The following is a 140,501-nucleotide window of genomic DNA, read 5'->3' on the forward strand; positions in this document are numbered from 1 at the left end:
AAAAGTAAAATGGGCAACTAACGATTGGATTCGTTTACACGATAAAGCTCCACCATATGGCGCTCTGATTATGAAAAACTACTTGGAGAGACACAGTGTTACCACTCTGGAGCAACCTCCGTCCTCTCCCAACCTAGAACCAGTAGAATTTAACCTGTTTCGTGTATTCAGATGATGGGATCCAAAATGTGACGAATCAACTGAAAGACCTCTCGAGAAATGGATACCAGGAATGTTTAGAACAGTTATACAAACGTTTGAAAAAGTGTGTGATTGCAAGAGGAAAGTACTTTGATGGAAGGCCAATGAAGTACATTAATTGTTCCATTTTTTAATAATTGATCTATTTCGGGAACTTTATATATATATATATATATATATATATATATATATATATATATATATATATATATATATATATATATATATATATATATATATATATATATATATATATATATATATATATATATATATATATATATATATATATATATATATAACAGCCAACCCAATTCAAAAGACAAGGGAACTCCTGGGTCAAGTATTCGGAGAAATTTACCTTCATTGAGGAGTTTTTGATAAAACTAACACTCATTCGCGTTACATAGAAAGGGGTTGAATGGAGACCAAAACCACGAAAACCTCCAACGGGTATCCTGATGGCAAGGGGATTCTAACCCATGATCCGTCTACCGCTAAGTATATTTTATGTCAGCACGGTGGTTGGTGAGAGCCAGGTGAGGCATTCGTTTCGATCAACCATCCCTGGGATTCGAACCCGGGTCACCTCATTCAGAAGAGCTTTCTCCTTATGAGGAAAAAGGAATTAAATAAATAAATCTTAACACATAAGTTCAAAAATACTTTTTGTACTTTAAGTAAATAGTTAAAGTAATGAGGTATCTCAGTACAAAAACAAAAAGTATTTTTGAATATATGGGATAAGAATTTTTAAATTTATATCCTTCTTAGAAGTTGTTTACGCTCTCATTACAGTTTCTGTTTATGTTAACACTTATTTTCCACTACTTCCCAGAAAGTAATCAGCAACTTTAGCTCAACCTTAAATTGAATTTCGAATTCAAACTAATTTTCATCATGTAAGAGCAAGTTCTATTACGTAATCAGTGAGCCAACTTGAATCTTCTACTTTACCAACTTAGATGGACGAGACAGGATTTTATTAAATCTGCCTAACTTCTCTGAGTTTATTGGCTCCTTTCTGCACCTGAATAAATTGATTCCTTTGAAGCAAGCATAAACAAGTTCACCGGAAAATTTCCAAGAAAGAGGGAAGGCCATTAAGTTTCGGTTCTGCCGTAGAAATAAATGAAATAAGGAAGCCATTTCCTCGCTTCCAAATCAAAGGATTAGTGACGGTATATCAGCCGCGTCGGATTCCTCGATATGTGGATCAGTTGCCTCACCAAAAGGGTGTAGAATATCCTCCTTTGACGAGATTTATAAGGAACATTGGGTTCTTCTTGATCCATAAGGATTACGTAAGCAAAGAAAGTTTTATGCAATCGTAAGCATTGAAAGAATCCTCCCTGAGCTATTGAAGTAAATAATAGACGAGTAAGGGGCAAGTGGCTTCAGCATGCCAAATACTTTATACTAGAGAAAATATCAGAATATATGAAAGTGACTTATGACTTTGGGATAGATAATTACCTTGTTTTCAACAAATAGTTGTTAATTACATTATTTACATCATAAATCATAATATATTATAGTAAATTAGTTTATTATTTTAACAATGCATAGTTCAACAAATAAAAAAATTGTTGTGAAGGAACAGTTTAAAAATACCCAAGTAAATAAAATTCTTAACAATCACAATGCTGAATTAATTTCGTCTCTGCTGGTGACGTAAATAATAAGATTCAGTCAAGTTTCTTGAGTATGAGAAAAAGTCTTCACAAGAGACTCCTAAACTTTATGGTGCAACCCTCAAGGTGGTCGTGAGCATCGCCAAAAAAAAATACTTATATTATCGAACAAATTATTTAAAGTGCATATAGCCTCTAAAAAATTAAGTGGTGACTACTCGAATTATATAGAAAGTGGAAATAAATTAAATCAGTTGGGGAAAAGTTAAATCACGTAACACAAAAGAATGTTATGATATTTTTAATGAATCATTAAAAACGTTATGGAGAAAGATTTAGATTTAAAATTCCCCACACAAGAATTTTTTTAAGAAATTAAATAGTGTGAGAGAATTGCACTTAATTATAAATTGTTTATTTTGCTTTAATTTTGTGATATATTTTTATTTTTCCCCCTCTCTGAAGATGATGTGGTTTTACAGTAATAGAAATGAGACAATCAAACATCAAACGCTTACGCGCATATGTTTTAAAGCAAACTGATCAACCGATGTTTGAAGAATTTGTTTCATTAGTAAGTGAGAGTAATTCAGAACATATGTACATAAATGTTCAGAGATGAGCATATGAAAATGCTAAATCTCTTTAGTAAAGATGAAAGTGCTAGCTCTGGCAAATATCGCTTTCACATCCTCTCCAGTTCAAGTGCATACGTTCTGAAACAGCCGAGCATGTGCGGTGATGAAAAATATTAACACTGACCTAATTATTTTCTTAATAACATACGTACAGGAACATGAGGAGTTTTGAAACAGTATTAGTATATCTCTGAACAGTGCTGTGGTGGCTCAGGAGTTAGAGCACTTACCTCCCAATGAAGTGGCTAAGGTTCGAATCCCAGAGGTAGCTGATCGATACGAATTCTGCACCCGACTAGCCCCGACCACAGTGCTGACGTAACATATCCTCGGTGATATCATGAGTTAGAGTTTCTTTGCCGATAGGCTAACCATGGGAGGTTTCGTGATTTTCCTCTCTGTGTAAAGCAAATGCGGGTTAGTTAGAAAGGCCCTCCAAGAAATCAAATTTGTACCAATACTTAGTGCAAAAGTTCCCTTGTCTACTGAATTGCGCTACGGAGTTGAACATTGGTAGTCGTACATTCAAATTTGTGTGGGGTGCTCAAAAGGGGGTGTAACATTATAATTTGTCTATGTTAGATTTGCAGCTAATAAAAATAATAATATTGCTTTTGTAGCTCTTGCAAAAGAAATCTAAGTTCTTAAACGAGTTAACTACTGTGGTAAACCACTACCAGAACAAATATTTTAAAACTGCTTCATTTTAAAATCTATTAAGTATTAAATCGCTCCAGCAGGAATAGTATGTGGTTTTTTTTGTTTACTTTTGTTTTGATTAAATGAAAACAATTGTGATCCGATACATTTATGATATTATATTTTTAAAACTAAAATCGTAGTTCCACCATAAGGGTTAATTTCCAAGCGTTTTTCTAAAGAAGTTTTTACTATGTCCACCCGTAAATTCTATCTACGAACGTTAACGCTTCATTTATCCCTAATGTTTCTTTTATAAAAGAAAGTGGTAGCGTATTTAACTTTTAAATCTTTTAATTAAATGGTAATGTTTTAGCTTAAAGTGACACAGGATATATGGCGTAAGATAGTATGGCATGTGCATACATATTCAAACTTGTAAAGAGAGTATCCGACAGATCTAAACGATACAACTGATGCATACATTTAAAAGTAAATGTCCTACCACTTTATTTATAAAGGCACATTATGTATGATTGGGCATTATGTATCATTTTTCAGTAGACCTAATACATCACTTCACTAGTGCTGCGTTTGAGCGATATTTATGGGGAATCAAGTAAAAGTTTATAATAATTTTAAAATAAGATATGATAGTTAAACAATTCTTCCAAATGTGTAAGAATAGCCTACAATTATCTATTCCATTGCGATTTCATAAACAGATACAGTGTCTTGGGAACTTTAAACGTTCTTACTGATTCACTTGTAATTATGAATTTAACCTGGTTTGAAAATACCAAAATTTAAATTTTAAAAATTAAAGTGGTATTTATAAAAATATGAAAGTGATTTTTATTGCTTAATATTTTGAATTTTATTATTCTTTTATTATTATTGCTTGCGTCTTTGACATTTATGATTTATAAACTCAATTTTAGGTACTTTTGATTTAGTAAATGTAATTAAAAATTATTTTAACCCAACAACATATTCTAGTCATTCAGACATACAGATTAAAGACATGATCATCATGAAGTAATGGTCATAACTTTTGATTGTTATTGCAGAAACTTGAATGAAATTTTATCAAATTTTCTCGTTATTTCATTTCTTTTGGAAGTCTAAAATGACCAATTTAAAAACAGTAAAATGGTTATTTATCCCATTAAGAAAAATTTGAAATATTAAAAGAGTGGGCGTAACTGTAATATTCACCTAAATTAGACTAATAGTTTAAATAATTATAGAATAATATCCCGATTAAATCGAACACTTAATTTTTAAGTATTATCTAGTTAATAGTTTAAATAATAGAATAATATCTCGAGATGAAATTAAACCCAATGAAATCGAGCATTTAATTTTTTAAGTATTATCTAGTGTATGTATATGCAAATGATATTTTTGTAAAGAGTTTATTTCCAATCTGATTGATATTTGTACACTTTTTGGAAAAAAACACTAATATTTTTAAAAAATTATTGTTAAATCTCAAAATATTAGAATATTCATTTTAATTAGTCCAAATTATAAGAATATATTGAGATAATATTCATTTTTAATCATTAACTAAGAATTTATGATAAATGGGTACTTGCAATTCGAGAAAAAGGGTAATGATTATGCCTAACCGTGAGATTTAAGTCAGATTTAGTTGGATACCTGTAAGCGACATCGCGTGTTTGTTTAACCTGGAAGGATATGCATCCTCAAAGAAAAGGTAAATTCAAAAATATACTGATATATTTTCTACCACTGCATAGTTTTATTCTCGGAATATACTTGTTTGTTGGAAGAGGAATCTATTTTCCAAAAAAATAAAACTTCACCTCATACATCAAAATCAACTAAGATCTGGCTGGAACAACAGAAAATGAAAGTGAATTTGCTCAGCTAGTTCACCGGATCTTAATGTAAATTAAAATGTAGGGAGATAGTAAAGAAAAAAACTACAAGATTTCTTAAAAATTAGATTATTTCAAGATTAAATTGAGTCACTGATTCATGCTTTATTTTAATTCTTTAATTTTCAAAAAATACTGGGAAAAAATTTCAGATTTGAATTCTTACATTTTTAATTAAAGTAAGTTTTTTTCTTCTTTTTTTTCCAATGCCCACCTGGATAATGACCAAGATCATACAGGCACCTGAAAGGCAGATTTGTTGGCCACTCTTTCAGGGGCACCATATTAGGTGGGCCAACGTTGCTCCCACAGTAAGGACAGATAGTACAGAGAAGGAAAGAACATCCATGCCAGGCCCGGGATTCGATCTTAGAACCTTTCTGATGCAAGAGCAGTTCCCTAACCCCCACACAGGCCGGTCGGCATTTAAGTAAGTAAAACAATAGAAAAATAAAGTAAAAGGATTTTTAATGTCAAATTTTTTAATTATTCTAATATTTTGAATCAGATCTGATTTATTATAAAAAATAACTAACATACATTAGAAAGTAACATGAATAAACACAAGATGAAAGTTTAAAAAAATAAATCTTTAAAAATGTTATCATCTTACTTACTTTTTAATTTTTATTTTTAATTTATATATTTTTACATTATAAATATTTTGCGTAAATATATTGTTAAAATATATAATGTAAAGCACCTAGTTTCAAAATTTGGATTTAACAGTAATAAGTAATGGAGCAGATATTGGAATGTCGCAATATCGTACTATGCCCATTTCGTTTTATAAAATTATCTTCCGTCTCTTCAAATTCTCTAACAGTATGTGAATTTTGAAGAAGAAAGAAAAGAAATTCCGATCTCCTAACATATAAGCATCGGATCAATACATTTTATCATAAAGCTTTGTGTTTTAACAACTTTCAGTAACTATTCTATATTACCGGTCGCACATATTGAGAGTACCATTACCGGGGGACTACAACGCTAACAAATCTAACAAGATTATATGTTCTTGAAACACATCGTTTTCGTTATAGACTGAAATGAATAAACCAATTAGAATCTGCTTTTCCAAAACGCGCCGTCTTTCTCGACATTATGCCTTTTCATTAGCAATTCAATGTACTTCAAGCACAAGTTTCAGAAGATGGCATTAACTAACTATAAATGGCATGAATAATCGTGCCGATATATTTATAAAGAAATGAGGCATCGTTTTCTTCCATTTCTCTTCTAGAATTATCTTCAAAGTTTCACATCTTTATTCTTGAATATTAAGAAAAATGCTTTCAGTTTATGAGGCTAACTAAATTATCTGACAACGACTAATTGCATTTTATCAGCAAAGCTAATAATAGAGAATAATTATGTGTAAACATAGAGTTGTTGTAACATTTTACTTCAAGAATTAATTTTTGAGAGAGTCCTAAGTATGAACGGACACCCTTATTTGACAGATTTTCAACGGTGTTTTTTAAAAATATAAGTTTAAAAGAAATAAAGCTTTATGTTCCTTATTTTTGTGATTCCTTTTATGTTTCCTTATTTGACTTATTTAAATTTCAAGAATTTAAAATTTAAAGTTTGATTGAATTGGTTTAAAATTTGGCGGTGGCAGCACTTACAATTTCTTAACAAAGAGAGATTTTGCAAATATTATTTTATAACTCTGCATTATTATTTTATGTCTCCGTATTTGTTGTGATGCCTTCGGTAGCATTGCACTAAGTTTTTGGTTCTCGTTTAAAAACATGCATCTTACGGTGCGTCATTATTTAAAAAGTGATTATTTCATCTAAAGGACATTTAATAATAAATTAAAGGAAATCTTCTTTTAATAGACATATGCTTTTTATTGATCAGCACTATTTACATTTTTAGGCACACGTATCATTACGGTTATGAAAAAAGAAATAGGACATTCCTATTTAAATTAAGCAGCTAATACAGAGTGACACTTGAAGCATAAAAGTGCTAACTATTATTCTTTTCCAGTGATTCTCAACCTGTGGGGCGCGCCCCCCTAGGGGGGCGCGAGCACGCTAGAGGGGTGGCGCGAGAATATTCAAGAAAAAATATTATTTAAAAAAATTGATTAACTGTATGAAAGGAAAGCGCACATACACGTAGAAAACAGAATACATTTTGACATATTTAATAACTTATTAAAGTGAAAAGACTTATTGAATTCAAAACTTAAGGTAGGGAGCCAAAAATGGCTTTGCTTTGTGAATTTTTCCAAATTTTCTGGTTAAGTCTGTGTAGCTGAAATTTTTTTGTAACATCTTACACCTATCTCTAATATATATCACGTATACTTTTAATTGTGAAATAAAATTTCATTTATTTTATAGTACAATTTCAAAATTGTAGCTTCTGCGCTTAAGGTTTCCTTCAAGTTCCAAAGGTGAGCCATATATTGAAATCACTTTCTCACTTACTCAAATTATCCTTAGAAAAAACATTTGGACTGGCAAACGTCTTTTAAAAAGGCTCTTTTAAGTGTCCTGCTGGTATGAACAAGTTTCCCGATTTTGAAAAAGATATTTGTTTTCAGAGTTGATAATTTGTTTATTGATTTTACATTGATAGTTCTTGTGTGAAGTCACTAGCGATTCTTTTAATTTTTATTACTGAGTTAATTTTTTCAAAAGGATTAACTAACAAGAGTTAAATAACCATACTAGCGTTAACTAACCTAACCCATAACTAGTATAAAAATACCCAAATTTACAAGAAAAAACCAGAATCGACCACAAAAACACTCATAACTACGAGAAAAATAAAAAATACCTGAAAAATTACTTTAAAATGCAAACAATACAAAAAACTTGTAACAAAATATCGCAAACTCTACTAAAGTGCGGAGAACGTCAAAATATTATAAAAGTATAAAAATTACCAAAGTTTCACATTTGCTTAAAATGAAATAAATCAATTGGCTTTCAATTCAATCATTCCTCTTTGAGAAATAACATGCTACGTAATGATTTATAATTAACTCTTTTATAGATTTCACGTTTCTTTCCGGAGGTGATCCCTGTGTCCCCAGTGTCGGGCCACCTTGGGAACATGCATATGGTCACCATTTGCACGACTTAAAACTATTAATCTGATAGATTAATTAGAATTAAAGTAATGTGGTTAAAGAAAAAGAAATAAGCTTTCAAAGTTCTAAGAATTTAAACACATATAAATTACAATATCTTCTCACCCGGAAATTAGAGCGACAACTGCAAAAAATTAAATTACTTCATACAATGGAGGCCATTCAAGGAAATATCTTCCAATTCAGTCTCGTGCATCTTAGATACAAGATTTACAATGCAGCAGGGACGTCTTATGATTCAAAATAAATTTAATTTTACTTTGGGGGGTGGGCTACGTTAGGAGCACTGACCACCTTTGGCTTACCCACCTTACTAAATCAAAACATACTAAATTTTAAAAAAAGATTAATAATATTTAGTGACTTCCTTGGGCCCAAAGAGCGGAAAAAATTCTTTATCTCAAGGTTCTCATTTTTATATAATTTGCAATCGTTACAACCGTAGTTAACACAATATTTAAACCAGGACGCATTTCTTTCGAAGCCAAAGCTTCTCTGTGGATCATGCAATGTGTCCAGACGCATTGAGGCGATTTTTTTACAAATTTACAAGTGCTTGTATACTTTCGAACCTTCCGGATATTGAACGAGCACCATCGGTGCATATTCCGATGCAATTTTTGCTTGCCTCATTCATAACTTCATTTGAAATAGCAAATAATGCTAGCACTGTTGTTTTGTGTTCTATTGATTTGAAGAAAAGTAGTTTTACTACTGACATATTATCACAAAATCAAACATAGGCAATTAAATGAGCATCTTTATTATGCTTCATCAAACTGTATTGAAAACATTTTGTCACACAACATCGAGAAAAGCTGACACTACATTTTCAGCTGTATCACCAATTCGATGAGCAACAGTATCATTTGAAAAAGGACTGTAATTCTTTTGAAAATTTAACTCCAAGCATAGTTTCAACAATCTCAATTGCTGCTGGCTTTTACTTTACTTTTCTGGCAGTTAGTTAACAACATTTTAAAGACAGAATTCAAAATACTCAATATACATTATTGTTGTATACATTTTACTGTAAGTGGGGGGCGCGATGAAAATTATGATTGAAAACTGGGCCGCGAATACTGAAAGGTTGAGAACCGCTGTTCTTTTCAATGTTGAAAGAGATTTTTATCCCCTTCCAGATAACTATTGCGGAAAATGCAACGTTTGAACGTGATGTAAAAAATACCCTAAGGGAAAAAGTGGTAGAGCATTTATACGTGGTAGAATTTTTATGTTTTTAGTGTTTGCTGCCACTTTTACTGAATTTCAAATAAAAATATGGTTATGAATATTATTAATATATTATGGTAAGCATAAATGGCTTCTGCCTCTAAGATAAATTTAAATAATGAAATAATTATGTGGCCTGTCTTTTGTCTTTTTGAAAACAGTCATTAGAACGTTTGTCTTTGAATGGTTATTGACACATTCATAAGGTTTGAGATCAGAACAAAGACATTTATATACCCTCCAACTATTACGGAGTTTCTATGGTTTTGGAAAATAATATTTCTTTGTCTAAAAAAGGGAATGTATTGATATTTAATACAAATTGGATTTTACAGAATTTTGTTCATCGCTAGGTGTAAATAATTTAAACAATCATATTAAAATTCAAATTGAGAATTAATTATGTTCAGAAGTTTTGATAAAGGTTTCTTCAAGACTTATGATTGTTTCAAAAATTTCGGCTTCAGTCACAAATCGGCTTAAGTCACGCTATCACAAATAAATACATAAACTCAAATTTTTAACGTTGTGCATAACGCTCTCAAAATTTCATGGTGAACGCATATGTCCCGTTTGCTAATTTATAATTCAAAATTATATTGCAAGTTTCTATTTCTTTTATAATTTGCTACCTGAACTAAAAAACTCAAGAATGAAAATTTTTTTTATACCAAACAGGAGAGCTGGTCGTCAAACCTCGCTGGATTGGAAAATCGCGTCAAGTTCCTACCCAATAAATACTAATATAAAAAAGGTCGCATTACTGACATTTGGCATGAAAGTTCGGTAGTTCTTTTCATTTCTCAAGAAAATTAAATAAAAACGAACTGATAGCATAATTATTTCATTCTTGGTTTTTTTTATCATAGAAACATAAAATATTGGTTTCATGTTGACATAAAAGCTTCTCATTTTAAACAGCAATCACGGAATTATGACTCATCATTTTAAACTTAACTGGTAGCTAATCTATACATAATAATTAACGCGGCTGTGTGTGCGTCTGAAATCACAATATATCGCCCCAAAAGCCTCGCCCAGGCACGAAACTCGGCACATAATTGTGTTTTGACATAATGAAGAAGTATTTTTTTTCTTTTTTCAAAAATTTGGATTAGTTTCTTAGTTATCAGTCATTTTGCAAGAAAATCTATGCTTTTTCGTCTTCAAAGAGCCATATTCAAAAAACTATTAAAAAATGCATATACTTTTCTCCACTCTTATAAATGTATGCTAATGCGAACCTTGCAATTGAAATATTAATTTTCGACAACTTACACCAATAATATACGAAGGAATTAATAATTTAATTGTAAGGTCCGCATTAGTTTACATTTATCAAAGTGGAGAAAAGTTTAACTTTTGTATTAAAAATGTGGCAACATATTCGATACGTAAATAGAATGCTTCGCTTTGATATATTTGTCGCTGTTCATAATTGTTATAATCAGTTTTTCTTCTTCTTTCTACGCTCTATTTTTTTTTTTTTTTTCTTAAGCGAAGACGATAATTTTTGTAGCGATATAGAAATAGAAATTGATACCATAAAAAATTATATAGAAATAGAAATTAATACCATAAAAAATTAATTCGTTTTCATGTTCTTTTCATGTATTTAGCATTTTAGTTTTTTTTTCTTAAGCGTTGTAGCTATATAATATATAAAATAGGAATTTAAGACAAAATTGCAGGACAGGAATACTTTAATTGTCCACTAATCTTCAGATTTCCTGCTATGTTTCAAAAAACTTTATTTGTGAAAACCTTTAGCGTGGCGGACAGCTGGCCGCCTTAGGCGGCTAGTATACAATAAATATCTCTTTAAACAGTGAATGCCCGAAAGCAAGTATAACAATGATGTTAAAGTATCTTTTTGAAAAAAGTACTAGGGAAAAATATACTTGAGGGTGCCCCTTGGCGAAATTGGCGACTTATGTTTGGCGCCATACTTGTTTGCCCGGAACGCTGTGGTAACTCACAAATAGGACATTTATATCTATTACTAATTAAGCCTTCATTCATACACCAGTCAATCACTGTTTTTTTCATTGTTATTAAAATCGTACAGAAACTTAAGATTTCTCTTATTGACAGTATTCATTTTTAGTACCAGAAGCAAAAATAACCTTACCAGCCGGTATCCAAAGTAGAACTAACGGATCTCTGAAATTACATTCAAAACTTCATTTAAAAACAGCGCTAAATTCTAAACTAATCAGAATCGCGATTAAAACCTAAACCAATCAGAATCACGATTGGTTTTCAACATATCCCAGCTTGCCGATCAATCGCGATCACAACTTGGGGGGGGGCACCCTCAAGTATAGTCTACCCAAGTACTAGTGCATGCATGTTGAAATAAAATAAATATTTCCTCCTGTCATTTGTAACATTTTAGCTAAATAATTCTCTAGTAAAATTCCGAAGATACTGCTAACGGTGGTTCATCTATAAAATCTGATTTTATAAATTCTATCAGGAAATGATCAAAGTAATTCTAAAAATTCGATTAAGAGGAAATCAACGCAATTCTAATTCAACAGTCAAATCTAAGAATATTTTAAGTATTTAATAAGAGAAAAGAAAAGAGATTACATTTTTAAAGCTCAACAGCTACATGAAATTCTAAACATCGAATGAATATTAATATTCAGTTCTTTTTTTTGTTTTTGGCAGTGCGCATGCGCGTCGTTACTTCTACGTAAGAAGAAAATTGTTACTTGACGGGAACATCCCGCCCCCCGTTGGATGTTAGTCCAACATCATCCGGTAGTGGAAGTATGTTAGAGATGGCTCGGCGAAAAGTTCCTCTAGCTGTTTTGACGTCAACCACTCTGACAAGATTGTCTTCTCCAGGATAAGTTTTCACAATTCTAGCCAGATTCCACTGCATTGCTGTCTTACTAGGATCTTTAAGAAGGACTAGTTGATCAACTTTCAGATTTTCTTGTTGACAATTCCATTTCGAACGTGTTTGTAGTTGACTCAGGTATTCATGGCTCCATCTATTCCAAACGCTGTCTTTCAGACGTTGAATCAGGCTCCACCTAGAAGAAAGAGAAAAAGAATCTGGAGCAGTATGATGTTCAGGAAATGACATAATCGGAGCTCCAACTAGAAAGTGTCCTGGTGTCAACGGCTGCAGATCGTTAGGGTCTGATGACATGGGCGAAAGTGGGCGTGAGTTGAGAATACTTTCGATCTGCACTACGAGCGTAGTCAGTTCTTCAAAATTTAGTAAGTTAGATTTTGTGACTTTCAAGAGTATTCTCTTCATGGATTTAATGTTAGCTTCCCACAGTCCACCAAAGTTAGGAGACGTAGGCGGTGTGAAATGCCACTGAATTCCCTCTTCAGCACTAAAGTTCTTCACAGAGTTTGACTGGCAAAGTTCAAGCATTGAGTTCAAAACATTTCTTGCACCTTTGAAGTTAGGTGCGTTATCACTCCAAATGATCGACGGTTTTGAACGTCTCGAAATGAATCTTCTCAAACAAGCTAAAAAAGCATCTGTTGTCAAGTCTGAGACAACCTCGAAGTGAGTAGCCTTAGTACTGAAGCAAATAAATATAGCGATGTAAGATTTAATTACAACCTTAGATCTCTTCAAATTAGGTTTTGTTAATATGGGACCAGCAAAGTCTAAACCAACTTTATCAAAGGGTCGTGATGGTACGATCCGATCTTTGGGCAAGTTACCCATCTTTTGATTAATAGTTTGTGTCTTAGTCTTGAAACAAGTCAAGCATTTATGTATGAATCTTCGGACTCTATCTTGTCCAGAAGGTATCCAGTAAAATTGTCTAATCAAATAAAGTGTTGTCTGAACTCCCGAGTGTAATGATTTGTTATGAAAGTGTTCGATGATTAATTGTGTAAGGTGATGAGATTTCGGTAAAAGCATTTGATATTTTTGTGATTCTGTTAACTCGGAGAATTTCAAGCGACCACCTACTCTCATAAGTCCATTGTCGTCCATAAACACATTCAATGATATGATTTTGCTATTTTGAGGAATTGGCTGTTTGTTTTTCAGGCATTTAATCTCAGAGCTAAACTCTATAGATTGCACACATTTTACTGACACCTGTGTAGCATTTTGTAGCTCGAATGTACTTAAATTATCCCTTTTTCTATTTGTATCTTTACAGTTTTTAAGAAATCTTAAGCAATAAGCTGTAATTCTAACCAACCTAGTGAAAGAGGAGTATCGATTAAGGAAATTGTTGATGTTTTCGTTCTCTCTGCGCCGCTTGTGTTTAAAGTTAAAACTTTCCGAATTTCTAGTGTCTCTGGATTTGCAATAAGTTCTTTGTGTGTTTCTAAAGATTTTGGCCACGACGATTCATCTTCTTTCAGCCACAGTGGACCCTGCCACCAAAAGTCGCTGTTTTCTAATTCTGAAACCGAAAGTCCACGTGATATTAAATCAGCTGGGTTATCCGTTCCAGGACAGTGAAACCATTCTGAAGGATTACTGTGTTTGTGAATTTCCTGAATTCTGTTCTTTATGAAAATTTAAACCTATCTGGTGAACCTCTTATCCAAAAGTACGTAATAGACGAATCAGTCCAAAAAATTCGCTCAACTGGAAATTCCAAACCTTCTATGATTTTGTCACTCAGTCTAGCAGATAAAAGTGCTCCCATAAGTTCTAATCTAGGTAAAGAGAGCATCTTTAACGGCGCAACTCGTCCTTTAGAGGCAACAAAACTAGTAATGATGTTTCCATCGTTTAGCTTTACTCTTAGATAGGCAACCGTTCCATAAGCTTTGATGGAAGCATCTGAAAATAGGTGTAACTGGATATTGTCTATATCTTTAGGTAATGCATGTGAGAAATAGTAACGCGGTAATCGAATGTTACTCAATTTCTTTAAATCATCACACCATTTATTAAATGCCTCAATGGTTTTATTTGGTACAACCTCATCCCAATCTAAGCCTAAACACCATATTTCTTGTATCAGGCATTTGATACGAATAGTAAATGGCCCAATGTATCCAATAGGATCAAATATGCGACCTGCAATTTGTAAAATATATCTTTTAGTCCCCTTATTTTTCTTAAGGAATAATTCAACATTTCGAGTATCAAAGTAAAAATAGTCTTCCTTGGGATTCCATGCAACTCCCAGGACCTTTGAAGGTATTAAAGTTTGATCAAAAGAATCAGTTATGTCATCTACTTCTAATTTATGTTCTTTCAACTTGTGAAACAGTTCTGGGGTATTTGTTTTCCATTTTCTCAAACACATGCTAGCATCTTTAAAAATTTCATGACTTTCTAAACAAGTAGTCAGAGCACTTTCTACCTCATCTTCGCCTATGAGGCAATCATCAACATACAACGAATTATTTAACAGTTGAACAGTATGAGGAAATTTCTGTACATACCTCTTCAAGTGATGTTTTATGGTGGCATTAAGTAGAAAAGGAGAAGATGTCACACCAAACAGAACCCTTGTCATCCGGTAGGTCTCATCAGGACTGAAATCGTCTGGGCTTTTGTTCCAAAGAAATCTGGTGTAGTCTCGGTCTTCTTCATCAATTTCAATCTGCAGGAAAGCTTGCTTGATGTCAGCAGTCACAGCTACAGGATGAAGTCTAAATCTAATCAAAAGAAGAAAAAGATCAGGTAATAAATTAAGTCCAGTATATAAGCATTGGTTTAGTGAAATCTGTCCAGCAGAATGCGATGATGCATCAAAGACGACTCGTAATCTACTTGTACTCTTGTCATTTCTGACCACAGCTCTGTGAGGCAAGTAGAAGCAATTCTCTTCATTCAAAGTTTCGTTTTCCTTTGTAACAGGCTCTATAATGTGCTCTTTTTGATAATCTTCTAAAACTTTGTAGTATTCAAAAAAATAGACTGGATCGTTGATGAAAGATTTTTTCAAAGACTGAAATCTTCTACTGGCGACTACCTTATTATTATGTAACATACTCTTTAATTCAGGTTTCCAGGGCAACTTCACTTTGTAGTGATTATTTGCATATGAAATTCTTTCTTCAAAATTCTTCATTATCTCCTTTTCAACATTATCTTTAGTTTCTGTGTCCCCATTAATCCCTAAGTTTTCCAGCTCCCAAAATTCTCTTAGTTGATCGGAGATGGATTTTTCTTCGACGATAATTTTGAAGCTACATAGATCTTTATAAATGCTTCCTTGTCCCTGAAGACACCAGTCAAAAATGGTTTCTGAAGCGACCAGCTTGTCGTTCAATCTTCGAATTCTACCACTGACAATGTCAAAATAAAAATCAGCTCCAACTAAAATTTCTATCTTATTTTCTTTAGAGTCATAGGAATCAGCTAACTGTAAGCCTCTCAACTGCTTATATGCTTTAGAAATGTTGGTATCAGGTGCTGGTAAATTAGTAGCAGATATTTGATCGGTGACTAGAGCTTCAAGTTCAATATTTAAAGAAGGTTGATCCCTATTAGCTAATCTGATTTTAACAACATCATAAATTTTCTCTTGAGCTCCATCAGCTCCGAAGGCATAAACAGATAAGGTTTCCGATCTTACAATGGGAAGCTTTAATCTTCTTGAAACTTTTTCTAAAACGAATGTTCGCATGGATCCATTATCTAATAATATTCTAACAGGTGAAGTTTCTTCATTTAATGATGATTTAATCATAGCGGTACATGTTTGCAAATAAATTCCAATAGTGGATTTAATCAACGAATCAGTTTTATAAACTTCATGGCATTGCGAAATAGCAGTAACAATTTTAGTTTCGTTTTTATCCTCAGCTTTACCAAATTGATAGCAAATTGTTCTGTTGTGTTTATGATTACATATATCGCAAAATGTCCTTTTCTTACAGTCTCTAATTCTATGATTTTTTTGAAGGCACAAAAAGCAACGAGCTTCTTTTTTTAACAAATCCTTTTTTTCATCAATATTTACATTGTTGCAGTGTTCCGAACTATGAGTTTCTTTACAAAAGATACAATTACTTTCTGTGACAGGAGCTAAATATTCTACTGTTTTGTTTACATTTGAATTGAAAGGGCGATTTTGATTTCGAGGTGACTCACGCGAATTGCCAAATTGTTGTCTTGCGACAGTATTATGATTAATGAAGTTTTTCTTTCTATCTACCCTCGAGTTTTGGAATGAAACAGATTCCCTACATTCTATTTCAATTTTTAGAAAATTTATCAGTTCCATTACATCAAAATCACTTAGATTTGCTTTATCTAATTTTCTACGGTTAAAGCTTAAAGCTAATTCTTCAGGAATTAATTTAATCAAAATGGGGTACAATAAATGTCCTTACATTCCGGAAGTTACTTTTAAAGAGTCCAAACTTCGAATTTGTATTTCACAAGTGTCATATAATTTTCTTAATCCTAAAACATTATTAGCATCTTTAACAGGATAGAGATTTAACAATTTGTTCATATGAGCATTTATAACTAATTCATCTCTACCGAATCTTTCTTTTAATAGTTTAACAGCTTTTCCATAATTTTCCTCAGAAAGCGAAAACCCATTAACAACATTAGCAGCAGCACCTCCTAAAAGTGATTTTAAATACGAGAATTTGTCTATTACAGATAATGTTTCATTTTTGTCAATTGTACTTTGAAATTGATTCCAGAATTCTATCCAAACACACGGATCTCCATAATATTTTTCTATCGATAATTTAGGAAGTTTAACATTATTGTTTATTTTCCGATTCAAAACTTCTGTGGCTATAGTATTGTTGGAATGTTCTTGTGCCTGAATTAAATTTACCCTATCATAATTATTAGCAGTTGCATTACGAAGAAAGGATTTTATCTTAGAAGAAAGTTTCGAATTCCATAAAATAATTTTCTGACCATATTCCATTGCAGATTCAATTTCTGCATCAAAATCATTTTCATCTACAATTAGAGATTGTATAGTATTATCTAAATCATTTATTTGTTTTAATCTACTAGTCAAAAAATCTAAATGTTGTTCTAGTTCAGTATCAGTATTTATTTCATCAAATTCTTGTTCTAATTTGTTAATATATTTTGTTATGCTAGAACGCAAAACGCCTCTAATTTTTCTCTGTTTAGTTCATTCTTCCATATTTTAAAAATTCTTATCAACACTAACAATCAAATTTATAATTTGTATGATGCTTCAATATTTAGTAAATATGTAAACAAATACTGCATCACACAATCAAAACAAAACAACTTTCAACAAAACAACTAACAACTACTTTAAATTTGAAGCATCAAATTATCTAAATCTTCATATAGATCAAATTATCAAATCTTCCTACCTTTCTTTTCTTTACACTTCCTGATCAATCCGAAATCGAAACAATCTATAACAACAAGAATGTTGTTTCGCGGCGTATGCACCAAATGCTAACGGTGGTTCATCTATAAAATCTGATTTTATAAATTCTATCAGGAAATGATCAAAGTAATTCTAAAAATTCGATTAAGAGGAAATCAACTCAATTCTAATTCAACAGTCAAATCTAAGAATATTTTAAGTATTTAATAAGAGAAAAGAAAAGAGATTACATTTTTAAAGCTCAACAGCTACATGAAATTCTAAACATCGAATGAATATTAATATTCAGTTCTTTTTTTGTTTTTGGCAGTGCGCATGCGCGTCGTTACTTCTACGTAAGAAGAAAATTGTTACTTGACGGGAACAGATACTAATAAGCAAGGCTGCCAACTTTCTACGTTTTTTGGAAAATTTCCTTCCAGTGGTGGGTAAGTTTATGTTTTAATGTATAATTCTTGTAATATATGATTTGATGTCAAGTTCTTTCCACAATTCTAAATGTAAATGATGAAAAAATTGAATGAAACGCTTCTTTATTCATATCTCTCACATGGTGTGGGAGATTCATCTCTCAAATGTTGATGAAGGACTAAAAATTTTGAAGGCTTTAGTTTTTATTTGTCTACCACTCTATATAATATTTTGCAATTGTTGGCAACTGATGCGCATCAGTTGCCAACCCTATAAAAAAATAATTCCCTGCTTCTCTTACATAAAGTGGGCGTATCGTTTTCGACCGACTTCAAGGCTTGCAAAGGGATATTTTGTTTATAGTAATAGTATAAAACACTGCAGGCATCACTTTGCATGGAAAATTTAAAAACATGCAAAAAGAAACTGTCATAAGATGTTTTTTTATTTGTTTATATATTTAAATTTAATAAAAAAGTTCATTTCATTTTGAAAGAAAGTAGTTTTATTTTAAAGTAGTTTCATTTTAAAAAAAGATTTAGGAAACTTTGATACCACCACTTTAATTTTAATAATATAATTTAAGGTATTTACAATCGACTTAATATATCTAAACCGGTTGAAAAAAATTTAAGCAATAAAACTGCGTGACTCAATTAACACGTTCACGCCGGGAAAAGTGAAAATACTGGTAAAAGAAATACTGCAATATTAGATAATATTCGGGAGGAGTTAATCGATTCTCAACAATAACAATTCACTGTAAGGAAATTAATCATGGCAAAGAAGCAATTCAATATAAAAATTGCATCCGTTAAAAACAATTGGTAGTTATGGATTTTTATTATTCCCAGAAAAGAGCTAAAAAATGAAATTTATTGTTATCAGTTTTTACTCCGGTGCGCTGCCAAGATGAGACAATCTTAATGTACAAAATTCGTAATTTAGACGTGGAATTAAAACGTGAATTTTACGTGATGATCTTTTAAAATATGTGCCACTGCATTTCAAATTTTTCCAGACAGTGGCCTCCCTGATAATTCAACAACATTAGTCACATCAATACAATATTTTTTTAGTTTAATTTCTAATGTATTTCGCAGTAATCTTTCACAAAAAAAAATCAATTTTGTGGAAAATTGTGCAATAGAATTTAATATGTAATTGGATTCCTCCTCAATTTTCAATATTAATTTTCCTTATTTATGTTATTCCATAATGACTACTCTGCACAACCAAATTGAAATTTTTTTTTATGATTTTGAGATGAAACTATGTCAATCTGTATAAGCAAAAGGTGCTTGATTTACGTTTCAAAAGCAAAATAGTTCATCACGTAACGTTTTTGTAGAAGAGAAAATCTCTGATATCTCACTTCCTAATGCATACCTGCCAACTTTCACTCTTTCCGAGAATAGAATTTCAGAGTGGTAGTAAAACACTAAACGAAAAACAATCTGACTCAAAAATATATTTATATTTTGATCCCGTTGAAATTCGCTTGGGAAATATTATTACGCTTTTATATATTTATTATAATTATTTATATGTAGTGGTGGTCAAACTTATTTATAATTATCATAATAATTCAAAAAGTTAATTGAGATAACATGAGTATTGCTACCACTTTAAATATGAAAATAAAATCTTCAGGAAAATCCGGAAGAGTTGGCAGGTATGAAAACTTGGAAGACAACTGCACCAGCTCATTAAAGAATTCGGACTCACAGTCTACGCTCCTGAAAAACCCACCTATCTCCATCATAGTAGAATGCACCCTCCAGACATTTTAGATTTAGAAGAGAAATAAGGTTTTATGTCCCAAAAAATGAAACCAAGATCACCAGATTGACGACAGTTACGTAACGTTTTTGTAGAAGAGAAAATCTCTGATATCTCACTTCCTAATGCATTTAGAGTCTTGAAACTTCGTAGAAGTAAATAAGGTTTTATGTCCCAAAAAAGGAAGCCAAGATCACCAGATTGACGACAGTTACGTAACGTTTTTGTAGAAGAGAAAATCTCTGATATCTCACTTCCTAATGCATTTAGAGTCTTGAAACTTCGTAGAAGTAAATAAGGTTTTATGTCCCAAAAAATGAAACCAAGATCACCAGATTGACGACAGTTACGTAACGTTTTTGTAGAAGAGAAAATCTCTGATATCTCACTTCCTAATGCATTTAGAGTCTTGAAACTTCGTAGAAGTAAATAAGGTTTTATGTCCCAAAAAAGGAAGCCAAGATCACCAGATTGACGACAGTCCCACCGTCGATAAGTGCGCCTTCTTCTGCCTCTAATTTGTGGTTATGTACTATTAAAAATTTCTCGCCAAGCTAAATTGTAGATTTTCGGAAAAATGGTTTGCGGTCAACAAAAACATTTACAAATTCGTTATTTTCAGTTATAAACGTAAGATAATAAGAATAGAATGGTTCACCTAAAGGACATTCCTCTTGTACAGTGCAGTAATTTCTCTCAAATAATCTATTCTATAAAATGTTTCCAATGATTTTTAAACGCATGTTTAATAAGGTTTTTGAATTTACATGGCGTATAAAACTGAAAGAATGCATATTAATTCATTAAATAATTTTTATTTGTATTTTACCATATTTTAACTACTATGTAAATATGTGTAAAAAAGTCCATTATTTTTTACTAATGACGGCACCATGCTGTTGTTGCAAACTGTAGGCTGTAGTTTAAAAAAATTAATTAATTAATTAAAAAAACAACTGTCATTTATTGATAAACATATTAAGTAAGCTAGATAAAAATGAAATTTCTGGCTACTTAGGCAGAAAGTAGCTAGTTGTATTTTCATATCTCAATTTCTCTTTTTTTTTCCAATCATAGATCTTAAATCATAGGGACATTCGCTTATGATAATTAAATTACAATTATATTTCAGCTAAAAATAATGTTTTGGCTCCTTTAAATACATATTTATATTGAAATAACGTTGTTTTCCTCCTGCTCTATTTATGGAAATAAAATATTTGTTTTTAATTTTACATTGGATAAAAAAAAATATGCTTTAAAAAATAAAACGTTTATCATTATCGAGAAAACTGATAGATTGCAAGTATAAATAAAGTGAATTTCTTAGTGTGATAATTTTTTAAATAAATAGTAACTTAATTTCAAATTAATCATTGAAGTATATAAAGTATGGTTCTGAAGAATTTAAGAAAAAAAAGGTAATATTTTGCAATAATTAATTAAATGAAATTTTTTTCAATCTGAACAAAACCTAGATTCATTGTGCATTTACCACCCTGTGATTTTGCTTGTCTAGGTTGACAGCAGACAATTAGGTTTGCTCTTGTACGAATCTTCAATATTAGATTTACGCCTGGACACTCTTTATTACACTTTAGCCAACATATTAAGTCTCGCCTCTCCTTTTATGATCCATGGCTAGTCGTAATGTCACAGACAACTTTCCGGTCATTTCGATAGTAACTTTTCTGGTCATTCCTAATATAAAACCAAGAGTCATTCCCGAAGTCTCTTTTCTTGAGGATCTTATTTTCATGACAGAAAAATCGATCATTTTTTATTTAAGTATGTGTTAAATTGTCATTAAATATGGGCTTTAGAAAAATGTGCAAAAGTACTTTCACGATAAAGCAAAATTCGTGTTAAGGAAAAATAATTCATTAAAAATTGTATTTAAATAGATGCTTTTCGAAACATTAGAATTCCAAGTAATTAGTTTATTTATATTAAAATTAAAATTATTTCTTTTATAGTATATATCTACAAAGTAGATATTTTCTTCTTTTTTAATACCAAATCCAAAAAATTAAAATTAATATTATAATCATGATTACGGAGCAAGATTAATTCCTAGAGGTAAATATTATTTAACAAAATTGTATAATCTTGAAAATTAAAGATAATTAAATCATCAATAAATCTAAAAACAAATTTAATATTAATAATGTTGTTAAAGAAAAATAATTATTGAAAACAATTTTAATTTTTTGTTTTAATTTCAAACATCCTTCACCTTTACAGTTTTTTTTTCTTATGCAAATATTATTAATACAAATTGGTTTCAAACTTCCCTAAAATCCAGTTTAGTTCAAAGAAGAATAGCCGTTTCCGTTTTAATTTAAAATTTTGAATTTAAAATTTCAATTTTCGTCGTTGCTAGATTCCATACTAATTGGAGTATTCAACCATGTGACTGCAATACCTGTTCCTGGAGGGAAACAAATTCCAGAGATTCGCCTAATTCAGATTCGGACTTTTTTTTCTTCGCCCTCGCATGGTTTATTTGCTTTAACTATTTACTATTTTTTGCTTACTATTTTTACAACATTTTGATCGGTTTATTCATAGCTCAGAATTGCGTTTGGAACAATCTTGCTTATTTCATTTCTTGTATTATTAAACTTCTCCTTCAAACCAAACAATAAAATAAAAATGAATTATGACAATCAGCATAAGACTTTATACCCTTCATTATGACCTACCTACCTTTATTATAACAGACCTTTATCATGAACTTTATATAATTATGCATTTACTGAAACATTTCAATAGTTTAATCTCAAGACATCTACACTGAAAATATGCAGTACAGGAATTAGAATTTTTTAAAACTATGCATTTTCATCAAACATTCATCGGAAAATAAAGATTACAAGAGTTTCATTTTATTCGCTTTGATAGCACGAACTACGGTTGCCAAACGCATTAACTGATATCCTTTCGACACATCTCGAAGATCACATGACTGCGTAAAGATCCAATTACCGTGAAAAGGAAAAGGGTGGGTAAAAATTCTATAACTCTTTCGTTCTAAGCTCATCAGAAGTTTCTAATTGCCACATGCCTAAGCACATAGTCTAGTTCACTGAATATTTAAAAGACTAGTGCCGCCTCCTCGAATTATAAAGTGCATTGATGGCTTCTGAAAATAGCTTCTAGAAAATAACCGAACCATTAGTTACGACAACATAGATTCTGTCAGAGAAGATATCGATAAGTACACATAACGAAAAATGGAAAAGTGAAAATTTCCTTTGGAGAGAATTTGAAATTGGATCGCCCAAGAAGTCAACAGCACTATTACTGGAATCATTTTCTGCTGTTCAACGATTACGTAATGCCAACAACTTACTCGCAGACACTGTCGAAATTATGCAGTTCAGGAAATTGGAAAAGTTGTTAATAACATATTCTTTACATCCGATAAAGTTTCTGTCTCTCAGAAATTAATTATTGGTTTTAGCAGTTCAAAAGCCGCCTTCCCTTCTAAACGCTGCCATTTCCTCTTAACTCTTAATCTAAATTCTTTCCAAAGAAACTATTTGTTTAGACCGGTATTATTTCTACGGATTTTATAAGGAACTGTTTATTCAAGTGCATTTAATTTTGCACAAAACTCTCATAAAATTTCAATAATGTTGTATATTATAGCTCTTTTAGTGTCGATTGAAATTTATCAAAGACAAGCTGTTAAGTTTTAAAGTAAATCGGTTGAAAATTCAAAAGGTTATATCATTTTTAAATGACTGAGAACTTTTAGAATATCGAACATTACGTAATTATTAACGACCTATAGATTGTCTACCATTCACGAGCTTACCTTGCCTGTTCTGAATGCATAATACTTTCTTTAAAGCCTTTCCAATGTGCAGCGTAAATAAGTGTGCAGAATAAAATGCTTATTTATACGCATTTTATTCACAATACATACATAATTTTTTGATATTTAAAACTTTCATAGTAAAGTTTTGTCCTTTGCACACAGGAATTGTTCCTACATATTTTTAGGTGTATATATTTTGGCGCTTATTTTATCAATCCGGTCATCTTTACACCTATGCATTTTTTCCATGGTCCATGTCCTGTTTTCTTGTAAGTCCCTGTAAGTAGTAAATATTAAGTGGCTTTAAGAGATGCAATTGCTTTTAGAACAGCTTCCCAAGTATTTTTAGGCTGTTTTTCGTTTTGTTTTTTCAACCATGGTCTTAACCCATTAGTGTCCAGCCATAGAAGTGGCGTACGCATGAAAGTGGTAGTGCAATATTTGTTTATGCCAAGTAGAAATTTCCTTCTGTTACCTATAACTTTATTTTTCAAAACGCACATAGATTTGACTTTTCATATCAATATAAATATTAAGATTATTAACCTTTTGCTTACTGCGCCTGATAGAACCTCTTTTCTAAACCGTTCAGCAATAAGCAAAACGTTTATATGTTTTGGTAAATAGAACAATCGTGTTTCTGCAGAATAAATCTTAATAATAAAATGCTTGTGCTATGATTTTTTTTCATTTTTTGAAGAACAATAGACATAATTCAGATAATGCAGCGCTTATGCAAAGTAAGGAGTTCGTGGCTCGTATGAAATTGGTATTATCAGTGAATAGAGCAATTTCATCTCTTTTATACAGACATGACGTATCAATCGATTCAATACACTAAATCAGGTTAAGTATCTTATCAAGGAATTCGGAAAACAAGCCTGTTACAGTATTATATATACACTTTTAAGAAATAAAATTCAATTCATTTCAGGAAACAGTTCGGCGTGCTCCATTTTTACCGACGCAGAACACTTATGATTCTTCTTAAGAAAGACACGGAGCAGGGGCGTACGCAGAATTTTTTCAAGGGGGGTGTTCATAATTTTCTGAAACTACTAAAAGAAATTCGAGTCTGTAATAAAGCACTATTATTTCCCTAATTTAGACAGCTAGACAATTTTGACTTTTTATTTAAACAACATTGTTCAGTTAAATTTTGATTTGATTTTTTAAGTTCAAGAACATAATGTAATATCTTCTGAAAATAGTCCAATGTCATATGGGTGGGAAGTAACACTTTGAGGGCCACTTTCACATTCATCAGATTTTGTTATGCTAGAAACGTTTTCTTCAACGGAAGTATCACATTTCTGTACAACATAAAAACTTTGGTACTAGATGCTGTCACCTCACTAATTTCAGGTCGTAATTTTTTCTCAAAGTAATTAAAAAATTTTCAATTCTGGCATTTTGACATCCTAAAGATCCAAGAACAGCAAATATATATGGGTCATTCTCACAAAAACAGTCATTTTCATGTCCCCAGTATATTTTATGTTTGTTTTACAGCTTACGAAAAAAAAATTCAGGGAAAGTGTCCTTCAGAATGCAAGCTAACAAAAGAATAAAAATAAAATTATCAATTTTTATTTTTTATTTATTTTAGGTAATTAAAATATACCAATATGTCATTCCCTCACTTGTCCCCACTGCTGATTTAAAAAAAGAAAAAAATTGTTACTGAAATAAAAAAAAATTTTTACAAATTCGTGTTTTTTATTTCAGAATACTAAAATATAGAATTCAGAAAATCAATTTTAAATTTAATTTCTGATAAAAATATTAACACAGCACTAATTTAAACTTTGTCCCCAGTGTTTCGCGTCATTCCCTCACAACAATGCTCTTATCACCTGCAATCTTCTTAGAATAAAAATATTTTAATAAAAACTTCAGAAGTTAACAACTGGTATCATAGAACAAAATTGCAGTAAGTTTCCATCTTCAACTTAAAGAAGCCTTGCTGTGGAATAAATTTGAATGAATCAAACCAGGTAAAATTTTTTACATTTGTCATTCCCTCATGTCATTTTTTAGAGTAAAATAAAATACAACTTCATCGAGAAAGTGGATAATTATATGTTGCTTTCTTGTATGAATATAATTGTATGTGATTGACTTCAGAAATTAATTAGGCCTAACTGTTATTTTTAAATTTTATTGAATTCGTCATTCCCTCACTAGTGTATAAAGTTAGGGAATGATTCAAGATGAGTATATTATTAAATTTTTTTTTGTTCAATCGTGCCAGCCAATTTTATTTCCCAAACCTGTAAAAACTATTAAATATATAAGAGTAAATTATAATAAATATTAGATATACTTAGTATGCTATCATTTTCAAACTTTAGGTAGATGTAACTTAGATAAAAACATGTATTAAAATAAAATATCATTCCCTCACTATTAGAGTCATTCCTTCACTTTTTAAACAGTGAAAATAATTAATTTACTTATTAATTAATTTGAAAAATAAATTTAAAAAATAATAAATAAATTTATTAAATTAATTAATTTATTTATTAAATTAATTAATTTATTTATTAAATTAATTAATTATTAATTATTATAAATTAATTAATTATAAATTAATTATTTAAAAAATTAATTTAAATATTAAGTATATTTTATAGGATATATACTTTCTTTATAATGCCATTACATATTTCTATTAATATAAAAAGTTTCAGAGCTTTTTATTCACTTTACTTTTTCGGGATTTTATGAACTGAAAAATGACAGTTTTCGTGAGAATGACCCATATATATATATATATATATATATCACGTGATTTTGGTTTCAAAAGTACAACCCTATTATAGTAAATGTTTTTTTTTCTCACGGTATTCCTCAGAATACCGTGAGAAAAAAAAAGTAGGCATAAGGCAAGTAAAAATATATAGTCCTAAAAAATAATAGCTCGCATAATTTCTACAAAAATGTTTATTTTTGCCATTTTGTCTGAGCTCAAGGGGGGTGTTTAAACCCCTAAACCCCTCCCTTGCGTACGCCACTGACACGGAGAACCACTAGAAGTTTAAAGCTTTATTCTATTTCTCAAAAGGCAGTCAGTTAGCTTATAAAAACTTTTCATTACTGGGACCGAGTTCATTGATTCTTTCAACTACAAAGTCATCAACAACTATCTATACGCAAGTGACTGAATTCTTGAACTCAGTCCGTCAGTTGAGTGTATTGTAATGACACATGGATTAAACTTTCCAGAACATTACGGACTCGACATCATAAATCATTGAAAACTCCTCCACCTTGACAAGATACCTTGGCAATCTACGTTCTTCAAAACGCACGTCCTGGTCGAATTCAAAGGTACCAACGATTCCACCGCCACCTTCAATTTTGATTAGCTCCTCCAGACGTCTTTTTATAAAGTGCCTCGTACCATAGCCAATACTTTAAAAAAAATGGTGAGTCTCAGTACCTGATTTGTCTTCTGGAATTAGGGCCCTCTAACTATAACAAATATTTTAAGAGTGTATGTTTTTTTCCACTTAAGAAATGTCTACTAGAATTACGAAAAAACAAAAATTGAATATAAGCTCTAACTCAGTGGTTCCCAAATGGTGTTCCGCGGGATCCTAGGGTTCCATTTATGGGTCAAAGCGAGATTCCGAGATTTAAATTTTTTTTAAATCATTAAAGATTTTTTTTTTAAATTTGTAATTAAATTTATATCACACAGCAGTAAACCATAATTTATTTGATAATTTGGTTATTTTTATGAAAAGCTTTTTGCAAAAAAGAAATGGCACATTTCATAAAAAAAAAAAAAAAATTACATTAGTATTTCTCGTCGAACTTTTCAATTCAAAATAAAATGACCGAATTCATGAATAACGACTTATGTTTCTCTGATAACTATTATCAGCGTTTATAAGAGTTATTTAGTTCAAACTATTATTAAAAAGAGTTATTTAGTTCAAACTACAGTTCAACTTATTTATTCACTTTTGGCTTGTGTATGCACCAAAAACAAACACAAAACTAAACACGATGCCACTCCAGGCCTACGAATTCAACTGTTTAACATAAAACCTATTATTTTATGAATTTTATTGATAAAACGATCATTGAAAAAAAAAAATTCATTCCTCACATTAAATATCATCAAAATAATTAGTAGCTTTTTTCTGGTTATTATGCTCGTGGCAGCTAATAAATTTTATTTAAATATTTTTGTTTAACATTTTTTATCGCTCTCTCTCTCTCACACACACACACACAGTTAAACGTAGTTTACTTAATTTTGCCCTCACTTAAAAGATTCTGACCTGTATTAATAGATTTTATATACATATATATTTAAAACGTTTGTATGTCGTGGTGAAAAAAATCACTCTAAATTTAATTTATTTAACCAATAGTTGTTGTTTCTCATGTCGCTTGCCAATGCCAGCGAGCCTGCTTGGGGAAACCAAGTGAATTTAAGGCTAATGGTACGCTTCTTGTTTTTCAATGGCACGATCTACGGCCAAGAACACAACTTCAGCCACACACACATCCCAGCCCGATTATAGGACGGACCCATTCATTCATCCACAGATTATAATTTTGATCTTAACCAGAGAACGATCAATCTCCAGTTCAGTACCTCTAGAATATACGCCCAGTGCAACCAATAATAAAATTTTAAATTATAAAATTTACCACCACTCTGAATATGCAAATAAAAATATTCCGATAAATTGGAACAAATTGGCAAGTATGTGTATGGTTCGTCAAAATCATTTAACGTAGTCAAAATCATATAATGGTAGTCACCTGGCAACAATTTTACCTTAGCCACAGTTGGATCCAAAATTGGCTCAATATAGGTCCTATAAGGAAACATGCTCCGAGAAATGTTTGATTATTGGTCCTAGAATGGCCTATATTGGCAGAATTATGAATATAATATGAAATATCGGGTGAATCGGACAATTCTACACCCTTGTGCAAATTAATTGAAACACTTTTTTTTTTGTGTTTTTTAAAGAAGATGTTTTGGGGTTATTTCGGTTACAATGGGATTGGACCTTTGCAGCCTATTGACGGTATGATGCGTTCTGAGCAGTACATTACTATTCTGGGTAAAAAAAGTTGTTCCAGAGTTGAAGAAACGATACCCTGATGGAACAGGGATTTTTCAACAGGATTTAGCTCCTTGCCATACGTCCAAAATTGTCAAGAAATTCATGTCTGATTGAGACATTGATTGTCAAATTGAGACATTGGAATGGCCAGGGAACTCTCCGGATATCAACCCAATTGAGAATCTCTGGGCCATATGCAAGAATCGCCTATTAAATATGGACTGTACAACTATGGAGAAGCTAATCACGGCGTTAATTCATGTGTGGTACAAGGACACAAATATTGTAAATGAATGTAAAAAATTAGTGTAATCCATGCCGAATCGTGTCCAAATGTTAATAAAGTGTCGTGGAGATCATATTATGTACTAAAAATTTTTAAGTTTGTATAAATTTAAATAAAATAGCATTTTCTCTTAGTTTTCTGAATTTATTGAGTTTGTTTCAATTAATTTGCACAAGGGTGTACGTAGGACCAATATTGGAAAAATAACGGCCCTCCGAACCCTTATTAAACCAAGATTCATGAATATTGGACTAATGAGGGCTCAAGTTATTTTGCTGCTGGGACAAAATCATTTTACATAAAAGTTATTAAAACAAGAATCGAATTTGAATGAATAAAAGTGGCTACCAGATTAATTGTAAAAATAAAATATTTTGCAATATGCAAACTTATATCATGTATACAAAAAATTAATGTAATCAATTGTTGCTACCACTTAAATAATTAAATAGTTAAATAAAATATATCTGAGTTTAATTTTAATGCTTGCATAACCATTAACCAAACAAAAACACGCTTCTTGTTTGGCACATGGTTATGCGAATAAATAATAAAAAGGATATCTGTGATTACTCATGAAGAATTACGCAACTTAATTCTAACAATTTATTTTTTTCCATATTATACTATTATTCAAGGTTTTTATCAATGCATAAATTTAGCTTTAAATAAATTAGAAAAAAATCTTTTTAAGTGTCCTAATTTAAATTTTTATTGCTATCTCTAGTTTTTTATTTATCTACACAAATGGTTGGTTTAAACTAAACAAACATTTAAGTTTTAGCTAAGTACTAATTATAATTAAATAATATAGTTAATACTAGTGATGTTGTTCGATTGACTTTAATACTATATGTTTTTGAAAACGCTGAGTGGTATGGATTAGATCAGTGATTCTCAACCACTGTGCCGCGGCACTTTCGTGTGCCGCCAAATTCTGAAAATATGCCGCCAAAATTTAGAAATGATACAATAAAAATTATAATGCTTTTTTTTATTACGAGTAAAGTTTAAATTAAAGAAAAGTGTGTATATATAAAATATTATATATATATATAGATACATTTTATAATTTTTCCACGCTTTAACCGCGTGAACATCTTTGTCGGCGATTGTCTTGTCTCTGACAATTTTAAAATAAGAAGGAAGTGCTTAAACTGTCTTTGACAATTTTAAAAAATTTTGAAATAAGTAGGAAATTTAATGATTATTAAAATTATTAATTAACAAAGGAAAGCAAGCTAAATATTAACTTTCAAACGGAAATAAATCTAATCATTAAAGTAAGCTATGCAATTAATAGTTATAAAAAATTAGCAAAGGATAACTGACAAAAAAATAAGCGAGCAATTAATAATCAGTAAAAAAACTAGTTAACAAGAAATCACATAAAAATAACTGTTAATAGCTATAGAAAACAAGCTAACAATTAATAACTAGCAAAAAAAATAACTGTTACTAATTAATAAAAAATTAGTCGAAAGATAAACCCTTAATAAACGTTCTTTTGTAGTACATATTATTTTATTTCACATTCAAAATTATTATCACAAACTATTTAACATAGGTAAGTAAACAACTTTTAAACTAATTTTTTTCATTGTGCGCCGTCAAATTTCAAAATCGTTAAAAGTGTGCCGCCCCCCAAAAAAGGTTGAGAATCACTGGGTTAGATACTTAGTAGACAACATATTTCGAAATAGTAGCCAAAGAGCTTTGCTGATTTGCAATAACGTTTCACTCGAACTTATAAAGCAATTAAAAGTAGATATTTAAAAAGTACTCTAATAGTAATGAATTGGAGTGTTAATTTTGAACTCCAAACATTTACATAAAAACTTATTCACCACTACAGACCAAGAATCTTAACTTACTTAACTATTTAAAGAAGCTTTACGAGCAATTTAATGCGCATAAAACTTACTCCTAGAGCATATTACCTTAATTATTTTTTAATATATTGTTAACTCACGAAAAGTAATTAGGACAGGAAGTTACACTTACTCAGTAGTAATTTTTGTTGCGTATTTTAACCCATTAATGAAAACCAATAAGAAAGTTGTTCTACCTTCAAACTAAGTCGATACTTTCTTCGATTACCTATCACTTAAGCAGGGTGAAGCTATTGTATTTTGACTTTAAACCCTAATATATACATGAACTTAAATTATTATTATATCATAGCAAACAGAACTATCTTGTCTCTACAAAGTCAAATTTAATAATAAAAAAACTTTTTGTTTTTTTTTCCTTAAAAACAAAGCCCATTATTTTTAAAAATATTTTGCTTTATTTTACCCTTCTTTCTTTTCTTTCTTTATTCACTCGCTATATCAAGTAACATCATACACTATAATAACGGCGGCTACTCATAAAAAAATAATCATAAATAGGTCTTATATATATATATATATATATATATATATATATATATATATATATATATATATATATATATATATATATATATATATATATATATATATATATATATATAAGACCTATCTTTGAGTACATAGCATGTACGTTGTGATTGTCAGAAACAATTTTAACTTAACTTTATTAAATCAATATACAGATTTTAAAATCTAAAACTTAAGCTATTTTGCAGTATTATTAAGTCACTCGGGGACTATTATTAGCCTTTAGGTAATCCTTATAAAATTCAAATTACCGACATCTCTTCTTTGCACTTCAACAAGCATTTTATAATTATCACACTTTCCGAAGCAAGTAGGGCAAAAGGGCATGTTTTCCCGACCCGATCTGTTATTAACCAGACTTGCCCGCATTAGGAATAGTTTCAGATTAAACACATTAATCTTGAAACCTAGATATTTCAAGTGTCGAAGAGCAATGTGAATTAAAACAGGCGCTTCCATTAACGGTTTCCAAATGTTGGATGCCGGAAATTAGACTGGAGTTAGACCACATGCCCCTCTGCTAGGAAACATCAGCTGGACTACCCTAATTAAATGTTCTGAGCAGCTTCTATACAAATCCATGGTGCACATTAGAATTTCCAAATAGGAATGAATGTATTAGGTAGTCTATTGGCAGAAATAGATAGTTCAAACTATCATGCAAATAAAAGCATAGTTCCTTTAGATGTTTTATTTAAATTTTATGTTTTTTATATTTAATATAATATTCTTGACGAAGTAACAGAATTTTTTGTCTAAATAATGAATAAATTTCACACGACACATATCTGTTTATGAATGTTTTTATTATATCTTATCTCATATGTGTCACTCGAATTTGCGAGAACTACCGATCTTTATCATTTTATTTTTGCTTTTAAATATTTAGTCACTATTTAATTTTATGTGGATTAAATTCATCAGACTTCGGTAAAATATTTATACTTTTCTAAATTCAATTGGCTTTTTAAAAGGTTTGGATTGTATAAGGTTAAAAGTTCAATTTGATGAGACAAAAACTCCCCACGTTAGCCAGACACCATGAGGATTCTATCACGTGATCCATCTACCCCACTGAGGATATTTTAAGTCGGCACTGAGGTTGGAGCGAGTCAAGAGCAGAATTTGTATCGACTAGCTAGTGTTGGGATGCGAACTTGGATAACTTTATAGGCAGGTGAGCACTCAATCCCCTGAGCCACCTTAACTCGAGGGAAAGAACGCATCAAAAAGATGTCCATGAAAGCTTGTTTGTCTAAATGCTTGATCTAGGAATTCCCTTGTCTTATGAATGGTCAAAATAAAGTTTTAAAAACATTTGGTATAAGAAACCATTTTCCAGAAAAATGTAGAAACCAAATAGCTATTCACGTATAAAAATAATAATGAAACATAATAATAGTTTTCGATCCATGTCAAAAACAGGAAAACCTACAATTATCTTTTATTATTAAAAAAAGTTATTTTCGCTTGAAATAGGATGGTGCTTTCTTTTGCAACGTATAAAAAGGTTCATATTAAAAACAAACTACATAAATGACTTGCCCTTCCTAAAAGAGCAATAAAATGGGGAAATAAGTTATAAGGTTTCAATTTTATGAAATTTTTTTTTTTTACTATATTTTAGAAATAAGGAGTATTATTGAAATTGAATTTTTCACACAAAAAATGAAAAATCTTTCCATGCGATTTACAAGGTGGACTGGACTATGTAGTTGGATACAAGAAAGTCACACAAACTATTGCGGAATATTTAAGCTGTGAAAGAAACCCCAGCTGTAACCATTTGATAGCTGTTTCAATAATCATCCTTTTCTTAGCCAAGAATTTTTCACCGCTATAGAAAAGTAGGATTTCTATACCATTATTTTGAGTCTGTCTTCGACAAATAAAAGGAGGGTGTAAAGAAATATCCGGGGAAGATATTTTCTCAAGCAGTTACTTTTTTTAGGTAAGCCTCAATTCATTTTGAGGGATCACAAGATATGTGTAAAAATGCTTCTTCAGCCTATGAGAAATCGAGTTCACCAGAACTTTGATCTGCAAGCTCAGTTATAGAACGTCTGTTTTCAAATTTACTTTTATCGAAACTCACCAGCAGAGAATAAAATAAAATATTCTCAACGGCTTTTGGACTTAACTTGTTGAACAAAATCTGAAATAATAATTTTAACCTAGCTATTGTATCAGTAGTTATCACAAGACTTTTAAAATCTCAAACAGTGTAAAAGGACATAAAGATTTTCAAAAAGTTTCATAAGAAAGAATGATTAAAAAGTAAGACGTAACTAAATTATTGAAGATTTAAGGTGACAAGTGAAGAGGTAATCCTTCTCAAAATATAATCTCCCATATAACAAATATTAGCTATTTATTTTCCAAAATAAAATAATGAGTAAATTATTTGTTATTACATAAAAAATTATTACTAACATTTGATTATTTTCCAAGTTATTAATACAATACAATAATTAATACAAATTTAAATTTCGCAAAATTTATTAATCACTTACGTTTTTAATCAATTAGTAGTCATTCAATTCAATAACGGATCAAATTTTTCAATCCAGTTTGGTTGGCAGGTTAATTTTTTATAATATTTAAACTAACAAAGGTATAGCTTAAAGAACAAGACAAAATATAGGGCTCAGGTTCAATATTTATCGAAAATATATTTAAAAAAAAGTGTTCGGAAAATAAAATAAGCGTTAATTTTAAAGATTCAACTTATTAAAAACGCTTATAATCTACATCATTTTTAAACACGTTTTAAAAATTTAACTTCAGAGTTGTGAGACATTAAATTTCAGCAGATTAAATGTATGCTATTTTTGAATTTGAATTTTATAATCTATGAATTCAATACAGGTTTACTATATAATTAAACAGACTTTATCATACTTGAAGAATTTTGGTTCAACCACCGCTTTAAAGCCCGTCCAGCATCAGATTGATGAGTATGAGCTTGTCTAGAAAGTAAAGGCAGTCGGTGCGCAATGCTGATCATATTGCCACCATTATGCAGTTGGTCACGAAATAGTCGAGCCTTAAACTCCATGACTCACTGGAATGGCTTACCTTTTATCATATTTTATCATTTCACACATTTTATCATGTATATCTAACTAGTATTTATCAAATAAATATTAAGTACATAACTTTTAAAGAGAAATTTTAATAAGTATCAAGATTTTTCGAGATCGTTTTTTCTTGAGTAAATATACTTTTTTTTTTTAAATTTTCCTTCATTTTTTAAAACTAACAATAATTTTTAAAAATAGTTAAATTGAAATAAATTCAACTCGATAAAAAACTTCCTAATAATTTTTACTATAACAAAAATCCAATCAACTATTTTTTCTCACTTATTTAATTTTACGTACTGTGTGGCAAAATGATGATAAAACAGTAATGATTTAAAGAATTGAAACTTGGTAAAACGCATTAAAACTTCTTCTAGCTAGATTCTTAAAACGAAGAAGTATTATTAATTTTATTAAAACTTTTTTGAATGGTTTTTTAAAATGTTTTATTAAATATTCAATATAATAATACTTGAACTTTCGAGCTAAGCTATCAAACAGGTTTTCCCATACTAAAATTTAATCTCAGCAATTTAGAAATATAATTTGAACATGCTAATAACGTAGTGCTTTACAAAATAAAATAAAAAGTTGGGAAATTAGACACAACTATAAACGTATTTTCTCTAAATAGACATAATTTTTTGTTCTTTTTCGCATATTCAACCTATAAAATATTACTTGAAATTTAGATGATATGATCTTAATATTTTTGCCACTCCTATAAATAATTTGGACTACCAATTGTAAATTTTGAGTTTTTCATTACATCAAGCAAGTTATTCTTAATGAACTTTTATTGATTTGATGTATAAGTGGTATACTATAATTTTTATGAGAAAACGCTAGATAGTTTATATTAGGGAGCAAGTAATTGCACTTTGATATTATCAACTAAACATTTTTAAAAAAGACAAAAGTTTAAAGTATTTAAAGTTTTACTTAATGCTATATACACCGAAGAGCCATTACATTATAACCACCCTGCTAATAACATGTAGGACCACCTTTAGCCATCAAAACTGCCAGCACCCGTTGTGGCATTGATTCCACAAGGTGCTGATAGGTAGTCTGAGGTATCTGGTACCAAGAGCTCACCAACTGGTCCTCCGATTCCCTCACATTGCGAGGGGGTAGCGTAGCAGTATGAGTTAGGTTTTCCAAGTAGGATCACAAATGCTCTATTGGATTAAGGTCAGGTGAATTTGGGGGCCAAGACATGATTTGAAAGTCACTGGAATGTTCCTCAAACCAATCCATGACGATTATGGTGCATTATCGTGTCGGTAAACACCATCCCCCGCAGGAAAAACTGTTGCCATGAATGGGTGAACCTGGTCTGCAACTATGTTCAAGTAGCTTACAGACGTCAGGGATTGTTCTATGAGGATTATAGGTCCTAATGTGCCCCATGAAAACATTGTTCCCGGGCAAGAAACCATGAAAACTTGGACGAGCCCATTGATATAGATGGAGGGTGGTCATAATGTAATGGCTCTTCGGTGTATATATATACATATGTATATGCGTACCTTAACATTTCCGGGCATGGGTTCCAATGAAATTACAATCCCGATGATGTGCTCTAACTCCCCTAGAAGTTTGTCATAACCTTTATGCGACTTCCATTATATATATTTATATATAAAGTTATATATAAAGTTTTTAAACTTGTACCTTTTGACAAAAATAGACTAATACCATGATTTTTAAAAAAAAAACTGTAGCTTTAGGAGCATAACTAATTTCAGATTTTAACACCTCACACCTGAATCAGGCAAGATCACTAATTTGTATCAAGATCAAGTATGCTACAAAAAATTAATTCCAAAGAGTAATAAAAAAACGAATTAAAATGCTTTTTTTTAAATCAATCAACAAGGAAATGAAAAAGTTAACCTGTCGAAGAATAAATGAAGAAGTGAATGCTACTTCATTTGTGCATTAGAGAATCAATGAACAAAAGAGTCAAATTAATAAGTCAACGCACCAATGAAAAGAGAATTAATGAATGAGAGAATCAATATATTACAAGCGAATTACATCAATTCACTAAATTATCAATTAGTTTATTCACCCTTTTTATTGATTCACAAATAGATTTATTGATACACTACGTTGATGCATTCATTTATTTGCTTGCTGATACATTTATTCAGTAATTCATGTATAGGCCCATTCCTTAATTTGCTGATTCATGTATTCAATGCATTAATTTATTAAGCCATAAATTCATTAATTTGTTCTCCAACTGAGTCATGATCATACGAATTCACTTATCTGTCATTGAGAAGATGTTTAAAAAATGTTAGTAAATAGATTTAAAAAAAACAACTAAATTGCTTGAGTATTAATATTTTATCAATTGTATTTCGCTAAGTATTTGTATGTTTATTAGCATATTTAACGTTAATTATATATTTGAACTCATGCTATATAGCTCACATTCAATTCTATAAAATATCATCTTTTTTTAAATTCCATTTTTTTTTCCAAAAACTTTTATTTAGATAAAATGGTTTTTGTTAATTACAAAAATCGTTTGATAATATTTATGAATTATTAAGAAACTTACTACTCAAGTCATTTTAAGATATGCATATTTAAATATGCACACGTAAACTATTTTTATAAAACAAATTTTGCATACATTTTTCATTATTTTGTATATTAATTTAGACTGAACTAAGTGAAAATTGTATTCAGAATTTTGATAATTTATGGTTACATAATACAACATGAGACATAGGTGTCTTTTTTGTGTTACTTCCAAACACAGCTAACTTCCAAATAATAATTTTTCTAATTTGCACTTTAGATCAAAGAGAAACTGTTATTCTTCATTAAAAAATTTTTAATTTACAAAATTTAAATTTTTTATCTTCAATTTAAATTTTTTTGATACATTTTTTAATATGACTAAAATGAAATTCTTTTCAAATTACTTTTTTTTAAATTTTATATTTTAGTACAAATATAATTCTGATTGTCTAACAAATATTTTTAGTAACTATTAAACTGTTTTTTAAGAGTAAAAAATACCAAAATATATTTTTACTTGTAATTAGTGCATCATAAAAATATATATATATATAAGGGACAGCAGTGTCCCATCTGTGTCAAAGGGTTAATATTGTTTATTTTTTCATTCATTTTATTTATTTATCTTTATTTATTTTTACATATTTACAATAATTAATATAAATTTATCCACTCAAAAATAAGAGATAATAACAAACTTTGCATAATATTTATGATCTAATGTAAATCAACATATTAATCTAAGCATTACAATTATACAAGCAAGAAAAATAATTTAGAAAGATTATAATTCAAAACTATGCTAGTAGAACTGACATAGATAAATAATTCTTTTCTGTTAAAAAGAATATCATTTTATTGAAAATTAATAGCGAAAAAAATACACTTATAGACTATTAACTGAAGCAGACATTTCATAAAATAAATAATTTCTTTATTTTAACTCTACGTAGGAAAGTATATATGATACAAATTTTAATAATAAATACAACACATTACTCTGCTTCAAAAACAAGTATTTGACAGGATGAAACCGGATAAAAAACATTACAGAAAAGTTTTTCACAGTGATATTGTGATATCAGAAAATATAGTTTTCTCTTTATGCTGAGACCCGATTTCTGTCATGATATCAGAAACAAGCTGAAATGGAAAAATAAACATAATTAAAAAAATAATAATAATAATTTAATATTTTGCGACAAAAATTATCAAACTTCAAATTCCAAACATGCATCATTTTGCAAGATTATTTTTCAATGATAGATAGGTAGAATGCAATATAAAACAACACAAGCTTGTTTAGTTTAAGAGTGACAAAAAATGTAATGACATTTTGTATTCGATGTGACAAAATTTAATGATGGTTTATACTAAGTCAGACACAATGTTTAATTCAAAAGAGTTAGTCTTAACTATACTGCAACCAAACATTAACAGTAATATGAACTAACAGTAAAGAAAATTAAAGGAACGCAATGAATATTAGAAGGGCTGCCTATTAACCTAGAACAATGAGGAAAAATATAAACAGAACGCTCCCAAACATGTGCTCAATTAATTATTTTACGCAACTATTTTTAAAGTCATTCGATAACTAAATTAGATTTGTAGAAAGATGAGAAATATGGTCCAGTAGTAGTACTTTATTTACATTGCACTAGGGCTGTACAATGGATTATCGGTAAGGATCTGGAAAGCATCCCTGAGGATGACCCGAAAACATGCCATCACAGTTTTGATCTTGCAGATAGGATATCAATAAAAACAACCACATCTTATGAATAAAAACCTCCTAACATATAAATATCTTAAAAACATCAACAGAAAAATCTCATTGAAAATATTAATACAGATAAGTAATAAACAAAAAAGAATTAAAAGAAAGAAACATAAACAAATTATCAACCAAGCAATAAAACATAAATACAAAACCTTAAACACAATCATAATTAGCAAATTATTTTCTCTTACATTAATATTCAAAAGTGAAGTAACTTTTAAAATTGTAGAAAAAATATCGACAGGCTTTAACAATTTATAGATAAATTTAATTTAAATTTATTACATTTTATTTCATTTCACAGATTAAGTGATTCAGCTTTGAAACCTCACTTAGAAAATGAACTAAAAATGTTCCCTTTTCTAAAGAAAATGCTAACATTTTAAGAATTGGCAATTTTCCTTTACAGATTATAATTGAATGGGGCTCTTTCAAAACTCTTTCTGACTTCTTTACACATAAAGGAATCTCCAGTAGTTGCATTTTTGCACTGGATTAGGTGACCAGACATAATCTGTTCATAATGCTGTATTGATCAATGTAATTTCAATCTTTCAATATTTTTGAATTTATTTATGGTAATTTTATACTGAAAATTAAAAGAATAATAATGATTTTTATTTTAAAAAATAACATTAAAAATTGGAGAAATTAAATATCAAGTTTTAAAAAAAATAATCTAAAAGTAACCAGTTTTTGTAATTCAAAAAAGTTTTAGACCTATACAATAATTTTTGAAGTAAATATACTCAATATTAACTTTCTGATAATCTGTTTTTTAAGTCTTTTTTGATTATGCATATTTGTGTTATATTTTCCAAATTGCATAAACCATTTATATACAGAAAAAAGTTATATTTCAAATACTAATTCAAATATTTACTTATTAACTATGCCAACTTCAAATTTTTATAAATAATTGATTTTAAATTACTTTCTTGCTAAATTGTTCACAACTAACATTTATACTAAAGAGATGCAAATTTGGCAAATTGTTTTGCAGAAAAAAAAGTAATTTTCATAAAAAAGAATAAACAATAATATATTAAAAGAAAATCTTTAGTAAGTACTAGTAAATGATTGTAGAATAATAAAATAAGAACTTTAATAGGAATGTTAAATGAATTAATTTTTTTTTAAGATTCAGTATTACTTTATATAAATCGCTAGAACTAAAAAAGATGCAAAAATCCACAAACTTGTTTTGCTTCGTTCTTGCTTACATCACCACGGCATAGTATTAAAGCAACTAATTGTTCTAGAGTAACATCAGGATACTGACGAATAACACCCTAAATTAACAAAAGAAGAAAAGCATTTATTTAAAAAAAAAATTAATAAATAAAATTATTACATTTAAAATAATACTTTTCTTTAATCTGTATAATGAGTTTGTAGTACATTGTGAAATATTAATATAAAGTACTTGTATAGAGCAAAAAGGGTTGCTTTTCAATTGTTCTTTTATATGAATATAACTTTTATAACATCAAAATTATTTATCTCATTGACTCAAGATTTGTCCCATTCAATTTAGCTCACAATATACATGGCAAGTTATACTTTATTTTTCCAGATCGAGCTGTTAAATGCATATATAAGTACTAGTCAAAAATAGTTATTTTTATACATAAAAAACCATGCAACTTCTGAACTATGAGTTCAATTGACTCGTGTTTGGTTTCCATCCATTCAGCACAAAAGAGTATACAGTGATACCTCGAGATACGAGTTTAATTCGTTCCGTAACCTTGCTCGTATGTCAATTTGCTCGTATCTTAAAGCAATTTTCTTCATTGAAATTAATTGAAATGCCATTAATCCGTTCCAGCCCCAAAAATGCTGCCCCCCCCCCAATTTTTTTTGTTACGTGTTTTTGAATAAGAAAAATGTATTTATAAATGACAAATATTGTATAAAAACATAATAAAAGAGAATGTAAAGCAAAAAAAACTGGTTTTACAAAGTGTAAATACATATTTTGTATTTCGGTCACTTACACACAACTTAAATGCTACTGCATGCTTAATTTTAGTCACTGCTTTTCTCTTCACTGGTCTTTGCTTTTTTAGCCGGATTAAAAGAAACTGTCCAAGGAGGTTTGTTTCGTCCTCTTTATCAGAATGCTGCAGAAATGAGTTAGGCAAGTTTCATGAAATAGCTCCGATGCACGACCAGTTGCAACTTTTTCGGGGTGTTTCTTTTCCATGAACTGTGAAATTCTCTCCTACATTCCCCAGAACTCTTTTATATCACTTGTAGAGGTAACCTCCTCCACCTCTGGCTCTTCCTGGAAACCAATTTCATGCAGAACTCCCGAATGCAGCTGCGACTGTAACTCTTGTAATTCCTCGGTCGTCAGTTCCTGAGAGTGCTCCTAGACGAGCTCGTTCACGTCTCTCTCGCCCATCACCAGGTTCATAGATTTTCCCAGAGACACAATCTCCTCCTCCACTGGCACTTCGGGTTCGAATCCTTCGAAGCTGCAGACTCAGGCCACAGCACAATTTTTGGCTATACACTCACTCAGGACACAGCTTCTTCCATGCAGAAGTCAAGGTCCACGTTGTGACACTCAGCCAGGCCTGATCAATAATTCTGAGGCATATCATGATGTTAAAGTGGTCCTTCCAGAACTCTCGAAGGGTGAGGTTTTTGTTCTCTGTCACCTGAAAGCAGTGCCGGAACAGGTGCTTAGTGAACAGCTTTTTAAAATTAGAAATCACCTGCTGATCCATGGGCTGCAGGATAGGAGTGGTGTTAGATAGAGAACCTTTATAAACTTGAACTCTTCGAGGATGTCATGTTCGTGGCTCGGTGGTTGAGCAGGAGCATTGTCGAGGACGAGAAGGACTTGCATGGTCGATCCTCGTATCTCAAAGCAAAACTTCGCTCGTTCGATAGCTCGTATCTCAAATAACTCGTATGTTAGGGCACTCGTATCTCGAGGTACCACTGTATAAGAAACAATACATCCTTTAAATAACATACTAGAAACAAGTACAAAATCTGACTTTTTACATATAAAATCCTTATAACTACTAAACTATTAGTCCCATCATTTTAGGTTCCATCTCATAGAGAGCAAAATAAAAAAACACATCAAAAATAGTACTTCATGTGACTAAATAACAGTATGCAACTATCTCCTTCCATTTACTCCCTTTACCCTTTTTGCTAAAATGTAACATACAAGTTCTGACTATGAGAAGAGTATTTGCCTCAAGTTAGAATATCTCTTTTAGATGTCCTTTTACATCCTGTTTAGCTGTATTAGCTTGGTTTATGAAAATAACTCTACGTAAAATTAAAATAAACTGGAAAAAAAATAGAGACACAACAAGAAATAATTCATGTTTGTAAATGATATATCACAATATTGCCTAGCTCTAATTACTAAGTGAAAATTGAATATACATTTTATAGACAAAGATAATTTTTAAAAACGAACATAGCATTGCATCATAGCTATAAGAATTTATCAAAACAAAGAAATAAGTAAAATAAAAAATTAAACTAACAAAAGTTTAACATTGCATTTTCAGTAAATACATTACATTTTAAAAATTTTCAGTGAGGTTAAAATGAAAATAACGTACGGAAATTTCCAGTGAAAGCATGCTGACATCTTTCAGTTTTATTACTTCAGCTAAAAGTGGTACTGCTTCAAATGGAGATTCCTTCTAAAAGTAAAAATTATCATATAAGACTTGAAAAATACTTTTTTTACATATTAAATAAAAAATATTATGAAATTTTATTTACTTGCTCAGTGGGCCCAAACTTTTTAATAATATTTTCTAAAGTTATTTTTGCATCATAATAGGCTCGTTTTTTGACCACAGAATTAAGCTGAAATAAAAGATCAAATAACATCAATTTCAATAATCAGAAAAATAGTATGAAAGCAAAATAATAAATACATTTTATTGAAATTGTTAATTAGCTTGAACATAATTTCTGATTATTGATTCGGGTTCTAGATTTGGTTCCTAGGTGGTGCACAAGGTGTATTTAACAAATCTACATGTATACCCCTGATGGCAATCATTTTTATGTACTTTTGAAAGAGTTACATCACAAAAGATATTTTCACGTCACGCAAGTACTTTTTTTGGTATTAGAATATTTTATTGTAACAAAGTAATTTTGTTTAAACAAATAAAAATTAGTAACCGAATATGTAAGTGGACACCTTAATTAACATTTCAATAAAAAAAAGATTAGTTTTGCTAATTAATTAAAAAAATTAAGTTAAAAAAGTTAATTAAGAAGTTCTGATATTCTCTAATAAACATCAAACCTAAAAAGCTAGTAGAGAAGATCTATAAAACACAATTCTATAAACGACGATTCCCTATAAACTGCATTAACTTTGCACTCTCTAAAGCAAACTAAAAACTTATGAAATTTAACTGCTAATACTCCTGAAAATTTCAATTTTTTTTTAAATAGCAAAAAACGTGCATATTTTTGCATTTTAAAATATTTCTATTTACAATTATTTTAAAACATTAATATTGATCCACTCGACATGAAATTAAAATGCCACAGTAAGTTTAATAATATGGGAAATGATATACTATTTAACATATTGAATTCTATAAAACACAAAGTATTTCACGATTTGAGTTATAAAGATTTTCGACTAGTGAGTTTCAAATCTGCATTGGTATAACTAATAGAACGTCATGCAGGGTGCTGTTCTGTAATACGAATAAATTGCAGTTCTTTTTTTCCAGATCTATCCCATTTTACAAGAATTAAAAACAAATTTTGGCAAAAAAAGTCCTTGGTTGATGAAAGACAATTTGATATTCTATTTGATATTTGTTATTTTATAGATATTTTTAATTTCTGATACATATGATCTTTCATTGTTTGACTGTTTAAAAACACATAGTGCCATGCAAAATTTTTAGGATTATAATGTTTTGAAATTACTTTCTTTAGATGCTTTTTTAAGGTATTTTACAATTGAAATAATCCTTCAACATTAGTTACAAATTTCATGTTTGATTAAATACATTTATCAATAATGAATGTTGCGTGTTTTAACTTTTAAGATGAGTTTGTGTAAATATTTTAATGTCACACTTTTTTATTTATCAGTTTTTTGTTTGTTTTTATATCTACTTTAAGTTTTTAAATAAATATACGATAGAACCGATTAATCAATTCTCCTGACACCATTCATTGTAAAATAATAATGCAGGAAAACAGAGTATTTAGGGTCAACATAAAATATCAAATATTGACTTCAATATGTGTAAAAAAAATAAAGTAATAGACTTGAAAAGTAATAAACTTACAATTAGTATAAAAAGTTTCAATTGAAAAAATTACGTACTTACTGCAGAAATATTTGTGATGCAAAAGAAAGATGAATAAACACATTTATTAAAAATATTTGGAAATTTTGGTTTGAAAATAAATTGTTTTCTACTCAGTACCAACAATAAATTTTCGATATATGTAACAGATTGCTGTTCATTTTGTGTAAATTCATGTGAATACAGAATTTTCCTCGTTGTTTAAAAGGCTTCAAGGCCTTCATAAACCTTAACACTGATTGTGATTCCATTTCGCCATTTTCATCGCATTTACGGACTTAATGAGCTACACAATCATATCTGTAAATGACAACATATTAAATCTCAACATTTTCATCAAATGATGCATCAAAATCAAAGGTCAAAATTAAATAATTTTCCCTGCAGTGTAACAAATTCTCATTTTCTTCTTCTTCATTGGCATCAGGAGTTACTCTTTTTCTACTTCAAAAGAAAATAACTTCAATTTTTAATATTCATCTTACTTTTATTTAAATGTTGATAGAATTTCTAAATGATAGACGGAGAGAATAACTAGTTTCAAAAATGATCTAATCGGTATTATTAACCTTATAAGAATAACATTTGAGATGCAAATGTCTAAACAAGATATGTATGGGAAAATGTGAGATGCAGGAAAAATGGATCAAAGTTTGAATGACTTTTGTTGCAAATGACTTTTATTGCATTTTTTTTTAAAAAAAAGAATACATTTTCAATTAATTTTTAAAACATTATTTAAACCATAAATTTTAAATAGCAATTGCAAATATTACCTTTAACAAAATCTTTAGTTCTAAATATATTTCAGTAAACTATAATCTTAAAAGACATGAGAAAAAAAGTTTAAGAGTTCTATTGAAATCATTTGCAAAAATGTTTCACCTAAATTAACTCTATCAGTTAAAAGAAAATGCATTTATAACTCTTGGCAATTTTCTTAGTAAAATTTAATGATTATTTTATTAAACTAATATTAGCAAAATAAAAGAAAACAGCATGTATTATAGTGACCAATATATACACACTGTGTGTTATGCTTTATTTAACTTAAAAACGTGATAGCTGTAACAAAAGATATATTTAAAATTAAACTAAAGCTTGAGAAACCAAAAATTATCAGATATTAGCAAGTAAACAGCATTAACATAACACATTATTTTAATAGTAAAGGTCAATTAATACACTTGTTTTTATTGATTTTTACAAGGGAAGATAATATGATGTTTTGTAATAAACACAATTGCAAATCATATAAAAGAAAAGTAATAAGATTATTTTTATAAAAACAAATCACAGTCAAATAATCACATTGACAATTTTTTAATTCTAAAGTCTTGGAATGAACAATTACTTACAGTCAAATAATAATATTTTCATCTCTTATAATAATTTTTTTAAGATTATAGAAACTGAGAGATGTGAAGTAAGAGTTTTGAATTCAAGAAATCATGTGACTTAAGAACTTAATATAAACTTAAGAAAATAGAAGGTCATCCTTGAGTAAACATTAAATAAAGAAAATTAAAGTTACTTGATAACAAACACTACAGAAAATAATATTAATGATACAGAAAAAATGAAAATAATGCAAGAGTATAATTTTTACCAACACCCACAATAGTTATGATCAAAAATAAATTACTTAGTTTGGACTTACTCTTTTATTAAATGGTGCACGCTGAAATAGTTGTTGAAGTAGTTTTCCTTCATCACACATTTTTTCAGATGCCAGTTTTCTTTCTTCATATGTTTTGAAGCTCATTCTTCTGCAAGAATATAAAAGAATAAATTATATTACAATTCAAAATATACCCCTTTTCAAGTAAAAAAAAAATTAATGAATCATTTTATTTTTGATATCAAAGTTACTTTTAAAATTGCGCTTAATTAATCTTACTAGAGACTAAATTAAACATAAGCATTTTTATAATTATTTCAATTCAAACACTACATGAAATATTTTACATGAATAATACTCTAAATATTACCTCTAATAATATTATACTTAAAAATATGATTACACGAGTTTATAGTAATGGGGAAAAAATTTGCTACAGGTTAAATTACACATATTTTGTTATACACATTACCTAAAACATTTTTGAAGAACAGTTTATATTAGTAGGTATATTAAATAAACTTTTTTTTTACAAATCATATGACTACAAATATTATACAATGTCTACAATCATGGTACACTGAAATACTGATACATAAAAATTCCAAGTGATTCAAATAAGTATTGAAATAACTTATTATGTATAATAAATTTCATAGATCAAAACACATTTAAATTCATAAATATATGTTAGGCAAAAAGAAATTTGATTCCTCATAACATATTTTTATTGTAAAGGTAATAAACATACAAGATTATGTTTGAATATTTCAATCTTTCATATTTATAAAAGTTTTCACCTTTAGTAGCTCATTACAAAAGACATGCTTTTTTGATAATTACCTTGTATAAATTGCATATTTAAAAACAACTTTAAAATTAAATGCAACTTTTTAAAATTGTTTAGAGTTTTGAAATGTTTTATTTTCACTCCTTAGTATAAGCCAAAAATTATTGCATTCTTGATTTCTGAGTCACTTCTCTCTTTTCTTAATTTTGATACATTTCATGTAATGAATTTATTGACAAGCAAGTTCAGCAATTTACTTAGATTACTTTATTAAACAATTTCATAGACATAATAAAGTGCTTAAGAATCTAAGTTAAAAAGAAATTTGAAATGAGATCTATATAACATTTATAACAATTTATATAACAAAGCACTAAAAATTATCATTTAAACAGCAAAGCAATACAAAGTTTATATGAAGAATAAAATAATATGCTATAAAAAAGGCATCCAATCAGCAGGAAGTGTAACTATTTTAAAAATAGATTGAGTTTTAAAGTATATTTATTGATTTCTTAAAAGAAATACAACAAAATATAACTTCTTAGCGTTCAGTTTACATGAATATTGTAGATAATATAAAGCTGATCAACCTTATATTATTAATAATAATAAATGGTTGACAAGTTAATTAAATAAATTCAAATACTTTGAAAGTCCTTAATATTTAAATATGATTGTTAAAATACATTTTTAAAACTTAATTGAAAATTATTAATATTAGGATAAAATTAAGTAAGAAATTGCACAATATTTTTATAAAAGATTTATATGACTTCGCATAATTTGAATAAGCAACTTTTATATATTACTGCAATCAACTTTTCTAAAATACTGCATGCAATTTTCATAAAGCACAAACTTATACTAAGCAACTTTTGCTTCACAATAATTTTAAAACTAACAATCAAAATATTCTTAAGTTGATGAGCATACTTTTGAAGCACAGAGTAGATGTAATTTACTGCAATCCAATTCATAACGTCAGTAATTAATAAGTTAAAGTTTTCTGGCAAAAGGTGTGTGTAGTCTGCTCCATAATCTTCTAATGTAGCATGAATTGTATCTACAATTTGAGTCCCTGAGAGAAGCCTACAAAAAACCAATGAAAATCTCATATTTATAGATATATTTTTATTTTTAGAAAAGAACTTTTTCCTTTAACATTTGATAAAAAAATCAGAGATTAAAAAATTTTAAAAAATTACACTTTCAAAACAAATATTTTAAATAATTAAATAATAGTTCAATATTTTTTCTTTATTGTTTTAACAATATTTCAGATGAAATTATAATTCAACAAGTATTAATTTGATAGCAAAATTATTTCTATTTGTTCATCACACAATGAAAAGCAAATAGTAGTAGTTTTGAAGAAAAAAAAACTTAATACATAAGGTCATTTAGTGTGTATTAATCTCTTCAACTTAACAAGGAAACATTTTGTGTATGTGTGATTTAGAAAAAATAAAATAAAATGGTGTCAGACAAAATGTTAAACAAAAAACAATAATAATTTGTCTCACAAAATAAGATATATCATTAAAAAAAATGTAGAACTATTTACAAGAGTGAAACATTAATAAAATGTAAAAAATAAATCTTCCTTTTTTTTCAAATAAAAAAATACTATTAATGTGTAATTCTAGTCTAAATAAACATTTTTGGAATAATTATAAAGCACTACTCATATATTTAATACATATTTGTAAGCACTATAGGATATAAACCACCAATAAATCCTAACTATGGAAAGATTATTAAAATCTTTATTAACATTAACAATACCTCCACAAACAGACAAATTTGAGAGATTTCTTCTCTATTTACTTTTCTCAGTTATTTCAATTTATTTCTTCTCAATTATTATGACATGTTGAGAACTGATTTGCAAAGTAGAAAAAAAATATTACTTTCTACATGCAAGATCATTACAAGAATAAAAACAAAGTTAATATGAATTTGTAATGTTTTAGTACATAATTGCATTTTTATAATAACTAAGTTAAATGTATATGAATTCAACGTACCATGTACGAGTCATTACTTCATTCAAATTACTACTCAAGTCCATAAAAAGTTCTTCCCTCAAACACTTCAATCTAAAATAAACAACACATATGTAAAACTAAAAACAACAATTTAAAAAAAAGCTAATTTTGAAATAGTATAACTATATTTTTATTTATTATATTTTAGTTACATAATTATTATATACCTATGACAACAACAACATTATTATTACATATTAAAATTATATACTTCACTAATAAAAGTAAACATTTATCAATTCGTTAAACAATTTCAAAGAATCAGCTGATTATTTTGAACTACCAGCTTGGTGAATATAAAGGAGTTACTCCTGAAATAAATATATTTACTTTTAAAAAGAACAACAAAAAAATAAAGTATTCTCACAACAGCCAGTTATCGGCCAGGAGAGTCATAGAGGTTATCATTCCACAAATTTGAGACCACTGCATGATGGCGTCAATATGATCAGTGCATTGTCCGCCAGTTACCTTAACATCCCAGTAAAGCTAGCATTGTTTCACATGAAGGTAAGCTTGAAGCCTAAAGTCATCAACTATGATAGAACTCGAGTCCTAAACAATGTTATCTCATTGACTTCCCTACGCCATTAAAGATTTTAAGAAATAAGATATATTCATTCTTAAATATAAGATAATCATAACATACAATTACTATGATGAAACAAAGTTAAGTTTAATTTAAAGAATAGACTCAATGTTTAATAATTAATATGTAAACTTGAAAAAAATACACATACTTATTTAATACAAATTAAAAGTGGAACTATGCATATTTTCCTGAAAATTTTGCAGATAAATGTTTACCAACATAATAACTGTAAATCAAAAGGTAAACATTTGAAAATGAAATCCTCTACGAAAAAATGGTGTAAATATTTAAAAGTAAATCAACAAATGATACTTACACAACCATAATCAATTTCAAAAAAGCTTCAATTGTCCGACAAAATACTGTTTCAGCACTTTTTGAAATTACTGTAAGATCTTTGCAGTATCTTATCCTCAATTTATCAGCGAATTCGCAAAATTGAAGGCAATTATTAGAAGTTGCTATCTGTAAAATAAAAATAATAAGTAGCATTTGCTATTTGTAATTTAAAATGCTAAAACAACAGATGTAACTAAACAATAAATATTTTCAGTTTTAAGTAAACTATTGAAAAATCATTTACTTAAAAAAATATCTACAAAATACAATAAAAATATTTAGTTCAAAAATTATGAAGTATGCTTAAAAAAATTAAATTTATTTGCTCTTGGTTCAAATCATGGAAATCAACTAAAAAAAATAAATTATTATTTTCAGAAACTTTTGTTCTCTTTTTGGGCAATTTTTATGAAAAGAATAAAAAATTTAAAAAAATTTCAAATGGTCTAAACTTATTTTTCTTTTTATACGAAAATAAATTCTTTAGTACACTTTTTGAAACTGTTTTAATATAAATGCAAAATAAAAATTTAAACACTTACGCAGAAAAACAAAGTGTTTATAACTAAAATAAACTTTGTTCAGAAGTTTATTTATTTTTTAGTAATAAAAGTACAACTTAGCTTGAAAATATGTCAATGGATCAGATTTTATAGTGTTAAATGAAAAACATGTTTTGATATCAGTTTATGTTATAAAATTCATGAAAAATGTATCACAATAAAAATGAAAATCTTGTATCTATCAGGTATGTAATCAGGGCTGAAATTTCTTCCAAAAGAATTTTTTCAAGACAATAAAATAAAATGGGGGAAAACAGAATAATCTGGACAAAATGGGTGAAATTAATATAGACTGATACAATAAATTTAAATAAATAAATTTATTAAAATGTGAGAAAATGTTTTTAAAAAATTTCTCATTTCCTTCTTCATTTTTAAGAAAAACAACTATTTTCATATTAACCATTTATATTAATACATAGAATTTTAAAAGTTATATGACCTAGCATAACAATTTATGTTTCATTTAGATTTATAAGTTAACCTTATTTCCTTAATACATATAAAAACTTATATCTAAATTATGTGTACGCATATTGCTATTCGCATATTAATTTAATATTCTGTTTTGCAATAGAATTTTTTAAAAATTACTTTAGGATTTTTTTCTAGTGGTTAAAGTTTTTTCTTTTTTTAAACTTTAAGATATTTTTTAAGTGATTACAATTGGTTTTGCTTTTAAAATCTAGCATAATGAAATAATTTTTTTTTTTAATTTATTAACTTATTATTAACAGAATAACATGAACTAATGTTCTACTCTTAAGTCATATCATTAGTAAACCCTATATATAACACTTTGAGGCTAATTAAATGTGAAAACAAAAATTTCTATTCAATAATAATTTGTAACGCCGTTGAAAATTTCAAAGCTTTATTATTTAAGGGAAAAAATACCTTATATTCAAATAATATTTTGTTTTTCACAATTTTCATATTAAAATATTAAAAAAAGCTCAAAAATTTTATTATTTTTTTAAAATTATGTACATCAGCAATAAAACATTTATAAATGAAAGAATAGTAAATTTTAATAAAAAATTAACAGTTAAAAATTAAGCTTAGATAATAAATTATAATTAACAAATAATTTCATGAATAGGTAGGCAAATAAAAAATTTGTTTGAAAATTATCTAGTTAGAAAAACCTTTAGCATATTAACTAATAATTGTTTTAAATAATCAAACTGAAACAGTGTTTAATTGGGAATGGTATTATACTTATAATTTGAATTATGATTATTATATAATTTGTTAATTTAATTTAATTTTTAAAATTTGTCTCTAATATTTTAACAGTTCTATACCACTATAAAATTTAAGTCTTACTATACTTTTTTATATACAACATTAAAAAAAAAAATAATATGTTGTGTTAATTTCTTAAGAAATAAATCACGTTTATTTTTCCTCCATATGTTTTTTTTTAGTTTTCACTTTTTTAAATATTATATATATTTGATATTAATACCATTATAATTTTTAAAAAATTGTGATTATAAAATGCTTAACAAAAATTATTTTAATATTTAATATTTCTTCTTAAAGAGTTTCTTCCATTTCTTCCACTTTAGTTGGATGAAACCTGTTTTGTTCCAGTCAATTTTTTGCAACAATGGAAGAAACATACCATACCTGCACACATTTATTTAAGTAAATATAATTAAATAAATTATATAAGAACCATGCCTTACCATATAAGAAGTAAAATATTTTACAACACTTCGATCTTCAAAATGTTTATTTCTGTAGGACATAATTGATTCTAAATAGGAAGAAAAAGAACAAAAGATGTAGAATTTTAAATTTTTTTTTAAGCATTTTAATATTTTTTTAAAAACCAATAAAAAAAATTCTAACCTTCATATGAACGAATAAATTCCAATACTTCTTCAAAACTAAGAAGCATCATGCTTTGCACAAGATCTTTACTTACAGTCTGAGCAACTTGCAACTGAAAAAAAACTCTAAATTTTGAACAAATATCAGAAAAAAATTTATAAAATTCAGATAAATTTTTAAAATTTTTTAAATGAAAATAAACACTTTGTTTTGTTTTTCAAAAGAATAATAAAAAAGAGACCAATAAAAACTTAAAAATAAAAAGCGAAGGAATATTTTTCAATCATGATGTGAGATAAAACTTTTATTTATTATAATAGTTGCTGAGAAAATTATTCCTTGATGGCAAGAAAGCAAAAATCTTAATAAGAAATAACAAGAAAAAAATATTTTTACTTTAATAATTCTTTAATTAAATATTTTCTTTCATTAAAATTTGAAAACTCATTTTTAGATGGCACAGTAATTTGTTGTTTCTAATGACACTCGGAGAAACGAAGCCAAGTCTTGTCAGCCATGGACCTGTTGGAGAATTAAGGAAGGAAGAATCAGGAAGGTGTGCCTTTTATTTGAGAAGAAAGCATCACAAGGGTGAATATAAGTGTTAGCTGAGAACCTTACGGATATATGGAATCACAACTCATTCATGAGACCACTTCCTCAATTTAGACATAGATCTAAAGAGGAAGAAAATTTTTTCCAACATAAATCGTACTGCTCAGCGACTGACCAGAGGACTTTCAATTCCACAGATTTTATGTGCACATATATCGCATGCCCTCAGCGGAGTTGAGGATCAAGCTCCGGCCCCTCCAGAGCTTTGGCCGATTCTCTAACCACTGGGCTACCACAACCCCAGTAATTTAATATTGTGATTCAGTATTGGTCATCTCCCATCACATACTTGTAACGCAAAATGTAAATAATTTTATAAAACACTAAAAACACACTTACGTGCTGATCCAGCATATTGTACATAATGAGAGGTAGTTGTGTGTGAAAATAGCCACTTTCATCTTCATCTGGCCCTTCATGCTGATGCCAGTCCTAATATTACAATAAAATTGCATTTGTTGTTTGTTCAAATAAAACACAGTAGAACATCGATTAATCGTTTATCAAGTGACCATTAATAGGGAGCGATAGATATCAGAAAACATTGAATGCAAGTCAACAGAAGATATAAAATTATCAGTTAAAAAAGTATGAATTATAATAAATTAATACGTGTAAAAGTATAAAAAGTAATAATAAAAAGAGTAACACATTTACATTAGGTATAAAAATTTTAATTCAAAAAATTAGGTGATTACTGTTAAAATATTTACGATGTGAAGGAAAGATAAATACATTTCTTTAATATTTTATGAAATTTTAAATTGTACATGCTCTTTTCTTTTCAATGCAAGTAATAAAATGTAACTATGTAATGTAACTGTAATTACCAAACGTTTTCTGAAAATTAGTTTGAATACAGAAAATTTCTCATACAGTCAAAGGCCTTGAGGCCTTCCACAAAGGTGGCATTGATTATGATTCGGTTTTTCTGTATTCCTCATTATCTATTGCATTTCTTTGGTTTCTGCAACCATTTTTATTATCAACATCACTCCACAAGTTTCACGATTTTCATCAACTGATGTATGAACACCAAAAGTGATGTTTTTAGTATTTCACTAAAATCCACATACTGTTTTCCTTCTCAAAACAAAACAAAAAAACTTCAAATTTTTTTTTTTAATGTCAGTAAAATTTCTGGACCATGAAAGTGGGAATGCTCTAGTTTCAAAAACGATCTAAACGGGAAATATTATCTTTATAAAATAGCACTTGCAACTGAACCATAAAAACAAGACAATACATGTGGGAAAATGAAAGATGCAGGAATGATGGATCGAGGTTCAACTGTATAAAAGTTATAAGTATACACAGATATTTTAAACAAAACTCTTATATATTATAAAATAAGTCATTAAGTAAGTTTAATTTCAAATCATTATGACCTAAACATAGTTTTGATATTGTCAGAGAAAATTAAAGCATTGAAGCATGACTTACTTTAACATCTGTAGCAAGGGCATTTTTCATCCAGTCACGATAATTTCGCTTAACATTGTAAAGGTACCTGAAATTTTATAATTTTTTAAAAAAACTAAATGATAACCATTATTAAAAAAAGTTAAGATTAAAAAAGTAAGATAACATACCATTTTTTTTTAAATAAATTAGACAATAAATAGCAAAAATGTTAAAAACTACTAAAATTGGAAATAAAATTATTTTAAAGTAAATCTAGTCGGATCTTTTAAACTTAGGATGGCAATCAGATAAAATAAAATATCTAAAAGAAATAAACATTTTTTTTTTAACTGATGCAACAAAAAAATTTAGCATTATATGCTAACTCAGACTTCAATTAACTACAATTATTCCTAATTATAGCAAATATATGATATAAGCTCTTCACAATTCAACACAAAACTATCATCCTACATTGCACCAGTTGTTCGATGACGTGCAGCTCAAAGAATTACAAAATTTTAAAAAAATGCTTGAAATAAGTAAAAATATCACAAGATTAGCACAACGCTATTGAATGATTATGATAAATCTTTGCATTTAAGGCTAGCTATTTACCATTTTTAAAGTTGAAGAAAAAGTCAATGACTTCAAAATCCTATTTAGCAATGATTCTTTGTTTTAAGTCAAGAACAAAACATAACTTCAGAAGATGTATAGCGTTAGAAAAAAAAGACAAAAAAAAAACTTTTAAGACTTAAACAAAACAAAAAAACTTAGATAAGCTTAAAACTTGTTACTCACTGATTAACAAGACTATTTATAACTGATGTTTCTAAAAGAGGTGGCAATTTTGACACATCAATATTGAGATCAGGATGTCCAAGCATTTGTGAACTCCTGTAATCATGAGAAAAGAATAGTTATTAATAACCTATGCAAATTTTAAGAATACTTTAGAATATCAAATAAAATACAGGGAAAATTTTATTATTTATTAATATCACTTCACTTGTTCACTGCATTTATTAAAAAGAATCTATTTAAAATTAAAAAAAAAACGGTGAGTATATATTATTTTTTTTCGCTTGCTTAATGGCTATATCACACGAGAGAAAATATGTGCAACTGCAAGTGTAACTGCAAGTGTAAGTGCAACTGCAAGTGAAATTTCTCCAAAAAACGCTCGTGTGATATAGAAATTACGGTTGCACGAAATATCTGCAACCGTTCAGGCAATTTCTTTCATGAACCAATCAGATCGTTTGCTTTTATGACGTTTCAATTTTATGTGATGACATATACAAATGTAAATAAAAATGGCGGCGACGTTAGGAAGAGGATGATCGGATGAAATTTTTTTATAGATGAGACGGAACAAGTTTTTAGTTTAATAATAACATTTCCTTTAAAATGAAAGCATTAAAAATACTTTCGCACTATGAGATGACCATCTCAATGCAGTTGATGTACTACCATAACAGGAACCTGCACACGATTTTAGTATCGGTAAGTATAGTACATTATTTTTGCGATAAATTTTCTTTTAAAATATTTATTTATTTTAAGCTAATAAAATTAAAACTTATTATAATTTGTTCCGATCAAAGTTTTAATTACTTTAAATAGAAATAATTTCTATTTTTATATATGTAAAGAATTATACTGGCGAAAAGCTTTACTTTGAAATATTCGCCAAGCAACTCGCCAAACTTTGTTTCAGTATTATAACATAAAATATAATAATGATTATATTTCTTTATTTTTAAATTTTAATCTTTGTTTCTGTTGATTGTAAAAGCATGTGTCCGATTATTTGAAAGTTTTATAATTATTAGTGAAATAATTATTTTATTCTTCCCTAAGAATTCTTTTAATTTTTGAAAATCTCATTTTAAAACAAGTTAGAAAATATGTGTGGTAAATATTTAAATTGTTTCTCACAAAGTTACACCATTTTCCAGTAATTATTGAAAAGTATTACAAGAAAGGTAGTATATTATATATAAAAAGTAATTATTAAAAATGCAAATTCCCAATCTCCTTGTCTGTTTCTACATTCATCCCTTCTATTTTTTTTTTTTTTTTTTTTTGTGTATGATGATTTGCATAATATTTTGTTTATAATTATTCAAAGTTAACTAATGATACTTTACTTTTTATTTATACTTCACATTTATCTCTTGATACTTAGCTTTTCTATAATGACAGTAAGTATGTAAGTGTACCTTACTAATTTTTCAATATACTTACATTTTTAAGAGTCTTCGTTTATAAATACAATTTATTTTTCTTGAAACAAATTTCAATCCAAACATAAGAACTACAAAACTAAACACACCTGCCATCTTTCATTAGTGTATAGAATAATCTTAGAACTATAATCAAAATATCTGTCAAACTTAAAATAAGTTTAAAAGGGATACCTAAGGACTTAAATGATTTCAAATTAATGGCATTTAATCTTCCTTATTCTAATAATGTGTTGGTAAAATTTTATCATGAAAGTGATTTCTTTCTTTTATTTCAGATATTTCGTATAATCCTGTAAGGTTTATCTGGTAAAGAAGGAAAGAGATGTAATACTGTTTTTATGGAAGAAATTAAAAAATAAGAAATAAAAATGAATAATGTTCTAAATGTTTCACTTGACAATAAATGTTTTATTTTTTAAATTGATTCTTGTATTATTTAAAATGCAAAACAAAACACGTAAAGGGCTATAACAAAATAATATGATACATTAAAAGTATGTTCTTAATAAAATATTTTTTTTTCATAGTTATAAATAAATTTTAATTTATATACTGTATATTACAATAAATTTGTCCCAAAATAAATCCTATAATTTTTAATTAAATTATCTTATACCAATAATGAATGATATAAATTTTACAATAATAAAATGTAAGTATGACATTGAAAATCCTCTTATATTTAAAAAGCAATTTTACTAAGAAAGTGGAAAAAATAATTTTGATAAAAGTGATATTCCTGATATGCAATGTGTAAATGAATAAAATTGATGATCCCTTCATGTAATGTAAATTAATTTGATGAAAATAAAATTCTGAGACATTGTAGTATAGACAAGTCTGACATTATTTATTATGCATTTTTTAGACTGAATTTAAAAAATAGAATTGATTTGATAGATCCAATAGTTTTGATGTTATAAATATTTTATGAGTGAAAGGTAATTCAAAAATTTATATTTCATACAATAAACCATCATTTCTTCTACAGAATTATTTCAAAGGACTATGTTTTTGAATTAAGCTTAAAAAATAAATTTGAAGAAATGCCTTACTTGATTAGATAGCAATGTCAGTTGCATAAAGTGGTATAAGTCATAAAATTGTCCTTTCTACACATTAAACTTTTTATAAATTTTCGAATTGTTAAACTATTAAATCAGACAGCTTGTTTTTATTCTCATTCGATTTAGTGTTTACATAGATAATGATACCGCACTTGCCTAGCTAGCATGTTACATAGTAAATATATATAAATAAACTATGCTTTTACAGGGTGCGGAGCCAAATCTTTCAACAAAAAATAAGCAACTTTTAAGAACATTTTAGGCACTCAAAAAATATTTTAAAGCTCTAGGTAAATTGACAAAATGCAAAATAATTCTCAGACTTTACATGATCATGATAAAATAACTAGAATTTGACAAAGAACTGTTTTCTTGATTATATTAGCCATTAAAAAAATGATCAAGAGATTTTTCGGTTCGATTTCAGAGGGTGGAAAATAAAGCCTGAAATTGAGAATATCTTGCAAAATACAGCATGAGAGAGCAAGAATCTCACCGAACCCAGCTCACTAGACGCACATGCGGACTCGCAAGTATTTCACCAAACCTGTAAAATGATTGGCGTTTTCATACGCTATGGACTGACGGTATGCTGAAATTGATCATGGTTGAATGAATTCTGCTGTTGTTGTTAATTTACGTCGCACTAGAGCTGCACAATGGGCTATTGGCGACGGTCTGGGAAACATCCCGGAGGATGATCCGAAGACATGCCATCACAATTTTGATCCTCTGCGGAGAGGATGGCACCCCCGCCTCGGTAGCCCGACGACCTGCGAGCGAAGCTGAGCACTTTGCGGTAGCACAGTTTAACGAGGACCCATACCGCACACCCTCGGTCCCTACGCAGACTGATCCAAGTGGTCACCCACCCGCACACTGACCATAGCCAGTGATGCTTGACTTCGGTGATCTGCTGGGAACCGTGTCTTAACGATCAGTCCAGTGCGGGACGAATGAATTCTGAAAACGTGAAATAGAAAAATGTGAAAAGTACGTTTTTACATAATATGTGGCGAAAATCGACATTCCTTTTCATAAATCTCTTTTTCGAAAAAGGAAAATAAGGCACTTTTTAAAAACACTTATTAAGAAAAGCACCTTTAAGGGCCATTAAAAAATGAAAATCAAAAATAAGCACCTTTAAGCACTTTTTAAAAACGCTACGCACCATGTTTTATACCTTAGTCACTCAAATCAAGATAAAAAAAATCGTCAAAATTCTAGATAGTATTTAAGTCCATCCCCCTTTCACCCCCTTATCCTTTTAGGGACACAACATGAAATTCATTGATATCTTAATATCATTTTATATTATGAGGTAGAAATCATAATCCTTTTTATACTATGCTACTTCACTTAAAAAGCACTTTTTAAAAATGCTACGCACCATGTTTTATACATTAGTCACTCAAATCAACGTAAAAAAATCGTAAAAATTCTAGATAGTATTTAAGTCCATCCCCCTTTCACCCCCTTATCTTTTTAGGGACGCAGCATGAAATTCAATGATATCTTAATATTATCTCATATTATGAGGTAGAAATCATAATCCTTTTTATACTATGCTACTTCACTAATGGGGAAATAAAGTTTTCAGAATTTTAATTTGCTGCTGAAGAAAGACTTAACACAAATACAAATGTAAAAAATTAAATCAAAATCAATCAATATTCTACAGCATCTTTACGAACATCGTTGAGAAACTATGATATAATAGAATCATATGATAAAATTAAATATGAGGCAAAAGTAAAGATAAATAACAAAATATGGTAACCCAATTTCATGCAACCGTTCAGGCAATTAAGCAACCCTTTCGGCAACTCCGAACGGAGGAATTTCACTTACAGTTGCACTTACACTTGCAGTTACACTTGCAGTTGCACATATTTTTCTCTCGTGTGATAGAGGCATAAGATGAGAAAATAATTTTAATTTTAAAAAAATTTTAAGTAAAGAAATTATAAGTAAGAATTTAAAATTTATTTAAGAATTTTAAGACGAAATTTTTAGACAAAAAAGTTTATAATTTTTAGATGAAAAAAAAGTATACAAATATATAAAGGCAATTTAATTGACAGTCACAGCAATCACAAAAATCAATTGTTTTAGTAATTTTTAATATATCAATAAAAAATAATTTTAAATTGTGAATGCAATTTTTAATTTCATTACAAAAAAAAATTGATATTATTAACTCAAAAAAATGATAACAGAAACTAATACTCAAATGAAGAAATTTCTAATACTTCAAAAATTTTGCAGATCCTGCACTTAATATTTTTATTGTTATAAAAAAAAATTATAACATATGAAATAGTTTTATAAGACAAAATTTAATATTTCTATAAAAAAAAAAAATTTGGATACAAAGGTACATTTTTCCATCTATATTAGAATATTTTTACAAAATTAAATAGAACTTGTACTGGAAGAAACTATGTGGTAGGAGGAGGACTATTATTTAAACTATCTTTATATACTATGATGGTATTATAAAATTACCAACCCATATTCACTAACCCATCCAAGTAAGGTTATGTATTCATTATCTTCTAACTTGTTTCCAATCACATCTTGCAACTAATAGAAAAACAATAACAGTGAAATGAAATTTGAAAATAATCATAAAAAATAATTTAAATACTTCATTAAGCATATATATTATAAGAAAAGTATCAATTGAAAAAATATGAAAGTCATTTAACAAAAAAATGTAAAAACTACACATTTAAAAAGACTTACATGCCTAGTAAGACAGTCGTGATACATTTTAACATATTCTTCAAAAATTTGATATTTTGGTGGAAAACAAGGTACACAAGCAGTCTATAAAAGAAATAAAAATAAAACTCAATCTTAAACATTTTCGAAATAATTCAATTTTGAACATCATTAATTAAAAATACAGTAGCAAATAAAAATGAAAATGAATTCTATTCTTTAAAATAGTTATAAGCTTATTGAGAAGAATGAATTCCAAAATTTAGATCAGATCCTGAAAAATTCTTTCAAAACAATTCATTTATTAATCAGTGGAAGTACCAAAAGATTAAAAAAATCATTGTTTCATAATTTCCTTTCTAAAACAGAAATAGGTTAAAGTCAAAATAAATGCTATATTTATGATTTAGAACATCATTAATTACATCATCAATTTTGAACATCATTAATTAAAAATACAGTAGCAAATAGAGATGAAAATAATTCTATCCTTTAAAATAGTTATAAGCTTAATTGGAAGAAGGAATTCCTAAATTTAGATCTGATCCTGAAAATTTCATTCAAAACGATTCATTTATTAATCAGTGGAGGTACCAAAAGATTAAAAAAATCATTATTTCATAATTTCCCTTCTAAAAAATATATAGGTTAAAATCAAAATAAATTTTATATTTATGATTTAGACATTAATGCTCAGAATATATAAATTAAAATTATCAAAAATAAAAATTAAAAGTAAAATAAAATGCTAATACTAAGAATTTGATATATTTTAAATTAAGGTAAACTTTCTATCATCACTGTTACAAATAAAAAGCTTAATTAGTTAAAATAAAAAATTTATTAATAGATTAACCAATTTTAAAAATAAAAAGAAATTTAAAAAAATTCGAAAATAATATTTTTATAAATCTTGAAACCACTTATAAATATCTCAAAAATTATGGAGTCATTAATCTCTGTAACACACTTGGATATTTCCGCAATAAAGGAATTTACTTTTAATCAGGATTACATTTTAAAAACCTATGTGATCCCAAATTCTCATCACATTTGTTCTTTAAAAAATTATTGAAACTTTAATATTTTATTTTTCTTTAATTTTCATAAATCAAATTACTCACATACAAAACAAAGGGATTTCCAAAAACACCTAAATCTATCCTAGTAGCTTACAAGACTATTAACAGTATCAATTGAAACGACCTCACACTAGAACATGAAATTACATTTGGATGATAGAGGACACAAATAATTTATTAGTTAAAAAACATATGACTTTTAATACTTCCTAATAATTCAGCGAACTTATGAATTGTAATCTCAATAAGGAACATTAAGATTCTAAATGTTAGTATCACTGTATTGGTGCGAATAAGTTTGGTTAGTAAATTTTAAATATTACTAGCATAAAACTATAAAACAATGCCAATATACTTTATAATGTAAAAAATAATGCAGAAAAATAAAAAAGCATACTTTAACAACTCTCAAATCCTCAACAAACATTTGCCTTGTAACTTCTAAATGAGTGACAAGCCACATTTTATTTCCAGATCTATCTTCAAATTGATTTCCTTCAATTCTACAGAGGAAATAAATAACAAATATGTAACAAATTCTAAATAAAATACAGATATATAAAAAACTGTATAAAAACATAAACCTCTCAGACTATCAGTTTGGATACTTAATTCAATTAACTAGATGCATTGCATATTTATAAAACCAAAAACAAACCACTGATTACAAATGTGAAGAATAAATTGAGGATCATTTAGATTTTAATAAAAGTTCACCTTTCTAACACAGATTGCTTTATAACTTCAAGTGCTTTGTTTCGCCATTGTTTGGGTCTTCCAATAGGCATATAGCCAGTCCTCTTGTGCAAATCCAATGCAACAGCATCTTCACTTTCTTCTCTTTCAATAATCCTAAGAGCACTAACAATGACTTTTGGCTCTTTGCGAACTGAGTTTAAGGTTCGGCATAAAACCAACCACAACTGCTTGCTTATTTCTTCTGAGAGTTTGTCAACATCCGAAAAATAGTGTTTCAGCATCTACAGAAATTTAATCAAGTTTATCATTAAGTATTAAAATGCAGCTACAAGCAGAACTTTTTCACTCGAGGAAGAACAAACAAAAAATGCAAAAATACAATAAGGAAATCAATGCCAATTTATACAGTTTGACTGAATTACGACTTATAGTTTCATTTTATTGTCAGCATGGTGCAGCTAACCTACATCAGATTTAAGACTACATTAGCGTTTAACTCAATAGTCTTGTAATTTTAACACATAAGGCATAAAAAATGCTCAATTGAGCACTTAAACAAAGTTTACACCATAAAAAATTTTTTTGATGAAATCACCCCACATTGCATAACATGTAGAAGAAAATCTACCATCATTAGTACAAATGCAAAGAGACATTAAACCATGATAACCCATCACTATGGATTTTCTTTCCATCACTGTGGTTAGTGTGAGTCAGAAAAAATTTGACCAGCTGTCACCAGGATTTCAACTTGATTCATCTCATTAGAAGGCCAGCGGTCTATCCTTTTAGTCATCCTGACCTCTACATTAGGACATTACCATTATGTTAATAAAAAAAAATTCATACCAAATTGCTTAATGTAGTTTATATACCCAAAAACACATTAACCTTGCACATAAACTTGGTAATGTTTTCAGGTATAAAAAGTAAACTTCATACACTTTAAATTTTGTATTGCTTTTTTACACAAAAGTTTTTTTTTTCGTATATTCAAACCAAATTTTTTTTTTTTTTTAAAGAAAAGAACAGATTTTTATACCAGTGGTTTTTAACTGATATTCAACAAAATTAGAGAAAATGTTTCACCAATCACTGAAAAAAAGAAACTAAATAAAAATTACTTTAAAAAAATCCTCTTATAAACTTACAATAACATAAGTTTGCTGCACATGATAATAAGAATTGGTACAATCATATGAAAAGATTAGTGAGGATATTTTGAGAACATGTAATTTCCTAGGTTTTAATACTGTATCAAAGCATGGAACTTTAATTTCAGCCTTACCCTAACAAGTATTTAAATATACATATTTGTGTACCCTAACAAGTATTTAACATATTTAAATTGTCAAATATTACTCTTAAACAGCTGTATGAAGCATATATTTTGAAACAGCTTTTCAAAAATATATTAAAATGTCACTTAGTATTCACTAAGCTCATCAATTATAAATTTGATACATAATTCAGAAATAAAGTATAAATCGAAATCAAAAATAGTAAAAAGTGAATAATGTTTACAACACAACATTTAAAAAACTTTTAAAATACTTTCTCATGGCGAATATTAAACATTACAAGATACAGAATCTGTTTTCTGTCGTCAACTTCCTATAACCAATAACCTATGACCTTTCAACTATAAAATCTATTAACAGAAGAATAAGTTTGGTTAAAAACAAATTTAAAAAGACGCAATGAAATACTTACATTTTGATCTGTTGGACTCTGATTTGCTAACTTGTGCATTTCATACAACAGATCATCTCTAGAATGTTCTAAAATTGCAAGGCTAAAATTTAAGAATATCATATTATAAAGAAATGTCAACTTCCCCATCTATATCAAAACAATATAGATCCTGTTGTAATTTAATAAAAATTTTGGCACATTTTTAATTTGAATAAAAAAAGGCAAATCAAACTATAAATTACACAAGAACAAAAATAAAACAGCACAGCAAGATATAATTTTATTAGTATTATTTGAATAAAAAAGAATATTACTGATAATAGTATTGATATGAAAATACATGCAATATGATTATTTTAATCACTGGATAACATCAGTAAACATTTGACATTTAATAACTCAAAACATAATAGTAAAATAAACCAAAAGGTAAATAAAATAATTGCTATTTAATAATTACATTTCAAAATAAATATTTTTCAATGAATTAAAATGATTAATAATTTTTAATGACATCATTCAAAATTTTTTTCTTTACCTTTGATGTGCTCCAAGTAGCTTTCCTTCATTGATTAAATCAAGAGCATCTTGTACACTTTTGGGTATATTAAGAATATGTTCTAAATTTTCTAATGCAGCGGAACACTAAAAGGAAACAAGAGACAAATGTAAACCATTAGTAAAACAACCCTTCATAAAAATGTCTTAATTCATAAATGGTTGGAAATATCAAATTTAAAATGCATAAATGTAGAATGTTGCACAACTGGGACAGACAGGCATAATTTGGCTAGATATAAAGAATTTGTATGTATGATGAAAATGATTTCAGTGTGCCGTATATATTGAGATGGATAGGAATATTCAGGTGGTGAGGAGTTTTGTATTCGTATAGTGGGCCAGTTGAAGAATACATGAAAACAGAAGATGATGAAAATAATACTTGAGCTGGATCAAATTAATAAAAGGCTTTTATTTATTAATAGTATTTGTAGAGCTCGAGATACAAAACTAAATATTATCCATAAATTTCAGTTGAATCAGTTTTGCATAGTAATATTAAAATAGGTCAGGCCATGGGAGACAAATCCCCCACAACCTGCCTAGTCAAAAGCCAAATTAAAAAGTACATGTAATTTGTTCCCGACGGACACAGAAGCAATGGTAGGAGATCCAAAATTGGCGATTTATTAAAATATAGCGTAGCCAAAACAAAGCCAACCAGCATAACAATATTGGGTTTAAATAATACCTTGGCGATCACGAGTCGCCAACAAATTTATGAGAATTATTACAACCATGCAACCGAAACATTTAGCCGTTGGAAAATTAGAATAAAAAGTTATAAATAGATTTTTGTTTTCGATTATAGGCGACAGTGAATATATAAGTCTGCATTAGTAATGAAATAAAAAAGTATCCGTTACATTGATCTAGAAAAGAAGAAATAAATATTTTATGTTTGTTTTAAAAAGATTAAGTTTGTGATTTATTTTAAATATAAATCTATTAATAAAAAATCAGCTTAAGTAATGAAAGATATTTTAAAAGATAGAAAATAAATATGTGTATGCCAATTGTGGCATCACAGTATGATTTAACAGTTAGAACTTAACTGCCTGTCTCAACACTTCAGTTAGAGAAGTAATATTTATAAAAGTCTAGTCCAGAGGCTCCCAAAGAACGTGCCAGAGCACTGAGACCAGAGACGCAGAAAGTTGTCTTTAACTTTGAATCAAAATATTGATCCTTTAATAGTTGCTATTTCAAAATAGAGTTTCAGATTTATGTAGGAAATGAGCTGGTTTTTCAGCTGATTTGCAGCTTTGCTTTATGGAACAGGCAACTTACAAATAAAATCCTGAATAGAAAATGTGAGTTAGCTATATCAAGATTTATTCCATTATTTAAAAAGTTATGTATTAAGTAGTAAGCTCACTCATTGCAATAAATGAAACTACAATTCTTTTGAATAAAAAGTAATTCTACTTATTTATTTTTATTTTCTTTTATATCATTAATACCTTTTATTAATTACAATTAAGGTACACAAGTAGATTTAAAGCATGAGTTACACTAAATATTTTCACCACTTATTTCCATAGCTTCATAGTATTATGCATATGAGACATAGATTATATTTTTAAAAAATTTATGCTGCAGACAAATAGTTTATGAATGGGAAGCTATGAGACAATCCTGAATTTTCTAAGGTTGACACAACTTATGAAAGTTAGAAAAGGAGCTGGAGCAGTCAAAGAAATAAAAATAATGGACCAAAAGTTTGCTGTTTTTTCCATGTGAATTACACCGTAGAATTGTCTAATATTAAAACTATAGTGCTTATGTGGGCAGCATTTGTGTTTTATGTGTTAAAATGCACCTTTAACACTAGAAAGACTGAAACTTAGTGACTATATTGCCTAAAAGTAGTCAAAATGACTGCATTGTGAAAGAATAACTAGTGAGTAAAGAAATTTGTTTAATTAATTATTAATATTTCTTATATTATTTACAGTTATATAACAAGTTATTAGTAAATATTAACAATAAAAAAGATTTAATTCACTTGGATAAAAAAAAATAATTCATGCATTATTATTTGTATATTTTTTGCAAAAGAAAAAGCAATCAAAATGACTTCCTCGGGTAATCTAGTGTTAAATATATTTTGATTAAAATATTTAAAAATTTTTTAGTTGGTTTAAATAATAAAATAATGCTTGCAAGTTTTTTGAATTTTACAAGAAAATAGTTACATTTCAAAGATCATAATTTGATTAGTTTCTAAAAAAAGTTCAGTATTCAATGAATATAGAATTTTATAGATTCTCATTTCATTAATTTTTCTTTAAAAAAAACTTAAGTTCTTGAGCTAATTAAAAACTGGTTATTTCTTTCGTATATTCATTAGTAGACTCTCCCAAACACCATTATAAAGTTTCAAAACTTACACAATTTTGACGAATTTAACAGGAGTGTAATAACAACCACAAATAATAAAAACGTTTTAAACGTCCCATAAAATGTTAATAGATTATCTCATGAAAAACTGTGTTACTTTAGTAAGTAACATTATTTATTAAGAATATTTTTTTTAATTTTTTTATAAAATACAGTATTTATATTTAATTAAAAATAAATAAATCATTAAAGCCAGATATTGTCATTAAACAGAGACAACATCTTTTCAGACAATTTCTTGCATTCCATAAATAAACTATTAATCAATTAATTGAATTATGCACAATAAATTCAAAGACTAGAAAAGCTAATTTAAAAAAATAACCCTATTCTTATAATCCTAGTATTCATTTGTCAAATCTCATATTATAGATATAATAGGCTATATGTTTAAATTTTTAACAAATGTATTATTCATTGACACCTCATAATCAAATATTAAAGCAAAATGTACTAAAATTGAAATATTATATATATTAATACCTGTCCATGCTCCTTGCTTTCAAGTTTGAGTGCATAAAGGTTATCAACTAAAGACGGAACCAGTTTTAGAGTCTCTTGTATTTCTTGCATGCTGTTAAAAGATAATCTCTAAATTACTCAAGCACAGTAATATATATATATATATATATAACATAAAAAGCTTTTATTAATCTTTTTATGTTAGTTTATAAAACAACTCCTACTTTATTACTAATTAATTATTCAAATCAAAATACTTTCTCACACTTTTAAAAGCTACATCCTGTTTCTAAATCTATTTTTGGCCCAACTATGCATAAATTTAAATAAAGATCTTTTTTCCCTTTTAAGCCGTGGGAATCACTCGAGCAAGTTCATTAACCAATAGTATTTTATTTTAACAATGAAAAATCATTAAATTTAATAATATAAAAAATGTATATTATTAATTCTATTATTTAAACTATTACAGGTTTTTTATTCGTGACATAATTTCAGTTTGTCAGGTGGGTGGTACCTTCGCAATTTTGATGTATGAACTATTTCTGTATTTTCTTTATTATGAATATTCTTTTTATTTATTTTAATTGTGTCATCATAGGGAAAGTTTTGCAAAGGGATAATTTTAAAAATTTTTAGATATTAGTCAAAAATTTTCGGCGAGGGGGGATGTAACATAAAAAGCTTTTATTAATCCTTTTATGTTAGTTTCTTTGCTATAAAACAACTCCTACTTTATTACTAATTAATTATTCAAATCGAAATACTTTCTCACACTTTTAAAAGCTACATCCTGTTTCTAAATCTATTTTTGTCCCAACTATGCATAAATTTAAATAAAGATCTTTTTTCCCTTTTAAGCCGTGGGAATCACTCGAGCAAGTTCATTAACCAATAGTAATATCTAAGATTTCCCTAAATAGAGACATTTTCGGATTTTTGCAAGATTCTCCCTACCAGAAAGACTGATCCTGAATGGAGTTAACATCACTTTTTGCTGGTCGTCCATAAGAACATGATCTAAATAAAATACATCTGATTTCATTAAAATCCTGTGTCTGTTTCCCTGCTCGGTCCGACTGCATCATTTTACATATATATATATATATATATATATATATATATATATATATATATATATATATATAATATTTACATATAATACATTTAAATATTAAAATTCAGTTTTTCAAAAAAAAAAAACTATATAAGTTTAACAAAGTAAAAAAATTATTTAAAGATTTAAAAAATGCACTTCCTCCCCGCAAAAAAATATTTACAACTTTTATAGCAAAATATGTAAATGTATTTCCTGACCAAAGTGTAAATTAAATGTCCAGTTTTTTTAACATCAAACTACATTATATATTCAAAGATTTTTGTAATAAGCAGATTAAACAAATACAAATTTCAAAAATCTAAATACAATTAAAGATGTTGTATTACCACTATGAAAAGGAAACAATAAAATATATAATAGATATTTTATTCACCTTTGAAAAGTTTCAACATTCGTGTAAGCTAGCAAATTTTCCTTTATATTCTAATTTAGAGAAAAGATAGCATATTTATAGTAATGGTCATTTTTAAAAACTCAAGAGTGAGTCGAAACTTTTGACCGGTACCATATATACATAACATGACTGATGTGTACATTCACTAACTTCTAAAATTCAGAATATCTTTTATTCGAAAACACAAATAATTTTAATTTAATGTTAGTATCCATAGTTAATTATATTAACATAATAGATTAATCTATTAAAGACAAAAATTAAATCTCTTACTCTTTGTTTATTTCTTTAATTTCTGCCAAAGCAGCTTCTAATTGGCTTAAGCCTGTTTGAACACCATCCAGTTGTGTTTGCATGGCTGTTTTGAGGACTCCATCAACAGATGCCTGCAAAAGTTTTTAAAGACGTGAAGATTTTCATAGATAAAATACTTTATAGAATTTTATTCATAGCTGAATTGTGCTATGTTGGCATCATGATGAATTTCAAAAATGCCATTTGTGCCAACTATTCTGCCCACTCACCAGTTTATTATTGGATTCAATCATGGATCAAATATGGTTAATAGCAAGCTTTCAATTTTATTTTTATTATAAATTTACTTTTATGGTGAAGTTTTAGTTTCATCAAAACCATATAGTTGTTGATATTTCCAATTTAGATAAAATTTGTTATGTTTTGATATTAATTAGATAAACTGCTATGTTTTGAAACTTTGTAGTCCATCATAATTAAGAATTAATTAAATAAAGAATAAATGTGTATCATATTCACACAATAGAAATAATTAAATGACAAAGGGCCAAAAATTCATTCAAAATTTTAAAAAAATTCTCGGATTGATGTAAAAATAATAATTATGCAAAATTTATGATGTAAGAAAGAAACTTTATCATTTATTAAAAATATTTAATGTAGTACACAGGGAACAAGACTATACTAATTAATCAATAAAATTAAAACAAATTATTTACATCATCAAGAACCACAAGAAAAGCAAAAATAATGAAATCTCTTAAAAAAAACCTTTTGATGCCATGACCTGATAACTTCGAAGAAAAATTAATTGCTTGCCTTGGAAAACCTGTTAAGTTAACCACCACTGAATATTGATCATCAGTCTAAGTGGATCATAATGATTAAGTACCAAACATACAAAAACAATTAAATCCCTCTTTTAGTTGATCAAATGTGTAAACGAACCATGAAATTTTTGTTCTAGAGGTGATTAAGTAACACAGGTTTCACATACTAAATATATTAAAGTTACATGAAGTTCTTAATTTAGTTTAAAAAAAAAAAATTTGATAAGTTCTGAAAAAAGTTTTACATGCTTATACACAATTCTATGTGATAAAAAATCAAAACATATCAAAATTATAAATGGCCCTTTTTTTTTTAAATGTTTTTTCATTAACAGAAATATTGAAGTTTTGAATAGAAGTAAAAAAATCAGAACAAAAAGCTAAAAAATTATGACAAATCTGGATAAATATTTTTTATCAGGAAATTTAAGAAATGTAGAACAACAATTATCCACGTAATACATTCAATAGAAAAATGCAAAAGTTGAAAAAATTCTGTTTGCACACCCAATATACTGAATTTTTTATTAATATTATTATTAATTAACACTACAAATATGACACTATAAATAAATAATAACTATATCTATAAAAGTTTTTATTACCTTTTTTCTCATTTCTCGATGCATGTATTTTTCAACTTTTTCTAATTGATCAGGTCTTTGTAACATGTTAGCAACATGTTTAGCTGCTGTTGTTGCAGCTTCTTGCTCAATTTGATTCATATCAAAAACTGAAAAATTACAATATAAAACAATTAAAAAACTAAACAGCTAGTAAATAGTTAAATTCTTTGAATAAAATAGATTTTTTAAGCGACAGTACAGCAAAAATATTAAACACAATTCAAAAATATATATTATATATATATATAGATGTATATATATTCATATATATATATATAGTTAAAAGTCCCATATCCGGAATCGTCGGAGCTTTGATGAGAAAGATTTTTGCAATTAATAGGTCTTTAGGGGCCGTTCAAAAAGTACGTACACAAAAATGCAGAAATTTAAACCCCCTCACCCTCTTAGAGTACGTACATTTTATTAGTCTACCCACTTTTTAATAAAAATTAAAATAATTATGTTTTGAATAAAATTAAGTATTCATTTAAGGCAGTGTTTCCCAAACTTATGACTTCTGTGTACCCTTTCTAAATTTTTCGTAACGCTGTGTACCACTAATAAAAAATTAATGTATTTTTTACTATAAAAATTTCCACAAAAGTTAAAAATCACAACTGGCTGTTGACACCATTAATTATTAACTGTTAACTCTGCGAAAAATAGCCAATAGAAAATTACGTAATCGTAAACTTTCATGGCAAGCTTTGTTTTTAAATAAAACTTTTTGGAAATTTTCGTTTGTTGCAAGGTATTTCGCATAAGAAAGCGTACCCCTATTAAACTGTCCTCGTACCCCTTGGGGTACGCGTACCACACTTTGGGAAACACTGATTTAAGGAGTGTGTAGGAAAAAGTCAAATTTAAATTTGGGTGCATGCTTATGTATAATACCTCCCCCCCCTCCCCATCATACAAAATAGCAAATCCCTTAAGGTAAACAAACATCAAAATATGATTATTCAATAAAAAATAAGAAATAGACTATAATTAACTTAAATTTCAATCAACAACAAATAAATCCAAGTGGTTGTGTTATTTTTGCAGCTTTGTTACTGATTTTTACATGGTTTTCAAAATCTTGATATTTTAATATACCCTTATAACATACTGCAAATTCCAAATCCCACATTTTAGTAAGTAATCATTTCTTGATTAACGACGATTCAGTGAATCCGCATGACTTTGCTGATGTTTTTCTTTATAGTTATTAAAACAGATTTTCTCTTGATTTCTAAAACCTCAATGTTTTAATACGATATTTCGAACAGCAAACTTTGAATTGTGCATTTCGTACTCATTGACGATTATTCTGCTACAAATACACGATACGGAAAGCCACTGTTCACCGTACATATGAGACAAGTTGACCGATGTATGGCACATAGTAGTCTGGTTAAAAAAAAAATTTATGCAACTTGAACAAGAATAATCTTTAGAATGTAGGAAATGTAGAAAATTATTTTAAATATATGCATTTCAACGTTTTAATAGAAAAATATTCAAAGATACATTCATTTCATATTCTAACTTTTTACTTTCTTTAAAAATAAAAATTAAATTCATGCTTTGATCTTGCATAGAGAGATTATTTAGTAGGCAATACAAATAATTAATAATATAATGAGGAAAAACCAAACAGCCTACTTGAAGTTGCCATGATGAAAATAAGATATTTTTCACAAACAATTTTATTTGATAAAAAAAAACTGTAGAGTAATTAAACAGACGATAAGTCGGTAACGCCTTCAATAAAAAAAAATACTTCAAATCAAAGCTCAAGGAGGCATACTCTAAGAGTAGTATTAATACTTTTAAAATATATTATTTTATTTAAATTTCTTTGTATCATGTACGTAAAAATTAATGAAAACCGAGGATATAAATTTATTTCTTGTAAAAGAATAACAAAACTAATGCCGACAACAACAAATATCAAATCGTACTGTTTTGTTGCCGTTTACGTTCTACAAATGTCAGATAATTTTCTTTCTCTTTAAAAATTGAATGATTTAGGGAATTTCAAAGAGAATAAAGTAAAAATTTTAATAAAAACAGGCATTTACATTCATAAAAATATTAAATCTTTATTAAATTTTAATAAAAACGCACTGTCTTGGCTGACCGCCCTCTTATAACCCTAAACTTTGGCGATCAGCTGAAATGGGTGATTGCCAAACGAAATCTATCGCCAACTGCTTGGATGCCCGCTTTTTGAACGTGATTGAAAATGGCGAAAATGTTTGAGCTGTACGTACTCGGAATGATTAAGCAATGAAACGAATTCGCTAGGTAAGTCATATTTTTAATTGTAAATTTACTATATTATCTCCAATGTTCTTTCGAATGCTAAGAGCTGCACCATTTGCTCAATTAATTCAAAATGCCTTGGATATTTTTACTTGCTACCCATATATTGCAACTACTGAAATCAGTTATTTTGCATCTATAGTTTCCTGTCATATCATAAACAAAATTATTTTTCAAAGCCATTTTCTAGATTTGATTGAGCTGGATTTTATATTTTGTCATCATGAAAATTTTATTTACAGGTAATTCTTATTAATTAAAGATTTATAATATAAGTGTATGTTTTAAAAGCATTATATTTTAAAAAATCATGAGATTTTGTTAATATTAAGAGATCATACTAAATTTCCTGAAAATGCAAAGATTTAGAATTTAAATTACATAGTTTGTTTTCCTTTATGTGTAAAATTTATGTATTTTTGAAAATCATAAACCAAAAGAAAAAATTTTCATTTATCAAGGTTTTTCCATGTTTCCAGAAATCTTTAGTTAGATTGTCTAAAATTAGCAACGCAGTTTAGTAATGAAATTTCTTAAATTTAAATGATGAGTTGATTTACGTTTATTTCAGAGACATAATACAAAGAGATTTTTTTTCTAGAAAATATATTAATTAAATTTTATTTTGATAGGAAGCTTTTGTATTGAATTTTCTTCATAACAGGGGAGAGTTCTTAAATCATATTCAAAATAGTTTTGTTTCAATTTTATTATAAACTTATGTTAAAAAGAAATTCTAAATATGAATCTGTAAAGAAACAGAAAAATTCTTATTTTGAATTTTAGATAATATTTATCATTTTCGTTCACAATTACTGCTCTTATTATTCTTTTAGATTGTCTAAACTATTACATAAATTATGAGCATGCATACTATAATCAAGAAATTTTATTCTATATGTATCACATTTATGTGCAAAACAATTTGTACACATAATTTAATTTTTATTTCAAATGCATATAAAATTATTATATTTCTTTAGAATATAACTCATATTAACAAATTAATAACAATTTAAATTAACTTATTTAGATTTTAATTTGAAATTAAATTTTTCATTTACTACAAACTATTTATATTTTTTTCTATCTATAATTTTTATTTTCTCAAAATTCCAAGATTTTTTACAGTTAATGTTAAAGTCAAAAACTACTATGTAAACCAAACCTTGCTTATTTCTTCTGTACTTCTGTCCCCTTTACTCTTTTTACTAAGGGATTCCATGGTGACATATTTAACTGTTTTCTTAAATGTTTAACCTTATTGAGATATTGATGTTGTCGCAGATGAATGTATTAGCAAAGATGGCATTCATTAAAACTGACAGGGCAATATTCAGTCTGTGAAGAATGCATGACTAAGTTGCTAAAAAGAAAGTGTATGTATACACGACTTTATGTTTACTTATATATATGTTAACTAGATTCATGAAAACATTGTACTTTTGTCTTGACATTTAAGCCTGATCACCACAACTCAGCCCATTCAAACAAGAGAGAGTAGTCAAAGAACTGCATCAGACTTAGCACTTTGATGCTGTAAGGAAAAATATTCAGTAGAAAGTGTTTTTTTCCCTGATATTCTTCTTTGTACTACTTTACACAATGGAGAAAAATGTTTAGAGGCAATAGAATGTTATGAGTTAATTTAAGTACTAATTCTCACAACGGTTGTGGTTCTGCCCCTGAGGGACAGAGGGAAGATCGCTAAGAACAGGGAAGACAGAGGGAAGATCGCCCCTGAATTATAAATACTCTTTCACTTTAAATATATTTGGTATATACAAAGTAACATTATACAAAACTAAGTAGAGAGATTACTGTAATAAAAATTTGTCTATTGCACAGAGATTCATCTAATTTTATTCTTTTTTTAGCTTAAATGACAGACAGATTAAGAGGAGCCAATACGAGTATTTCAGTTAGTATCAGTAGTTAGTACTATTGCTACTAGTATAATGTTTTTTATTTTGATTATTCAACTAATTGTATATTAACTGTGGCATTTTAAGTGTTTTAGTTTTTTTTCTTCAACTATATTGTTGTAGTATTCTGTTTGCAAATTAAAATTTTAATAAAATAATAAAAGTCAAAATAAATATCTTTTAATGTTTATCAGTATTTGTCTTTAATCAAATGTAGGTTAAGAAAAAGTCAATGTTTTGCTGGTTATTATCTTCCTCTATTATTATTAAACAATAAATTTATTAATATATTTTTTATATTAATTATTTTAAAAATTATTTATTCTATTTGCTTTATCAATTTTAGAAATTTATTATTTTAGCATTCAATCTCTAAAAATGGTGAAAGATTTTAAAAGTATTTAAATCTTACCTCTTAATAAATGAATTATCATGCATAAGTATTCAACATGGTTGATTTTTACTTATAAAACTTTCAAAGTAATGTAAGGTCTCTTTTTTTCTCCCTAAATGACATATGGGCTAAAGAAGAAAACAGAAAAAAAAGCAATGAAAAGTTTATAAACTTTTATTATTAAACCATATTTTTGTTAATATTGGTTTGATGCTGTGGTTATTTTTTAAAGATTTGTATTTTCCCCTTTAAGGTTAACATAGTTCTTGTATCAGAAAGTTAGTTGTTTATGTTATTTTTTTAAAAATTTCTTATTTCAGCCATCAGTCTGTTACTGTCTGATCGGAAAAACCAGAATTAAGTTTGCAAGTTGTGTGGTATAAGAGGCAGTCTAAAAGAAATATGAGGTTTGTTTTTTAATATTTGATTCTATTTAAATTTTACTTGCTGATTTAGTAGTATTAGCATAATTCATAACACAAATATTTATCATGTTTTCAAATAAACTACAGTTACATAGTTTGGGCATAGTTATCCAGTAGCACAGTTTATTACTAGCAGTTTAGATGTAGAAACCATTATTTATTTCTCTTGAAACCATTATTTATTTATTTCTTAAGTTATACTTTAACAATACAAAGTTGAAAAGAAGCCCCTTTTTTTCTCTTTTGAATAAAAGGTTAAATTAATAGTATGTTACACCCTAAACTTAAAGTTACCAATAAGAAGTTATCAACTTTCCTTGATTTAGCAAGTTGAAGCAAGCCAGTCATTGGCAATTTTTTTATTTTTTTTATTCTAAAATTAGAACTGAAAAATCAAGTATTTCTTTCCTTATCAATGAGCAAGAAAAGTATTTTTAGAATATAATTTTGCAAAAAAGAAATTAATTGCTTTTGTATATTTCAGCTATTTTATTGCTTCAACTCTTTATTTATTCTGTTTTTTAAATTAAAAATCAACTGAGGATGCAGATTACAACAGTTTTGGCTATACCAATCATTTCAATTAATGTTATTATAATGCTTTTTTAAATTTGCTGTTGTGTTTTGTAAAGTTTTGAAAAATTCTTGGAATTAATCATGGACTTGGTAATTTAAAATGTAGATTTTATTATATTGCTAGTTTTTGAAATTTGGATTACATGTGCTAAAGTTTTTATGCTTACATACTTCATTATTTGTTTGATGATGCAAGAATAACATTACTACTATAAATGATATTTTTAAATTAATATTAAAATTTTGAATAATATTAAGGGTTCATGAATCAATAATCGAAAAGAACAAGTTCTGTTGTATCACAATTTGTGCTTCATGTTTTGTTTATCCAGTTGCAATGCTTTTAGTTTTCTTCCAGGTTGTTATGATCATCAGTTATTGTGATGCATCCTTAAATGTAGAGAGAAGGCTCCTTCATCGACTGAATTTTCAACCATGCTGGCCTGAGAATTATTACGATTTCCAGGTCAGTGCTTGTTGAAATTCCAGTTTTGATCCGTCGTGTCCAGTTTTCTGTCAAATCAACATTAAGAAGGAAGTTATGATATTGAATAAGTATAAATTTTAATTTGTTTTAAAGATATATTTAATCTTGGTTTGTTTACGGAGTTAATATATTACGTTGTACTATATTTTATATTAACCTTATCTATTATTAATATTTATAGTTTTATATAAAGAAAATTCTATTAAAAATATATGTATATATAATTTATATGTATTTTAATATCTTACATAATTATTAATATGGTATCTCATCAAATTTTGTTTCATTATTGTCGCATCATTATTTTTTACACATTTTTTGTGGTTAAAAGTCCAAATTATTTTTTGTTGTAGTGAGTAAAACAATTAATTGCAAGAAATATGAAGAATTTCAATGTACTTTTACTATGTCTTATTGCCTTTATTAAATTTTACATACATTAAAGTTTTAGATTTTGTGTTTACGTTTTTTATTATTTGTAAGATTCTACTTATTAAACATTTCTATAAATGACATTTTTAAATCTAATATTATAGTTCAGAATAATATGGAGAGACTAGTATAGAATTTGAATAGTTGAGAAGAAGCACAAGTAAGTAGCAATTGTATCACAAATTGTAATTTGTGCGTCTTCGTGTTTTGCATATCTAGATTTGTTGCAAGTTGAGACTTTCTTTTCATCAACTAATCAGGTGTATCCTTTAAAAGCTCCTTCAGCATGTCTTTGTCTTAAATGGGAGTGATGAAATTGCTTGTTATGACCATAGTTTGTCGGAATAGAAATACCTACTGGAATACATGCTGTCAAAGACTTGTGTTGATGCTGAGTAAGTATAAGTGTCACATTTCTTGCCTAAATAATTGTTAGTGTGACAATTTCACTTGCTAGTCATTTATTGTTGCTGCCTCTCTGCATAAATCTAAAATTGGTATGCACTTCCGACATATTTTATATTTGTAGATATTTTAATCTCTTACATTATAATTAATTAGGTATCTTTTTCATTGCATTATATCTATGTGGGGTAAAGCAATTTTTTGTGCTTCTAATTATTATATTGGATATAGTTACTTATAATAGTATGAAAATATGCATATTTGAATTAGTTACTTGTATATATTGAATATTATTTGAAAGGAAATATGAATGACTAATAAGTTATACTTTAATAATACACGGTTGGGAAGAAATCAGTTTTTTTTTTCCTCTTTTGAAGGTTAAATTAGTATATTACACCCTAAATTTAAAGTTACCATTAATAAGTTACCAATTTTCTTTGTATAAATATCTTCAAATGGTATAAAAAATTGTTTTACATTTTATTATATTGCTACTTTTTAAAATTTAGATTACATGTGTTAAAGTTTTCTGTTTACATACTTCATTACTTGTTTAATGATGCTATGATTACATTACTACTATAAATAATACTTTTAAATTAATATTAAGAGCTCATTAATTTTAATAATTGAAAAAGCACAAGTTGTGTTTCATGTTTTGTATATGCAGTTGCAATGCTAGTAGTTTTGTTCCAGGTTGTTATGATCATCAGTTAATGTGATGCATCCTTAAATGTAGAAAAAAAGGCTCTTTCATCCACTGAATTTTTAACTACTCTGACCTGAGAATTATCAGAATTGCCAGGTCAGTGCTTGTTGAAATTCCAGTTTTGATTCTTCAAAAATTCTGAGTACTCCAAATCAACATTATGAAGGAAGTGGAAATATTGATTTAGTATACATTTAAATTAGTTTTAAAGATATATTTAATAATGCATGGGTTATTTACAGAATTTATATATTATATAGTAGTATATTTTATATTGACTTTATATTAATTTGATTGAGTTAAGAAAATTGATTCAGGGTTATCTTTATAAATATAATGCTTTTAATTTTTTTTTTTTTTACAGATTATTACAATTTTCAGGAATCTTTTCATGAGTGGAATTTTAGAACTTAAGTGACTTTTTTGTAAGCTGTACTGTGATCGTTTTCTTCTAATTAGAAGAATCTGTTTGCTTCACTATTTATAAAAATTTATGCTAGGCTGTAATTAAAGTGTAGAAAATTTAACAATTACTATGATTTTTCATGAACATTATCAATTAGCTCAATATCAATATTATCAGTATCAATATTTTAATATGAAATGCAAATGCATACTAACAATGTACCACAAATTATTTTATAAATAATATATATATGTGTGTGTGTGTGTATCTCTTTCCATAATGATTGAACGAAAGTTCTAAAATATTTATTAAAAAAATTTATCAGGGCCATGAAATTCAGCTAATTATGGAGCAAAAAACCAGGGTTGGGACTTTTTAACTTAATTTTTTCAGTGGTAAAATATTTTAGGCAATTAATTAAAGTTGTTTTATTAGACTATTTAAAAAGTATTTCATAAAAACGTTTTCTACCATTAATATTTTAATAAAAAGTAAGAAATTTCCCTTTTTCCTATACATTATGTTAACAAGTCTACTTACAAATATAAATGTATTGGAAGCATATGTATAGGAGTGAGTTATGCTGGCTCTTTGCTCCTCAGTTCTATACATAAAAATGCTGTTCTTCAGAATTATATAATGTCCTTTTTCCAGGGTAGGTATATAGTTCAATTACTTATAAATTAAAGATATCTTGTTTTATTTTTCTCTTGACATAATGAAAGTTTTAATATTAAAGAACATGGAAATTCTTATGAAACTTTTAGGCATAACACAATATACTTATAAATAATGCAGTATTGGATAAATGCATTTATTACTTTAAAAAACTTTAAAAAAAAATTTTAAAAATATCGAATCCCTGAAAGAACCGATTCAGGTTTTTTCAAGGAATGGGTTTTTCCAATTTCGTCTGATTTTGTCTTCATTTCTTTAAATTTTTGTAGTTTAGTCTTGCTGCATAAATAAATACCATAAATTTTATTCCTAACCAAGCCATTAATAATAATTATTTAAACATTTCATTATCTATGTCATTAGTCACAAGTAACAATACTATTTTAAATGAGAGTAAAAAGGTCCAATTACCTTTGTAGGATTTACCTATTCTGTTTTAAAATAGAATTATAAAAAAAAACTGCTAAATGTTTTAACAAAGAATTAAATTATTTATTTTAATTCAAATAAAGTTTTTTACTTGGTTGTTGTTAATTTACGTCGCACTAGAGCTGCACAATGGGCTATTGGCGACGGTCGGGAAACATCCCGGAGGATGATCCGAAGACATGCCATCACAATTTTGATCCTCTGCGGAAGGGATGGCACCCCGCTTCGGTAGCCCGACGACCTGCGCGCGAAGTCGAGCACTTTACGGTAGCACAGTTTAGCGAGGACCAATACCGCACACCCTCGGTCCCTACACAGACTGATCCAAGTGGTCACCCACCCGCACACTGACCGTAGCCAGTGATGCTTGACTTCGGTGATCTGCTGGGAACCGTGTCTTAACGTCCACTGCGGGACGGTAAAAATTTTAATAATATTACAAAATAGCATACAATGCCTTTTATGTAGAGTTTCATTAGAATGAATTTATTTGTAAATATTAGTTAGAATATTTTCACATCCTACGAAAAATATAAATATTAAGGAATAGAAGTTCAAATTATATTATCAATGTTTGAATTTCCTTATGGGTGTAATATTCTAATTTAAAAAAAATTGTTCATTTAAAATTAAATTTTACATTACAACCGAAATTTATTGTAACAAAAAGTTTAGGACCAGATATCAAATTCGTAGAAGTCTGCTCCGAAATGCTATTGAAATATGGGAAATGTTGCAACAAGTTTTTACGGATTCGTTATCGAACTAATGAATGAACAACCGGTATAATAATTAACGTTGTAATGATGCACTCAAGAGCCAAAACATTATGACCACCTCTTAATAACGAGTTGGCTCACCTTTAGCCCGTAACACAGTTGCAACCCGCCTTGGCATGGATGCCACAAGTCCTTGGTAGATGGCCGGAGACAGATTGTACCAGATGTTTAAGCAACGGTCACACAAATCCGAGATATTGCGACTCAGTGGTCTTTGAACTCTGAGCTGCCGTTTCATGACATCCCAAATGTGTTCTATCGGATTGAGATCCGGTGAGATAAGTGGCCAGGACATTAACTGGAATTCAGCGTCATGTTCCTGGAACCAGTCCAATACAATTTGAGCCTTGTGACACGGAGCGTTGACCTGTAGGAAAATTCCATTTCTAGCTGGAAAAACAGAGGCCATGTAAGGGTGCAACTGGTCCGCAATGATGTTCAGATACCCTGTAGCATTCATGGTCTGCTCTGCCACAACCACGGGCCCCAGTGACGCCCAAGAGAACGTCCCCCAAAGCATGATACCGTCACCACTGCCTGTGTATGACCTACAGTACATTGAGGGAGCAACTGTTCGCCTGGAAGACAGCGTATCCTGACACTGCCACGGTGGGATGAATGATAAACCGTGATTCATCTGACCAGGCAACTCTCTGCCACTGATTCATGGACCAGTCGCGATGTTCCCGGGCCCAGCGCAGGCGTAGTTGGCGATGACGCTTGGTTAGCAAAGGCACACGAGTGGGACGTTTGCTGCGTAGCCCCATATCCAACAGTGCCCGCTGAACAGTGTGCTCTGATACTACTCTACTTGACCCTGCATTGTATTGGGCTGTCAGCTGAGCCACTGTCTGGCTCCGGTTTTGCTTCACCAAGCGAAACAATCCCCGACGACCTCTTTCTTTGATAGCGTGTGAAAGTCCAACACCATGTCGTCTACTGCTGGCTTCACCGTCATTCATCCACTTTGCATAAGCACTAACAACTGTAGATCGCGAACAACCCACGAGTCATGCAGTTTCGGAAATACTTGTTCCGAGCCTTCGAGCCCTTACAATCTGCTCTCTATCAAAGTCGCTTAGATCCGCAGCCTTTCCTATCACACACAGAAGTAAGTGAAAGAATGATTCTTCAAACTCTCCAGCAACAGTTAATACCACTTCCACCTGATCACGTACCTTCCACGTCATCCAGGAGAGTTCGTTGCAAAATGTAGGGGTGGTCATAATGTTTTGGCTCTTGAGTGTATAAAAAATAAACTTCTCCAGAAATCTTGATAATTTTAAATAATTTTTTTATTATTTTATGTATTTCTTTAATAAATTATATATTAATGTCTTGTCTACAACCAATCATTTCTTGTTTACATAGCCTCTAAGATGATTTAAGGAGAAATTTAAGACAAAACAATAATAAAAGGATGGATACGAACAAAATTGATAAATTGGTTGCATATAAAACTATCCTCATTTGTCCTGATATTTAGTTTTCAGTCATCTCTTCAGAAGATCTTTGTTGATAGAAAATATCAATTCAAAGATTTTGTAAAAATCGATTTGAAGAATCAAAAGATTTAGAATTTTGATCTAACATCTTTTTATTCGCATAATAGTGCTAGTAAAAATAGCAAAATCTAATAAATCAAACTTGAGGACCGCACGCTGTGTATATACAAAGTTAATTTAAGCTCTGTGATTTTAACCAGTTTATAACATCTCAAATTTACAATCCGCTATTAATATTTAATAGGATAAATGTATCCTAAATTTAAACATTATACTATAACTTAATAGTAAAGTAGAAAATTTCTTAATTAAAAATTTTTTTTCTTTCTCCCTTTAAGTAGCACTAAAACTTAATTAACTTTATTTCAGATTCATTGCGCATAAAAAAGTAATATTCATGCCGTGTAAAATGCATATACAAATCTTACTTAACACTAGATTGCCTAAGGAAGTCATTTTGACCGCTTTTTCATTTTCAAAAATTGTACGAATAATAATGCATAAATTTTTTTCCCAAGTGAAGTAATTTTTATTCCCTTAATATTTATTATTAGCTTGTTATATAACTGTAGATAATATAAAAAATTATAAAAATTACATAAATTAATTTTTTTACACATTAGCCATTCTTTCAGAATGCAATCATTTTGACTGCTTTTGGGCAATATAGGTATATAGGTAAAAATACTATAGGTAAAAGGGCAGTATGGGTGAAAATTACATAAATTAATTTTTTTACGCATTAGTTACTCCTTCAGAATGCATAGTAATACTTTTTCAGAGTGCAATATAGGTAATACTAAGTTTCAGTCTTTCTAGTATTAATTAAAAATGTAGTAAAATTTTTGTGATATAACTTTACAAAAAGGTTTTCATGTCTCCTTTTCAGCCGTGTTACTGAAGACCGTAAACTCTTAAATTACCGGTAGAGGAATATTTAGAGTATGTATTTTTTATTGTTCTTTGTACTGCGCTGAAAATTTAAGGAGTTACTCGTTTTTTTTTTTTTTTTTTAAATCCTGAAATGTGCCTCAAGAACGATTGCAAAATTCACTTTTTATTTATAGCATGTGAGCAGAATACCTTTTCTTCGTATGGACTGAAAAAAGCAAACAATGAATTAATCAGTGCTTAACCACATTGTGGAATATGCACAAGACAGAAAGACATAACAATTAAAAAAAAAGCGAAAATTTTTTAAATATTTTTATATAGTATTTAATTTAGCCTTAACGCTTGACTTTACATAATTATAATGAGCGAAACACATTTTCAGTTGTTCGTTATGATTAAACAGGGTCATGTTATGCACGAAAAAGATTTGCTAGATTTTTAAGAAACATATTATTTTACATAAAATGGTTTGATTAAAAAATATAACTAAATGTATTAATTTATATCAATTTATTTTAGAAGTTAAAACCCAATTTTTAAGCTGAAATAGTTTATCTACGCAAATATCTAATTTCAGAAAGAAATTTTCCATCCTTATAAGTTTTTTTTTTTAATATCTAAATTTAATTTGTTAAAATCAATTATATATTGTTTATCTAATCTCTTCTGCCTTGATCTTATTTTCTTAAAAAAAATAGTTTTATTTTTAAAATTCAGTGATTTTTTTACGGAAAAAAAAAGGCAGTTATTGTTTAGAGAATATAACTATGATGAAGTTAAATTTATTCCTGTTCTGTCTTCTGCTCTAAATGAACTCTTAATTATCAAATCGTATACTGTTTATTAACTTTACTAAATGAATATAACAACAGTTATTAATTAGTTATTTGTAGAAAAAAATTATAACGAAATCATGTAAATATTAAAGAAGTTATCAAATACCTGAGTAAAATTTATATAAAATTTTTAAAAGCTTGTTTTATACATCTGAGAATGCATCCAAATATTTTTTTATCGCTAAATAGTGTCAATTTGAATAAAAAAAATTTCAAAATTTCAGGAAATTGACTTGCATAACGAATAAAAGAAATTGAATAAATTTGCAATACATCGTAGTAAACTTGACATTTAGTGATAATCGATATACTTATATTTATTTCATTTAATGCCCAGACCAATCATATAAAAAATCATTATTATTGATAAAGGTTCAATTCTAAAAAAAGGACACATAAGTCATCTCTGCTAGAGTTAGCTAACTAGAAAAAAAATTCAAGTAAAGAAGAGTTAATCACTATATAGAATATATCATACAGTTATATTCAATATGAGTTTTACAATATTTCATTCATGTCAACAGGGTGCTCTACAAATGGGGATCTGAAATTTGCAAGTAAAACAAACACCATATTCTTAGAAGAATAAATAACTGGTGTTCATTTAGCATATGATACGAACATGCATGAGTAGTGCCTCTTAATGTAGTTTCTAGAGAGTTACGGGTGCGTGTGGAACACTTGAATAAAATGCTAGTTATTGAATTAACTGCTAAACGTCAGTCCTGAGATACAGTTGCAGATACATAAATTATAGTTTTGAAACAAATATTTATCACTCTAAACACAAACCAGCAGGAAAACTTCATGAAAAAAAACATTCTCACGTGCTTATGTAAAAACTGAGATATGCTTTTATCCTGACATTATATGTAATTAAATTAAATAAGTGGCAATGAATGATTTAAAAAAACAAACGTAACACATTATTAAAAAAAGAAGGAAAAAAAACCAAAGCATTTACGCATGATATTGATTACTTTTTTTTTCAAACCTCTTCTTAACGTACTTTATGAATATTCAACTAATCATCTAAATAATAATTTTCTAAGAAAAATTACGATCGCAACAGAATTACATAATTGGGTATAAAATATTATACAGCTAAATTTCCGAAAGCAAATATAGAAGGAAAAAAAAATCTATACACAGAAATCAATACAAGTATATGTACCTTTGTACTATGTTAGCACTTTGTTGTAAAATACCTTGATAAGTATGAATACTATTTAATTCGTTAGAATCCGGAAGAAAGAAAAAGAGAGTACATATAGTATATTTATTTGATTTGAATTAACTCGCATGAGTCTGAAAAAAAAAAATACGCTTGCAAACCTTTCTTGCAACGATTTTTAAAAATAATTATTAGACGATTTCACCACTAATTTAAAAAACATATCATCAAAGAAAGCTCTTATTTTATTAAGCATTCAGTTAATTCCTTCTCCTCAGTTAAGTTCATTGACAGTTAGATTTTTATTGGATGTCATTGATACGTGACACCGATATGGTTGACACTGAGATATGATCACACACAAAAGTATCAAATTTAAATTAAATAACTGCCATTTTTGAAGAAGATAATTCAGTTGTTCTCTAATCCGGGCAGTTAATATATATTTTACGAATCCTTATAAGTAATGGAATAAAAAACGTGTGTAGGGATCAAATTAATATTTAGGAGAGAAAGAACGCACACGCTGCTGAACTTTGATCAAAAGCATGATGTAACGAGGTTAATAAGAGATGAAGGATTAAAATCATCTGAAATTATTTTTATCGAGAACAAAGTTTTAAGGCGTTTGTGATAGAAAGCATATTTCAAAAAAATCAACAGGTATTTTTTGTCTCTTCCTGACTCAAAGAACATTTGGTTAGAAATTTTTTTTTCTCCAGATATATCAGATATTTCAATATACATATATCAGATATTTCAAAATACATATATCAGATATTTCAATATAACATATATCAGATATTTCAATATAACATACTAGAATAAGTTATTAGTAAAATAATAAAATCATAGGAACCCGAGTACTTAAGTTTTTTAATTTTAACACTGTAAAAAAAGTTCATGTTTATTTTATCATTTGGATATTTTCGCCATTACAAATATAATACTATTTGCTCGAATTTTATTCAGATGTTGACAAAAGACAACCTGATGAACCGTCAAATTTTCTAACAGTAATGTAGAAGAATCATTTTTCACTTAAAAAAAAATAATAATAATGGTAAGAAGGGAAGCAGAAAATAAATCAGTTTATTGAATCAAATTATACAGGCAAGTTCATCATAATTCCAAATTCTGGACGTATCAGTTTTATAATAAAGCATTTACTCTGGTTTTTGGAGTGGTTAATAATGGTATAAATATTTTTCTTCCTTGCTTGAATAAAAATTTGAGAAAACAATCATATTTTGCATTATACGTGAAGGGAAACCACGAAAATATCTTTCAGATGGCTTGATTCCATTTAGAAGTTCAGTAATCGCAATGAATTTTTTTTTATAATGAATCATTTTTCAGCATCTTTGAGAGACTTCTTTGTGACTATAACGAGATGTTATTCAAATTTTTGTAGTTTTTAACCGAAAATCAAAGTAACTCGCTAGTTTAGTATCGGAATAAAACCATATTTACGTTATAAAAATAATTATGTTTATAAAAATAATTAAGTTATAAATAAATTAAAGTTAAGTTAAAATAATTAAGTTAATTAATTATTTTAATTAATTAATTATAAATTAAGTTAAAATAATTAAGTTAATAAATAATTAAGTTGTAAAAATAATTAATTATAATCAAGATTAAATTGAAATTAAAATTATCAAATTTCGCGTTACACGCTATGAAAAACAGACAAAAATGTTTTTCAGATCGCTGTTATTGGTATATAAAATAAAATAATTTGCAATTTAAGTATCGGAGTAAAAATTATAGATAAACATTTTTTCATTGTTATTATCCTTAATAGATAGGGTACCATCTTTCTGAACAGAACGAAAAGCTCTTCTTATTAACTCAACCCAGAAATCAAAGTGTGAGCTTTTTTATTTTGTGAATGTAATGAAACACCCTTATTATGCTTAATTCAATTCAGAGATCAAAGTAATTAACAATTTAAGTATCAGCAGGGCCGGATTATATCTTTCGTAGGCCCTAGGCACAGAGCCGGATTATACCTTTCGTAGGCCCTAGGCATAGCCGTTTTTGCCCCCCCCCCATTCCTCCCCTCTTTCCCCGCTAAAATTTTCTTGCATATTTTTTTTTTACATTTTTATTAATATGGGTTTTAATTTACGAATTTGTTTATCTAACTTTATCTGCAATACCGACATACTGCCGATATTGCAGTTGATATCGATTATACCATTTTTGGTGAAAATTTACTCTTCCGATTTAGAGGAAAACTTTGTAGATGAATTTTTACTCTTTTCAAATTTGTATGAGCATAAATCTGCACAAGAAATGTTGAAGGCTCAAATTAAAGAAAAACTTGTGAATACTTTTCCTAACGTTCACATTACATTAAGAATATATTTGTCGATTCTTGGATCAAATGCAGAAGGAGAAAGATCTTTCTCCAGATTAAAATTTATAAAAAATTATTTGCGTTCAACAATGAATCAAGATCGTTTGGCATCTCTCGCACTTATGTCTATTGAATACGACATTTTGCGTAGTTTGGAATTCGACAGCATAATACACGATTTCGTTGAATCCAAAAATCGCAAAAAAGTAATATATTAGATCATAAGATTCTGCAAAATAATTTATTACCGAAAAATATTATATTTTTATTTGTATCTTCATAATTTTGTGCAAAATACACTTGTTGTTTTTAATGGCGATCGAAATGGGCTGCAGGTGGCGTAGAGCAGAACTCTCTACCTATGGCAACACTTCACATTCTTTCCCCATTAGCGTGTGGAAAGTCATAGAGGAAGGAAGTACGCTAGTTTCTCTCTTGATTTTCATATAGATTAAAATCTTTTAAGTTGGAAAGCTACATGGAACTGAAAATTGCGTTAAACATAGTTCTAAGGAACAGTATCACGGAAATTTTAAAAAATATTTTTATTAAATAAAAAGGAAAAATATTAAGAAAAGGGAAAATATCGTAGTACATTCCTATACAACTGAAAAAAGGAGGAGAGGGAAGGGAGTAGGGCTAAAGGCATGAAACCGGTCTCTCCCCAGATGGCGTATTCGAGTGTTGCGATCGCCAAAAGCTAAATTATTTTGGTCAATAAATTTTTTTCTCCCAAGTTTTTCGTAGGCCCCTGAATTTCGTAGGCCCTAGGCACGTGCCTAGTGTGCCTATAGGATAATCCGGCCGTGAGTATCAGAATACAATCATATTCATGAAAGTTATAAGAATAATTTATTTTAATGAAGATTAAATTAAAGTAATCAAATTTGTGTTACATGCGAAGGAAAACCACGAAAAAGTCTTTTAAATTGCTTAATAGTAATAGGTTTCCAGCTTAATGTTGATTATCGCAATAAAATTATTTTTTAATAATCAATAATTTTTTTTTAATCATCTTTGATAAATAGTAAATGCTGTGAAATGCTCTGAATTTTTTTTGTACTTTTTTGAATTTTTGTAGGCCACCCAGATATCAAAGTTACTTGTAATTTAAATACAGGAATGAAATTATATTTTGAAAGACTTCTTGAATGAAAATAATTAGAATTTAGATTACGCACAAATGAAAACCATGAAAAAGTTTTAATAACTAACTAACTGAACGCTAACAGGCAATTATGAGACTCTATCTCAGCAATTATTAACATTTTCCAATTTATTGTTCTTCATGAAATTAAATGCTTTGGGCAGCTTAGATTGCTTATAAAACTGTTCTATTTTATTTTAATTATTTTATTTATTTTTTAGTTACTTTTATATTTTTTATATATTTTTAATAAGCACTTAAATTGTTTTTTTAATATTTATTTCAAGTATTTGAATTTCAGAACAATATAAAAATCAATTTTTTAAAATACATTAATTTTTTCATTTAAAATTTACAAATTATAAATCTTTAAAAAAAATTTGTTCAGATTTTTCTGGCACAGAGACAGAATGTTATTATTTATCATAACAATTTATGAAAATCAAATAAAAAAAATAGAGACCGGTGATGTGTCCAATGTTTCGTTCACCCTGACATCTGTTTGGTACAGTGATTGATCTTTCCATCTTTATGTCTTTGTTTGAGTATACGCAAGCAAAGGAGAGGATACAAGCATCTATATTCATTGTCTACGAAGTACTTCGATTGGTTTAAATAAATTATCAAACTGAGCATGCGCGTTATTAAAATTCTGCCAAGCAAAAATGCTAAAAGCGCCATTCTAGTAAACCTGACAAAACGATTAAGCAATAACGATGAAAACGATGATGTAATCGACCAATCAAATGCCTCTATTTATTAAAAAAGCGGTCAGCCAAGCAACAGCCTAATAAAAAAAAAACTATTCAAATTTTTTGGAGTTCATTTCTTAACTGTCATCAGCACTACTGTTCTTGTTTATTTATAAACAAGTAGTTTCGAATTCAAAAATCATGACTGCTTGTTCGGATAGAAATTTTTTATACACAGTAATTAAAGATGCATCGGCCAGGAAACTTTTTAGTTTATTAAATTCAGTAAATATGTTAATTCATTGTTGTTTATTTTGTGACTAATTTAATTTGTATTTTAACTGTTAAACAAATTATGCTCTCCATATCGTTTAAGAAAGTAGTAATCTTATTCTTGGAAGTTTCAGAAGATCTAAAATTTATTGTCTCACTTATACCTCTAAAAAATAAAATTTAAAATAAAACGGAAACAATGTAACTTTCGTTATTTTCTTTGCACTCTCTATTTAGTTTCACATTAACAACATGTCATGTTTAAGACATTAATTATCTCTATATGGTAGTAAATATTTATATTTTCTATATGGTAGTATATAATTATATTTCCTTCATTAAAATTGTAATTGTTATAAAAATTAGCGAGCTTTTATCAAAAAGTTTTAATTATAATCTTTTTTTAATAAAATAATCCACTGAAATAAACTTTATAATCAACTAATTTACTAAATTTGAATGTTTTAGATTTCTGGATCAAAGGATTTGGTATTGGATAGGCAACTTATTTGTTCTCTTGATTATATAGCAAATTTTAGTCAGTTGAAGGTAAGATTATTTTGCTTAGTATGAAATTATATTAAATATATTACTAAGCTCTTGGGTCTTTTTAAAAATTAAAATGTTCTAAAATGAAAACATAAGTGCTGTGATTATTTTTAAGTTAAAAAACACGTAATATAGTTTTTAATAAAAATCAAAACATTCCGCAACAACCCATTGTTATCCAAAATTATCATGAAGACTAAGGCTTCACAATTTGTGACCATTAGCATGATGGTGACAATGTTGTCAGCATTGTGCCTTTAATTTCTAAACCAGCTGTTGCCCATTGATCTAAAGCTAGGCTAACACAGAGAGTATTAAAGCTTAGTCTTTCACAATGACAGCTCAGTCTCTTAAGCACTGAGCCATTGTGGTTTTAGTATAGTATTTTGTCAAGATGAATTCTCTCTTCGTTAAATATGTTGTATTTTTAATTATTAATTTCTTCTTGTGTATTTTTTTAAGTATTCAAGAGGACTTGGTCCGTATTTTAAATTATTTTACAAAACAGAAGCAATTATTCAAGCAGTAGGCATTTAACTAGGCTACACACATAGCATTATTTTTAGGTGTGTTGCTTTTGCCATTTTTGATTATTTAAAATATTTTGACTATTTCTTTTTTATTATTTTTTGTACTTATTTGCTTGTCATAAACTTTATTTTTTTGATTTTAGTACATATATTCTAATTCTGGTCATTCATACAGCATTTTGTTAATTAACTTAATATTTTATTAATATGTTTAGTTTAATTCTAAAATGATTATCAAAGTCTTTGCATATTTTAAATTTGAATTACATTCATTTTTTCCCCTCTTTTTTAGAGTTGTAATGTTCAAAAAGTTTTCAAATTAGAATCTGGTGCTACTCCTGGAGCTACTGAAAAGTATATATCCCTTATTTTATTTATCTCATTTGTATTTTATTTGTTGCTTTTATAAGAGGTATATAAAATAACATTGTAATGCTGATTGTATAAATTTAGACACATTCGTAATATAAATTATTCATCTAAAGGTTAGCACCTCTGATGCAAAATGTAAATAAGAATTTTATATTATCATTTATATATACTACATTTAACTTTATATGTAGAACATTAGGTATAACTTAATAATTTAATTTTACCAGAAGGTTTAGTGACAATTTGTTTAATTATATGTAAAATACTAAATATATTTTTCATTTTAAATAAAAGTTCATATAGTTTCATTTATTTTACTTTCAAAATATTTTTAAATGTAACCTTAAATTTTACTTTCTCATTTGAATTTAAAAAATTGTTACTTGATTCTTATATGCAAAAATGTAATAAAAATTTTTTATATGTTATTAGTATATAAAACAATGGAGTTTCGAAAACAATTCTTAAACCTTTTTAAATGTTGTTTTAAGTTCAATAAAGATTTTTTTAAAAAAATATCACAAATTTATAGACATTGTTAAATAAAAAGGAAATTGTTTTTGTATTATTTAATATATTCTTGGTCCGTTATTATTATTCAATAAAGCTTAAATTTATTTTTATATGTGGCTATGTTGAAAGAAAATAATAACTTTTTACTAATATAAATATTAAAACTGACCATATTAATGTAAACAATTGTTTAAAATGCTTTTGACTTTTTTTAATATTCAGTTGAGCTTAAACATTCTTTTTCAGGTGTGTGTATGTAATCAGACCTTCTATACAAAATGCAAAGATCATAGCTGATCATATTAATGCAAGTAAATCAATTGAAAGCAATAAAAAATTTTGGGTTATACATGTACCAAGAAAGGTAAAAACATTCTTTGATTTTAATTTTTCTATGAATTGAAATTGTAATGAAATTAACTTGATCTATAGATTTAATGTAAAATGAAGCAGAAATATAGCAAATAGCTTGTGACTACCTAATATATTTGCTATTATAGTCTTTTCCCATTTTGGAACAGATTATAGTTATTTATTGTTAGCTTATTAAAATATGTAATTTTAGTAATATTTACAGAATTTTATTTTTCTACATGATCCGATTTTTTTTTTTTTTTTTTTTTGTTCTATTACATAAATGCCAACTTATATATATATATTTTTTCTTTTTTTTAAATTTAATAAATTTGATTAAAAAATATTTACAATGGCAAGTAAATAGTTAAACCAGGTATTTGAAAGATTTGAAAATTATGTGACAATGCTTTTGTGTGCTTTAGTGCATGGATTTTACAAAGCTCTGCTTTTAAAAAAATTTTCATTGTTATGCTACCACTGTGAAATATCCTATGCAAAACTAGGGTACTGTTTTTTTTTTTTTTTTAATTAGGTTTAGAAAATCTATAAAATCTACTCAAATTATTTAAAATTCACAAACTTTTATAACCTTATCAATTGATTCAATATTTGAAATTAGCTTTTCTGATAATATACTTTTTTTTTAAAAGTATTTTAGGTTGAAGTCGAGAAATGTTTTTCAAATTTAATGAATGCTGTTGAGTAAGAAAAATAATAGAAATACCATTTCAGATCATAGCCAAATATTAATCATCCCTCTAATTATGCAACTTAATATGTACTGCACCACTATCTTCTCTTTTACTTTTACCTAATTATATTAACAACATATGTAAAACCTTTATAAATTTTTATATATATATATATATACATACATATAACATAAAAAGCTTCAATTGATCTTTTTTATGTTATCCTAATTAATTATTCTAATCGAAATACTTTCTCACACTTTTAAAAGCCACGTCCTGTTCTTAAATCTATTTTTGGCTCAAGCATGCATTTAATTAAAAGCAGGATATTTTTTCTTTTGTTCTCTGTGGGAAACTCTCGACCCATTTGATAAACCAATTACAATTTCTAAGATTTCCCTCTTTCCCTAAATTGAAACATTTTACGGATTTTACTTTGCAAGATTTTCCCTAACATATAACCGAGGAGCGCAACTTTTCATGTACACTTTTACACTCTCATGGCTGCTCTGTGTAATAATTAATAAATAAATTTTGTACCCTCCTTCCCAGCCTAAGCCCTCTTTTAATCCTTCCACTCGGCAACGACGTTATATATATATATGTTTATATAAACAAGTGCATTAAGCATCTGTTCATAGTGTAAATATGTACTACAATTTTAAAGCTCCACTGTAGCAAACCAAATTTATTATTATTCTAGAGTTCTATTTCTATATTGTTGGTAAATAAGCATTCATTTTTATAAATATTCTGAGTTATGATGTTTTTGTAACATGTGCCCTAAATATATAATGTAACTATAAATCTTTTTTTAAATCTTTTTTTTTTACATTCTTTTGCAGAATTTTCGCAGTGAACTTGTTTTAGAAAGGGAAGGTGTTTATGGTTATATAACACAAATTGAACTGCCAATTTGCTTTTTTGCTCTTGACAAAGACTTATTTTCATTGGAATTACCAGACTTTTTCAATGCTTTTTACTTGGTAAAAAACAAAGCAATTTATATTTTATGTTGGTATTGATTAATGTATCAGTAATATTTACTTTTATATATCTACTTTTAGACTCTTGATATCTACAGTGTAGCCTTGATAAATTTACAACAAAAAATATTTCAATACTTAAAAATTATTTTGAAATTATTTTTATTTGTTTATTTTTTATTAAAAAGTATAAATGGATAGCAATCATGCAATTTGATAGCGCTTTGATTTGAACAATTTTTTATTACTTATATTAGTTATAAAGTTTTAGATTTAAAAGAAGAAATCATTACTATAGCTGCTTTTTACTCTTAAGTAATATTTCAATACTTATACATGTGTTTTGTGTTTAAAAGCTACCAAAAACATTTGTAAAACTAAATTAAAAGAAAAACTGCTCCTCAGGCTCCTTTAAGTTTACTTAATTCTGTTCTTATTCTGTATTTCAAATTAAATAAAGTTTATGTTTTTAAATTACTGAGATTCACCTATTTATTTATTAAGGTTTAATGAAAGTTAATTAATTTTTGTCTGAAAATGATTATGTATGTATTTTAACTGATTATGTATTTTTTGGGGGAGGGGGAGAGTTATTTTCCCCTTTATTGTTTTTTTTTTTGCTTTTTAAAAATTTTATAATCTATTCTTTTTATCATGTTAAACGTTACATTTTATTTAATATCGAAGTTTTATTTTGGTTGCAATGTTATTCACCTAATTGTAACTAAACTTTTTTTTTCTAGAAAGGTGATCTTTCTTACATACATACAGCTGCAACTGCTCTTGTACAGTTATGTAAAATTTGTGGACCCATTCCTAAAATATTTGGACAAGGAAGATGTGCAGAGGTAAAGAACTTTATAGCAGTTGACTGCTAGAAATTAAGATGAAAAAATTAATGTTAAAATATTGATTGCCTTGCACAGTTATGTAAAATTTGTGGATCCATTCCTAAAATATTTGGACAAGAAATATGTGTAGAGGTTAAGAACTTTATATCAGTTAACTGCTGGAAATTAAGATAAAAAATACTAATGTTTAAATATTGATTGCTAGTGATTCTACTTGACTTAGTAAACTATGGGTCTTAGGTCCTAAGACTTTTAAATTTCTTTGTCTCTTTTTACTGAAAATGGGGCCCTATTTAAGATATCTTTATCCATTTCTTAATTTGAGCATTTTGAAGTATTTTGTTTCAAATATTATAATAGAATGCATTTATTTGTCTAATATAATTATCCATATATATTATTGTCCATTATAGTTGAATACTTACTATAATATTGAAATATTTTATTCTATTTATTGACAGTCAAAACAAGAAAAGTTATGTTTCAACACTAAATACTTTTAATTAGGACTGGTTGCAGCAAGAAAAAGTAATGAATTGATACTCAACAACAATTTAATACTTAGAATTATTCAAATTTCCTCCTTCAACTATTAATAAAGAAGAAAATGAATTTTTTATGTATATTAAAAGTTTAGTTACAATTTTGTCACATAAATCTGCCGGAATACTATTTTTTATTAATTTTGGATAAATATGCATTCCAGGACTGGCGTCATAACTCTTTTTATGTCTCTTCTAAAATGTTCGTCGTGCTTGACGCCCTATAACTCATAAGCAGAATCCCTAGCTGTGTAACATGTAAAAAATATGGCTTAATTTGTTAAAGACTTCTCTCAGCACTTAAAATCCAAGCTTTAGTAATATTTACAATTAATTATAATTTATGAAGTTCAACAGTTGAAGCAATTGATGATCTTCAATATATTTGCTTTACAAAAGTTTCTAAATGTTTTTGCATGTGCATTTAAGAAAATCTTATAGAAATTCTAAAAACTTGTACTTAGTATATCGATAATGATTTCAAATTTGAAAATATTAATAAAATTTCATTTATAGTTTATATAAATTTATTATATTGCTGTATATTGCAAATAAATTATTTTAATATTATATTTAAATCATAAATAGTCATTGAATTGTTTTATTACAGATGGTTGTTGATCTAATGAAACAAATTTCAGAAGAAACTGTCAATGATTCACAACAAACTGACAGGATATCCCACCTAATTATTCTTGACAGAGGTATGTAGCATCAGTGCTATCTCACCTCTTTTATGAGATCAATTATTATTACTTTTTCTCTACATACATGTTGTATATGCAATTGCTGCTTTTAATGTATTTTTTTTAAAAATTCGTGTCAAAAACTAAGTAAAAATTACACAAACGTTGAGAGTTATGAATCAATATTTAAAATAAAAAAAAGAAAGTAAAATGTTATCAAAATTTGTTGAGTCAGAACGGAGGAAGACAAGATTAAAAACATTAAAACCCATTTAATTTCGAAAAAGAAGTTAGAGAAAGTCGAAGATAATTATTAAAAACACTTTGCAGTTTTTTTCAGGAATCAAACTGGTTTTAATGTTTTTAATCAGGTTTCTGTCAGTATAGTGGCTCATTTGATTTTTTTTAAGAAAATTTCTTCACTTAAATATTGATTTGGAATCTTTAGTGTGTTTTTTTACTTCATATTGGAAAAATATTGTAAACATATCTATTTAGAACAATTTTTAAGAAGTAACTATATATTTATATATAATTTGCAGATTCTAAATTCAAAAAACACACCTTTTTAAGTTTTTTACTGTATTCAAAAAAAAATTGTTGCCGTTAAATGTGCTGAGTGAGATTTGTTCCAATTACAACTAGTTTTTATTTTTTCATCTCAGTTTATCGTTCCAAATTACAGTTTATTATTACTAATAATTGTATTAAAAAATTTTGAAAAAATAATGTAATTTGTGAAGAATGTTCTTTAACTTATTGAAATCAATAAGGAAATAAAATTAAATAAATTTTTCCTCTATGTTTAAAAAAGTATGAAATATAGTTGCTTATATTTCCAATTCTTTATTAAAAGTCTTAATGTGTGGAACACTTAAACCCTGTTATTGAAATATTATTTTTTTTCTTTTGAATATATTTACAGTTGCTCTTTTTATCTATATTACAGATATAGACTTTGTTTCTGTACTTCTTTCTCAACTTACCTATGAAGGAATGTTAGATGAAGCATTTGGAATAAACAGCAGTGAGTTTTTTGGCTTAAAAATTTATAATTATACAAAATACCTTTATTGTTATATTTTAATGTATTAAAACTAAATTTACACAAATTAGAGGGCTGTGCAAACTGTTGTATAGATTATAATTGCAAGAACATCAAATAACAGGCACTTCAGATTTGAGATTCATTATAGTGAAAAAAAATCAAATTATTTATTTTATTTCATCACATTTATTATCTACCGAATCAAGATAACTTTTATTTAAAACATCAGCAAGGTTTACATCATTTCCAATTCCTATAATGGGTTATTGTTCACCTTTGAATCAAATATCCAGTCTAAAAACTAATTTTGAGATGTTCAAAAAAATTTGACTATTTCTTTTAATTTTTTTCTTTATCTCGTTGTGCTGTTTTTTTATTAATGATTGTGCTTGTGTTAGCTAAATATTTTTAGGACTCGTTCAATAAGTCACAGAAACTATCACCCACTGATTTACTTAAAAAGTTACTAATAATATTTTTGTTAATGTATATCATTGATTTTATTATTGACAATGCTTCTGTGCTATTTCTACAGCAACTTCTTTTTTTTAACAAAATAGCAATAGGTTTTTGAAAGAAAACAAGTAGCTTAAACTGAAAACTTTCTATTTCTTTTCTGCTGCTTTTTTAGCACCATGCAACAAACCTTATTTACATACAAAATAGTTAAAAATATGTTTGGTCTCAAGCTTAAAATTAATTTTTCATATTCATCTATTTTAGCACCGCTGCTATGAAATTACAGATTAAAAAAATAGAAGTTATTCAAAACTATGAAAGGTTTTGTGTTAGAGAAAAATTCACTTTATTGAATTTCACTGTAGGAGCATTGGAGTTTTCAATTACATTTAAAGACAAAGAGTTCTGTTAATTACTAAATATTTTTTTTTCTGAAATAGCATATTCTAACCAAGTTAACTCATAGATATTAAGATAACTTAGGGTGTTTTTGTAGCAATGTTGTTTTTACTTATGGGGGAGAAGGGACCTAGTGTGAGCATTTTTTACAAATTGATCAAAAAGTCGTATTAAATATAATTTTTAACTCATGAAGTAGTTTTTTAACGATTATTTGGACGTTTAACTGCATTCAGATTTATATCTTGACTTAGAACGCTTAGCTTTTTCATAATATTTTTTTTTAAGAAAAAGGTTGTTTTTGTCCTCACTACATGGGACTAGTGTGGACAATCTTGATAACATGTTAAGTAGTCATTTATTATAACTCAGAAAGGTATTTCTGTAGCCAAAATGAAATTAATTTCAATCTAAGCCTTATTAGAGGATAAATATTGCATATATTATTTAAAATATTAATTTGTAATGGACCATTTTGCTCTATTAAAAGACATTTTGAATGCAAATCAATACATTAAAAAACCATCATTCAATTTGGTTCAATTGCTAAATATTTTGAATTTTTTTCTTTTTATCAACAAAAATTTAAATATCAATTTTAAATGTGTATTGAGATCCTGTGTCCTGGCACAGTGAAAGAAGTTTAGGAACTGTTTCTTCACTTGAAATTTGAGAAATGCTTTTTTCCCTGGAAAAATGAAAGATTCATGATTAGAAGAACTATATCTATCTGTCTCTTAAGAATTGAACATCATAATCTCTAAATCTATAAACAACTTCCACTCTACCAATACCACAACACTGCTTTTTATTTACTTTTTTTAACTAGCACAAAATCATTAACTGTTACTGAAGCAGTGTTATCAAAAAGTTTCATTTTATTTATATCAAAATGATGTCATTTAAAGGAAAAATAAAAACAAAAGTTGTTAACTTACAAATGAGAAAACCCACTTCAAGCATACCCACACTAGCTCATATTGCATGTGTCTACACTAACTCAAAGAAAACATACATTATTTTTGCCTAATGCTGATTAATTGAAACTATAAAATGCAAAAGTTAATATTAGAATAGGTTAAAAAAAACAGTATCATTTTAAACATAATATCACCTTCAGTTCAAATTCAGAAAATAAAAAGTATTAATAATAGTGTAAAGAGAAAATTTGAAACGTTTTTTACTAATTCCCTTTGAAACCTTTTTAACAAATTTCTACTAAAGTATTTACTGTGTGATTACACAACTGGACATGGAAATGTACACCAGTGTTGTCAATTTACAATATCTCACAGAGGAGATTTCACCAATAAATAGAAAAGTTATTCTAGATGTCCACTTTAGCTATATGTTCACACTATCCCCCTTTCCCCTATTTAAAGCAAGTATGGTTAAATTATGGTTATTTTGTATTAATATATGGTTATTTTGTATAATTGATACTCATTTATGTTGTTTTAAATGTAAAACAAAATAACAATTGTGACTTTAGGAAGAACATACTTTCAAATGTTTTGAGTAGAACAGCAGTTTACTTTTATTAAAGAAACAATAAGCTGTATTTTTCAATAACATTACTTCAGTGCTGACAATAAAATCATCTTTAATTTCATAGCATAATTTAAATCTGCTATGAATTAGCACTGAATTAAATTAGCAAAATATTGAATTAAATATTAAAATTAGAGTGCTTTATTTTTCTAAATAATTGGAAGTAATTATATTAAAAGCGTTTAAGCTTTTGATATAAATTATTATATTTTAGTTTTTGTATCAAAGTAGAAAATTCTTGCATTTTCTATATAACACAATTTTTAGTACTATTTTTTTACTTATTTTGCAATCTTGTTATATTTTTAAAAAAATTATTTTTACAAACATTTAAATTTATAGGCCGCATCATATTCCCTAAAGAAGTCACAGGTAAAGATGATGCTATAAAAGTGGTGCTTAATAGTAATGATTTGGTAATTATAATTTTATTTTTTGTTGAAAGTTTTCTTTCCAGAGGTTTTATGTTTTATATTTTCTTTAGTCGTGATTATCATAACTATGTTTTACTATGTTTTCTTCAACTCAATTTATATTATCATTTACAACTATTTGATTTAAAAAATAATTATTGTGAGAAGTTATAAAGAAATCATTTATGAATTAGAATATAACATTAGAGGGAATATAAAAATTAACTTTCAAAATTTTAAGCAGAGTAATTTAACCTTCTTTATTTATACTAGCATGATTAGAATGAAAAAAGAAAATATATGCTGTATTATACATGTAATTTGGGACAGACTATCCATTATAAAAAAGGTTCTGTGAAATATGTCAAAATTATATGTGTCTTATATATTATATTGTATCTTATATATTATATGTCTATTGACTTTAATATGATGGATTTACAAGATATTGACCCTGTGTTTACTTTTATTAATTTAATTTACTGTTCCTTCAAATTATGTTAAGACTTGAAACTAGCATTGTTTTTGCGTAAAAAATTTATTGTAAGGCTATAAAATATAAAATAAATGTTTACTTCCAACTTAAGAGACTTCTAAAACTTTGAAAGTTATGTGTCTAAACATGTATTGAATGCACTTTATTTATTTACATTTTATTCCATTTATTATATTATTATATTCCATTTATTATATTATTATATTCCATTTATTATATTTTATTGATTTGTAAATTATTGCAAATCAAACTTCAAACTAATAAATTATTTATTTATATTGCTTTTTTTTTGTCTAATCTGATACGATTGCTAATTTGTTTTAAAATGTCATTTAGAAATTCATTTAGTACTACTTAAATTTATCTAGGTTTACATTTTCTCTTTCTGTAATATATTACTATTATAGAAATTGTTAAATACTATTCAATGCATGTAGCTAAACTTCCTTTGCTTTTGAAAGTGCCTTTGTAATTTTAAATCACAATTTTGAAATTTTTACTGCAGTTTCAATTTTATTATACCATTTTTCAGATCTTTGCAGAAATTCGAAACTCATTTTTTGCTAGTGTGTTTGGCGTTCTTAGTAGCAGAGCGAAAGAATTGCAAACCAAATCGGTAAGTAGGTACTAGTATTTGTGCAATTTTTCTTTTTTAAAAATGATAAAAAATAATTTTAATAATTGAAATAAAAATTTTACTAATAATAACAAAGATACTTGTCAACTGATATGTTCATTGTATGAATCTCAATGTCGATTCTGTGATGTTTTAAAATATTCCCCTTTATATCTTTGAGAATATTTTTACTTTTTAGGAAACTCGAAATATGTCTGTAGCTGATATGAAAAATTTTGTGACTAATGATATGAAAAAAATTCGGCAACTGCAGTCTTCATTATCATTACGTAAGCATATTGTCTTAATTTATTATTTTTTCCGATGTTAAGTATGTTCTGGTATTAAATGTTTCAAAAGTTTCATTAGTTATATATTTCAAAATGGGGAAAAAATTTGATCCTAATCATAAGGAAAAAATAAATTTTTTTCTCTAGTTCAATGTTATTACTAATATTGTCCTTTGAAAAAAAAAAAATGACGTAATCTTTTTTTATTTATTCTTGAATTATTCTCTTTATATTGTCTAATTCTTTAAAAAATGATGTTTCAGCTATGCATGTTGTTCTAAAATGTAAACAATTAGTTTTCAGATACCATTGTTTATTTTTTTCTAGAAGCAATATTATAATTTATTTTTTTCTGTAATCATTTATAATTTAATCTTTGCAAAATCTCTTTGTTTTCTAGATATTGGAGCTTGTGAAGCAATTATGGAAAAGAAAAGCCAGGATAACTTTCAAGAGCATTTGCAAATTGAACGAGGTATTATTTCTAAACTATATATATAATAAGAATTCAGCAATTTAAGCTTTTATCTCCCCATGATTTATAAGTTACACATTAAGTTTATTATTTCCAGACATCATTGAAAATCAAAATGCTAAAGATTGTATTGATTATATTGAAGATTTAATTAATCAACAAGTAAGTTTTTTTTAAGTTATGGAACTAACTATTTATATTTAATTAATATTGAAATTTAAATAATCCTTTTCGATGACTAATTTCGTATGGTAATTTTAACCTCCACATTCAAATTTGTTTCACTAATACTGTTAAATTTGCTTCCGAAATTTCATCTTATAAAATTTTGCTCTGCGACAATTAAAAACACAAAATGTGGATTTATAAAACATTGTTTACTCAAAAAAAAAACTATTGAAAATCAGCTCACTCAGTCTTTTACACAAGATCGCGCCTCAGACCAGCTCGCCTGTCTTCTTTCCTCTTCCATCTTTTTTCTCCATGTTAGCATGGGTCTGCCTCTTTTTCGTTTGCCTCCTGGTGCCAACATTAAGGTGGCTGATGGTATTTTTATAAAAGTCATTCTCAATATGTGTCTTATCCACTTCCATTTTTTTCTTTTTATACTGATGGTGATTGGTTCTTGCCTGGTTTTACTCAAGAGTTCTTAATTTGATATGGTCTGGGACGAGAATATTTCTAAACATCTGTTTTACCAGCTATTTAGTTTTGTACTCTGAAGTTTTGTTAGTTTCCATATTTCTGACCCAGACAATAGTACAATCCCTACCATGGAATTAAAAATGTTAATTTTAGTCTTTAGCATTAAATTATTTGAATCCATACTTTTAAAAGTTTTTTGAAGCAAAACTGTATTTTTGAAATTATTCGTCCTATTTCTGCGTTTGTTCCTCCCTTCCTATCAACAGTTGCACCAAAGTTAATAAATTTTTCAACACCTTCTATTTTGCCACTTTCAATTTTAACTACATGCTGAATCTTGCTTTTTATACTCACAGTCTTAGTTTTATTTTTATTTATTTTCAGTCCAATATTTCCTACATATTTTTGAAAACTAATTGTTTTGGATTACAGATCATCAAATTTGCTGGCAATCGAATCAATTATAATATGAAGAATAACTTTGATGCCACACATCACTATTAAACCCAGTCTCAATGGTAAAGGGCTCTGTCAGGCTTCCATTCTTCTCAACACAACACTGAATTTCTGAAGAGTTTTTTAATGATATTTATAAATATTTGGAAATGCTTTTAATAACTTTGGAATTTTCTATATCATCTCTCTATTAATAGAGTCTAATGCTTTCTAAAAGTCATGTACAATGATATGTTAAATTTGTGACATCTATTCACGAATTTAAAACATCTTGTACATGTACTTTGTATAATAATGTTTTTTAATGTAAATATTTGTTGAATTGTTCCTGCACCACTTCTAAAACCCGCTTGTTCTTCACATAGTGCATTTTCAACTTCATTTTTCAATCTATTCATTAAAGTTCTACTGAACACTTAGGCAGGAATCCACATAAGGCTGATATCTCTCTAGTTGTCACAAATGAATAGATTTCTCTTTTTAGGGATTTTGACGATAATTGATTATCTCCACTAGTCTCAGACTTCTTCTGTTTTCCAGATTCAATTAAAAAGGGGTTGTAATCTTCTAACTGTTCCATCGATATCAACTTTTAGCATTTCTTCTGTGATTTGATCGCTACTACTAGCTTTTCCAAATTTTAATATACCTTCAAGTTATTCTTGATTTCAATCAACGAAATTTCAGTTATCAACAGAAATGTTTAATGGAATGCCAGCTTTTGTTATCTGATTTATTTCCAGTACTTGATGTTTTATATGTAGAGTTTCTTCAAAATGCTCTCTTCATCTACTTTTAATTACTTAAGATTTTTCCTCGCTTACCTTTCACATTTTGTTGCTGCTTTCTTGCATCTTGACTAATCTGTTTTATTGCTTAATAGACTGTTTTCAATAGACTAATTTCTCCTCTCTCAGCAGCTTTCTTCAGCTTCCAGGTTGCACCTGTAATCCATTCCTTATTTACTTTCTTACTTATCTTCCCAATCATCTCTTCCGAAGTATCAATAAAGACTTTTCTTATTCTTTGCCATTACTATTCATGCTTTTCTCATTTCGGATGTGTATTTCGACATTTTCTTCTTCTAGTACGGCAAATTTATTTTTGAGTATGATGGCAAATTTGTCTTTATTTTTGTTCTTTAGTTTAGAAATATCAAATCCAATTAGTCTTCTATTTTTATTTTTGGAACATTTTTGAAGTTTCAGTTTCTGATTTATCACCTCTAAGTAGTGATCACTTTCTACAAAGTTCCTTTCCTCACTTTTTCGTCCTTCATGGATCTGATTCAAATTTTCCACTAATTGCAATATGGTCTATCTGGTTCTTGCTTTTCCCATCTGGTGATTTCCATGTCATTTTTTTAAAAAACTTTGTGTGTTTGAACTTAGTTCCAATAACAAGTCCATTTAATTTAAAAAAGAATGCACATTTTTCTTTAATCTCGTTTCTTTGCCCTGGAGCTTCATTTCCAATTTATCTTTCATTATCATATGTTTTTGTTCCAACTTTAGCATTTAGATCTCCCATTATAATTTAAAGTTTGTGTTTTTCAACTTTGTATGTTACTTTTTGCATTTGATCATAAAAATACTCCTTGTCTTTTCTTCTGTATCGTTTGTTGGAGCATACTCTTGTATAAAAGTCATTTTTACATACTTTCAGAAGAACCTTGCCTTAATTATCCTTTCGTTTTTTGGCTCCCATGCAATCAGACTGTTTTTTTGCCTTTTTACTTAAAATAAGGGCTACTCCTCCTTCATATTTTTCATCATTTCTTGAATAGAGTATTGTTTCATCATCTGCTGTTTTGATATTTTCAAAACCAGTCTACCTGGCCTCACTCACTCCTAAAATATCAAGATTATAATTGTCCATCTTGTTTGTTGTCTGTCTGGTCCTTCCAATTTGGTACACAGTCCTTACATTCCATGTTGCAATTTTTAGTGTTTCTTCTAGCCTAGGCATTGACTTCATCCACCTCAGTGGCCTTGTATTAGGGCTTTCTCCTTGATGCATCATAGGCACAAAATCCTCAGTAGACCAGGCAAGATAGCTGCCATCTAGTACCTTACAAGTCCCTGCACTTTCCATGAGCATAGCTCAATCTAAGCTTTGGGTTTCTGTTACCGAGAATTTTTTACTAGGAGGGGTAATTAGCCCCTCGCCCAACCTTCCTCATTTGCGTAGGCTTAGGACCGTCATAGGATCTGGCAAACTCTAACCTGTGGTTGAGTTATGGTTACGAATTACTTGGTACTAATTGATAGATTCTGCAAAATTTTATAGTTTTAACTTTTTTTTATATTTTTAGAGCATTTAAAGGAATGTATTAAAATTTAGAATAGGAAAAGGGGCTCGAGAAATGAAACAAATATAGTAGCATTTGTAGGAATAATAATAGAATTGAATATAGTAGACGATAAATTCCTTTTACGATACTATGGCAATAAAATCGATTGTTAGTATTTGGTAAATTATGGAACTTATCATCAGAAAGAGAGCACCTCAGATGCTTTTTTTTTTGTACTCTCTAGATCGGTAATAAATTCTATTTTATTTTGTTACTTGTAGCAGGCAGAAAATTATTAAAACTTGTATTGTCCTCAGGCACAGTACCACAATAAAAGCTTGAATACTCTAGTGTAAAATAAGCAAAATGAGTTTCTTTAATATGAGGTATTATGGTTTATAGTATAAATATATGCCTGAACTTTGAATTTGTATTATAATCTGTCTCTTGGTGGGGATATTTGTCTTATTCGCTATCAAAGTCATTAATTATTTAATTTTTAGATGGACAAATTTATTCTCTTCCAAAGTTGATATATTTTTACTTTTTATTTTTAGGAACCATACACAATAGCATTGAGACTAATGTGTTTGCTTTCAATCGCTCAAGATGGGCTTCTCCCATCAGAGTACAAATCTCTTGCCACACAATTTCGTCAAGTAATCTCCTTTCTATTCTGTTACATTGGCATAATTCATTATTTATTTAGTATTGATCTTGTAGTATGTAGCATCTATATTATTTATTATTAAGATGATAATATGCAAAAAATGTGATAGCTAAATGTTTTTGTGATAACTGAAATTTCCAATTTGAATTGTAATATCTAATTGTATCTTTATCTATCTTTATAACATTATTTTATATATTCTGTTATATTGCTGAATATCAATACTAAACCCTTTTTACTATGCTTTTTTTTAATTTCTTTTTCACTAATATATTGATTTGGTTATAAGAGTTGAAAATTTTCTGATAAAAATTTATTTGTTAACAAAAAATTATGATTATTTTTTTATAATTGAGTCATACTCATTTTGAAGATAGGTCCTCATTTCAAGAATGTCTGCTGATGTTGCAAAGGATATATTCTGCTGTCTTTAACAGCACTGTTCTTATTGCCTCTTACTCGTATAAATTAAATTGCCTTTTTAAATTTGTTAAGATTAAGATTTTTGTAAGACTAATTATGAATATTTATTACTATTATTTAACTTGACACAATTTGTTGTTGTTTATCCTCCTTGGCTTAGACGATTTAAAGGAAGTCAAGGAGACCATGTCGCACAATTAAATCAAAAACTATATCCCCCTGATTCAACAGCTGCCCCATAGAGGCACCAATTAGATATGTGAGGGAAAGGCGATGGCATAACAGTATAGTTCTTCTCATTTCCATTAAAAATTAGACTCTTAATGTGACTATTCCTAGGTCTAGATTTAGTGGTTTGAGCAAGTCTTGGACAGGAGCACCGCAATGACAGTTCAGGGAGCTCAGCAGCATACCAGGCATGTTGGGGCGGGGTCTTCGAAGTGGTGTTTATATTAGCCCAAAACAGGGAGTGGACCTAAGAAGTTTTCAGTTCGGTGAAAGGGGTAGTGGGAAGCTTGCTACTTTAGAAGGAGAGAAATTTGTTCTTTCATTAAATTACATTCAAACACAATATATTTAATATTATATTTCTTAATGATACCTTATTTAAAAAGGTGGAAGGATAACATGATTAAACTATATGTTATTGTTTTTATCAATACTTGTATACTTTTGCAATTATTATCTGAAACGTTGATTTATACATGGTAACAGAAGAACCATGTTTCTTTTTTTAGAGTTATGGGTGTAAGTATTTGCCTCTTCTTTACAATTTAAAGAAACTTGGTTTGTTAGTTGAGCAGTCATCTCTTTTACCATCTGGACAAACTACAGCAGGCAAAATTGTAGAAAAGGTTGGAAGAGTTGGAGCTTCTAGAATTGCAGAAAAAGTAGCAACAGCTGTTACCTTAACAAAATATAGCTCTTTTAAATCCATTTTACGAAAGTTCAATTTAGTAAGTATATGTTTTATTGTTTATGTTACCTCACAATAATTAACTGGATATAAAAATTTTTTTTCTTAAATGTGTGCTATGTTTCAGCCTACATCAGTAAGGGCTGTTCAAATTTCAATTTATATGGACTTCTCAAAACCCTATCATAAACATCTTTAGTCGCTTGTATTAAAATTGGAAGTTAAAACACTGCTTAAGGACTATATACCTGATCCAAGAACATGCAATCTTACTAATTTATAAGTGTTTTCAAAAGCTTCTGTTCAGTTCATAATTACAGATTATTGTTCGTTTTCAAGTAAAGCAATACATTTTATGCAAAAAAAATATAAGTTTTAAATATAAGTCATGAGTTATTTCGTGTCATATTAAAAAAAAATTTCTTTTTTATACCATATGTAGTGTGAAATTTTTATAATTTTTAATAAAAAATGTTCTCATTATCAATGATTTCAGATTCCAAATGAGCAGGACTCAGATTTAAGAAATCCTAAAAGTGTGAGTTATGTTTTTGGTGGGCGATATGTGCCTTTAATAGCGAGAGTAACAGAACAAGTAAGTTTGTTACTTGAATCTTCCTTTACATTAAACAAATGGCTTTAAACATTTAAAAAATGATTTTAAATATTAACTTTAAACATTTAAAAATGTAAACAAATGATTATTCTAAATATCTAGTATTTCAAATATATCAAAAAGAACTGTACTCACAATCAAATAAAATTTTGAAAAATTGAAATTTTCTCACATCAGCTTTCTTAATGCCTTTAATTGGTATTTCTTGATATTTTTTCTTTTGGTCATAAATTAAATATTAAAAAAAAATTGGATAATTTAAATTGAAGCTGATGAAAAGTATTTAATTTATTCAGCAAAAGGAATAAAAAGTATGATAATTCTATTTTAAGTCTCTTATTTAGTGTTAATTAAATTTCAAGTTTAAGTTGAAAGTTAAAACTTCCATTGTTCGAACTTCAATTTAATTGACATCTTTTTTTTCTAAAGCTTGATATTTAACTTATAATCATTTTTATTTTCAGCATAAATGCTTTCTTTAATGACGATCATTAAATAAATTCGTTTACATTTATTAAGTATATTCATTAATATCACTTATCCTTCATAATGCTTTTTATTGTTAGGTTATTGTTCATGGATCTCTTAAAAATATTGAAGATGGGATGAAACTTCTACCTGGAAAAACAATAATGAATTTCCAAGTTGACAAAGGTGTTCTATTATATACCTCTTTTTTCATAACTAATCAGTTTAATACAGAATCTTTATACTATATATATTTTTTTTTATCACTCTTAAAACGTGCTAATAATAAAGTTTTAGAATTGGTATTGATTTATTTTTGCAAATACTAAATAGAAGGGATACTGAATAAAATCATTGATTTAAATCAACTTTCATTTTTTTAAGAAACTCGTCGATTTAAACCAATTGATTACTTTTAAATAAATCAGAAATAATGTTGAAAATACTTTTATAAATAAAGTTTAAGTTATTTTCGACTTTGAAATAAAGTCAAAACTATTTTTATAAATATATTCTTTAGGGTGTGATTCTTTTTAAAGTCTACTTTCATTGATAATGAAGTTTTTATCCAAAGAAATAATGAAGGGGTAAATTATTATGTTTCTAAATAGACTAATGAATAAATAAAATTAGAGACTTAAAGCGGATAAGAGTTACATTACACTGTTAATAATTTCCCATTTCCTGTATGTAAAATAATTTGCTGGTCATAAACATATATCAGTTAAATCCATTAATTTTTATGTTTATTAAATACTTTAAGTGCTCTTAAAATGTATTAAATACGTAGCTAGTATTTACCAATATTAAAAAACTACTTATTCTGCCCAAAAAAACTTACAATATTTTTTTAATGTTTTCTAAACTAATTTACTCTTCATTGGATATCTAACTGACAACTTTCCTTGCTGTCTTTAAAATTTTAGGATGTTTCACTAGTCCTGTAGTCAATTTTGAGTTTTTGGTTAAAATATTATTTTCTCCCACAATGCAACAATATTATTTAATTACATAATTTGGGTGATATAAGGATGAGAAAGAATTTAATCCAAGATCCCAAAACCTATAACCATGCTAATAATTACTTGCTGAAATTTTCAGAAGATGTGTCACGTTCTAAACAAATCCACGAAACTTATGCTAAAAGGTTTCATTAATAACTAATGTAACTATCATTTTAAAACCATGCAAATCAGTGTGATTTTCTAAATAATAAACTACACTTCTTCAATAAAAAGATAGATTTTATTAACCATTTGTACTTTATTCTGTCTTGCGATAGGTCAGGTTTTAAAGCTTTTTTCTCTTTATAAATTAGCAATCAAGGAGTAATTTTGATTGTAAAGAAAATGTTATAGTTAGCTATACAAAAATATATATTGATAGAGTTGGGAAATATAATTTAAAATTCTTTATTAAATTGTGATTGGCAAAATTCTTCATTATAGACATTGATTTATAATGCTGTCTCGTTTTATTTTTGAATGATATTGATATTCTTATGAATAATTTTATATTATAAAATTAGGTTCGATCATTTAATCATGTGCAATCATTATATGTCAAGACATTTTAGTTTTTATAAGAACTTTTAAAAATTAGTTTTATAACACAAGCAATATATATTGTGTTGCTTTTGTCAGTTTAGAGATATTATTTATATTTAAATCTTTGTTTATGATTTACTTTTAGATTCTGGGACTGTGAGGCCTACAACTGATTTCGTCTCAAAAACCGTTCTAGTATATGCATTAGGTGGAATTACATTTGCTGAAATAGCTGCCCTAAGACATTTAGGTCAATTGAATGGTATGTTATTGAATCTCTTAGATTTTTATCATATTGTAAAACTATAGGAATTATTCTCTATGCACATTTGAATCTTTACCTTTATTGGTTCACAAGTTCTTTACTGGTATCACAAGCTTAATTTCCACCCGGTATGATTATAATAATTAATTATATTATAGTTATATAATTAAATTGATAGCAAATATGACTACAATAAGATTGATAAAATGACAGAAAGACTTTTGCCACCATTATTAATGTCTATTAATGTCTATTAATGGTTAAATTTTCCAGAAATAATGTATGAAGATGATTATTGTTGGCAAAACATTCTTTAGTGGTCCCACATGTCAGAAAGCTCTTTTTGCACTACGTGTATCAGGGCAACATTTCTATTAGGCATGCATTTTTACATGATTTTTTTTTTACATGCCTGCATGGGCATATAAATATTTAATCACAAAAAACCATAAAATACTGATTAATATTCACCTTAAATTATGATTATAAATAATAACTTATAAAGGAAAGTTAGCTTATTTCTTTTTATTCTCCTTGTTCTATATTTTATTTTCTTTAAAAGAAAAAAAAGTTTATCCCATCTCTTTAATATAGAAAAATTATTAAAAAGTTGAATTAAAAATGTAAAAGTAATAGCATTTTAATAATTTTAACATAATATGTGCTTTAAATCTTCAATGAAATTTAACAATGCACAAGCAAATAGTTAATATTTCTACTTAATATTTATATTTACTTCTTTGTTTTGTATTTCTGTTAAACGAGATAATAAGCTTATTTGAAGGAGTGGTTATATTTATATAAGTGTATTCATATGTTGTTATAAATTTGCATTCATAAACAATGTTTGCACATGTAAAAGTTTAATTCAAGTATGTATTTTGCAGACTAACATGCCCGACAGGGCTTCTAAAAATTTTGATATTCTTCAAACTCTGTATATATGTATAACTTCTATTAATTTTTTAACTCGTGGTTATAAAAAAAAATTTTTATTCATCTTTTATTTTTTAGGTTGCAGAATACTTATAGCTACAACTTCAATTACTAATGGAACGTCTCTTTTAAAAATGTTCACACCTTTTGAAAAATAATTTATTTTACTAAGTTGTTGCTAACAAGATGTCCTTTTTATGTATGTTTAGAATGTGAAAGCTTCTATTAAAAACTGTTATGTTTGACAATGTGAGAGCAGACGTGCTTTGCCTTGAAACTCTTTACACCTGAAAGGTGCATGAGCCCTCCATCCTCTACTGCAGAGTGTGATCTCTCTTTCAATATTCCAATTCGACCAATTAAATTGATTTCTCTTCTTGGCCATGTTGTTTTCGTCCTACCTCTCCTCCTCTTTCCATCTGGTGACCAGGTCAATGTGTTTCTCTCATTCTCTTTGGCATGTTTTCTTAATGTGTTAGACAATTCAGTCCATCGTCTCTTTTTTATATCTATTGTAAGTGGCTAGCTACTGAATTTATGGTATAAGTTTATGTTGCTCATTTTGTTTGACCAGTAGCTTTTTAGTACTTTTCTTGAAGAGCATCTATTTTGTCTTTTCAAATTTCATTACAATTGACCAATCATTTGCCATTTGTTTTACTGTTTAATTTCATTACTTTTGTGATTTATCTTATTTATTTTTTATATTATTTTATTTTTAGACCAATTTTCTGAGCAATTGTTTGAAGGTCTTAAGGTTTTTCTCGAAGGTATCTTTGAATCTTTACGGCAGTTGAATAATTTCTTTCTCAAGCACCAGATCCTCAAGGCAATTATTGAAGTCCCATCTTATGCCTTTATTTCTGGCTTTCATGATGGTCCTCAAAACCCAGTCTAGAGCTATGATAAATGGCAACCCAGTGTCTGACTCTGGTTTTGATTCCAATTTTTTCAAACTGCACCCCTTTCACAATTACTTGTGCATTTCTTCTACAATACATTTTTGATATTAATAATCTTACCCGGGATACCATTGAAACTCAAGATCTTCCACAAATATTCTCTATCAATAATTTCAAAAGCCTTTGAAAAGCCAAAAGAAGTTTAAATACAATGTCTCATTTCTTTCAACGCATTATTTTAGGTAAAATGAAAATTTGATTTACAATGCCACTTCCAATTCTGAATCGTGCCTGTTGATCTCTAATCAATTTTGTTTCTTATTTTATTAATAGTTATTTTTGAGAAAAATTTTCCCTGAACACAAAGTTAACTAATTCCTCTCCAGTTGTTATGGAGTTAATTTTCCCTTTTTTCGGAATCTACAATGTATGCCTCTCTCCACAGAAGGAATGTACTTTTTCCGCATTCCAAATTAGGTTAAACAGCTTAAGTAATGCCAAAGCTGAGATTTTTAAATCCGCTTTTTGCTTTACAAATGTTGACGAGAAAAATTATTACTGCTTGTTCTTTTGCTTTTCTATTTTTAAATAGCATCTATTATTTCTTAGCAAGTGATTCCTCCCATACCAATATCAATATCTCTTTGGTTCTCAAATGCTGATGTGATATTGTATTTATACAGTGAAGCAAAAATGTTTCAGAATGTTTGTGATTGATTAAAAAGATCAATTTCAACATTTGAGTTTTAAAGAAAAAGAAATTTTAAGTTGTATTTAAATTGTTTACCTCTGAATTTATGAATTTTATCAAAATCACATTTTAATACCGCCGCTGTTGTGAATATTAAAATATGGTTTCAATGTCAGTGCTGTCATGAGTTTTAAAATCATATTTTGATACCGCCGATGTCATGAATTTTAAAATATGATTTTAATGCCACCTTTGTCATGAATTGATGCTTCAATAAATTATCAAATTATTTTTGTAATGTATACCAATAAAAAAATAGAAAAACGAATTCAATCATTTCTTTCATCCAACTAATATTAATACAAATTTTTTTAAAAACATTTCAGAATTCGAATAAATAATCAGAAACCACGCAACCTGTAATCATAAAAAACTATTGTAGAAAAAACTATTTAAAACTAGAAAGATATTGCGATTTTATACAAAATCATGCATTTATTTACAGTGGGTCAAAAATGTTTCTGAACATTTATGAGTGTTAAAGGGTCTTAATTTAGACAGATGAATTGGGACTTTTTGGATGTTTTATTGAAAAAATTTAAAAATCAAATGTCAAATCTTATCAAGCAAAGGTTACAACATCAAATGTTAAATATCATTAAGAAAAGGTTACAAAGTCAAATGTTATCGAGAAAAGGTTATAAAATCAAATGTTAACAAGAAAAGTTTCAAAATGAAACGTAAAATATTAAAGGTTTCAAAATTCAATGTCCGCAGCAAAAAAAGTTACGAAATCAAATGTTAACGAGAAAAAGTTATAAAATTAAATGTTAACGAAAAAAGGCTTAAAATCAAATGTTATCGAGAGAAGGTTTAAAACTAAATGTCATTGAGGAAAGATAACAAAAACAAATGTTAAACGTCATCGGGAAAAGATTACAAAATCACATATTAAATGTCATCAAGTTCTCCTGCCTTCAATAACCTTGAGGTAAAACCCAAATTTCAAGTGTTGCCTTAACCCCCAGACGTAGACAAGCGAATTCGAATTTTCCTTAATATATATATGGACTGATCGTAAAGGTTCCCAGTAGAACACCGAAGTCAAGCATCACTGGCTGCGGTCAGTTTGCGTGTGGGTAACCACTTTGATCAGCCTTCATAGGGACCGAGCGGTATCAGTCCTCGTTAAACTGTTCTACCATAAAGTGCTTGACTAAGCACGCAGGTCTCCAAGCGGACAAGTCATTCGCGCGCAGGTTATCGGGCTACCAAAGCGGAGAAGAGGATCTGCAGAGGATCAAGATGAGGATGGCATGTCTTCGGATCATCCTCGGGGATGTTTCCCAGACTGTTGCCAATAGTTGATTGTGCGGTTCTAGTGCGATGTAAATAAAATATCTGCCTATATATATATATATATGTTCATATATGTATTTATTATTGAGTGGCGGATGACAATTTGATAGAAAAAACACTTAAATTTAAAATCGATTTGTAATTTTGAATGGATTTTCATTTGGGGCGATGAACTTCCCAGCTATTCATTTGGTTTTCCCTGTATTGGCATCATATGTTTTAACAAAAATTTACAATGATTGGCTGCTAAATCAACAATTTATGTTAAAAAATTACACTTTTAACAACACTAGAATTCTGAAATATAAAAAAATAATACATATAAATTTTCTTAAATCAAGTATAGTATGGGCACGAAGGAGAAACATTGAAATCTTGTGTTCCATAATTTATATAATTTTAAAGTTTTTCACTTTTTTATTTTATATATACGTTTTCTTGAAAAAATATTAGTTAACCCATTGGTTTATGCAGCCAGACCAAGCAGTTTAGTTTGTTGTTACATTGTCTGCTGTAAGACGAGCTGAGCAGAGCTTTTTGTAATATTTTTTCCTTTCTGACTATAGATGACATGAGAGCCGTGGTGGCTCAGGGAATAGAGCATTCGCCTTCCAATGAGGTGAACTGGGTACAAATACCGCACCCGGCTTATACTGACCACAGTGATGTAAAATATTCTCAGTGGTAGACGGATCATGGATTAGAGTCCCCTTGCTGTCAGGTTAGCCGTGGGAGGTATTGGTTGTTCTCTTCTAGGTGTAACGCAAACGCGGGTTAGTTTCATCAAAAAGTTCTCTACAAAAGCGAGTTTCTCCCAATACTTGATCCAGGAGTTCCCTTGTCTTCTGGATTGGGTTCAAAATTACAAGGCTATGGAGTTGAACATAATTATTTGTAAACCATAAATACGGTCGGCTGTTCAATGACGGTTATAAAATTAAATTAAATAGATGACATGCCATGTTTATAGAGGGTTTGAAAGCTTCTCCAGGGTACTGTTGTCAGTCTTATTCTAAGAAAGTGGCCCTGGTTTAAATCCGATAGTTGTGTGGTCGATTGGAATTTTGCTCCAGACTCGCACAGACCACAGTGCTGGCATAAAATACGCCCAGTGGTAGACGGATCACGGGCTAGAATCCCCTTGTTGTTGGACTAACCGTAGGAGGTTTTAATGTTTGCATGTAATGTCTACATGTAACGCAAATGCAGATTAGTTCCATCAAAAAAGTCCTTCCGGAAGGCTAGTTTGTCCCAATTCTTGATCCAGGAGTTCCCCTATGTTTAAATTGGGTTCAAAATTACATGGCTACGGAATTGAATACTGATAGTCATAAACTCAGAATTGAGTCGGCTGTTCAACATGAGTTATAAAATAAAATAAAAACTATTTGCTTCTAAAAATTCACCAGTTTTTAGCTACCACTATTCTTTCAGTGATAAAAGGATGAAGTATGCCGCCTCAATAAGAATACACTGACCGAAGCCGCAGTTCGTAAAGTATTGCCTGACTGAAATTTCCAGGTCCCACAAAATATTATTTAGTCAAAGGCTTAATTATAGCATTAAATTTAAAAAAAATTATACATTTTGTGTTTAATCAATGAATCAGAGCATATTGAATATAACATGTAACAGAATTGTTTATAATTATATAAAATTAAAAACAATTAGCAGCAAAAGATAATTATTACTTTATTGGATTTCTAGAAAGTGCAAGACCTGTCTTAAGAGCGCCAAAGATTTGGATAACATGTTTAATTGATGAAGATTATTTGCATAATTTAAAAAATATAAATTAGTAAAATTCTTTAGTATAAATAAAGTAGCTGCAGGGTTTCAATTATTCTTTTGCTTTCTATACAATTTAGTTTAAAGATTTTTGTTCTATATTACAAGGAAAAATTTATTAAAAATAATAACCCAATATGAAAATACATTCAATTTTAAGAGCATAGAATAGAAGGGTATAGTTTTGTTATGATCCTTTATTTTTAACACACCTTATTTTTCTTTTTAAACTAAAATATGATTTATTCATGTCTCTCTCTCTTTTTTTTTTTTTTTTTTTTTTTTTTGTAATTGGTTTTTATTTGCTTGTTCTAGAATTCATAAGATTTGTTCAGATTTCTTATAAAACTTTTCTCCAGTAATTGAAGTATCATTTTTATTTCTTGATATGTTAAAACTTTTTTGAGTAGTTTTGTGATTACAAAACTAATTTAAATATAATATGAAAAACCCAAAAGATATACGACAAAGGGTTACTTCGTCATTTATCTTCTGAGTTTTCTTTAAAGAGTACATGGAGTATTCTTCAAAGAGTTTTAACTTTTTCTTAATTTCATCATTAAACATTTATTTATTTTCTTTTCTCTTTAAAAATACGGAGTTATTCATTTATTTTTGAAAGCAATGGTAAAGTAATGATATTAACAAAAGCACAAGAAGCAGATATATTTTAAAGCAGATGAGAACTTATTAATCTGGCATAGTACAGTAAATAACAATTATCAAATAACTGATTTTCTGCATTGTTGTTATAAAAAGTTTTTCAATTTGATAGTAAAGGATAAAATATCTACTTTTTGTTGTACTCAAATTGAAAAACATATATCAATTTTGAAAGAAGTCAAGAAATTTTAGGTGACGATAAAAGTTTATTTTGAAAATGATAAAAAAATAGCAATCAGTGATTATAAAACTAATTTCAAGACATGACATTTAGTGGTCAAATTTAAGTTGAGACAAATCATTAGTAAACAAAAAAGCAGCAAAAAACTATTGAAACTTTTTCTGTAAAATATTTATTCTGCAAACATTAACAAGAATAAAAATACTAAATGAAGATGCAAATTCATTTAAGAAATAACTATTTGCATAAATTTAGTAATATTTTTTCATTAATTACTACACAAATAATCATCAGTTATCTTGTTATGAGGTAGGGGTGTTAGGTCAATATTTAATAGGTTTTGGCTCAGGTCAGTGAGAGAAGGGGAATTAGTCTTTTTTTTAACCAAATTTTTTTTTAAAAAAAAGGGAAAACTATATTTTCTGCAAATGTAGAACAAAGAGCCGGGATAGCCTGGTTGGTAGGGCACTGGGCCCATATCCAAGAGGTCAGGGGTTTGATCCCCGCCAGCCTAAGACACCTCGTGTAGTAAATGGTGACGGATGCACGTTAAATCTGTTGAGTAACAAAGTCCTCCTTGTTCCCATAACAAATCATACCTCTGGGGCTACTGATCCAGGAGTTTCCTTGTCTTCTGGATTGGGTCAAAATTACAAAGCTAAGGAGTTGAACCTTAGTAGTCGTAAGCCCAACAGCTGGGTCGGCTGTTAAATGCCTGATATAAAATAAAAAGAACAAAAAAGCTTCCCTATTTAATTTTATTCTTAATTTTTTTACTTGCTTTATTTATTTATATTTTGCTTGTAATTTTCTTACCCTTTATTGTTTGTTTTTAAAAAAATCTGTGGTAGAAAATAAACTGCAGATACTCTGATAATCTGCAGCCCCCACTGTCACACTGGAGGGTTTCTACCAAAGAATATAGAAAAGAGAAGAAGTTCAGCTCTTCAAGTATGTAACTAAAGTGGGGAACTGCTTGGTGTGGTACGCTATACCAGAAAAACAACTTACAGGGCAAGCAACATACTCAGATTTAGCAGAGCGTCATTTGAATTAAGATCCAGCACATGAGTATAAGAAGTAAAGTGACAGTCAGGAGGTACATCACCTGTAAACTGGTTGTTGGACAACTTTTCCATGAATATATATATTAGGTACGCTGTTTCCTGCTGACAGACATTTTATTCTTTCTTTCTATGTCAAAATGTGTTAGCAGATTTAGTTAATGGATGATATAAATGTGTTCTCAAAGAACTACTTAATTAATAGTACAGTACTATTTATCAATAGTGTAAGAATACAGAGCAAATCAACAATAAAAAACTTTTCCTCTTCACCCCAAAATTGTATTGGTTAGAAGAGCCCATTTCAAGAACCTCAGCTGTTGTTTTTTCCTTTATTCAAAGGATCGTACCAAACTTTAGGGGGCTGATTTACATAAAGCCAATGAAAGCTAGACTTCTTCTCCTACGTATATTCTTTGGTTTCTACTAAGAGTATATATATATTATAGCTCAATAATTATCGCTGCAACACCGGCTCTTGCAACATATCATTTAAAAGAGCCAATGTTTCTTTAACACATTGTTTGCCTTTAGAATAATCTGTTTGGGCTTTCTTAGATGCAATAAAGTCCAGCATGGCAAAATTGTTTTGTTCCAGATACTGCCATCGTCTCTCAAGATTACACAGCTGAGTATAAGTTTCATTGTCATTTAGTTTATTCTTCTGTGTCTCATAAAGAGTATTTATTTCTCCAACTACCTGTAAAAAATATATATTTTTAATCCAAAGGTAGGCATATAAATAACATGCAGATATAATAACACAATTTAATTGCTATATATATATTTCAATTCAATGCGGGAAACATAATATATATGTTTATTGATAAGAATTTAATAAAAAATGATATAGCTTACTTAAATACTGATAAACTAAAAGCTGCATCAAATTTTGAAGTTTAAGATTTATAAATGATCTATTCTATTAAATAAAGAATTAAAAAAAGATCTCTATTTTATAATGAAATATTTATGATGTAAAATTACAATTTTGCTTTTTAGAAAGTCAATAATCACAGAAACAATTCAGCTGTTAATAATTACTACATGGGACTTAAGACAATAAAGCTGATAAAAACTCAAAACTAAACAAATTCAAACAAAAATTAACTAAAAAGAAGTTTATAAGACTTTTTAGAAAAAACATTGAGAAAATAAATCTAAAATAAATTAATAAAAGAAAATCAGCAAAAATTAACATAGTAAAAGAAATGCAGCAATTTTATTAATTGCTTTGCCTAATGATTGAATTTGAATATAATTTAAATTTTGATATAAGACAATATAATTTTTGATTTTGAGAAATAGAAAGCAAAACAAATCTATAGTTGCTTTTGTATACAAAACATTAAAAGTTATATTAATTTTTCTAAGAGTATATCACAATTGTTGCTATCTTAAAATTATCAAAGTTGTAAGGGAAGCAAAAATTGCTATGTCTTTCTTAAACTAAACAAAGTAAAAAATATAATAAAACATATAAAAGAATTATTCAATTGATCCTTTTTCAAATTAAACATTTGTGACTTAGTACTCTTTATTTTGATAATAGAAATATCAATACATTTCAAATCAATTTATGTTTTAAAAACTTTAAACTATTTTTTTTCATTTAAGCAAATATTTCTTCATTTAAAAGTTTTAAAATATATTATATTTTAAGAAAAATTGTACTTAGTCGTAATTAATCTTTCATTCTTAATGTTCAATTGAGCAAATTCATCAAAGTAACAAGTTTCTACTACAAGGAAATCCCCTATTATTAATTAAATTAAATAATTTTCTAATATTTTATAAGGGAAATTTAACATTTAAAATAAAACTTTAACTTCATCTTTTTTACTCAAATAGTGAGAGTAACTCTTTTCTATGTTTTATATATGTTTAGGAATAGATTAATATACCATAAAATGCTATAAATCAACAATTCGTTAAAACCTGCATTTCATAAAGGTGAAAACTTATGAGTAAAAAGATACATACTTTTTTGCTATATTCCTTTTGCTTTTTTAAAATTTTATCTTCTTCAATTAACTTATCTTTCTTTTCTTCAGCCGCGGTTTTCAAAGCACCCAGATCAGAGTAAACAATCATCTCTTTTTCCATTGAAGTTATTTTTTGTTGCAACGTTTCCAATTCCTGCTGAATTTTTGTTTCCAATTGTTCAATCTTTAAATAATAATGATCATGATTAGAAGAGAATAACGGTAAAAATGAGCATATTTCTATTTAAGAACAATCTCCCAAAACATTTTTTATAATAATACAATTTATGACAAGTTTAAAAGTTTCCCTTTAAAAAAATTAAATAGTACTTTACTTTTAGAGTTAATTAATAGAAAAAGATTTAATCTATGTTTTATAGGTGGATTTAATTAAAATAATGTACATGTGAATACTAAAATATACCTTTATGGTGCTAATTAGATATTATGCTTATTACTAAAATATACCAAAAATATGTGCCATACATATTAAAAAATATATGCCATAAAATACTGTAAGAATAAATATTATAGACAAAAAATTGAATCATACTTCAATTTTGTTGTAGTAATGTATGTTAATATTGAAGAGTGAAAAATCTTCATAGACAATTTAAAATGTCATAAATTGACTGTTAAAAAGGACAGACAGTTTAGAATAGTTAGCAATTACAAACTTACAATCGGCACCTTTTATAAATACTTGTCTCTTTTTATTTTTCTTTAGCGTAATAAATTAAAAATAACAAGGTATATTAAAAGGATAATTGAGAAATATAGTGGGTTAATTTTTAGTAGCATCTTTAAACATCATATCAATTATTTATTCAGGCATATCTCACTTTTGCTTAAAGGTCATAAAACCTCTTTTGTCCCAAATTCTAACTGTTTCAAGCATTGATAGTGAATTTGAATTTCGTGAAGCATGTTTATTTTCAACCCTCAAACTGTTGGTTAAGTTATTTCAAGTAGGAATGATAGAAAATAAATAGAAATTTGCAGTTTTTTTATTTTTAAGTCAATAATGTTGCACATTGACTACAAAAATAAAAAGATTTCTTTAAACTATTATTAAGCATTGAAGGCTTCTCACAACAATTAAAAGGCAATAACTTAGTTACAATGGAAAACTTTAAATCACGAGGAAAAAAGAATAGCTGGATATTAATTAAATAAAATGCAGAAAGAAATTTTTATATTTAAGAGAATACATGAAAAATTGAACTAAAAAACTATACTGTATCAAAACTAATATTGTCGTACAATGTTTAAACAAAAGTTTATATATATGTTGGTATTATTGAAAATATACCTTTGTCAAATCCATTGCAAGTTTCTTTTGCTCATTATTTAGAGTCATAACAGTCATTCTGGATTTTTCCATTTCTCCTTCTTTAAATCTAGGAATTTAACATTTACGAATACTATAAAATTTGTCATACAGTAAAAATTTAACTTTGCATAGAAAATTCTAAAACATAATGTTTAATTGATTTTCCTCATATATATATTCGATTCTGATAGATTCGATACACGATTCTGTTTTTCAATTTGGGAAAATTAAATTCGGAAACACAAATTAAGTAGTTCAAGCCTTTTATGAACTCATGTTCAGAAAAGCTCAATGGGAGAATGTGTGTAGCAAGGAAATTTCAGTACAATTCAGCTCGAGAGCTCAAAGCACCCCATTAATCAATTTATAAATTACTAATTCAGGGATCAAAACATTTTGTTATAAATTTAGAAGAGACAGATCATTTTCATGAACTATATGATGTGTTCAGAATTTATTATTTAAGACAAAATGATAACTTGACTTATATGAAAAAATTTATGAAAATTTTGAATTTGAACAGAGGTCACTTTTAAAATATAACTTATATACTGCATTTTGAAAACATAGTTTAATTTTTAAATCAGAAAAAATTGAGTAGTGATTTACAAATTTGAACTTTATTATTTCCTTTATAAAATGTTTAATTTAAAGACTTAAAAATATATCATTTTATTATAAATTGAAAATCTTTACATAGATAGATCATTCTCATAAAATAAATTATCATTAAAACTAAATTATTATTAAATCATAAAATTAAAATATATTTAAAAATAAGTGAAAAAAATGTGTACCTTAAAAGAGAAGGCACATTTCATTTAGTTTAAATTAACTTTATTTTTGAAATGTAAGTGATCTTAAATAATTTAGAAATTAAATCAGGATTTACAAGTCAAATGCTTCATCGATAAGTTTTTAAATCAAAAGGAATACAAAAATATAGTACTATTCATAAATATGCCTTGAGGAAATGTTAAACTTCATCTGTAAAATATATAAATCTTCCAGCTTTGATATAAATATGTATGTGTCTAAAATTGAATGGCTAATCGAGCATTTAACTCATAAACATTAAACCAATCAAACTGAAAATATACACACTTAAATATTTACTCATGATCTTAATTTAATATTATATATTGAAGAGATTCTTTAACAAATGATAGGTTTGTTTTTGTAGATACAAATAGAATTTATCAATTTATTTTAATTCCATAGTAGATGTGAGCTTATAAAATGAAATATTGGAATCATTGCATAGACAGTAATTTTTCAATTAACTGGAATAGTTATAAGAAACTATAAAAAAATATGATGCAAATAATCATTATCAATTATAAATTAGCATAATTTTGATAATTTGCAAAATGCTAACAGAGAGTGTAAGGTAATGGAAAATAACAGCTTTTATTTTAGTTTATGTTGGTCATTTTAAAAGGAACAAAAAGAAAATTTTGTTTGACATAAATAGATTTTTTGATCATTCAAATTAATAGTTGAATATTTGATAATATTATTAAAAAGTTTTTACAATTCAAACACTTACTGTAAATCATCTTTAAGCAGTGCAAGCTCTTGGGGAGAAGGAATATGGTGAAAATGGCCTATATTTCGACTTAATTTTTCCAACAATGATACCACTGTACTTTCTAATTGAATCTTTTTTTCAATGCTAGTAGTTTGATTTTCATCAAAAGTAGATAGGAAGCTATCCATTGTTTCTTCTCTCTTTTTAAGCTCTCGATACTTGCTAATTCTCTCTCCTTGGTTGTCTTCCAATTCTTGATCAATTTGCTCCAACTCATTTTTTCCACGACTTATTAGTTCTCGAATTTCAGCCAACTGCCTTTCAATACTTGTTATTTCCGTATTATGTTCTTTTACCTAAAAGAGTTATTGAAAAAATATCAAAAATGAACATGTAGTCTCTATAGTATGAATAAATAATGTTTTAACAATCCATGGAAACAATAGCCCAGCTAAGAAATAAGTACTTTTGTCCTAACTGTGCTCCAACATCAAATATTTAGAGCATACAGAACCAAAAAAAAAAAAAAAAAATTCCATAAAATAGCATTATAGCAAGTAATCAACAAAACTCAAAAATATTTCTTGGTACATGCACAATCATTAGCCTTTTAATAAATAGGGAAAAAAATATTTACCACACAAACGGTTAAGTAAAAACACAATGACAAGCTATTTTCAAATTCAATATTCAACAGCACAAATTGTTCTCCAATTTTGCATGGGTAAAAGAAGATATTAGCTCAAATTTAAGTGAAGTATCAATCATGTGTGCATTTAGGGAATAATAAAAAAAACTTATAAAGTGAGAAAATAAGATATTTAATATCCCTTGACTACAAAAATTGGAATCAAACTCTAACTTCTACAAGGCAAGGCATAAGTTGCAAGATTTTTATATAATTATAATTTGTATTTGAGGAGATAAAAAACTTTTTATATTCTAAGACTCATTTTTTCCATAAACGTTTTCACTTGTAACTTGCAATGTTTTTAATTAAAACTTTCAAAATTTCCACATCATTTAGTAATATATTACACAAAATTGCATTGAAATTGGTGAACAATCTAATATTAAATAATAGATTTTAAATTAAATATAGTATAATCTTGATATCTCAAAGTTGATATCATTTCTAAAATAAGTTTGAATATTGAATATAAGTACAGATTGCTCTTTTACTGCATGTTATATATGAACACTTCACTGAAAAATATGAGAAGACATTTGCTCGTCACATGCTTAAAGCTATAGAACACTTCACTATACTGAACATATAATTTGTTTCCCCTAGCATTTTTTTTTCTTCTTTTGCACAGTGGCGTAGATCTAATACAGTGAACTCTCGCTACTACGATATCCGATACAACAATAACTCCCTCTATTACGATAATGTTCCGTGGTCCCGCCAAACTTGCATATGGATTAATGTTATCTTCCTCTCAATATAACGATATTCTCTGAAGCAGTAAACCTCTGTAAAACGATTTTTTTCCAAATTTCAACATTATTTTCTATTTTTTTTATTGGTTTTCAAATAATGTAAAATGCCTTTTTGTCATCTTTTACCATTTTTTTCATCTTTTCTGATAAAAGGGTCACTGCTGGTTATGATCTTTCACCCCACTGTTATTTCTTTTCACATCAGAGAATGGCTTTTGTATTCAAATTTCATTCCCCCACTGTTGAGGTACTTAGACCACTCTAAGAGCTTCATGTTTTAGAATTGCCTCCCTCAGTTCTTAAGAAATCACCATTGTAACATCATGAGTCATAAATGACCACACACATCACAGTAACACCTGCTACCCTGAGAAGGTACTGTTTCTGTAGAAGGTGGGTGGAGCACGTTTATTGAAATTGAGGAGGAGAAAAAAATGTATACTGACCATTGGTCATCGTTCATCACTGTCACTTAATCCCTGATTTAAACTACACCTGGTGTTTTCATAAGCTAGCGCAAATTCTACGATCAGAGCTTTTCGCATTTAGTGCTGCTAACATTTTCAGCTTGGTGAGTCTTCAGCGTATTGGATATTTTTTACTAGTGTAATTTAGCATAAGATGGCAGGGAGAAAGTAACTTTCATTTCAAGATAAACTTAACGTTATTAAAGATATTGATGATGGAATGAAACAGATTGATGCAGCTAGAAAATACGGATTATCTCAATCTAGAGTTGCAACGTTTCTAAAGAAAAGAAAACAGATCGAAGATACTGTAAGTTCAAATTTAATTAATCCAAAGCGTAAACGACTAAAAGTCGCAACTAATGAAAACATTGATGCTGCCGTCTTAAAATGGTTTCAAGAGATGAGAGCAACAAATATCCCGATAAATGGGCCCTTGTTATGCACACAAGCACGTAAATTCGCAGTAATGCTAGGGAACGAAACTTTTAAAGCTAGTAATGGTTGGCTAATGCGTTTTCGGGATCGACATGGAATAACTTTCCAAGAAGTTCACGGAGAGAAAAAATCTGCTCCGATTAACGAAGCAAATGAATGGAAGCAAGAGAAGATGACAGATATTCTTCAAAAGTATAAACCAGAGAACGTTTATAACGCAGATGAAGCTGGGCTGTTTTTTCAACTCCTTCCCGATCGAACATTGGTATTTAAGGGTGAAAAATGTTACGGCGGAAAAAAATCAAAGCAGAGATTGACTGTTCTTCTGTGTGCCAATAGCACAGGGACACACAAAAGGCAACCTCTTATTATCGGCAAATCATTGAAGCCGAGGTGTTTCAAGAATGTGAAAAGTCTTCCCGTGGAATATAAAGCCAATAAAAAAGCTTGGATGACTTCTAAGTTTTTTTCTGAATGGTTGTTGATGTTAGATAAAGAAATGAAAAAGAGGAAGAAAAAAATTGCTTTATTAATTGATAACTGCACCATTCACACCTCAATTCCAAAACTACACAACGTCTAAATTGTTTATTTCCCGGCCAACTGCAATTCGATTTTGCAGCCACTCGACATGGGCATAATCAAGTGTTTCAAAGGATACTACAGGAAGCGTTTGGTTGAATCGATACTTGTCAACATCAAAAATAAAGTAGAAGATCCTTTTAATACTGTGAATGTCAAGGAAGCATGTGATATTATTGCTGGTAGTTGGTGGGAGGTAACAGAAAAAACTATTCAAAATTGTTGGAAAAAGGCCGGTTTGTGTGTCTTGGAAGATGAAATTGTTTCTAGTAGTGAAGAAAATTCCACAGACAGGGATCTTTCAGATAATCAAGAATTTGTTTTGAATCTTCAAAAATCTTTATCCCAACTTGAGGAAAAAATGGGTAAAACATATGGTGTTAACGTGGAGGACTATTTAACTACCGATGACGATCTCACAATTTTCGCAGTGATGAAGAGATTCTCTCTGAAATTACGGATGAAATGGAAAATAATGATAAGGAAGAAGATGGTGATGATGATCCATGTGTATCACAGTCCGTATTGTCAACCCATGAAGCTCTTCAATCCGTAAAATCTCTAAAGACATTTTTCTCAAGTCTTCCATTCACAAATGAAAATCATTTTCGGGCATTGGACTCTATGCATACTTTGTTGGTTGACAGTCAGAAAAATGAATAAACAAACAAAAATATCGGATTTTTTTCAATAAAAATGTTTTTTTAAGGTAAGTTTACAATCTTATGTGCTGTATTTAGATCCATTGTTTTTAATGCTTAACCGTAATAAACACTTAGCAAATTAATTTTTTCGATAATATATAAATATATTTATAGTTAATGAATATATAACATTAAATTTCAAAAAATCTTATTGCGTCCCAGAATTATGTGGGCCCTCGATATAACAATATATCCCTCTACAACAATATTCTTATTTGGTCCGCAAAATATTGTTGTAGCGAGGTTTTACTGTATTCTCTTTATATTGCCTTGCAAAATATTCATGAACATTTTTCAAAATTTGTGAAATTATCATTGTTAGAATTAACTAACAAATCAGGACAATTTTTCTCTGCCATTCAAAAACAATAATGATGCAACAGTTGGTGTTTCTGTCCAATTTTTACAAAAATTACATAGCAAGACTATTTTTTTTTTTTTAAATTTCTGTAAACATTCCAAAAAAGATCAGAAGAAGCATAATTGAATGCTTCATTAAGACCAACTCCTTTAAATAAACTAAATAATGGCAAAATAATCAGAGAATATAACATTTAATGAGGTAAGAAAAAGGGTGAAACCGGCAACAGTGCATCTTTTCAGCAAATAAATAGTTTTAAATATAGTATTTCAGCTACTAGAACAATTTGCATAACAATATTTTAATTCACAAGTATGCGATAATTTCAAAAAATCTTAATATAATTTTAATAAAGTTTCAGAGTTATTATTTGCAGTTATAAATTTGATTTCACTTAGCCAGTAATACCTTAAATATGAGTTGTTTGATAAACTGCATCTTAATTTATTATGATACTTATTAAGGACAAATTACTAAAAGTGAAACTTCTACCAATGATTTAATTTCCATGAAATGAAATGAGAGGAAAATATTAATGAGGTAAATGAAATATATTCAAATAAAATAAAAACAAATATTTCTCAAAATTAAAAATTATACTTGTTGAACAAGATTTTCTCGCTCTTGAGCAGGTGTTCCTTTGCTTTTCTCCTCTAACAGGAGAGCATCTCGTTTTTCTTCCACTTCTCTCAGTTTATTATATAGAGCCAGGGCTTCTTGCTTTATCTAATACAGAAAATTATATTTGAATGAAATATATGAAAGATATATTAATTATCAAATGAATAATTATAAACTATGCTATAATAAATATAGTATTTGCAGTAAGGATTTTATCTAAGTTAGCAATAATTTGTTACCATAACTATAGTTTATGAATGAAAAATAGACACAGAATACTTTATTGAGTAGTTTTAGACTGAAAAAAGGTGAAAAAGTTAAGTCTACCTTTCAAGTTAAACGCAAGAACTCTCTTCAAAATTTAAAGTTATATTTTGTTGCAGGTTTAGAAAAGCAATTACAGCATATGGTTTTAGTGTTCTTCCATTGTAACACGTATTTCCATTACAGCTTGTAATTTTGTCTTGCTTTAAAATCAAAACTATGTTATAAATGTAGAAAAGTATAAAAATTAAAACACATCAGACAAATATTTGATTTTTCTTATTATTTGAAATATATAACTTGACATTAGAAAAATAAGTGTATTGTTATGAAGTTTTACTGGTACTATGATCAAAAAATATTTCTGTCAGTAAAGAGATGTTTTTTAAGCTAAAATAGGGAAATGTTGGGCCAAAAGCAGAGAAATCTGAATTTGGAAGTGTCACAACTTTTACATTTTGGCAAGTCTGTGTAAACACTTTTCCTAAGTACACAACTTTTTCCTTAAATAACAAGGAAGAATATTTCCTTGGAGGAAAAAACAGTAATTAAAGGGGCAGCTTCAGGCGTTGCAAGTACTTAGTTGGTTAAAATGCATGTAATATTAGGAAGAAAAAAATACTTCTGACTTGATTGATGAAATACTATTTATTTGCAAAAGTCCTACTTTAGAGCTTTACTGCTTTTTCCACACTTAATTATTTTACAACAGAAAAATACAGTGCAAAAAATAACTATAGAAAAATTAATCATATTTAAGTAAGATAAAATTTAATGTTAATAGAAACAACTAAACTGAAATTTTCCATACGTCGTAAAAACTTTTATCTTAAACAATTTAGATTTCTTAATACAAATAATTTATAATCCCACTTCTGATAAAAAATTTAAAAAAAGAAACCACTGTCATTACCAAACATTTCAATTTGTCATGGTAATGTTTTTGGTTGGGCAATTGGTTTTTTCCACAGACAACTTACACAATACACCTGACATACCAGAAATTTACTATCTCATAATAAAAAAGACGGGAACTCAATGTATACAATGGGTTGACTTAGTATTCCAGGTAACATGGTATATATATATATATATATATATATATATAGGGGAGAGTCGGGTAGCCCCGCCCACTTAAGGAGTATTGCTTATATTTCTGTATAATATTGAGTAATAATCAATATTTTTGTATGTTTCTATTGTTTTACCATCTAATTAAATAATGCATAAGAATAAACCAAAAAAAGAATAGTTTAACTTACAAAAATAGAAATTTAAAAAAACATGTTTTTCAGCTCTTTTCAAAATGTGTCGAGTAGACCCGCCCAGTTACAAAAATTATGTTTTTTGACTGTTTTTTCAGGTATAAAGGAAAGTGACCAATGTATTAACAATAGATAAACTTCATTTATCATTTTTATCACAAAATTATTTTATTTATTACATATTTATATACTTTCAGTGAATTCTATCATTTAATAACAATCATTTAATAACAACAATATTTTTTGTTAAAAATGCATATAACATTCAAATTTGAAGCAATAAAATAATAATCTTTGCAACCGTACATTTATCGACGAAATAAAATTGGGCGGTGATACCCGACATTCGTGTGAGCGGGGATACCCGAAATCCAATTTTTTTGCAAATTAGTAATTACTTGAACAATTTTTCACATATCAACTTATTTCTTTGTTCAAATTAAACTTAAGACTACATACTTTAATGCTGTATGTATAGAAAAAATTATTTTTTTAGTATTAAAATGAAGTTTAATCGAAACATTCAACCAAATTTGCTTAATTCCATGACTACTGTATTTAACATATTTTCAAAACTATTGTTTACCATGTTAACAGCTGCATAAATACTTGAAACTTTGAAAATAATCTTTTTTCTATCTAACAATTAATGTCCGATGGCCCATTGATTTGAAAAAATATTCTATACATATGAAATTGACTGTGGGCGGAGTTACCCGGCTCTCCCCTATATATATATATATATATATATATATGTATAAAAGTTCAAAATGGAGATAAAACAAAGGAAAATTACAGACATATGAAAAAGGGGGGAGGGAAGAAACATAATAATGAAAAAATAACAAACAGCTGTAATAACAAACATATATATATATATATATATATATATATATATATATATATATATATATATATATATATATATATATATATATATATATATATATATATATATATATATATATATATATATATATATATATATATATATATATATATATATTCTTGAAGTTTAGAAATTTCAAACTTCAAACATTTTTTTAGATATGGCATTACTTACATTTTAATTTTTATTATGAATCAGATGGAAAAAAAAAGAAAAAAGCTTTTTACTTTTCACAGAACAATCTGTATGTTTTAGTAGCTATTTAGTATTATGAAGCAAAAGAGTTATAAAATATATTTTTGTCAAAAATTCTTTATAACCTAATTGTCTTTTTACTAAAATAAATTATTCTACAATATCAGCTAATATGACAAAATTTCACACCTGCGATAAGGAAAGTTCTTCTTCAAGAGACATTTTTTGAGATATCAGAAGATCTAAGTCCTGTTGAAGCTTTTCAAGAGATCTCTGAAGATCATTATCAGTTTTTTTCAACTCATTATACCTAATAGGAAGGAAAATATGTAATTTGGAAAAGTACAAAGCTTATTTACAATGCAGAAAACTATACTTTAAATTGCTCAATAGAAATATAATAAAATTGTTCACTTAAAGTCTCTAAATTATACAATAATGTTATTGATTTTATGCAATAATGCGATTAATTCATTCAATGATGATTAATCACACTTGAAGAACTACCATCTCATTTTAAAATAGATTTATGAGAGTCAAATATTTATAAGGAACAAGTAGAAATTAGCATTCAGTTAAAGTTTGCTTAACTTCAAAGAATAAAAATGCATTAATTTCTATATTACATGTAAGCTGTTAATTCCATTTTAAAATTTCTTATTTCTTTATTTATTTAGTTATTTTGTAATTAAAAATATTATAATTTATTGAAGTCCGGTATAGAAAAGTAGTGCGATTTAAAAAAATAAAAGATGAAAGAAATTTTTTTTAAAAATATACATTAAAATTCTTATTTGAAACGTGCACTAAGTAAAGATAAAGATTGTAGGAAATAGAGAGGATTCGATAAATGAATTTTGTGAATGAAAGCTTGAATTATGATTTGCTGCTGCAGGATTCATATTCCATAAGCAATTTTTCATTTAAGTGTTATAGGGAAAAAGAATCAGTGAAATAGATTTGATTTTCAACAATTTTGTTTCTTCTCCTTTATCATTCTACTATTAAAAACAATACTATAAAAAGTGATATACTATATTAAGCTGAAAACAGACAGCTTTTTAAAATTCAGAATTCTGAGAGATATGCAACATTTGATATGAGTTTTTTAAGATAGAAAATACCCTCCACACACCACCTGTATTTTACCCAGAACAAATTGGAAAATCTAATCTCCTGAGGAATTTGTGATCAGTTTAAAATGTTGGAAGGTAGATCAGCATTTTGTTTGTGGTCAAGAACATGTCCCAACTGACAAATGGCTCTCAAAACCGTAAAATGTAAAGAGCTTGTCACATGTGGACTAGGTGTTAAAAGTTCTAATAACTAGCTGCATTAGAATGAAGGAAAATCAATACCCCATAGTAGTTACATCAGATATTGATTTACTCTAATATGTTGAAATGACTCCCAGGCTGATCATAAGACACAGTTTTCAATAGATCACTAAAGTTAAGCATCACTGGCTGCAATCAGTGAGTGGATGACCACTTTGATCAGTCTGTGAAGGGGCCGAGGTGTGCAGTATCAGACCTTGTTACACTGTTCCCTACCGTAAAGTGCTTGACTTTGTGTGCAGATTGTCAGACTACAAAAGCAAGGAAGCCATCTGTTGAAAATCAAATTTGTGATGGATTATCTGAGGCTCATCTTCAGGGATGTCTTCCAGACCATTGTCAATAGCCAGCATACAGCTATAGTGCAACATAAATAATGTACTACAATTAGGACAACTTTCTCATAACACAGTTTGTTTGTGCAATCACAAATAAGGATAGGGTGTTTTAACATGAAAAACACATGTTGAATTACAAATTACAAGAACTAACATGCAAGTAATCCAGAAATAAATACTTTATGTAAATAAAAATTGGCCCTAATGATTAACAAAAATTTGACATTAAGTGCAAAGAAAAAAATATATATAGAAATATTTTGAATTATATCCCATTGAAGTTGCATATCCAGTTATCCACGAATTCTAGGTGAAATAGAGAGTGTACTGAATTGGAAAAAAACACATAAAATTCTTACTCTTTCCTTAATTCTGGCGACATGGTAGATGTCAAATTTTCGGCTACATAACGTTCTTGGGTAATTTCAGATTCTAACTGCGCTAACTGAGCTTCCCTTTCCTGTCGCTGCTCAAATAAGCTATCAATTGCTTGGGCTTCAGTTTCATTTTGCATCTATGTTTAATAAAGTTAGACTTAATAAATTTCTATACATAAATAGAAATAAGCTGCAACTTGAAAAATACACAAATAAATTAAGTTTGAGTAACAGAGACTATGGCTGAGCTTATTAATATAAGCTCAAGCATAATTGTAAGCTCTTTTAAACTAAGAAAAAAATATTTTTTCGATTTTTTTTTTTTTTAAATAAAGTTTTGAAATTTATATATATTGGGTATAATGTTTTAGCTTGATACTTGAAAAACACTGATTTTGAAAGTTACCTTATTTATAAAGTTTTGCCTTAGTTATAGTTGCCTAGTTCTAATACTTAGTATTATGTAGCATGGTCAGATTTTCCTTTACTGTAATTCTAAAATTATCCAGTTGTAGCAATTCAAACTTCAGCTAGATACCCTGATCGTAAAGAATCAAAACATAACTAAAAATCTCTAAACACTGAGCTATTTAATTATTACCCATATTATTCGATTTTCAAAACTTTATATAAGTACAAATATTTATAAAATTAAAAAAAATTTTAATGTATAATACATTTCTATCACTTTAATATCTTTATTCCACTGTGCTTAAAGTCTTAAAACACAATATTATTTCAAACTTTAATCTTCAATAAGCAAAACATAAATTATGCATTTTCTGATTAATTATTATTATTTATTTGAAATATAGTTTCGTATGCTCTGAACTGAAAATAGTAAATATCTGTTTTAACCTTTCTAATGTTTAACATTAAAAAAAATTGCATTTACATGAAAATTTTCTCTCGTATGCCTTTATTTACGATTAATTTTATTTAAAACTTCAATAAATATTGCAAGGAAGTATACACATCACTGTTCATGCTCACTAGTATTATAAACAACAAAGATTTAATTTATCATAAATAAAATACTTCAGAACTTTTACATCTTAAAAAGATTGCTCTGAAATAGTATTATATATCACTGTTCATGCTTACTATTATCAACAAATATCTAAATCATCATATTAGCACAATAAGTCACAATTTATATATTTATTTTACGTTTTCAAAACATTCCTCAAAAAAAGGTTTCTTGTTAAAGACAAAATAAAGATATATTAATTTGCGAATTTATAAATATTAATAGAAAAAATAAGAAATACTTTTAACTCCTTATATTCTTGTTGAACATCAGCCATTTCCGCATCTGTATTCAGTTTATCTACTAACAAATTATAATCCGCTAACTGCCCTTGCAAACTTTTTAGCTCAAGTGCCTGGCCTTCCGCTCTTTTCTCATACGTTAAATACGTAGATTGTTCTTTGGTCAGCAGATCAAGCTCTTTATTTAATCGATTGATTTCTGTACTTAGTTCATTAACTTTGCTGCGAAGTAAACCCATGAAATAAGATTTGTCTTGAACCTGCCTACGAAGAGTACGAACTCCTGTTCGAGGTGTTACGAGACCTTGCTGAGACATGGGGCGATCAACAACATTAATGTGAGATAGCACACCAACACCATGAGCAAAGCCACTGCGTGTACCAGGACGATTATTTGAAGCAGTGATAAGTCTACTGGCAGTCCCAGGTATACCAGAACGGCTAGGTAAAGTAAGATTGCTTGAGTTCCTCATTGAAGACATTGGTCTCAAACCAGAGCCTGGCCGATTACCAGCAGATGTTGGTGGGCGCCCGTCCATTGTAATTTTTTTTTTTTTTAAATAAGATTTGCAAAATTCATTTAATCCATAAAAATGATGCCTTCAGAATAATAAGATTAAAATATTTTAAAGAACATAAAAACTAAATATTTTAAAACCAAATCAATATAACTCGATTGCGAAACCTAAACAGTATAGATGCAAACGAAAATTTTTAATAGTTCATTCGTTGTGCTTAGACTTAATTAAATAAAATGACTAGATGATAACAATAACTAAATTTAGTAATAACTACATTTTATTATAGTTAAATAATAGTTTTAATTTTTGAAAATTAAAGCTTTCGTGATAATAATAAATATTGATGTTAACATCAATCAACCATTTCTAGCTGAGAAATGTTTACATGATACTGTTTCTATGACAACAAAGAAATAAATAAAATAAAAAATCGTTGCGGTCAGAGTTAGTTCGTTCTCTTGACTCAATAAAAAAAAATTTCTTTTTATTTTTTTACTAATTTATTCAAATGAAAAGTTCCTCTTGTACATTCGAAATAATAAGAATAATGTACACTTTAGCTATTTGCATTTTTTGCGTTTTTTCGGTTTTTGCAGAATTCTTCGTTTAAATCTATCTATTCGTGACGTAGTTCGTAGTAATCGTAACCAAATCGATCTTAGTTGGTGCATAACCCTTCTTCTGTTTGTTTATTTGTATATTTTCTATCAATAAAATGTATTTCAGCTTCTATTTTGAAAAATAAAATGCGCAAGCAGAATATTATGATAAATTATTTCTCAAAAAGGATTTTTAACTCCAAAATATAGAGTGAAAAGCATGGGGAATTTCATCTCTAAAGAAATGTAATAATTTCTTAGTAAAAAATTTTGATATTTTTAAATGTATCTCATATGATCTTAAATACGATATTTTCTTCTAAAAAATTTGTCTCAAATCATGCATTTTAAAGATTCGGAATCTGCTATCTGCAACTGTTTTTGAAAAAACATCCAAATAAGCTGCATTAAATTTTCTAGGTAAAGGTCCTAGTAATTATCTTGATATCTGCAAAAAAAATTTATTGAAAAGAAGAGTAAGGAAAACAAATTTATTTTTTTTAAGTAATGCAGTCAAAAGATTCAGAATCCCCTTTGCATAACTGTTCTGAAATAAGCTCTGAGCCTTTTTCCAGTGAAACCCTCATTTTTCCAAGTGCAGACCCTAGTTCTTCTCGTGAGGATTGTGAAAAACATTTATACTCTGGCTTAATGCAATCTGAAGAATTGGAATCTCCTATGAATGAGAATGACTGTTTTGACGAAAATTCTGAATCAACTGAATCGAATTCACCAGATTCGCCTAGTAAAAATAGTAATTCTTCACTTGATTCTAACCGAGGTTTTGGTAGCAAAGAGAATTGTGAAAAAGGTGTCTATCCAGATTTAATCATTCAGTTAGAAGAATCAGAATCTACTATGAATGAGAATGATGTTCCGGAAGAAAATTCTGAATCAGCCGAATCAAAATCGCCAAATAAAGATCCTATTTCTAGTAAAGATTCTAGTTCTTGTCTTGATTGTTACCAAGGTTTTGATAGTAAAGAGGATTACAAAAAGCATTTATATTCTGGTCTTTGTTTAACTCATTTATCAAAACCTCCAAATAAAAAGTCAAAAATCATTTGCCATATATGCCAGGAAAAATTCAACACCGCAAGGGAGTTAGATAAGCATTTGACTGTTAAAAAATGCTTTAAACGGGATTTAGAAACTGCTCCTGTAGTTGCTGATGACCCTCGTGTTTGCTATCTGTGTGGTGAAGGGTTTAGTGATATAAGCAACTTAGAATTACATCTAAAGAAACATGCTGATGGTCCCATTTTTCCTTGTGAGGAATGCGGAAGAATATTTACTAAAAAAGACTATCTGAAATCTCACTCAGCTATTCATAATGTTGAAAAAAACTTTGTTTGTGATAAATGCAACAAATGCTTCTCTCAAAATCGCTATCTTAGGAGACATTATCGTCTTCACACGAAGGAGAAATTATTTTCTTGCAATTTATGTGGCAAGACTTATATTGAAAAGAGAAATTTTGTTGCCCATTATAGAATTCATACTAACGATCGCCCTTTTACGTGTGAAACATGTGGTAGATGTTTTAATAATAAAGTCAGTTTAACAACACATTATCTGACACACATGGATGAAAAGCCACATGTATGTGTAGTGTGTGATAAGCGATATTTGTATAAAAGTTCCTTAAGATCTCATTATTTAACTCATACAAGGGAAAAACCACATGCTTGTGATATTTGTAACAGAAAGTTTAGTGAAAAAAATAATTTGCGTAGACATTATTTGCTTCATACCAATGTGAAACCACATGTTTGTAATATATGTGACAAAAGTTTTACTCATTCTAATAGCTTGAAATCTCATTATAATACACATTTTGGTTCTGTGCCAAATGAATATTCCATTGAATATCAAGAATAAGAACTTCATTTTAATGTATAATAAAATATTTGTTTGATGTATTAACTTAAAATTACAATAATTCTGTTCTTAATTTTTACAGAAAACATAAATAAATATTTATGAAATGGATTTATTACATCAAATGCTATTTTCAGTGTCTGGTGTAATAAATCCATAATTTTTTTAAGATTATTGTTTTGAAGTGATTGCTTGTTACAGAACAATTTCAATTTAGAGTAATAGTTGAATTTCTCGTTTGTTTGGAGCGATTCATTTTGAGAAATTTAATGTTCCAAATTTTGAAAATAGTTCTTAAAGTAATTTATGGAAGAAGTTAAGCAAAGATGACCATAAAAATTAAAATTCAAATTGTAATAAGATTTCTAGATTATTTCCAACCATTTATTTTTATGCTAAAGTTTTAAAAACAAACCATGTATTCTTATTGTAATGCTTACAATGTGCTATTTATCATTTCATTTGTAAATCCATTTAACTTTAGCTGAAGACATAAAAAAAACTGAAGATAACACTCAATATGTGATAACCCTTATCACATATTAATTATTATCAGATATATCTTATTATCGGAATATTAATTTCCATTTATGTAAGGATTTTACTTTTCTTGAAATGTTTTCTTGAATAATGACCTTTTATTGTTTATGAAATAAAATATAAAAATATAAATAAATCTTAATCGCCTTAAAATAAGCTGAGAGTTACACCAGAAGATTTCAGTATTCCATCCAGGTTTTAGAATCATCTTTTTTTTAATACTCTGTTATCCATTAACGTTGAATTTGAAGCAATAATCAAGGCACAATGTTAATGTAACATAATTCAATTTTTATAATTTTATGAAATTCATTGAAACAGTTTACATTAAATATTTTCATTGAAGACTTTTTGCAAAGTTTAATAAAAAAAAATGTGAACAGTTTTTGCTAAACCTCTCATTTTAAATGTGACTGGGACAATTTATTGAAAATATAATTATTTGAAAAATTCCCATCTAGCCTTGTAGAAAGAAAATAAAAAACTTCTTTTTTTTAATTATAAATTTAAACCAGGGTACTAAGTTGCTTAATGCATCTAATAGATAATATTGTTTCAGATAGCTTAGTATAAGATTTAATCTAAGTATTTATTACTATGAGTAATCTTAGCTAAACTGCAGAAACTGAAATTATTAGGGTTGAAATTTTTTTTTGAACATTTATGATATTGTTATAGTAGCTTCATGAAATTAAATCATTCCAGTTTTCTTCTTATTTCAAAATAACTGTTACTACAATTGCAGCAAGGAACACTAGTTTTTAATAATCTAGTTTCTTATATAGTATCTAGAATTCTCTGAAACTGAATCTTGATATTTAAAATCCTTGCATTTTTACAATATGAAATGTAGAACTATGGAACATATTATTAAAACTTTTTTTTTTTTTAGTTGAACATGGTGTAATAACATTTCAGGATGCTATGAAATATTACCAAATTATGATTGTTCTAGTGATGCTTAATTAATTTTGGTCATAGATATTTAATTCACTAATATAGGTACTGTAGATGAAGATTTCACAGCTCTCTGAAACGCAATAGTATTCTAAAACTTTTTAAATGTTTACTTTAGTCTTAGATTTTTTTGAACAACTTATGAGACTCAATTATTTTTTTAAATTGTTAAAAATAATATCTTCTGGAATGTAATAGCCAGTTGTGGAGCCTGCAAATATCAAAGGGGATTTTTAAAATTTTATTTTAACCCTATTGGGGCATCTATGATATTTGAGTTTATTGTTTATGTCTTTAAAAAGTACCATTTTATTGTATAGATGTACACTTTATTTTATTTAAATTTGACTATAGAAATAGCTAAATTAATAATATCTTTTTAGTTGTATTCATGATTAACTGGTATTTCAAATCATAACTAGGCTGACTTTTTTTGTAACTGATTTAAATTTATGTGACACATTACTCAAGTATTAGAAATTACATTCTTCATTGCAATTTTCTTGTTTCATATCCATTTTGAAATTAGTTCTAAAACGTAACTCAGACAAAGACAAACGGATCATCTTCCTTATTTTTGATGAAGTAAAATATTTTCTCTTCTACATATTTGATAACCACTGAATATTATTATTAAAATTTTATTTAATAGCAATCCATTTTTATTTTCAACAAAATCAAAATATTTCATATAATCAGAAATATGTGTTGATAGATAATGATTTCATATTTTTAAAATCCAAATATAATTACTAATCTCCAAATCAAATTATGATTCAGCAGAATTCTCCCTAAGAATAAAAATAGGGCAGGGCACTTCTTCTCTGAAAAGGACACCTAGAGTTTTGAGAAGAGACTAACTTAACATCGTAAATATTTATCAAAATGTGTAATATTGTGTAATAATAACTGAATTTTATCCTCAACAGCTTTTAAATTACTCTCTCATCCTATCTTATGAGTAGTTCAAAAAGTAATTCTCTCTCATTATTAAAATATGAGAAAATTTCGTAGTTTATTAAAATAATTAAAGGCATGCTAAAAGGCAATGTCTGTGCATATTTTTTTTTCCTTCAAAAAAAAGTAAACTAACAAAAATGATTAACTGATAAACAGCTTGAAAGCTTTTTTCGATAATTTAAACTAAAAATTATCAGAAAATAAACTTTTAAAGGTGCATTAAAAAAAAGATATTTATTTAAAAAATAATTTTAAAATGGTTTTAAAATTTAAAATCACTTCAAAAATTTATTAATATTTTCTTACCCTCTCACCCAAAAAAATACTTATAAAACTTTAACCAGTTGAAAATAATCCAAACAAAGTAAATGTTTTTAATAGTAATCTGAATTTAACTTCTGAAGACATAATTTTTCCAATGTGTAATTATTATTTAAACAGTGAATTAAGTTTTTTTTAAAAATGTAATCTGAACAAAAAAGACAGTTTTTTTAAGGAATGGTGGCTTATTTTTTCAAAAAAGCCTTAGGAGAACACTGGATTCAGTTTAGAAGCGTAACTCTCACTTGTAGTTTTGATTAACTTTCGATAGGATGTTTTGTATTTATGTATTATTTACATAAGAATTGACTTTAGGCATCAGTTTTTGTAAAATATTTAAGTTTTTGATAGAAGTTATAAGTGTATAGCTGTGATAATTTAACTAGAGACATTATTGTTTTATTTATTTGTTTTAGAAAAGTTTATTTAGTTTTCAAATTAAATGTCCTAATTTATTTTTTAATTTTGTTGTGAAAATTATTTCTTCATTATTAAAAATTAATTGACTTCCATATTTTATAAAAAAGATGGAATTTTTTATTTTCAAATTTATTGTGCCTGTAATGTTTCATTGTTTGCTTGTACTTCTAAACAAATCAATGCTAAAATGATCAATTTTCCTCATATGGGGGTTTAGACTCAAAACACATTTGTGATATGTAGTTAGTATTGTTTTTTCAATTTATTTCTTTTGAACTGTTGAAGCTTAAAAGTAGAAAGAAATTTAAGATTTGTTTCAAAGCTTTTCTTCTTAAAACAATTATCGTAAAAGCTGTTTTAACTTTTACATTAGAGCAATCACTTAATTCAAGAATAGTTTAAAGGAAAAATGAATAAAAAAATATTTGTTTTTGGATGAAAATAAAATGAGTAAATGTCTATGTATTCCCATAGTGAGCTTCAATATTTGTTTAAGGCTGAATCAATTACTAAAATATGTTAATCAAACAATTGGCTCATTAGAATCCCTTTTTTTTACTTCTGTTCATCCTTTCTCAAATTCTTTAGTTATTTTTGCAATTTAGTGCAAATGGTTATTATCTATGACAAAATTTATTAAATTTTAAATGTTTTTTGCTGTTTAACATTGGATATATTAGTTTCAAAGCTCATAACATGATATTGGAATTATAATGAAATTTTTTAAGTTGAAATCTATGTTATTATATTTTGTAGTTATGGTTGTTTGCATTTACCTATATAGTGTGGCTGTCAGGAAAACTCTTTCAGACATCAGTCTCGCATCGTGGCGGGTACCATGGTTACGAGGAATAGTCATTTTGAATAGGTGTGTGTGGTGGATAGTTTTGTCTTGATCTTGGCATAGGTCAGCGTGAGTAAACCAATCGATGCCTTCATTCCTCTATTGCACCCCCATTAAAAATGTGCTCGTGCTTGTTACCATAGCAGCAGAAAGTCACAGACTTTTGGTCTGGAGGAGTTCTCCTCAAAGCCGTCGAATAATTGTTTTTAAGTTGAGAAGAGCTGGTATAGGAAGTATTACATTTGAATGTATGCTTAATCAGGTTTTGTTTCAGCCATGTTAATTATCCTATTTTTAAACTTCTTTGAATCATAAATAATGACTTTTTGTTTTCCTCACAACATGTGGTTGTGGCTTGAATAATAGTTTTCTTTGTCAACTATCAAAATATTTAAAGTTATCTAATAAAGACTTGTTGGTTTTACTAAAATAGATTAATTCATGTTATGTCTTTGATTTTTTTTTACTTTATTCAGCACCTTAACTCTGATCGATTGAGGATAAGAGTATAACCGAAACTTGAGTCCAGGTGACTTTCAAAATGGCTGCTGTTCTTCAGATGGCCTTTGTCAAAAAAATAATAAGTTATTTCTTTATTATTATTTTAATTTCACTCTCAAAACAATTTATGTGTTTAACACCTTAGCTGCCACAAGACACATATGTTGTGTCTCAGTGTAGTGTTTTTTTTTCTGCATTTTATCAGCTAACGAGTCTAGAAATTGTAATATGTGTTAATCCTTCAAGTGGACAAAAAATCTGCAGAATTTTCTCTGCTACTCTGTATGTTTTTTCTTTTTAAGTATGGGGAAAATCTGTTTTTTATTGCATCAAAGCATGCAACGATATAAAGTGCTACTCCATTTATTAATCTTCAATAGAAAGGTGGATAATTTATTCCTTACTAATTTTACTGATAGTTTTTGAACATTCCTACAGGTTAAAGGCACACAATATATTTAACTGATCCACGTGGTTTTGTAAATCGTCATTTACTATGCATCTATTAATTATTTTAACTTGAAAGCTGAGGCTTGGGTCTTGAAGATAATGTAATCATTGATTTTAATGTCCTTAATTAATTGCAAAACAGATTAGAAGTAGACGAGACTAACTATCAAAATTACAATTTTAAATTAAACGAATAATCAGTTATTGGAAATGAAATTATACTTCATAAAAGGAATTTCTATACTAAGATAAATAAAAAAAATTTGAGTTTTTTGTCACTCATTTGTATTACAAAATGTCTGATACAAGATATAAATACACGATTG

At 28.0% G+C, this 140,501-nt stretch overlaps 6 protein-coding genes and 2 long non-coding RNA genes across 10 annotated transcripts; 4 read left to right on the forward strand and 4 right to left on the reverse strand.

Moving 5' to 3' along the window:
- Positions 1–11,924: 11,924 nt before the first annotated feature.
- LOC147813824 (uncharacterized) lies at positions 11,925–13,677 on the reverse strand. Its single transcript, XM_087159383.1, has one exon. It carries the CDS (start codon positions 13,344–13,346, stop codon positions 12,084–12,086), a length of 1,263 nt encoding a protein of 420 aa, XP_087015509.1. The 5' UTR covers positions 13,347–13,677; the 3' UTR covers positions 11,925–12,083.
- A 198-nt stretch (positions 13,678–13,875) lies between these two features.
- On the reverse strand, positions 13,876–16,554 carry LOC147813825 (uncharacterized). The gene has a single exon (XM_087160128.1). It carries the CDS (start codon positions 16,552–16,554, stop codon positions 13,876–13,878), a length of 2,679 nt encoding a protein of 892 aa, XP_087016254.1.
- Positions 16,555–18,012: 1,458 nt separating this feature from the next.
- LOC147813826 (uncharacterized) lies at positions 18,013–52,790 on the forward strand. Of its 2 annotated transcripts, XR_015432569.1 has the most exons (3): positions 18,015–18,098; positions 51,765–51,843; positions 52,487–52,790. It is a non-coding gene; the product is annotated as an uncharacterized LOC147813826 (long non-coding RNA). The 2 variants fall into 2 exon arrangements; XR_015432570.1 differs by lacking the exon at positions 51,765–51,843 and having other exon boundaries at positions 18,013–18,098; positions 52,487–52,627.
- On the reverse strand, positions 38,031–72,198 carry Sec6 (Exocyst complex component Sec6). Its single transcript, XM_087159382.1, has 23 exons — positions 71,875–72,198; positions 70,207–70,334; positions 68,790–68,902; positions 67,024–67,114; positions 64,115–64,221; positions 63,595–63,676; positions 61,900–62,162; positions 61,580–61,685; positions 60,122–60,205; positions 59,886–59,959; positions 54,856–54,951; positions 54,091–54,157; positions 52,987–53,079; positions 52,051–52,144; positions 51,885–51,955; positions 49,605–49,753; positions 48,676–48,747; positions 47,582–47,737; positions 45,895–46,003; positions 42,667–42,753; positions 42,501–42,584; positions 40,101–40,193; positions 38,031–38,261 (listed from the first exon to the last, which is right to left on the reverse strand). Exons 1-23 carry the CDS (start codon positions 71,885–71,887, stop codon positions 38,181–38,183), a joined length of 2,313 nt encoding a protein of 770 aa, XP_087015508.1. The 5' UTR covers positions 71,888–72,198; the 3' UTR covers positions 38,031–38,180.
- Positions 55,363–56,727, forward strand: LOC147813827 (uncharacterized). Its single transcript, XR_015432571.1, has 2 exons — positions 55,363–55,560; positions 56,582–56,727. It is a non-coding gene; the product is annotated as an uncharacterized LOC147813827 (long non-coding RNA).
- A 121-nt stretch (positions 72,199–72,319) lies between the features above and the next one.
- LOC147813828 (uncharacterized) lies at positions 72,320–78,536 on the forward strand. Of its 2 annotated transcripts, XM_087159386.1 has the most exons (4): positions 72,320–72,779; positions 74,415–74,458; positions 75,177–75,263; positions 78,258–78,536. In XM_087159386.1, exons 1-3 carry the CDS (start codon positions 72,562–72,564, stop codon positions 75,215–75,217), a joined length of 303 nt encoding a protein of 100 aa, XP_087015512.1. In that variant the 5' UTR covers positions 72,320–72,561; the 3' UTR covers positions 75,218–75,263; positions 78,258–78,536. The 2 variants fall into 2 exon arrangements, with proteins under 2 accessions (XP_087015512.1, XP_087015511.1); XM_087159385.1 differs by lacking the exon at positions 78,258–78,536 and having other exon boundaries at positions 75,177–75,914.
- Positions 78,537–88,956: 10,420 nt separating this feature from the next.
- On the forward strand, positions 88,957–112,048 carry LOC107437935 (vacuolar protein sorting-associated protein 33B). Its single transcript, XM_087159384.1, has 19 exons — positions 88,957–89,083; positions 89,540–89,620; positions 90,443–90,504; positions 91,282–91,399; positions 92,930–93,070; positions 93,814–93,918; positions 95,074–95,167; positions 96,099–96,176; positions 98,949–99,022; positions 100,048–100,131; positions 100,331–100,421; positions 100,822–100,896; positions 100,994–101,058; positions 104,848–104,949; positions 106,121–106,339; positions 106,796–106,894; positions 107,482–107,569; positions 109,076–109,192; positions 110,210–112,048. The coding sequence occupies exons 1-19, from the start codon at positions 89,000–89,002 to the stop codon at positions 110,287–110,289; spliced, it is 1,857 nt and encodes a 618-aa protein (XP_087015510.1). The 5' UTR covers positions 88,957–88,999; the 3' UTR covers positions 110,290–112,048.
- A 5,049-nt stretch (positions 112,049–117,097) lies between these two features.
- Positions 117,098–133,258, reverse strand: LOC107437929 (intraflagellar transport protein 74 homolog). Its single transcript, XM_043051676.3, has 8 exons — positions 132,181–133,258; positions 130,892–131,046; positions 129,047–129,167; positions 126,224–126,349; positions 121,647–121,984; positions 120,077–120,164; positions 118,763–118,948; positions 117,098–117,479 (listed from the first exon to the last, which is right to left on the reverse strand). Exons 1-8 carry the CDS (start codon positions 132,718–132,720, stop codon positions 117,237–117,239), a joined length of 1,797 nt encoding a protein of 598 aa, XP_042907610.2. The 5' UTR covers positions 132,721–133,258; the 3' UTR covers positions 117,098–117,236.
- Between the last annotated feature and the right edge of the window lie 7,243 nt (positions 133,259–140,501).

Source organism: Parasteatoda tepidariorum, chromosome 3 (genome assembly GCF_982258835.1).
Source record: "Parasteatoda tepidariorum strain Cologne lab strain chromosome 3, Ptep-v5.0, whole genome shotgun sequence".
NCBI lineage: Eukaryota > Metazoa > Arthropoda > Arachnida > Araneae > Theridiidae > Parasteatoda > Parasteatoda tepidariorum.

What these genes read in the sequence shown, in the direction of transcription:
- LOC107437929 (XM_043051676.3), bottom strand. Translation starts at nt 132,720, where the DNA reads ATGGACGGGCGCCCACCAACATCTGCTGGTAATCGGCCAGGCTCTGGT. An exon ending in TCGCCAGAATTAAGGAAAGA is followed by an intron (nt 129,168 to 130,891) that starts GTAAGAATTTTA and finishes CCTTCCTATTAG; the next exon opens with GTATAATGAGTTGAAAAAAA. An exon ending in AAAAGGAATATAGCAAAAAA is followed by an intron (nt 117,480 to 118,762) that starts GTATGTATCTTT and finishes TATTTTTTACAG; the next exon opens with GTAGTTGGAGAAATAAATAC.
- LOC107437935 (XM_087159384.1), top strand. Translation starts at nt 89,000, where the DNA reads ATGACTGCTTGTTCGGATAGAAATTTTTTATACACAGTAATTAAAGAT. An exon ending in TTTTTAGTTTATTAAATTCA is followed by an intron (nt 89,084 to 89,539) that starts GTAAATATGTTA and finishes TGAATGTTTTAG; the next exon opens with ATTTCTGGATCAAAGGATTT. An exon ending in TTTTACGAAAGTTCAATTTA is followed by an intron (nt 106,340 to 106,795) that starts GTAAGTATATGT and finishes CAATGATTTCAG; the next exon opens with ATTCCAAATGAGCAGGACTC.
- LOC147813828 (XM_087159386.1), top strand. Translation starts at nt 72,562, where the DNA reads ATGTTCTTTCGAATGCTAAGAGCTGCACCATTTGCTCAATTAATTCAA. An exon ending in CATGAAAATTTTATTTACAG is followed by an intron (nt 72,780 to 74,414) that starts GTAATTCTTATT and finishes TTCTTTTTTTAG; the next exon opens with CTTAAATGACAGACAGATTA. An exon ending in GAGCCAATACGAGTATTTCA is followed by an intron (nt 74,459 to 75,176) that starts GTTAGTATCAGT and finishes TTCTTATTTCAG; the next exon opens with CCATCAGTCTGTTACTGTCT.
- Sec6 (XM_087159382.1), bottom strand. An exon ending in ACAATATGCTGGATCAGCAC is followed by an intron (nt 52,145 to 52,986) that starts GTAAGTGTGTTT and finishes GTTTTTTTTCAG; the next exon opens with TTGCAAGTTGCTCAGACTGT. An exon ending in AGTTTGGGCCCACTGAGCAA is followed by an intron (nt 42,585 to 42,666) that starts GTAAATAAAATT and finishes TTTTACTTTTAG; the next exon opens with AAGGAATCTCCATTTGAAGC.
- LOC147813825 (XM_087160128.1), bottom strand. Translation starts at nt 16,554, where the DNA reads ATGGAACTGATAAATTTTCTAAAAATTGAAATAGAATGTAGGGAATCT.
- LOC147813824 (XM_087159383.1), bottom strand. Translation starts at nt 13,346, where the DNA reads ATGGACGACAATGGACTTATGAGAGTAGGTGGTCGCTTGAAATTCTCC.